Raw genomic sequence first — 108,669 nt, forward strand, 5'->3', positions numbered from 1 at the left:
GCATTTAAAAGAAAATACCAAGAGCCCTACTTAAATTATGAGTTCACTGCAACAGGCGATTCACATTCTCCGAGCCCGCTTTGTATATTATGTGGTTACTGGCTCTCCAAGGAAGCCAGGAAACCTTCAAAACTGCTTCGCCACATGGAGACCAAGTGCCCTGCACTAAAAGACAAGCCTCCGAGTTTTTCAAAAGAAAAAAACGTGAACACCAAGAACAGAAGCAATTACCGAAGCCCACAATTTCATCAGCCTCAGCCGTGTCTGCACTGAGAGCCTCATCATCCTCGTGGCTCCTGCACTGCTGAAGCTGAGAAGCCCCTCACTACCGGGGAAGAGCTGATTCTGCTGCCGCTGAGGACACTGGCCGTGAACTTTTAGGAGAGGCTGCAGTTCAAAAGGTGGCATGTGGTCCTCTGTCGGCCAGCACCGTAACTAGATGAATTGATGAAATAGCGGGGGATACTGAGGCACAGTTGTTGGAGAGGATTAATGAGTCACCACTGGTGATAGCGAAAAATGCTGTGATATGGACAAAAGGAGGGAGGGAAAACGGGGGGGAAACCACTCCTTTTCTGCTAATTGAAGATTCAAAAACTTCACTTACCCAAATCACTACAGTTTAATAACTTTGGAATTATTCAACAAGCACAAGCTGAGTTTTGGTTCAACGTCCACAGCCACGTCGAGCTGACCAAAGGGGCAGATTGAATTCCTGAGGCGACGTCTTGTTCTCACGGATTCCAGTCGCTGGAAAAGGCACCACGTTCAAAGAAACACGCACAACTTTTAAACCAACTTAGTGATTTTTATTGATGGGCGACAACTTTATACTCCTAGAGATCACTGAACTGTGTGCAGTGGGGACGCGGCGTCGTGGGAGAGCGGACAGCGGGAGAGAACAGAGCAGACGCAAGGAAACACCAGTCTTCACACTGTGCCCATTTCCACCGTGTGTCCACAGAAGCATGGGTTCAACTGGAAATCTTTTAATGGCAATAAAGTTACAGCCACCCATCTAGGCAGACTAATATCTTAACTCCAAATATCCGATCTGCAAAGTGTATGTGAGCAGTTTCTCAGAGCGCAATTATCAAAATGTATTTTTCCTGTTAGGAAACCAGCAACTTATTTTTTTGTGTTTATTTTTTCTTTTGAAGTAAGAACTATTTCTTCTTTGATAACTGGCTCATTTTTATTGTTTATCAAAAACTAAAGGGTGGGGAGGAAAGTGTGATGGATTAAAAAATTTCTTTTTTAAGGAAAGATAAAATTCATTTTCACAAATTTACAAGTGTTGCTGGTGCAGGATTTATTCTACTAAGCAATTAGACGGGGAATCAAATGCAAGTTCCACTTTCTTATCTGAGGACTCAGCATTATTTCAGAAATACGGGGTTTTGTGTATTTTCTAAAATCAAGTGACAGTCTGTTTCAACCAAATGATTTTGATTTGGAAGTTAGAAGTAAACAGAAACTATGTTGTGCACAAAGCCCAAGGCATGTCCTTTTCATTCTAGCCCATGTTTGCAAAGGGAGAAAGAGTTTCTCTCTACAGAGCCACTAAAGAGAGGCAGGAAGTTAGTGAGAGCTGGTGTGGTACCAGGCGGGCCGGGCGCCCGGCGCGGCGGCTCACAGCAGGTCCACGCGGCGGTAGTACAGGAGGTAGGCCGTGCGCTCCGCGGCGGGCTTCACCACCTGGTACTGGGTGATCACCTTGACCGTCTGGTCGTCGATGCGCAGCCAGCCGTTCAGGCCGATCTGGAAGACGTCGGTGGTGTAGTGGCCGCCCGTGGCGCTGTTGCCGTGATGGTAGACCACTGGAAGACAGCGCCCCGCAGGGGACCCAGGGAGAACAGCACAGACTGGTTAAAGGCTAGTTCCCTCCACAGAGGTGTCTTACTGTGCAAACATCTCACCAAAGTAGGTGAGACAGAGAGATGCAATGACACAAAACAATGCTATTTAAACTCAAAAGTGCACCCAATTTACAATAAAAACTTCTATGTAACTTTAAAGAAAGGGTATGGTAACACACATGTGTAGTATGTCTGTATGTATCTTAATAACATACTTAAAACGTCCAGCACCTCACAAGACACTACCCTGCCGAGCCTCCAGCAGACGTACTAGCCGGCTTTTGAACACACACACCCAGAGACCTGGTCTGAGCCCTTTGAGCCAGACCACTCCCCCTCCAGACTGTCCTCACGGGATGAGCAGAGTCTTGGACAAAGATTATGCTACCATTTACAACAGTGAAAGAATGGAAAAACTTTCATGTCTATCAGAAGAAATGAGATTGATGAGTAAATTATAACAACACGAGCTTTTTCACAGAACAGATTAAGAATGTTTGGTGATACAGGAATATGTCTATAAAATATTACATGAGAAAACAAAGACCCTCAGTTTTTCTGGGGACAATCTCATCGCCTACGAAGTGACACCACCTGCAGGCGCGTACCCAGGGGAGGGAGGGACATCGGGACTGTTAACCGTGGTCATCTTGGCGTGTAGCTGTGGAGGGACCCTGCAGATATGGTCCCAGTAATTACTTTTTCCTTTTTAAAAAATTTCAATTTCTCTACAATGTTCTAATAGAAAAAAAATACCACTTGTTATTTACTTTAAAAGAAGTCCTTTTATTCCCCCAAGAAGCCTTAATGGAAAGCCTGAAACACATCTAACTGTAGGAAGACGTAATGAAGATATTAAAAGGCAGCCACAGGATATGACCCTCCCCCTTCCGTGAAGCAGGGAGCAGAGGTGACCTGGCGGGCAGCAGATGTCACCCTGGGGACGGGGGGCAGTCCCGCGAGACCCCGGGAGCACAGTGAGGCTGGGCAGCCTGCGCCCCACCATCCGGCACAGAGGTTCAGACGCTGGGAGCAGCACCAGACTGAGCTGGGAGGAAATTTCAGCAACGAGACAAGCCCCGAAATGCCCGGGTCCCGGCCGCAGCAGTCACTCTGACTGCTCAGTGACAGGCGGGGGTCTGAGCCCACCCGGGGCTGGCCGCAGGACAGTGCTTACGAAGCCAAGGGGGTAGCTTCAGTCACTGGTCAGAATCCTGGGCTCTGCACAAAGAAACCCTCTGTGCTGGGACCTCAGGGACAAACTGGTCAGCACAGGGACAGCAAGACTCGAGGACGACAGAGTAGAAACCAGGGACGTGGCTAACACAAGGTCACAGCTTCACCTTGTACCGCCAGAGTCACAGCGATCCAAGTGACTGTCGAAGGGCAGGGAAGCACGCTTGCCACCAGCATGTCCCTTGGACCTTAAATTCACTTTGAGACTTTTGTCCTGGATTTTCACCTCAAAGACCTAATTGATTTGAGTAAGAGTTTTGTTTCAAAGTGACCAAGTCAGTAGAATTTTTTTTTTCAGCAAAGGATTGAGTTAAACAAGTCGACAGAATTTGACGGACCTGCAGGTTTGACAAGTTTGTCTTCCCTATCAACATGTCCATCCTAAACACTGGAAGGAACTGTGCTGAGAACATTCCAGGTTCTTACACAGCAGCCCAGACACTAGCACGGTCATCTGTCACACCCTCAAGTCCACTCCACAGGAGAACTGAGACACAAGCAGGTTTTGAAAAGCTCACGCATGTTAGTAACTGGTTCTCCTTAGTCCCACAATCGCGACAACTTTTAGAAAGTATTTCTTTACTCCTGTTTTACAGAAAATGCTAAGTGAGTGACCTTACTTCCAAGACTAGAGTGGATCAGATGACTCAAGCCAGGGATCCAGGAGGGTGGGAAGAGCAACCCAGGCCTGAGCCCCAAGCCACGTGGGTAGGACAAGCACTCACCCCGGGGCCTTGAGCAGGAGACACGGATTCCTAAACCCTGACTGTCAACATTCCCTGCAGGGGCCCCAAGGGGGAGAGAGGCAGAGAGAAAGCAAAGGAAGTGTCCATCGCCCACCGGCCCTTGGTGCCAGACTCCGCAGGGAGCCAGCCGGCCATGGCTGGCTGCATGGCCCGTGCGCCAACTGAGGCCGTGCCTGGCGCTGCCATCCCAAGGGGGGAGAGGGAAGGGCTGGAGAGACCCGTGAGAGCAAGGTGCCCACTGCCACCTCGTCTGCAGGCCAGCACGAGGAAGGGCTGCCATCAGCTGCCTTTGGGGAGAACATAAAGCCAAAAGGACAGGGCCTGGAAGAAGAGAGAAGCCTGAACACCTTCTGGTCTGGCCCTGGGCCTGCTCCCACGGCCCAGTGGCCAATCAAATGTCCCCAAACCTCAGAAGTGGACCCAAGTAGACAGGAGCTTGAAGTCCTGCTCTGCCGGTCCAGGCCAGAGTAGTGACTTTTCCTGTTTGAGTTCCAGTTTATTCTTTTATAAAAGGGTGATACCGCCTCTTATCTCTCAGGACAATTTTAGGGAATAAAAGAGATACAGCTATCTAGTAGAAAGGGTCAATAAATGTGTGCGGATCAATAAACGGTAGTATTATTTTAAAACACAAACAGGCTCACCAAAGGTAACAACAAAGGAGAGACTATAGAGAAGCTAGGAAATTCTAATAAAAATGGCAGAAGAGCAAATAAAATTGTTGCAAACGACAACAATCAAAAAGAGACAAAGGCTGGGTGCAGTGGCTCACACCTGTGATCCTAGCACTCTGGGGAGCCAGGGCAGGAGGATGGCTTGAGCTCAGGAGTTTGAGACCAGCCTGAACAACATGGTGAGACCCTGTCTCTACTAAAAATATAAAAAATTAGCTGGGTGTGGTGGCACATGCCTGTAGTCCCAGCTACTCGGGAGGCTGAGGCAGGAGGATCACTGAAGTCCAGGAGTCTGAGATTGCTGTGAGCTATGATCACGACACTACCCTCTGCCCAGGGAGACAGACAGAGACTCTGTCTTATTAAAAAAAAAAAAAAAAGAAAAGAAAAGAATAAAAAAAGACATCAAGACACAGACACTAAAGGCTAAGCCTACAGAGGAGAAAGGAGGATGAACAAATGGACAGAAAGACAGAAGAAGAGGGAGAAAAGTGTACAAGGAAAACTGGTATTGCAGGAAGGCCCAGGCCGGAGACAGAGGAGGTCTCAGGGCCACTTGTCCGGGCATGGGGTGCCATTTGCCCTTGTGGGAGATGTCCCCTGACTGTGGGGAGGCTGACAGCTGAGGAGCTGGTGTGACAAGGGCCACTTTCTCAAGAAGCCCCGACAGCACTGTGTGAAGAGGACACAGGGGACTCCGGCTTGGCACGCACTCTCCTAACCTAGCTGGGTGACTGGATGTCACGGCAACTCCACAGCACTGTCACCCAACAAGTACTGGAGCTGCAGAAGGGGATGTCCAATTCTCACACGGCCAGCCTGACATCCTAAAACTCACTCCTCTGACTCAAGGATAAAAATGTCTGCGTTTGGGCAGGTCATATGTTAGGCTCGGCTCAGGGTCTCGATGGTATTCCACTAAACCCTCTACACCAAATTTCAGGTAAAACACCCTCAAGTGACTAAATAGAATAGAATACTACATTCTCTATGTTAAGTGGTATTACAGCAAAGTTGTACCTAGGTATAAACCCCTTTATTGCTTTAATGAGGAAGTAATGTTGTACAAATTTACTTACCTGCAAATAGCCGATAGGTTCTGTGGCATTTAAAATTCTTATTTTTAACCCCAGGAGAAAGAAGTTCTGAAAAACAAAATATCAACAGCTCCTGTCTACGAAAGCACTTACAGAAGGCTCAGAGTAACAACATCACAGGGCAAACAACCGTCCCCTCAAGTAAACTGCCTGGCAGGGAGGGAGCAGAACAAAGCTCCGTCCCTCTAGCTGCATCAACATTGATTCAGGAGGAACATTACCCACGCAATGCAGTAACATACGTAACGAGCAACCAACGCCCTAAAGACATACAAGCAACATACTGAAACTAGGAAGTTCTTGCTGGAAACCTCTTAAACACAGGTGCTCTTAAAATTGGGGGGGGGAAAAAGCTACCCACTTAAAAACAAAAACCAAGAATTAAAATATTTTGCATGTGATTCACATCATAAACCGTCAAGTACGTAACAATCAGATGATGCAACGCCAGGTATTGGTCTATCAGCCACTACTGGCCGGGGTCCCTCCCCTTCCTCTTCCACGCAGCTCCCATCTTCGCAGAAGTGCCACTCGAATGCAGGAAAAGTCCAGACGAAGATGCACTGTTCTTGGCAGCCATCAGTGGTTCCTTCTCTGCTGCCCACCCCATGACCTAAGCTAGGTCCTCTCGTCCCCATTTATGTCATCTCTCTTCCTATCAAGTAACGGAGGTGGCAGCTGATTCAAAAATACAAACAGCAAGCAAGAAAAGCTATGCCGATAAAATCAGTGCAGAGCGATATCCCAGTCCGCACGGACAGCTGACCTGGAGGTAAGATGCAGGCGTGTGGGTCCAAGGCTGCCTCTGAGCTTCCTGCGGACAAAATACAATAGGAAGGACGATCCACCCTGTCATTCTCACTGGCATTTTTCTTCCCTTTTTTGGTCCTCAAATGGGATAAAAAGCCAATCTGCTGATGACTGAGGAAGTGGCAGCAAGTGCGAGGGCGGGGAGGACACTACAACTGGCACACCAGCCACACCCACCAGCCGAGAGCGCAAGGCTGTGTGAGCAGCCCTGGAGGACTCCATGCCTGACTCTGAGGCTGAAGGTACGACGATGCAGGCGCACGAGCCAGCTATGGGACAGTGACGGCTCCTCAGTCATCCTCAGTCATTGCTCCGGAAGGAGGTGTGAGCAGGCCTAGAAGAGTTGGTGCCTGACTCTGAAGCCGAGGCGCGACGACGCCCCGAGGGCACACGAGCCAGCCAACAGTGACGGTTCCTCAGTCACCCTCAGTCACCGGGAAGGAGGTGTGAGATGAGTGCTGTCTCCCAGTTCAGGCTCCTTCCTCTACACTACCCAGGAACAGCGCCAGACATCCTCTCTTCTGTTTCCCAGACACCTCGATATTCTGAGAATCACCTCCAGCTTGTCACAGTCCAATCAAGCCTCAGTATTGTAAAATACGTTTTACGCCAATTCTGAAGCTTTCAAAAAAAGTTTTCCTTCAAGCTGCGATTTTAGCAAGACACATTTAACTTCAGGCTCTTTAAAAATGCTTCCAAAATGTGCCGGCACTGCCCTGGTTCCCTGACAGATATTTGTGACTAATTAAATGTCATAGATCTTACTTGTGTGTCACTGCAACCAGAGGTCAGAAGAAACTGCGAAAACATTCTCACTTCACTAAAAAAAGTCCGTTCAACCAGGCCGGTCAACACGCTTGTTAATACTCAGTATAAGGAAAATTACGTAGCATTAATCCATAAAATGTTTATAGAAAAATTATGCTCTTTTGACAGACAAAAGCTCTTATTTTCTAATCGAGTAAGATTATATGTTTTAGTCATTTTTGCCTCTTTTAAAAAGGCTATTTTCATGGGAATTTTAATATAAAGGTTTACTATAAGTAAAGAAATTTAAAACAAAGTCAGCAAGAGAACGTTCTCACTCTGGACATCATCCAGAAACGCTTCCTGATCCTGGGCGTCACCAGGGACGCTACGCCTTGTGTATTACCTTTGCTAATTTCCAAGTCCACAGGATATTCGATGTTTTTGATAAGCTTCTGACACCCGCCAGTCTTCTCATACACAAACCGTTTCAGGTGCAGCACGAGAACAGGAGGGAGTTTCTCCAGAGTCACTCTTCGACTTATTTCAACCTAAGACACAAAACACACCAGGACACATTGGCCCTGTCACTTGGAACAGCAGATGTCATATCCATCCTCTGCGCAAAGACTCCTTTGAGAGCTGACGCCTGAGAGTCCTGCGGCACAGCCTCACCACCTGCCCGTGACACCCGGGAGAACTCACTGCCACCCTTCAGGAAAATGCACACCTCCCTGTAACCTGCAGGGGATTCTTTGGGTCCCCAACCCCAACTCCACCAGTATGGTCTGAGGCCTATTGGGAACTGGGCCACTCAAGGGGCCCCCCGCTCACTGACAGTGAAGTTTCATCTGTATTTACAGCTGCTCCCATCGCTGGCATCACTGCATAAGCTCCGCCTCCTGTCAGATCACCGGGGCATCAGAGTCTCACAGGAGTGCAAACCCTACGAACTGCGCATGCGAGGGATCTAGGCTGCGGCTCCTTCTGAGAATCTAATGGCTGATGACCTGAGGTGGAGCTGAGGCGGAGATGCTAGAGCTGGCACCACCCACAGCCAGCACACAGCTTAACCACCCGCCCAACCTCCCCAACACAAATACCCACCGCTCTCCCTCCCTCTTCCACCAAGCTCTACTACCAGGCTTTCATTAGCTGAGTCACTTAAGCCAGCTGTCTCTGGCTCCTACTAGTTCTAATTTTTAAACAAAATCACCTGTGAGACACGAGTCAGAAACTATGATGGCGAATCAGGCATAACTTCTGCAGATCCCCCAAGAGTTTGGCTTGATCAGCCCAAAGGAGACCCCTGGATGTATTAAAGGTCTCCATGTCCTACTTTGATCTTCTTAGAACACAGCCACAAGACAAGCATAGCTTCTACTCCAGCCATGCGATGTGGTGACAGGTTTTCTATGTTGGGCTGCCTCCTTTCACCTGGTAGCCACCATATACTGCCTATTGTTTAAATATAATGTCATAGGACTACTACCAACGGTTCAAAAAAGCATTGTCCATAATTAGCCTGCTTTCCGACATTCATCCCCCAGCACACTTTTGTGAATTCACTGCCACAATCTAAGGCATATAATCGAGAAGACATTTTTTCCTGCAGAGTAGAAAACAGGCATCAATTGGCACATTTGGACAGCCAGGAACTACCATGCTCTCACAGAGCAGAATATGACCCGTCTGTCCCAGCTGAGCCGGCAAGCACACCAGCAAGCTATCATCTGCTATCCTTAACTTGCCAAGACTGAAAGACTCAGATTTTCTTTTCCAGATTAGATCAAAGAGCAATACCCATCAGAACAATGACTTTGTATTTTTTGAATGTCCTTGAAGATCTACAATCAAATGCAAAACAGGTATGTTTAGAATCTTTTATGTCCCAACTGATCTAATAAAAGCTGTGCCCTACGATATCATGAATATAAATAAGCTGTTCGGCCTCTGTCAGAGGATTTTACTGATTCTGTGCTGTCATGATTAGACTGCCAGAAAATTAAACGCAGCTTGGGACAAACAATCCCAAAGAAGACCTTGCCTGTGTAACACGATTTAGAGCTCAAAGAGGTGTTTGGGATCATCTATTTCAATTATTTCATTGTAAAAACGTGGAAACTTTCAGTCCAAAAAAGTTAAGCAACTGATTTAAGGGGCAGAACTCAGATTCATTTCCCCTCATTCCTAATTCTGAGTTCTGTCCACCAAAGTAGAGTGCCTCCGTATAAAGGTTCAAGATCAACTGTGAATATACCTCCTGTTTGGTTTTTGTGGTATAACCTTGGACAGATTCTCTTGCCACCAAGCTTTCCAATGCATCCTGGACTGTACGTATCTTGTCAGACTGGATATCCAACTGCAACGTGAAAAATGGTTGCAAAGTGGCAGATTCTTTTGAACTCTGCTGGTAAACCACAGACCTAAGAATTGAAAGCAAAAACAAAAAATGTAAGAGACCACTCCTTGCCACTTTCCCTTAAGATTAACTAACAGAAGAGGAATAAACACTGAAAATGAAATTATTCAATATTACTTTCAAAAGACCACGTAGAAAAGCCAAAAATATAATTAATTTTAAAACAATTCTGCTGAATACCACCTCCTTAGTATTTCTAGCAACTAAACCTACCAGTTGATAAATTTTCCCAGCTCAAGTGCTCTGGAAGAAAATATATTTCATTCTTTTACCTCCACTCCACACTATTATTTAATGTACCAGTTAATAAATGCAGCCATCTTGCCATGGCCTCGAAATGCTGATACTTCTTATTTTCTCAGAGTATCATAGCCTGTTCTAATAAAATGGAGGAAATCCCAAGGTAAACAGAATATTAATGGCATTTTCCCCTACAAAAACGACTTACAAAAAGAAGGGGAGTAGGGTGTGTACAAAAACAAGTTAACATTCCAGGAAAAAAGGCTACCGCCCTTCCAAGAAGGGTGCCAACTCAACCTTATTTTCTTAGCTGGTTTTTCATTTCATTTTTCTTTTTCTAAGTTTTTCTGAGTAAAAATTGTGTGTTCGGCCCATGTCTCATTTAGCCTCAGCAAGGAAATATTCCAGGAGTTCAACAAGGGATTCTATTTCTGCAGTCTGAGTGACCTAGTTTATAAACAGAACGAAATGGGTGTGGACAGGTATTCAGGCTTTCCAGAACAGATGCCGTGAAGAACTAGCTGAAAGCGTTTCTGTCCAGGGTTTCACTGAGCATCTCCATGCTCCTTTGGAGTGACTTAAATGACAGCGGTTCCCTTGGTTCTAAAAAGGAATTCAGCAATGGGAAAACTTCACTCAATGGTCCTGCATTTTACCAAAAGCAACACGGGGGAGAAAGGTGGTCTTCCTGGGGAAACTAAAAAACACCTGAAGAGGAATTTTAGAAGAAAATCTGTGAAATGGTTGAATAATCATGCTTAATGATAGCTGAAAACAAGTTCCCAGATTGTAAGAATTCCTTATCTTTGCCTTATCAGTTTTCAAAAGGAAACATCGACAACCAATTTCCACACAAAGACCCCACAGAGGCTGAGGTTAGCAGCCACGAGGGAGCCATTCAGGCCAAGGTACCAATTTCTCCTAAGTGAACTCTGGTATTTGCCATTGGTTATTCTTAGACAAATTTGGGATCTTTGGGTATGCTGGCCATCTGTGGCCTTGAAATTTTGACACTCCACCTCTGCACAAAAATGGTGCTCTTGTTGCCTACGTTTGAGCTGTTCCCTCACCTCTCCCCGACCCCCGAGGGAGCGTTCCAACTATCCTAACACCAGGCGCTGGGCTCCTGGCGCCAAGGGCCCAGCCTCCGCTCACTGCTGCTTGCCAACCCGGTCTCTGCTTTCCCTGCCAACACGACACATCCCAAGGAACCAGATCTGGTTAAAGAAGTCACAGCGGCAGTGGTTGGGGGCTGGGCAACTCCTAGACCACAGGGCTGCCATGGAGAGACTACAGAACACCAGAACAGAAAGGGCCTGTGCAACTGAGCTTACAGCACACAACACACAGTGACTTGTTTAAGGACACATGGCTGCTCAAGTGGCTTCTAAATCCAGTTCTACACAAGATCAGAAACTAGCTTCTGAGGGAGTCAGTACAGATTTTCCGAGGTTTTTATTATTAGCCTGTTGAAAGTTGATCAATCTCAGTCGTTTTAGTGCATAGCAAGAATAAACCACGTCTTGATGCCTTGATGTTATTTCTTTCAGAAACATGGCATTTGGGACAGTGACAGCCTAAGAGTCTCACTAAGATATCACCCCTGGGGGTCATAACTGCAAACCCTTCGGAGAGGAAATCATGCTATGATGAGGCCCGTTTAGTACTTTTGACGCGTAAACCTCCCTGGAGATGGTACAAGTTTCACTGCGTTCCACATCACAGTGCTACTGAAAGGTTCTCATGTAAATAAATACAAACCTTTCAGAAGGACTTTGCCAACGAGCAAAAAGCTGGGTAAGGGAATTGGTGCTGAGCCAAGTGACCAGGGCTGCCAGGGAGGCGTGAAAGTACCTCCCTCAACACTCTCTTCGCTTTCTAGCTCACTTGGTTCTGATGTCTAAAATCCTCCCAACAATTCACAATAGCCAAGACGTGGCAACAACCTAAGTGTCACAGACAGACCAATGGACAAAGAGACTGTGTCCACAGTGGAGTATTACTCAGCTGTAAAAGGGGAGGAGAGCCTGCCATGTGCTACAGCATGAGTGAACTACAGCACTAAGTGAAATAAGCCAGACAAAGGAAGAAAAATAATATTGCATGATCCACTTACATGTGGACCCTTTAAAAAAACCCTCAAATATACAAATATAGAGAACAGTGTTCCCCAGAGGCAGGCGGGGCAGGGGGTGGGGAGGGGAAATGGAGACGTCGGTCACAGGACACAGAGTGGCAGACACTAGGACGAGCAAGTCCAGAGATCTAACAGGGTGAGGACTACAGTTGATAATAGAGAATCGTAGTCATGACTTTTGCTAAATGAGTAAATCACAGCTGCTTTCGCCACACACAAAAAGGTGACTCAGTGAGACGATGGATGTGTTAATTTGCTTCACTACAGTAACTACTTTACTGTCTGTATTTCCCAACATTGAGCTGTAAACTTTAAACACACACAAAATTTGTTAAAATAAATAAAATTCCTCTAATCAGATATATGATGCATTTCTTCTCTTAACAAAGCACATAGGTTTAATTAGCTTGCTTTTCTCCTTCTACCCAGCAGTGAGCAGCTGAACTTGACTGAGCAAAAGCAGTGAGGAGATCACTGTGGCACACAGGCCCCTGGGAACCGTGCCCCTGCAGAAATGCTCCGGGGACAGCGGGGGCGTGGCGGGGCTGGCAAGGGAAGCATCGGGACGTGCAAGAGAAGAGCAGGCAGGGGAGCATGGAAGTGACCCATTGGTTCCACGACATCTCGGGACAAGTCTTGCACCTTCCCCCTTTAGCAAAATGGCAAAACCATGAAAAGGGCAAATACTAAGTTATTCCAGAAAAGCATAAACCTGATGTGTCCACCAAAAATGCCGGTGATTGGAGTCTGAACAAAATCCGCCTGGCGGGTGACTGAGGTCTTGTTCCTGGGGCCCACTTGCTCCCACTCGTCCTCGCTCCCCTCGCCCGGCTCCTCCTGCTCGTACTCGTCCAGCAGGTGGCTCCTGGGCCCGTTGGAAATTGAAAGTTCTGAAAAGGAGAGCATCTGCTTAGGCTACTGTTTACGACAAGAACAGCAAAAAAATAAAAATAAGCAAAAGTTCTACATGAACCACCCAGATTTGTCAACTGCAGTTCTAAACATGCACTCGGCTGTGTCCCACAGTAGGAGCCACAGCGACCAGGGGCATGTCCCACTCCGTGGATCCCCGTCTGCAGAAACTGCCGTAGAACACGTCCGTGGGGTAACTGGAAAAATCTGAAGATGTGCTGGGAAGTTGATACCGTTCTGTCATTACAGCTGGTTTCCACAGGCAGATAAAGGCCTGTGGTCACGCAGGAGAGGATCGTAATCCTCAGGGGACGTGCGCTTTTGCACTGAGGGGAGAACTCAACTGTTATCTGCAACATAATTTTGAATCATTCAGGAAAAACGTATACGTACGTAGTGTGTGCATATAGGAAGAGATAAATAATGTGTTAACAATCACAGACTCCAGCAATTATAAAGGTATTCCTCAAACTATTCTTTCAGCTTTCTGTATGCTTGATCATTTTCCTAATTAAAAGATGAATGAAAACAGCAGAGGTTTTGGGGAAGTTCTGATTTTTTGAAATATAACACTCTTAATGATATAAGTTATCCCAATGAATAAAGGATCTCTGAAAGGGCAAATGACTGCTGGAGGGCAGGAGTAGCAACTTATATACGAGCATGCAACATATGTTTCAAGTAATTCTTAAGAAAATATTCTCACAAAATTTTGCAGCAAATACACCAGAACCTACTTTCACTGTTTGGTGAGAGAAGCTTCTTGAGGCTCAGCATTTCCTCATGCAGGCCGTTTAGAATGAAGCCCAAGTACTCCTCAGCATCTTCCTGTCGACCCTGAAAGGGGCAAACACGATCACGTTAATTTCAACTGAGCACTGCCCAAGGCCTGCAGGACACGGTACCTACATATTCAAACTAGGCCTTCTCTAAAATTTAAGGAGATTTAATGTAAAGTATTTCCAGAAAATAACTTGGGTTTTTCTCTGGATAGCTGAGATCCCAGGGGCAGGAAGGAAAGGGAAGAACAGATTAAACACAGAACTCTAGGGTGGAGACTTATTTTTTATACTTTTCTGTACTTTTGAAATATTCTATAATAAATGTATATTACCTTTATAACAAAAAAATCTATTTAAAGGTTTTTTGTTAAGACCAAGAACGGGATGTCTAGGGCCAAGCCACTGCACAACCGCAACGCTCATCACTCACTCTGGGGGCTGTGAATCTAGCAGCCTGTGTGCCGCCTCCTATTTCTGATGAAGGGCAACTGCAGAGGAAAGAACTCAAATGCTATGCGATCAACTCTACCAGCTCAAAGATTCAGCTGTTTTATACACACACACATCAGCAAGGCCATTCAGGTGCGAGTCACACGATAGTTTGTAATCCCCACTGGTACTGTCTGAGCCTATAAGGTATCACGATCAGTTCACAGCTCATTCTTCACAGTGTAACAGCCTGTACCGAGGATCTATAAATTCTTCTGCTTGAGATCTCTGGGAAGGCCGCTCTCTCCAAATACAACTACACAGACAGCAGCTGTTTGGCATGAGTGTATGCTCTACACGTGTGTAAAAAAGGGCAAAAACTGGCATAGCCCCAAGCGTAGTAAAGAGTTCACACGGCAGGCCTGGGGCTGACCTCCCTGGAAAGGCCTGCAAGGCTGGCTCTTGGCCGGTGTTTGTGAACTCGGATTTCAGAAGAGTTCCTACCGCTCCAAGAACTGATAAGGGACTGTGTCTAACCTGTTAGTGCAACCAGTGTGGTTTATGTTGAATACCTGTTTTCCTTCTGGGAGTTCAGAATTTTGATTCAAGCTAGGCAGAGGGCGCCTATCTGATCAGCTCCCAGTAAAAACCCTGGACATTGAGTCTCTGGCGAGTTTCCCTAGTGGACACTTCACAAGTGTCGTCGCAATTGATGTTGGAGGAACTTGGTGTACACTGTGGGGCTGCAGAGGAAGGAGCGTCTGGGCGTTTCCTCTAGACCTGGCCTCGTGAGTCTTTCCCTTTTCTGACTTGGCTTTGTGTCCCTTTTTGGTAATAAACCGTAATCAGGAATACACCGGCTGCTAAGCCCTCTGCGTCCCTCCAGTGAATCACCAAACCTAAGGGTGGTTTCGGGGACCTTGATACATCCAATATCAAAGTAACTTTGAAAAGACACTTTTTTTTTTTTGAGACAGAGTCTCGCTTTGTTGCCTGGGCTAGAGTGAGTGCCGTGGCGTCAGCCTAGCTCACAGCAACCTCAAACTCCTGGGCTTAAGCGATCCTCCTGCCTCAGCCTCCCAAGTAGCTGGGACTACAGGCATGCGCCACCATGTCCGGCTAATTTTTTCTATATATATTTTAGTTGGCCAGATAATTTCTTTCTATTTTTAGTAGAGACGGGGGTCTCACTCTTGCTCAGGCTGGTCTCGAACTCCTGACCTTGAGCAATCCACCCACCTTGACCTCCCAGAGTGCTAGGATTACAGGCAAGAGCCACCGTGCCCGGCCTGAAAAGACACTTTTGTTCAGAGCATTACTTCCGAGCACGATCCAGGAGGGGTTCAGCCTCAGGAAGCCCACAGAGCCCGCTTGACCTCTGCCTCCAGCCGAGCGGGGCGGCCTTCCTCTGGCTGCTAACACACATGGGTAACTTTCTTTGTCTTCCTTTGCTGTCTGCTCACTTAGATTATACATCTAATTCCCTCATTGAGCGATGAACTTTGAAGGCAGAAGGCACATTTCATTCCATTTCCACATCCCCAGCACTCTGTACATTCCCATTATTTGGGAAAAGTAAAGTCTAAGCAAATACCCAAAGCTGCATTATTAGCATTTGAAAAGCCTGAAACTCTATGCTGCCCCTTGTGGGATCCTACTACCCTGCCCTCGGCATTCACCCTTCTTCAAAGCATGGAACTTGCTTAGTTTAAATGGCATTTTCTTAACTATGTTTCCCTCTGCACGAGTTTCCCTAAGTGCCATTTCAACGGCACGTGCTGATTCATCACCAACTCAGAGAAGAAAGAAACACTCCAGTTAAACATGCTAACGGTGCCCCGGATGCACTCCCACCAGCCGCGAGGGTCCTTCATACGGCCTCCTGGGCCCCTTGCCTTTAGTAACAAAATGTATAATAAAAAAATTCAGGCAAAGGAGTCAAGGACATTGAATAGCTATTAAGGCCTGTATGAGGAAGTATGTTTAGTGTTCGAGTGTGTGATAGTTTGACGAAGACGCAAGCTCTTCTAAGCATGGCCGTCACTCCAGGCCCCACGCACTCTGCTCCAACCGCAGGACAGTGCAGCGGTTAAGAGAGCTGCCCTCAAAGCCAGGCTCTGCCATTTACCAGCTATTTGGCCTTAGACAATGACTTCAGTTCTTCCGACTGTAACAAGGAGACAGTAACCACACTGCATTCACAGGGTTAACCAAGTTATGTAAAGTACTGAGAACATTACTCGGTGGACAGTGACAGTTCTGTGAGCTAGGTCTGGCTATGAGGGCCATCACACACTCCTTACACTCATCCAAGCAATTAACTCCATCATAAACCTAGAGCTACTACAGAACACCCACCAGACTACAGCACTTCAGATGGAGGGCAAATCCTGAATAAGCAGAAGTTACCAGACAAACCCGAGCAGAAGACAACACTTCATACTAGCTACATCAGAGCAGTCTCAAACCTTTTCAGACAGGCTTGACTTGTTAACAGTCAGGAGTCTGTAGATATACGTGGGTTCAAAGGCAGCTCCAGGGCGGATATCCCTCACGATTTTATCCCCAAGAGCTGCGAGGCAAACATGAGACAGAGTTTCATAACTAAAATGAAGTCATAAATGATGAAAAGCAAAATCATCAAACCTCCCCCACCCCGCTCCCAGCTGAATGCTGAGAATGGCACAGGGGTAGCAATCTGTATTTAAAGGCATTTTCCTTCAATAACATTGAATTTACCAAATTCAGTCATCTGACTCCTTAATTCCCAACAGGTAATGGCATCAAGAGACTTCATTTTTACTCACCTTGCCGGGGTTTTGGAGGTACTGGCATATTAGTAAACTCATTCATTAGCCGAACACTAAACATGGGGGAGAAAATGTTAAATAGTGCATTTTTTAAAAAGACATACTTTTACTAAACAGTTTTGATGGCTAAGTAGAATATTAATTAGTATGAATATAGCAGATTTTAGGTAACCAATGCTATAATAGCTAGTGAAAAATCTTTTCTGTATACGTTTTTGGTATATTTTACATGCTATAAACTGGTAAGCACTGAAATGTTTTCTACTGAATCTAAAGTACACAGATAAACGATGCTCAAATTCCACTTCTGGTTAACTTCTATATTAAATCATGAACACTACATTTAAAAAAAAAAAACGAATTATAGGACTCATTTGCAAGAAATCAAGAACTTTGTTAAATTATTTATATTCTAATCATCAGAGGGAACCAACCCACCCCCTTAACATATTTTTCAGCACCTTACTTACAAGCTATCTATCATGGGGGTCGACGTACAAGGCCTTTGCACTTTTGAATACAGAGGAATGAACTTCATCAGGTGATACATCGGAGGGCATGCAACCAATGCCTGCAGTGTCTAAATGGTGGTGGTAAGGAAGTGTAAAGGAAATGGAACAGACACACCACATTTCCTAAAGATACATTACACAGGAGCATATAAAAACTAAATAAGCCAGGGACATTGAACTACTTACATATATAAACACAAAAAAAGGGTAAACCAAATGATCACTGGGATAACTTGCCCTGTAGTAGCCATAGGAGGATCTACCATGCAGCCAGCAGTTTACATTCGAGAACTTCATTCAAACAAGACAATCAAACCAGTTACAACAAAATTTCCAGTTTTAAGTGGTCACTCTGCCCTATTATTTGGTACCATTCTAAGGAGAATAAAACTTATCTGATTCTGTCATTCACAGCTCAACAAGTCCTCTGTTTTGGGGGGCAAAGGGGTTGGGGTCAGGAATAACCCTGTTTATAAGCAAGATAGGCAGACCAAGTAATAAATCACGTTTTTAGATGCAAAATTTGGGCTAGATGCCCCACGGAAGCCGAACTAAGTCAAATGCACCCAAAGGAGAGACAATTGCAATTCGAGTCCAAGAAGGATACAGCATTAATGTAGCACCAGTTTCCTTTATTGATCAGCCCACGGGGTTGCAATGACACTGGTTTATGTATTAAGGTTACATTCTCCAGTAACTCTGAAAGAGTGAAGAAGCATATTTGAGAAATTAATGACATCTAGTGAATAACTTATTTAAATCAATTCAAACGCTCTACTCTGCAAGAGCATTAGAAAAACCCTTCAATAGAGCACATATCCAAAGAAAATGTGAATTGTTAAAGCTTCATTCATTTCAACATCAAGTACATTATTTAATGATTAAAATGTTTTTCAGATTAGTATTTCCCCCCCAAACAGCAACATCTGTCTATCTTCCTGTGGAAATACAACTAGGGAGCACAAGAACTACGTATTTTAATGACAAACAGAAAAAAATTTAAAACAGTATCAGTATCAGAGAATGGATTTAAAAGATATAGCCTTTTCCCTGAAACACTGCTAGCCAGGCATGCCTCATTAATAGCAAGATCTCTCAGACACTAGACATAAAGGTGTCTGTGCACAACTTGACTTCTGTTCATTTCTAAATCCCCAGCAACTAGTACTGTACCCAACACATAACAGTGAGTGCTCAATGGCTGTTCGGTGAGTAAAGATACTCCTTTTGGAGACAACTGTCTCCTACTAATTAAATTGTGTTTTCCATTAGAAGTCTAATTTAGCAGCTGTTTTATACACTGTAATTCCCTTATTCCATTTACAAACAAGTGTCTTGGCCGCAGGTTCACCCTCTGACATCACTCTTTTTAACAGCTGCGAATACCACCTTTATAATACAATTAACCATGAGAAATGCTTTAAAACAAGAAAACTTCTCCCCTGTCCCATTATGAATCTCATAATAGTGATGGCTACAACTTACGGACACCTTTTCTACACTCAGCATGGGCTTTACAATTTATATATGTTAATTGGCTATATTCCCCAAAACTATGGGAGCTAAATAAGTTTTAATTGGCTACACCTAATCCTTGGTAATCCAGTAGTACCACTGCTATCCCCCTTTTATCCATATGGAAAATGAGGCTCACAAAGGTTGACTAACTTATCTGTGACTACACAGGAGCGAGGCACTAAAACCAGAGCCCGAGCTCCGTGATCTGTAGCCACACCACACTGTCTCCTTTACTTTTAAATTTTATACCAGGAAAGAAAAACAAAAATGGGCATATATTTGGTATTAGCACCCTTACCTAAGGAATTGCTCAAACAAAAGCCTTTCTTTTACAAAATACAGTTTCACTAGTGGATTCTAGACTTAAGCACTAACCTAGCAAAGAAATCAATTTGCAAAACTCAAATGTCAACACATACACCCCTGTCATCCCCTCCTTCCTGTGAAAGCAAATGTCCTCCTTCCTCTAACTGAGGAAGTATAGGATAATTTTCGCACATCTTTCATCTATAGAAAGTAAAACATTACAGATTCCATGTTATCTGTTCGATTAGACTAACCTGCAAAGCTTCTCTCATCTCTCTCAATACGGGACACAGACCTGGGCCTTGAAATGACCAACAGATCAGTTACAGAACTGAACCCCAGGCCCACAGGTGACGACACCCAGCACAGTGTCTGTCTGAGGGGAACACTGTGCTAGAAGCTTTGTCTCTGTTATTCACAATCATAACAACCCTGTCAAAGAGGCCCCATTATCACTCTCACTGTGAGATGAGAAAGCTGAGGTCGCACAGCTGAACCGACCTGCAAACTGGGTCTATCTGACTGCAGAGGCTGAACTCTTTCCTCTCAATATATAATGGGCTCCTCTTAAAAATGCCTTTTATTGCGAGGTTTCAGATACTTACTTTTTCCCACGGGTTAAGGTCTTCTACTTACAGTGGAGTTTTTCATTTGTCTTTAAGCCATATTATCACAACAGTCTCTGGCTTCCAGTGTGTGCCACAGAACAGCAATTAATTTACTCTATCAAAAATCCGTGCATTTGCAAATAAGCATCGGTACGAAGGCATATGTCTCAAATAAAAACTCCAGTGTTACACTGATGAATCTTTGCTATGGTATTTTTGTGTCTAGTAACAAATAATACTGTCTTTACATAACCATAAGGTTCAAAAGCAATTGTCTTCCTAACAGGGGGACCTTTGCTAAATGACACACTGCCTTTCCCTCACAGCCGAACGACCGTTTGCTGAGCTCTGCCTGGGCACCAGGTAACGGAGGCACAGCAATGAAGAAGAGGTGGCCCTGTGCCCGGCGAGCTTGCAGCACGGTGAGGAGAGGGACTGTGACGCTGCGGGCTGCAAACACAGCACCACGCAAGCCAAGCTGAAGGGGTGCTGGCCGGTGGTGCGGCGGGAGGATGCGGAGCCCAATCTTAGGACTGCAGAAACACTGAGAAGGCTGGGACAGCAAATGGAAGCTGAGGAAGAACAGACACCAGAAGGTCATCACCGGCTGGGGTGGTGGCGGTCTCCATCCAAAGGAGGAATGCAACAGGACGGGCAGGTTATTGTTTGTTCTGTGTGGCGATGAAATAATGAGTTTCAGACACGTCGGGAAGAGGTACCCAGATGACACCAGGAAATAACATATTTATACTCACAGACCAGCAAATAACGTATTTATAAGTGCACAAACATACACACAGGTCCCTGAAGTTCAGGACTGAAGTATACACTCCGATAGAACAAACAGCGAGAAGAGCAATGGCTCAGCACGCGACAGCGGACGCCTGGCCGAGGACTGAGACAGGGTCGTGGGCGGGAAGCAGCTAAGCAGACAAACCAAAATTTCTGGGAGGGAGAAGAAATGAAATAGCAACTTCAACTTGCTCGATGATTGGAAGACAAAGTCTTCTAGGGCAGGGTGGGGGTGAGGATGCAAGAGGGAGGTGGGGACAGGGCCTGAAGACACGAATTCCTATCCAGCACAGATACCGGTAGGAAATGGAAGGGGACTGACCAGGGCCAGGCCTGCAAGATCTACCTGAACTGTCTCTTCCGTGTCAACTGTTCTAACAGACTCAAAAACATGCTCATAGACAGTTGAGAGTACTTCCAATTCACAGCTTAAGTTACCAGAAGTCATTTATGACAAGGCCAACGCCACACGCAAAGGGGAAGCAGGAGACAACCATCGAGAACTCGCTGCACTAAGCTCCAGCTGACAGCGCAGCCCCGCTCACGTTCTCACCTGACCACAGGCCCAGAATACTCTGTACCAGCTGGAGGCTTAAACGCTCAAGCTCTACGGATCACAGGACACAGCTCACTTAAAATTAACTATAAACTGATTTCTTCCCAACAGTTACTTGGGAAACAGTGTGAACTGGTCAGACAGAAACCTTTAGTTTCTACACCAACCCTTTGTGCAAATCGAAGGCCCCACTGTTTTCCTCCCACAATATTAAAGTGAAGTCCTTTAGCATCACCTAGTGGTTTGTTCAATAACTGCAAGGAACAACATTTCACAGACACATAACGTACAAAACCAAAAGAGCAAAAACTCTGAAACACAGAACAGAGTGGAACAAAAAGGAGCCTCGGTACATTTACTAGAGAACATACTCAACTAACTTCTTTTGAAGCCTTTAACATTCTTTGAAAGAGCCCTCTGGTAAAATATTCTTAAATGTAGAATAAATCTTCACAGACTTGGAAATCAGGGAAAAGGCGCTGAACAATCTAGATATTTCTTAATGACTATTTTAGAAAAATTGTATGTGGTACCCAGTCTTCTATAAACTAAGATACAGTATCATTCTGCTATTAGTATCTACTGATCACAATCCCACTCTCAGAGTAAGACAGACTGCAGTCTCCTAAAGGCATCGAGTACCTCATCGCCAGCTATGTGTTAAATGTCTATCTCCTTCCCTGGACAGGAAGCTCCTTAAAAACAATATCCTTACACTCCAACTGCTCAACAGAGTCAGCCCCATTCAGGGTAGCAGGACATAATGGCCTTCTTTGTCCTCAGCCTGCTACTGCCGTCCTGTTGGCTGCCCGAGGTCTCCCCTCCCTGCTCCTTCCCCCAACCCCTCTGCAAATGATCACTTCTCTCATTCTGCTAATAACCGCTGCCATCTGTTCCCTTCTTATCTTACGTCTTAGACTACCCTCAAAGCAAGGCCAGTCATTACTCAACCTAGAGGGTATACGGCATACAGTAAGTACTCATTAGACAGCAACACAGGATAGAGTAAACATCTGGAGATTAAAGTTGTTGGTTATGGCAAATGACTCCATTCCCCTTTGTTAGAAATGCTCCACAGACTTCAAAGGTCATTTATCTCATGGTTCGGAAAGTCTAAATAAGAGCCTCCACGGAGAAGCTTACTGAGGGCAAAGACCTGGGTCACACCTGGCTTGCCACTTCACTCATTCTGCAACCTGCAGATCACTTAACTCCGCACTTACAACAGAGATAATGAGCTGCACTGGGCAAAGCCACAGTGAGGATGGGCCATAATGTAAATAAACGTACAAACACCTGGCATGACTGGCAGCCCGTTAGACTCCATAATCCTCACACTCCTCCACCACACAGTGAAAGGACACAGGAGCAGAGTCAACACTATGGTTCTGAATTCTGTTAACATGAATGAATCCTGCTGCTGTAATTCAAAAGGTAGGACTTGCAGACAAGCCAGCATTAAGACTGCCTTCAATTTTCTAGTATCACTGCTCTATTTAATTGAGTTCCTCTTTTAACATCACCATTTCCATTTACTATCTCATTCCTAAGCCTAAAGTCTAAAAAGTACTATAATTATGGAGGACAAAAGAATTAAAATGAGAAAGGGTGGCCATGGCAGGGTATTTCTGAGGTTGAAACTTTAAATTCGACCTGCATTCCAAAGTCATCATAGGTGGTTTATCTATTTTACCATCTTTTAGGGCAAATAACCAGAAGTTGACTGTAATAACAAACTCTTTCCCCGGAAGCCTTCTTTCCAATCCCTCGGCATTGGCATAATTTACTACTTAGACAGCACTTTAGGAAAACGGCCTCCCCAGCCCATCTTTTCCATAACAGTTGGTGGGGCTGCCCAGAACAATGTTTCTCAAATGGCCAGAAATGCCAAAATGACTCATAAAAGATACAAAATGAAACCTATGTCTTCACTTTTGTAGTAACTCAAACATTAAATGGCTGAATTAAAGTGCAACTTTCTTATGACATCTGCTGATACACAGAAAAGCTGAGCTGCGTTCTTTGGTCTCAAGACATACACGGTAGCCCACACGGGTTGCCACCAATCATTCTACTGAAATGACTTATAAATTCAATGGCAATGCCAGTACTGTAAACTTTCATGTCAATATAAGCTATGATTATTCTTACACATATTTTATACACCAAATGTTGTTTTCCTAAAATTAGAATTTAGGGGTCATATTACCATTTAAAAATCCATGAAAATGCAAAGTGCAGAACTTTGATTCTTAAAGCTCAATAACTGGCCCGTAATCGACATTCTGATGTTGTTGACCTGCTTTTCTGTCATCTTCCTAACTGTCCAGAACATTCTCCAAGTGTTTTTCTTTTCCTCATTACCATCACTTTGGAAGAACACACGCTAGCTTGGTTACCTAATCAGGTGGAGGACAGCAAAGTGACCAAAATGTACCATTACCCATTAGCTATAGATCAACTTAAGTTTTGTAAGTGGAAGGGTCTCAATTTAGTTCTATAAAATAGAGACGTATAATAAATGTAAGGATATATGCATATCGAATCAGATATGGACTAAACTCTCAATCCACAAGGGCAGATTCCTGCAAACAGGTGCCATTCCCTTTTAACTTAGGGCATGCTACGATTAACACAGCCTTTGCTACTGTAGGGAGTTTGAAGAGGAAATGTAAAATATTTGAGAAATCATTTCCCAAAGAGGGGGGAAGTACATGCATGATTTATAAACCAAAAGATCAGTCTTAGGATATACAGTCATGTGTCGGTTAACCACACGGACATGTTGAGAAATGGGTTGTTGGGCAATGTTGTCACTGGGTGAACATCACAGGGTGTGCAGTACTAACACAAACCTAGATGGCACAGTCTTCCACACACCTATTGCTCCTAGGCTACAAACTTGTACAGCATGTTACTGTACTGAATACTGTAGGCAACTGTAATACAAATCATTAGGCAACAGGAATTTTTCAGCTCCATTATAATCTTATGAGACCACCGTCGTATATGTCATCCATCATTGGCCAAAATGTCACTGTGTGGTGCATGACTGTATTCTCATTTACACTTATAATAAATATGGACATAGTAATTCATTCTTCTGAGCAGACCCAACTTAAAACAACTTTGTTGCTCTCTCCAGCAACAATTTTTAGGCATAAAACACTGTGCAAAATCACATACTAAACAGGTTTTGACTAACAATTCATAATAAATGACATTGCTAGACAGAGACATCAACAGAATTTTCTTAGAGCTGTTAAAGAGCTCAGATTTCCTAGTTCTCCTTCGTTGGAATTTTAACTTATTAGGCATTTGGCCTAGTCTCTCTCCTTACCTGGCAATATTTATATTCCTCTACAACAACATACACTGATGCATAATTTAGAAAGCAAAACATCAAATACAAAATAGCTCTATTTGTGATTTAAAAGCATTTGATACAATGTAGTTTGGAATATGGCAAATGTGCATTAGTAAAAACCCAGGCAAGGTTTAGTGTTCACTGAAAGCACATGCTCAGTTTCAAACATTACGTGCACGTCAACTCTGGAGTCTGTGCTAACAGAGGGCAGCAACAGCACAGATGCCCCCTCGTTCCCGCGTTTGTCATCTTACTCTTCAGTAGGGGCGTGTGTCATGTTTCGCAACTACTTTCAAATATGAACTTTTAAGATTTCAAGTTTCCTTTTGTGGCTTCCTGGGTCAGTTATTCCTACAGAAAAACGGCAAATGTGCCCTCTCAGACTGACACAAACCAGTCACCGAAACACACGTCCCTCTCCAAGCCCACACAGGCCTTTCGTTTGGATTCGTCCCCCTGCGGGGGAGAAGTCATTCGGTGCTCTTCCCTCGCATCTGCTCCTGAAACAGCCAATGGAACAAACACTAGCACATAATCTACACTGAGAAGATGACTTCGCCACCGAGGTGACAGCAGAACCCACTGACGTGGACCAACAGTCTGCGAGGAACCAAGAGTTGAATGTGTTTCCTTTCAAAGTGCCTTCTACGGGATTCTCATTCTTCTTTTACAGTTGCTTTGCCTGCCTAATTTCTGTTTCACTTCCAGTTGTATAAAAATTAGTTGTAAGGCCGGGCGCGGTGGCTCACGCCTGTAATCCTAGCACTCTGGGAGGCCGAGGTGGGCGGATCGTTTGAGCTCAGGAGTTCGAGACCAGCCTGAGCAAGAGCGAGACCCCACCTCTACTAAAAAAATAGAAAGAAATTATATGGACAGCTAAAAATATGTATAGAAAAAATTAGCCGGGCATGGTGGCGCATGCCTGTAGTCCCAGCTACTCGGGAGGCTGAGACAGGAGGATCGCTTGAGCTCAGGAGTTTGAGGTTGCTGTGAGCTAGACTGACGCCACGGCACTCACTCTAGCCCGGGCAACAGAGTGAGACTCTGTCTCAAAAAAAAAAAAAAAAAAAATTAGTTGTATTTATTAAGCAGGCTTAGGAGGGAAGATGGAGCAGAAATGTGGGCATTCAAAATAAATGAACTTGAAGTTAAAAACCAACTGTGGGTATTACTCTAAGAATTTTTGAAGGAATTTTTTTTTTTTTTTAAAGAGACAGGGCTATGTTGCCCAGGCTGGCCTTGAACTCCTGGGCTCAAGCCATCCTCCTGTCTCAGTCTCCCAAGTAGGTGGGACTACAGGCACGTACCACCACACCCCAAAAAAAGGAATAGATTTGATGTCTAAATTGTTCCCTTCTCCTTTTTTTCCAAAAGTTAATAAATGAATATAATGATAAACATAAAAGTCACTTTCTCTGTAGAACCAGTTTGATACTAATACAAGTCAAATAAGAAATCAATAGATTTCTTAATAAAACTAGAATTACACTCAGTTAAAATGTTGCTTAAAGTATGCCTGTTAAAGGGAATCTGTGGTAGTGGATCTGACTTACAACAAAGTGAATATATTTTATCAGTTTTATAAAGTAAATCTTTAAGTAAGAAATTATGACAAAAGGAAAAAAAATTCCAACAATACCACTTTCCCTAAGCCCATATGATCGATCCCAAGAGTGACTACTATTGCTGCATTATTTGACAGGAAGTAATAATGAAAATTGTCAGCAATTACATTCTATATATACCCAAGGCTCAACAAGTAGGCTCAAAAGAATGACCTATTTTAAAACGAACTATACTTCTGCACAGATAATGAAAACATCTTTATAACTGGCCCAATCAAAATCTGCTGGGGGAGGGGGTTACACTACATCCATTCAAAATAATTACATGCACCGTATGAAGCAACGCCTTCCTCTGCTACTACCAGCAATTCTGAGGCCCCTACCTTCAGTGTTTTACAAAGCAGGTTAACAATTAGACTTTAACATACGTAGAACATAGCAAACTAATTACCAAATCATATCTAAAGTCATATGACTGAGTAGGATGAGTAGAATGCTTTAAAACACTTAGAAGGAAGCACTTCTTTCTCATTTTAAATAGAGATTGAGAAAATTTCCCAGGGGTAGGAGGTTTTCCTTTGTGAAGTAAGTTCAGGAAGGAAAGTATAATTATAATGCTCTCGTGACTTTGAACTTAGAATGTACATTTTTAAAAGCATCTTACCATGCATTTCTCATTACAGGTTAAAAATAAATTTTTAACTTAGTAATCTATACAAAGGCTTACACCATCCTATCCTATGAAATCAGGCCTTGCAATGAATAAATTCTAAAAGTTATATTAAAGAAATCATCTGGCTTTTAAATACATATATGAAGGCCAGCGCGGTGGCTCACGCCTGTAATCCTAACACTCTGGGAGGCCAAGGCGGGTGGATCGTTTGAGCTCAGGAGTTCGAGACCAGCCTGAGCAAGAGCAAGACCCGCCCCCCCCCCCACCCCCGACCCCTGTCTCTACTAAAAATAAAAAGAAATTAGCTGGACAACTAAAAATATATAGAAAAAACTAGCCAAGCATGGTGGCGCATGCCTGTAGTCCCAGCTACTCGGGAGGCTGAGGCAGGAGGATTGCTTGAGCCCAGGAGTTTGAGGTTGCTGTGAGCTAGGCTGACGCCACAGGACTCTAGCCTGGGCAACAGAGTGAGACTCTGTCTCAAATATATATATATTTGTTTCTTAGATACACATAGTTATGTGCCGCATAACAATGTTTTGGTCAACGACAGACCACATACGCCACAGTGGTCCCCTAAGACTGTAACAGAGCTGAAAATTTCCTGTTGCCTAATGACATCACGATGAGCCTGACCCTCTAGGCCTAGGCTAATGTATGTGTTTGTGTCTTAATTTAACAAAAAATTTAAAAAGGAAAAAATTCTTAAAATAGAAAAAAGGCTTATAGGCTATTAAGGATATTAAGAAAGAAAATATTTTTGTACAACTGTACACTGTGTTTTAAGCTAAGTGTTATTACCAGAGTCCAAAAATTTTTTAAAGTTTGTAAAGTAAAAAAGGTAAGCTACGATTAATTTATTATTCAAGAAAAATATTTTTTATAAATGCGGTGTAGCCTAAGTGTACAGTGGTTATCAAGTGTACAGCAATGCCCCGGGCCCTCACATTCACTCACCACTCCCTCACTGACTCACCCCGAGCAACCTGCAGTCCTGTAGGCTCCATTCATGAAAAGTGCCCTAGATACATGGCCATTTTTATCTTTTATACCATATTTTGCTGTGCCTTTTCTATGTCTGGGTATGTTTAGCTACACAGCTTACTACTGCGTTACAGCTGCCTGCGGTGTTCAGCCCAGCAACCTGCCGCGCAGGCTGCAGCCCAGGAGCTCCGGCCGGCACCAGGCCAGGGTGCGGAGCAGGCAGTGCCTTCTCGCTTCAGGTACTGCACATGCTACGATGTCTGCACAGCGACAAAATCACCCAACACGTTCCTCAGAACACACCCTCATCCTTAAGCAACGCATGACTGTATCAACACACATGATGCGTCTCTGTATTTCTGACTTCCTACTTTAAGTTAAAAAAACAACCTGTCAATTATGCAACTTTATATTTTTATTGTGAACTGCTCCTACTTTACAGCCTTAGCACTTTAAAATGTTGACTTTGGGCTGAGGTCTTATGATTTTTCTTTTCCCATCGAGAGCTGACCTTGGTGTGTCAAAACTCAGTAAAATCCACTAACTGGATCCAAAATAGACATTAAAAAGAAATAAACCAATGTTATTCATAAAATGCTTTCTTATGTCTTAAGAATTATAAAAAAGAAACAGTGCAAACTGAGTACAAATCAGAGGTTATCACACCAAAACTATATACAGCTTTAACACAGGGCAAGTTCATGATACATTCACACCATGGAGCAGAAGTACTTGATCAAAAGACAAGAAATGGAAATGTAATTTGTCAATAGAAAAAGACTGCTAATAGACATGAATTTTTCACTTAACATAAAGGGATGTTTGACACATTCCTCCTCCCATTTTGTTTCTATGTTCTTACCTTTAGACAACATTCAAGACACATTCTTCAGAAATTCCTATTAATACACGAGTAATCTACTATTGCTATGGGTAACAATCTACTACCACAGTTCGTAAGCTCAGACTGTCTTAAATTTCGCATTCAACAGTCAATGAGATTTGCTCCCATCTTCACTCTCCATTTGTATCTTTTTCACTATACCTGCAATCTTTATGGCTACAGGATCCTCTGAAACTGGAACAAGCCCTTCTTTGACTTCAACCTGCTTTTCAGAGACCAGGGGAGATGTGGAAGGAGGGGAATACTTGGTTTCCACATACGCCACGAGTGACGACGAAGGAGGCTTAGAATCGTGGAAGAGACTGGCCCAGGACTTGGGCTGGCTGACGGGATGGGCGCCTGGGGCAGAGCTGGCGCCGTCAGCAGGAGGTGACGCGCTCTCGGGTTTGGCTGGGTCCAAGTCTATGCTTTCGGTGGTGTGCAGCTCCACCCCGTTGGCAGCTGTGCCCTCACCCGAGGATTCAAGTATTTGTCCATTAGCAACTCCAAGGTTTTCAGTAGTATCAGTACCGACACAGGGCTGAGCCCCAGCTGTCCTTAACAGGTTGTCTCTACCAGCCTCTGCAGGGAAGCAGGACCGATCAAAATCAGTCCCGTGGACCCTCTCAGGCTGCTCTGCAGTCCTGGTGTCGCTGGTGAGTGCTCCGGGGAAAGGACCATCAGGGACATGGTCACTGACAGAGTCTGTGGAGTTCTGAGGGCTGTTACAAGTCCTGGGCGTAACCGAGGGAGGCATGTCGCCCATGAATTCTGCGTCCTCTGTGCTGACGCTGTTCAGGACTGCTGGATTGGCATGGCCATTGACCAGGGCTTCTGTGGAAATACTATCTTCACCACCATCTTTCAAGTAACTATAATATCCAGGTGGCCGTTTTTTCTTCTTTTTACGCTCCCTTTGTCCAAGACCACCTGAGACACTATCGTTTTCCAAAACTTCCACCTCCACGTTGGAACTGCCATCCACAGCAAGGGCAGAGCCCGGGTACTGACAGTCCATGGAGCCGTAGCTGGCTTCCTTATCTAGGCCATCGGGGCTTGTTTTGGAAGTTGTACAACCGAGAATAAATTCAGGGGCCTGAGGGTTCAGTGTGCTTGAAATACTGTAGCTGGCGTTTCTCTGCAATGTGTCATTGGGTGCAATCACTTCATTAACACCAAATTCGATCCTCTGGTATTCTTGTTCTGTTTAGAAAGAAAACAATTAGTTAAGAACACAATTCTATAAACTATAAAGTACCAATAATTACTCATTTCCTTTTGAAAACTAAAACCTTAAATTCTTTTCCTAATTAACAAAGCTATGACATATTTTATCTCTGCGCTGAGAATTTGCTGAAAAGAACTACAAAATTATATTTAATTTGAGGGTATGAAAAGTAGAAGCCTGTACTTACCTAACTAAGGAATATTTTTCAGAAGGTAGGAACTAAAATGAACTTGCAATAAAAAGCAAATAATATCTTGCTAGTCAGGAAGGAGTGGTGGGTTAAAAAAAAAAATTTTTTTTTTTTTTTGCCAGTTTGAAAATACCCCTCAAGGCCTTGAGCCGTGCTCATGCCTGTGATCCTAGCACTCTGGGAGGCGGAGGTGGGAGGATTGCTTGAGGTCAGGAGTTCTTTGGAGACCAGCCTCAGCAAGAGCGAGATCCCGTCTCTACTAATAGAAAGAAATCAGCTGGGCAACTAAAAATAGAAAAAATTAGCCGGGCGTGGTAGCACAGGCCTATAGTCCCAGCTACTCCTGAGGCTGAGGCAGGAGGATCACTTGAGCCCAGGAGTTTGAGGTTGCTGTGAGCCAGGCTGTCGCCACGGCACTCTAGCCTGAGCAACAGAGTGCGACACTCTGTCTCCAAAGATAAATACATAAATAAAATGAAACAAAAAAACAAAAACACCAAACCTCAATGGCACCCAAAGCTTCCTTTATGCTTAAGATAAAGGAATATCTATTCTGAACAACTTAATATTTAAAAGCCATAACTAACTTAGGGACTTAAAACATTATTTTATCAGCTTCTCTAGTTAGTATGATTTGTAATTCCAAAAACAAGAACTACACAAAGAATCTTCTACATAAAAGTACTCTTGCAAATTGTCCAACTCTTGGTCTCCCTCCATTGATAATTCTAACTGAACTCTGAAAACTGGCCCTAATATTAACACAGGTAAATGTCCACTAAATGAATTCATATTAAATTAACTCCACAGGTGGTGAAGATACTTTCAAAAATACTGAAAGATAAAGCTAGAACTAAAAACTTTGGAAGCTTTCAATAAACACTTCCTCCCAATTTACCATAATCTATGTATGTACATTTTTTTCACAATTCTTATCTCTGCAATTAGGTTGAGTATTAGAATCAATTGTGTCTTTCAACAGACATAGAGCATCAGTGTCATCTTATATTTGATGAAAAAATTTCATTTTTAATGCAAAATTGACAATTTCTTCAAGTCTAGTTTAAGGGGCCAATTTTTTTCCCAAGGCATGAATTTCAAGAAAAGAAATCATAATGCCCAAAGAATGGTGCTCTCCTGCAGAGAACTGAATATATTTTACATCTTAGAAGGACCCTTAGAAGTCTTTTTGTAGAACACAGGCCGAGAGAGGGGCCAGTTGTGCGTCAGTTGGTAGCAAGGAAGAAGACGGAGGCCTCCAGACTCTTCATTTGTTTTGATATCACAGCCCTTGGAGTGAGGGTGGGGGTGGGATCCTGCCCAAAACAACACAAAGTTCCAGAAAAGAACTGTGATGATGCTTACACATAACAGCAAGTTCACATATAAAGCCAGACAATCTGATTCTTTTTTCTGTCTTTTTCTTTACTTTAAAAAGAATCACCAAAGAGAAATAAATCGGTCATTATACTTAGGGGTTGACTGTCCATTTTGCCTCCAGGCGTCCCCTGTTCTGAGGCATTCTAAGGCTGCCAGTGCCACGCGGACTGAAATGGGTGTGACTAGGGAAGAGCACTCCACACAGAGGCGACCCATGTTAAGACTGTGGTGTACATTGTGAAATCACATTAAAAACCAGTATGCGCTGTGTCATGCAGCTTACGCAAGACTGATTATTTCCAACACACACAGTGCCTTTTACTTCGCAATTCTCAATCTTATCAGAACATAAAACATTCTAGAATGTGATGTGACATGAATGGAACCGTTTCAATATGCTACGGCTATTATCACAACATTTACCCAAAACTGTGCTTGATTACATCCCTGGAAGGCAGACTCCTAGCCAGAACAGTTCCTCTTATCGAGGAAGGCGCACTACGTACACACTGCTCTGCAAGGCACAGGAGAGAGCTCAGACACGGCACAGCCTGCCAGGCTGGAGCAGGGGGAGGCCTGCAAACTTGGCTCACACGGGCCAATCAATACATTGGGAAGACAGAAACTCAACACCCAATCATGCAGGCAGTGGGCTTGCTGGTGGAAGGAGAATCAGCTCAAATAAAAATGACACCTAACACATCATTTCTCAAAGCCTACCCATTGCAGTACATGCAGCACAGAGGCCTGAGGTGTGGGGGGTTTGAGAGGGGACATTCCAGAGGGATAGAGAGATTAGTAAGGCGAGCTCCCTGCTCAGGGAGTTTTACATTTACTAAGGAGACAAACATAAATGACTAAGGACAACAACACAGTGGAAAAGTGAGATACAGCTAAGAATAGCTTTATAAAAAGAATGCTTCCGGACAGGGAAACAATGATCAATTTCAATTCGAAGCTATAGAGAGGTCAGTGGAACTTAAAAGACAACTGAACCTGGGTGGAGTGGGGAGGGGGTATAGGAACAGGATATCTCAACCCACTTAGGAACTATCTAAAAAGGGCAGAGGTATAAAAGCGAATGCCATGATGCGGTGGCCCTGCAGGCGGTTTGCTGTAGCGGGCTATGGTGGGAGGCAGCAGAGTGAAGCATTCTAAATCATTCATTCAACACACCGAGGGTTTGTAACATTCCAGACACTACACTGTGCAGCTGACAGACATAAAGAAATGAATGCGGTCCCTGCCATCAGCAGCTGAGCATTCTAAAGGGGAGGCAGACCCATGACAGCACCGACAGGCACTGTGCCGCAGGACAGGCCCCGCAAGAAACAGAAGTAATGGAAAAACAAAAGAGAGAAAAAGAGGCCTTTACACGGGCCTGTCACTAACCATGCAAGCAGGTGGCAAGATTCCAGTTATGTTTTTGGCAGAAGAAAACATGGACATTGAAGGAAGAAGAGTGAGAATGGGAAAAAAGCCAAGAACCAGTGACGGAAAAGCGATGAGGGCCTGGAGGGAGGCAGTGGGTGAGAGAGGGTGGGGCAGCAGAACCCCAGAGGCCGGGTGGGGGACGGGGTTGGCGTCTGGCCACCAGGAGGAGGGTGGGGCCATTAACTGAACTAGAAAGAAGAAGTGATGTGGAAGGGAAAACGATGGAACATTTGTAAGAATTAGATAAACATCTGCCCATGCGCACTATGTGCAAAGCATGTCGTGACAGAAGGAAATCCCACCGACTCAGACGCCCGGAAGTCTGAGACACCAGCGGATGACAAGGCAGCTGAAGAGGCTGGCTTTGGAGTTCCCGGAGCTGCACTTATTTTATTACTCATCCCAAGCTATTATAAGATCTGTTCTTTCCCATATGGTCTACTGTATTACTGTTTCTTATAAATCTGCTAATAATTTTGGATATAATCATTTTCTGATGTTACTATGGATAAAAAGTTTTGGTTAGTCTTTTCAAGGTTTATATTTAAATCTAAATTATAATGAAAACCCCTTTCATAAGTCTAACCATGCTAATTAAACAGAGAATCCAAATCCAAATCCAAATCCCTGGCTCTCAAAGAAAATGTTTGGCTTCAGCTTCTCAGAGGCCAGCGAGGGCCTTTAAAGTGATCCAGACTGAAATATTGTCTAGACAGGTTTGAGCTGTGCAAGGGCAGCCTGCAATAACTAAATGAGCCTGCTCGGATTCCAGCACTGAGTTCTTAATACAAAATCATTGCATCTCAATAAGCACCATCTCTAGTAATCAGCTCAGTGTCAGTGTCTGAGGCCAAAAAAGTAACAGACCAGGAGGTGAAGAGGTTACCTGAGTTCCCATGAGAGTCAGCGATAGACTGGGACCTGAATGAATGTAAACCGCAAGAACAATGGATCCAAGCTGCCACTTAGCTGTACAAAGAACACATGCTCAGAAACTAGCCAGCTCTACACCCAGGCTGCTTAGCAACAAGACAAGAAAGCCCGCTTCAGAACTTCAGCATGTGGTTTTGAAGAATAACAACATACCTGTTGCACTCAGAACTGTTAAAAAAAAAAAAAAAAAAAAAAAAAAAGAACTAAAGCCAGGCTTGGTGGCTCATGCCTGTAATCCTAGCACTCTAGGAGGCAGAAGCGGGAGTATCACTTGAAGTCAGGAGTTCAAGACCAGCCTGAGCAAGAGTGAGACCCCATCACTACTAAAAATAGAAAAAATTAGCTGGGCATGGTGTCCCCTGGCCTGTGGTCCCAGCTACTCGGGAGGCTGAGGCAGGAGGATCGCTTGAGCCCAAGAGTTTGAGGTTGCTGTGAGCTAGGCTGATGCCACGGCACTCTAGCCCAGGCAACAGAGCAAGACTTTGTCTCAAAAAAAAAAAAAAGGAATTAGACAACCACTTCCTAAACTAAATCTTGAATGTCTGGCACTCTGAAGTACAGAATAAACTTTAAAACTAATTCATTAGTCTAAGTGATTCAGTGATTAGGTACGCTGCAGCTTACAGCAAAAACTTCAAGCTGTAAGGAAACATTTATTCAGAAAGTACGAACAAATGGGTAAACAATAATGTTTGCAGGCAGCCTGCCCACCCAGCCTGTATGACCAGAATTTATGTCAGGGAAATGAGAAGAGAAGTAGCTTACCTTCAGGGAGTTTATCCACAGCCTGTGTGCCACACAGAACTGTCCCACTGTACGGAGGAAGCTGCACGAGGAATTGGAAAACAGAGTTTAGTTCAACAAAATATTAAAGCCCAACACGTGCTATTTCAGTAAGGCGACATTTCATTAAAACTCTTTGCCCATGCAACTTCTTTTCAAGACATTACTTTTACCAGGATAACACGTGTGAAGAGTCACTAAAACCTTGATGATTTAACTTAAGAAAAACACAATATAGGAATGCTTTCAAATTATTTATCACTATTAAACAGGTCTAAAAATGAGGCCAAAAAATCAAAATGAACTCCAATGGACATGTAAATCAGCTACGATAAAACGCTTACGATGCACCCTTCGTTTCACAGGATGCTAGTGACCGACCTTGAAGGCCACAGACACTTGATTGCCCCCAGTAAAGACGACTCGGACTGACCACTTGCTGCAGCACGGCCAGCAGAGGCCGGGACCAGGTGGACGGGCAGAGAGCAAAGAGCCCACTAGAAAAACAAACCCGGGAACCCCGGCTCCCTTTTAACACAATGCCTTAAATAACTGAGTTAACGGCTAGAAGTCACATTCCTTGCTTGGAGAGAAAAGGCAAAATGGCAGGTGTGTGGCCTCTTTCTTTGCAAGAAGCAGAAGAGTATTAAGAATATCTCAAATTTCTGTTCTTCCTAGCTATTCTATAATATTTATTTAAGAGTTAGACATGCTTCCAATGGACATGTTTGGAATAAGAAGGTTTGGGAAGGGAAGGGGTAAGTGGACAACTGCTACCTGAAGACAGAACAAAAGAACAAAACAGAACGATGCGCCCTGGTGCAGCATTTCTCCAAGTCTGCTCACTGCAGTCCAACGGCCCCGGTGCCTGGATGGGGTCCTGGGGTCTGCCATGTTCAGGGGCTCCGGTGACGCTCGTGCCCACTACCGTGTGAGAACTGCAGCTCAGGCGGCTTCCTCAGCTGATTTCTCCAATGCACTCTTAGCATGACAATTCAATAATCACAGAGATAAAAGCTTCTCTCTCCAAGAAACCCAGTATATTCTCCCTCCATGGAATTAACGACAAACAGGAAGCTGAGAAAACACGGCGATTCAAAAGGCACCCAGCACCTCCAGGACTTGAGAGCTGCACATACGTCCTCCACCCCGGGCACCCCAGAAGCGTTCTGTGTGCTGAGATGGGCTACAGCTTCCCTAACCCTGCCGTGCAAAGACCACTGCACACAGCAGCATTTACGCTGGCAGACAACCGGAGCAAAAAGGTGTGTCTGTAAGGCAGTGTGCACAGCGGCCACAGATGTCTGAAGAAGCCGGGAATCCCATTCATGACTCTGTAGTCACAAAACACAGTTTAGAAACTCTGATACACGGAACGCCTTCTCTCTCTTTGTCAATGACACTAGGGTGCCCCCTGGTGACGGAAAGCTATGCTATTTTGAGGCAAAAAGACCATTTTCAATCACTGTATTTATAGAAAATCACTGTAACATCAAGAAATCGTCTTTTTCTAAGTCAAAACAAAGTTTTATAATGCCACATATCAGAACAAAGTTCTCTTCAAACTTACTGTATTCTGTTTTGCTTGGGGAAGAGAAGGATGGCGAAGAAAACCTTCAGACCTGAGAGAGTGCAGCAGGCTGGGAAGACTCACAATTTGGAGAAGGGACCTAAGCACTCATCCACTTGAAAGCCCAGTCCAAACAGAGAGCTGCTGGAACCCTGAGAACCATCCTTCGGCCAGCCTCCTCTCCAAACACTGCACCATGGATTGGGCATACCTGCCTGAACTCCCAGCCACTCCTAGCAACACGCAGAAGAAAAGCCCATCAATCTAGAAGAACAAGCAGATGAGGCCGAGGACAAGCACGTGGAGAGGCTGGACCAGAGATACCAGGTAGCACTCACTGGGTGCTCAAGATGCGCCAGGTACACATCCTGCTCCTCTCAACAACTTCAGGAAGTCCTGTTACCATGGACATCTGACAGATGAGGAAGCCAGGGCTGACCGTTACAGGAGGGATCCAACAACACCCACCAACAAACTCTGGGGTGACACTGCCACTTTCTATTAGTGTACCTAACACACTTGCTTGGATTTACTACTCTGATAAAACAGTGCAATTCCAACAATTACTGAATGCTGGAATAAATTCTGGCACAGCAGAAACACGTGTTTCTTTTTCACTCTTTAGGCATGTAGCACCTTTCATTCAACAATGTCTGCCACACATAGGAAGCTGCTTAGGTAATCGGCTACATAAATATACAGCAGAATAGAAGTGTAAGAATGGTTCAAACTTGGCTCTCTAACTATACAGCTATTTATAAAAATAAAAAATTTAAAAATCAATGCAAAAACATAAAATTCCCCACACATATGCAAACTGAACCAAGGTAAAAAACTGAAATCTATTAATAGTTATATCAGATACAAAGTCTGCAAACAGTATTGCAGTCTTGTGAAGGCAATTCTTGGGCCCTCAGCTAAAAAGGTAACATCCTGAAGTCATCTTCTGAGGATGCTAATCTGAGTTCTGCTCTGTATAAAAGACCTTCATAAATCATGAAGCCTTCTTTGAAATCCCAAAAGACACCAAACTGAAAACTGCCTTAACTCTGCATTGGTACCAACATACGTGCCTACAGCCTGTACTGTCTTACTGTGGGCTTATTCATTCAGTAATAGCTGAGGTGCGTGTGTTGCCTCCAATATTAAGATTCTGGAAATCTGGAAGAATAATGAACATTTCCTATTTTTGAACGACAGTATCAGGATTATGACCAGGGTTCAAATGCACTTATTAAATAAGTTGACTATTTTTAATTATTAAATTCATTTTTAAATCACCTTGATTTATAAACTAGAGCACAGGGCTGGGTGAGATGACTCACACCTTTAATCCCAGCACTCTGAGAGGCCCAGGCAGGAGGATTACTTGAACTCAGGAGTTCGAAACCAGCCTGAGCAAGAGTGAGACCCCCATCTCTACTAAAAATAGAAAAAAACAGCCGGCTATGGTGGCTTGCACCTGTAGTCCCAGATACTCGGGAGGCTGAGGCAGGAGGACTACTTGAGCCCAGGAGTTTGAGGTTGCAGTGAGCTAGGCTGACGTCACGGCACTTTAGAGCAGGTAACAGAGTAAGACTCTGACTCAAAAAAAAAAAAAAAAAAAAATATATATATATATATATATGAAGAAATATAATTCAGACTGAATTGTAATACTGAGAAAGATAACCCAATCCAATCATGCTAATTAGACTGTATTTCCCTTCTGCAGGCTACCGTGATTTTGACAGACTACAGCTGTCAAACCCTCCCAAACTAATACATGCTCAAAAACAAGAAAAACAGAAGACCCCTAAATAAGCCCAGACACACTGAGATTTCTAAAGCTAGAACTCATTTTGTGAGACACAGCCATCACTTCTGCAAAAGATGTCTGGCATAACTTTACCATCTACAACCTTTATTTCTACTAACATTTGTTACATACTAGGTATCAGAACATACATTAGCTGATTTCCCAACATTTCTGTGAAATAAATAAGCATTTTCCATTTTTCCAATTAAAAAGGGAAAGAGAGAAAAGAAAGAGGGGCCTGAAGTAAAGGAAACTGCTCAAGACCACTGAGCCTGTTTAAGTCAAAATAATCCCAGGTCCTCAGACTTGAAATAGGGTACGTTTTTTAGTTTCATATAATATAAAAATCCAAGTTTTAATTCTAATACTATTAAGATGCTAATTCTCCTGCAAATTAATCCATAATTTTAATGCAATTCTAGTCAAAATTTTAATAAGATTTTTCACGGAACTTGACATACTGATCATAAATTCGTAACGAAGAATTAAGGATGAAAGATAGCCGAACACTTGTGAATTCAGGGTCAGAAGAGGGTGTCTGCCCTGCCAGAAGACTGAACATAAAGCTGTAGCAATTGAAACGTGTGGTATTTAACATCAGTGTCACTGAAGTTGGTACACAACCCCCACGGCTAAATCTGACTGGCATAAATAACAAACAAACCCATGTGGTGTCGGACAGAGACAAGCAAGAGGCACATGGAACAGGGCACCCGGAAACAGACCAGGCCCACGCGGAGATGCGCTGCCCGACAGGGATGAAGGGACCAAGGACTGAGTTCTCAGGAAACCGGCCGACACAGCTGCCAGTGCCCGCGAAAGGGTAGTCAGATGCCAACATCACACATATGCAAAAATCAATGCCTCGATTTCAGTTGTATTACACACTTTGGTGTGAAAACAAAATCTTAAAACTTTTAGAAAACAGACAAAGGTCTTTATTACCTCAGGGAAGGGAAAAATTTCTTAAAGGTATTTTTAAAAAGCAAATGTCCACAAGCCATGAGAAAAAATTCAATTCATTTGACATTAAAGTTAAAAATATACTCCCCTAACCCAGCAAAAAAGCAACATGGTGCATAATGTATAAAGTTTAAAGGCCCTCATGCTAGAGATACCAGTAATATGCAAAACCAAAGATTTTTAACCCTAATACAAATTTTAAAAAGACAAGCTACTTGATTTTAAAATATGGACAAGGGCTATAAATCAGGAAATTCAAAGAGGAAATCTATACTGCCAGCAGACACTTGAAAGTGATGAAATGCTGTTCAACTGTTTGTAATCTGGGAGATATACATTAAAACAATGAGAATTCACTTATTATACATCAGATTAACAAAATCTTAAGTGTGCTAATACTGACGATTAGCAAGAATCTTTTAAAAATTTGTGCGAGAAAACTGTCATGCACTGCTGATGGGAATACAGACGGTTAAAACCCTTGGAGAGCTAACTGGCAGCCTCTAGTAAAAGTAAAGATACTTATTCCCTGCAGAATCCAGCAATTCCACTCCTAGGTCTATATCCTAGAGCAGCGGTCCCCAAACTTTTTGGCACCAGGGACTGGTTTCATGGAAGACAATTTTTCCATGGACCAGGGGTGGGGGGAACGGAGCTTGGGGGGTGATGCAGGGCCCATTTCCTAACAGGCCACAGACCAGTACCAGGCCACGGCCTGGGGGTTGGGGACCGCAGTCTTAGAAAAACTCACAGAGGAGCACAAGAAGACAGGCTAACATATGTTTACTATCATATTTTAAAAGAGCTGAACTAAAAACCTAAATGGTCCTCAATAGGAAAATGAGTAAATAAACTGTGGTAAGTTTGATCAACGGTATTGAGCAATGAAAACAACAACAACAAAACCAAGAGCAAATACACCAGCATAGATAAATCTAAAGAATATAACATCAGCTTGAAATGATGAATATAGTATACCATGTATGTGACATTTTAAAGCACGTAAGACACAACTCTCTGGTGATAACACACTCATGTAGTGACAACAACAGTGAGGAATCAATACTTACCAGTTTCAACAGAGCAGTGATTTCTGGGGAAGGAGGGGAAGGAGGTGGGGGAGAGGTGCAAGGGAGGCATCAACGGTTTCTGCAATGCTTTATTTTTTAAAGTCTAAAGCAAATACAGCAAAATGTTACTATCATCAAATCTAGCTGGTGTGTTCAATCATTTCTCACATTAGTCTGCACTTTTCTCTATATTGGCATTCTTTTTAAAAAAGCAAATTAAAAACTTAAAAGGAAAACATATCTACTTACTAAAACACAGTTTTATCTTACCTCAACTGAAGATCGAGGAGTCACAAAGAACTGATTAAATTCATCAGGGCTAAAATCTCCAAAAATATACTGAAAAAAATAAGAGTCACTGATCACATAAAATATACAAATAATACTTTCAAAAAAATGCTACATAACAATCCTACAAAACATTTGGGCCAGAATCCCCAAAATCCTTTCTCAATTAAATAAACTAAGGATCTACAAACTGAGATTTCTAATTGGAGTACTTTCCAATTACAAAAAAGAAAATACTATTTAACCTTTCCTATAAATTGTCAAAGAACACTATAAAATTGATAAAGCTTGTTTTGAAACAAGTCAATTTTGTACGGTAAACTTGTAGAGTCCTGCTTGCAGGAGAATTTTTTGGTTCACAAATATTTCCAGTTGTTCCATTTACCTTTCTGCTGACTCATGTCACTACCTCCATTTCAGTTTTCTCTGCCAAACATACTAAAGAAAAGCAGAAAATGTGGTTCAAATGGGAAGATAGAGAAATCCAAAAAAGGAAAATATTAACAATCCTGATAATGATCTTTAAAAATATATATGTAACTTCTTTATTTTAAAAATGCATTTGAATATCATACACATACTATTAGACAGACACAGCCCTCTTTGTAGGCCCTGATTTCACAGAAGTCTGAATGTGATTTTCTGGAAAAACAACTGGTTAAACTGCACAGACGTGAGTTTGGCAAGTGCCTACCAGTTCGTATTCTCCCTGGAGCTTCAAGAAGTCATTGAAAAGAATTCACATGACGAGACTTCCACAATAGAGAATCGTTCATTTATTAATCAGTAATTATTTAGAACCTCGTAAATGCCATGTACGATCGGTACTGAGTGGGGATAAAACGGTCAGCAGGGCTATGGTTCTTCCACTCTAATGGAACCTACAATCTAGCAACTCACAGGGAAATTTACAAGCACATGACCCAAAAAATAACCAGTAACTAAATATTATATTAATGAATAATGTCCATTATTATAAATGTGAATAAATGACAACTAATTCTCATACCCTGTTGGTAAGAATGCACAAAGAAAAACATTTCTGGAGGGTTCTTTGGCAATATCTACCCAAACTGTAAATATAAACTAAGGAAAAAAAGTCTTCATATAATATTTACATATATTTACAAAATTCCACAAAGAAATCGTGCATTGACAGTAATAGTGAAAATAAACAGGGTCTCAAAATTATTCAGAAGTGGTCTTCTGAAATACTTTCACTGTGAGCTTAGACCTTCCTCTCGTCTCCAGCTTTGGAGAAAAGCTTGTATTAATTTCACTGAGGCACATATCAAGCCATGGAAGGGCAAAGTATTTTTAGGTGAAAAGGAAGCAGAAAAAATAAGCACAGACTGCCACGAAAAAGGAGCTACTAGAGAACAAAAGTGCTTGTGGAGATTAGATTACTAAATTTGAAAACTCAGCAGAAGATCTAAATCAACAAGGCTAATAAAGCAATGGGGCAACATTTTGAAAGTTTCAAGAATAAAAGTATTCTGTTCCTAGAATTCTAGTGGTTTTTTTTTCATAGATTTCTATTCTATAAATTGTTATTACTCAAGTGCAAAGAAAAATAAGATTCTCTGACACCCATATACACTTTTAGGGTTGGGGGAGTGGGATGAGTTGCTTAATAATTCCAAAAAATGGCCGGGAGCGGTGGCTCACGCCTGTAATCCTAGCACTCTGGGAGGCAGAGGTGGGTGGATCGTTTGAGCTCAGGAGTTCGAGACCAGCCTGAGCAGGAGCAAGACCCTGTCTCTACTAAAAAATAGAAAGAAATTATCTGGCCAACTAAAAATATATAGAAAAAATTAGCCGGCATGGTGGCACATGCCTGTAGTCCCAGCTACTCGGGAGGCTGAGGCAGGAGGATCGCTCGAGCCCAAGAGTTGGAGGTTGCTGTGAGCTAGGCTGACGCCACAGCACTGTAGCCCAGGCAGAGTGAAGACTCTGCCTCAAAAAAAAAAGAATTCCAAAAAATGATTTTCATTCAAGAGTTACAAGAGTGATAAAGTAGTAAAATCCAAGAAACTGTTGAAATTGCAGCTGTGAAGTTTAAGGCAAATATTAAGAATTATTAAACTAGAATTATGTTGTTTTAATAGTAGAAATGCTATATTAAAAGATATCCATTTTGACTTCTTTTATAAATGATAAGAAAGGATGCTATTTTAAGTCAGAATGTACGGAAGATATATAAAGATGAGAACTGGCATATTCTACAGGATTGTTAGGTATTTTCTTCAGGAAGGATTTCTTCCTGAAAAACTGAAAATAAACATTCATGTTTATTTAAATCACACTTTATAAGCACACTTTCTTATTTGAGTTCATACACAACCTAAAGTCTTTTAAAAAAGAGAAAGCTGGTTAATCCAGTCGGAACATTCCAAATGATTTAATAAAGATCTTGGCAGTAAAGGGGGAGGGGAGAGGAGAACAGGATCCCAGCCCACTACCACACACCCACCCACACTCCTTCCTGTTTAAGCTGCAGACCCCGAGTCACTTCACCACTGGTCAGTCAGCGGCAAACGACCACACAGCTCAATGCTCACAAAGGAGTCCATGATATTTTTTCAATTACTTTCAATTGTATCATTGTTACTTAATAATTCATTCTTTGAGAAAGTTTGTTATAGATTTTAAGTGTGTTTTTATGACAAGTTCATGTGAATACTTCCTCCACAGACAGGCACCTTCGATCTAATTACAAAATCTGCTGAGGCAAAGTGAGGAAGAGCGAGATCGCCAAGAAACTGTTCAATGAAGAAAACATTCTTCGTGTAAAACATGAAGAAATACAAAATACATTTTGTTTAAATATAATGATGTTTGTGTTTATTAGTAATATATATTTGTGTCTGCATAAACAGATTCTGGGAAGAAACGAGAAGGGACATAACAATTTACTGATACGGGGGCAGTGGGGAAAGCAAGTGGAGAGAGGAGTGGAGGGAACTTCTTGGGATGTATCTTTTTGGAGTTTGAATCAATCATATAAATATCACATCTATTCAAAACATTAATTATAAAATGTCAATGTAAACAACAGAAATCACTTTACAACTCTTCAAATATACCCATTTTGCAAACATTATAATTTTGCAAATCTGTTAGTTTCAAGATCTCTCTAACAACAGATTAGGGCTTGATGAAAACATTTAATCCAAAAAAGACACTGTAAGCAACTGCTAACTACCAACTATGCAACGCTAAAATATCATTTAACACTTGACAAACGGCTAGCCAGAGCTGTTTTGAACTCCCAACTTAATTTCCTTAACACTGGCTCACATATATCAATAAACAACCTAATCAAAATACACAAGAATCATGTCCTCCTGCCACAATCAAACCTATTTCCAATTCTTAAAATGTATGACTTTTTCGAAGTGAGTAATTACACTTCACCAATATCGAAAAACAGTCGTTTCAGTTGTGTAGCTAAAATAACAAAGGGAACTGTAGAGAAGCTGATACCAAGGGTTATGACCATCTCTGCAAGATGTTCACCCTCCCAAGGAGTTTGGGTTAGAATTTCTACTTCCTGTAGAGCGAGTACTCCCCGTATGTTCACGGCAGATAAACTACATAGATCTTTTTCCTATGTGTCTGCACACTCATCACTTACACTAAGCCAGGAGTTCTGATGTAACACAGTAACTGCATGTAAAGGAATGCCTGATATTAAGGGAGCCCATTCTCAAATGTCATGGAAGAACAAGTCAAAGAGATCACAGGCCAGGGGTCCTAAGAATAAAACAAAATTTCCTATAATTGTAGTGCCTATTAAAAAAAAGATAAAATATTTCTTTCTGAGAAAAGTAAGTAATCCTGGTTTGGTAACCATCCAACATTCATTTTGCAGGATATAATAAAATAACCAACATAAAGTAGAGGCCATGGCATCATTTCAGTGCTTAACAAAACCATATGCATCATTCGAGGCAGTACTATGTATGAGGAAGCACTTATTACCAACACTAATCCAAAAAGACAAATAGCAGTGTTGCTTGTAAAATAAATTAAAATATGACTTTACTGGGAGGGAAAAAGGTAATTTTTTGATATGCTGATAAAACTACAAAAGGAAGAAAAGGCCAAATATTTATGCAACAGCAAATTCCAGTGAGTAGGCATAAATTATACTTCCCTGCCACTTTAGTGATGATTACTTAACTAAAATGATCTCTGACCAAAGGTTGAAGCAAGACATGCTTTGTGACCCCAAAGAGTTTATCACAGAAATTCAGAACAGCCAATGGCTACTAAAATGTTCTGGTTTCACCATCTCCTTCTCTAAAAGCCTTCCTAATTTCGATCAGAAGTTATTTCAGGTGTTTGGCAAAATGAGGAGGAACGTTACCACAGGAGGGGAAAAGGTCAATGTCATGAAAGGCTGTGGAAAATCTCCAGATTACAGAAAAGCGAGAGACGTGACAACTGACTACAAGACTGACCTGAGACTGGACCCTGCGCTGGAGGGAGGAGGCTACAAAGGACACCACACGGCCGACTCACAAGTAGAGTGTGGACATAAGGTTAGAAAAAAGTACTGCACCCGTGTAAATTCATGACACTGATAACTGTTTTACTGTAGTTGTTTAAGAGAATATCTCTATTTTCAGGAAATACACATTCCAGAACTTAGGAGTAAAGGGCCATGTGTCTGTAATCTGCCCTCAAATCTCAAAGCGTTCAGGGGAAAAACCATTGCTGTGTACGTGTGCACACCCATGTGTGCGTGTGTCTCCGTAATACCTGCGCAAGTGGAGAGAGAGAATTCGACCACACGCAAATAAATGATTAAGCAAATGGGGTTAAATCTTAACAGCAGGTCCATCCAGGTAAAGGAGTACCTGGGGGTTCTCTGTACCATTATTCTTTTTATAACTTTTGTTAAGTTTGAAATTATTTTCAAATAAAGAGGTTTTTTTAAGTTAACACTGAAAATTGTGAGATTGAGAGGAAAACCTTTACCCCCTCCTTATTTGAGTGTGAAGTACATATTAATACATTTTAAAATCTGCTAAATGAGGGGGAGGAATTGTAGACACTTAGGTAAAATAAAGACAAAAATAATACTGTGCCTGACTTCACAAGACTTATAATCTAGTGAAGAAGGAAATGCCACTGACCATGTGAATTAGTTTTGTCCCATAATAGAGCAAGATAAAATATAGCACAATTAAGTTAGCACAAGAGAATAAAACAAGTTCATTCTTGTATTTTCAAAGGCCGGTGCAGGGCCTAAGAGACACACAGATGCTTGCTGGTGAGAATCAAGGCAGGCGGCCGACGTCGTCATCTGGGAGCCACACTGCATTCCTGACAGCTACACTGCTGTCAGTGACTTCACTGTCTAACCGCTACACCAATGCTACAAGGTAAACACTGGGAGTTCTCCTGTTTTAAGCAACTCCGGCCAGAATTAGATGAATATTGGAGTCAGAAGGAGGAACCAGAAAGCAACATCAAATGTCCCTTTTCCAAGTCCTGAAGTTCACAAGACATGCCCGTGGTCAGAACATAAACGCCTGAGGTGGGGGGGCGGGGTTTACTCACAAGGGCTTTAGGCATCTACATTCCCCTTTTAGGGGAGGGAAGACTGAGCGCTAGAGCAACTAACTATTCTCCCCTCCACTAGGAACAAAGCGGAACTTCCCCTCATAGCCCACCTGGCCCATCCAGGCTTTCCAAAGTCCCACTGTTCACTGGTTTACTTTCTGGTCCTTTCTAAAGAGGACATGAAAAAATATATATACAGGAAACACTTCAGGAAAAGGGGGACAAGCCATAACACAGCTGGGATGGGAACAGAAGTCATCTCCCTGAAGCACAGCCTGCTGGCTCCCAGTGCTTGCTTTACCTTCTGAAGGCGCCTGGAGCCCTCGCAGGGGCGGGGATTGTGGCCTCGGGGCCACGAGTGGCCCTCCAGATCCCCAAGTCCAGCCCCTCGACTGAATCCAAACTTCACAGAACAAATCCCTTCATTGAAAGAATTTGTTCTGTAAAATCTGGATTCAGCCAAAAGGCTGCACTCGAGGATGCACAAGGCCACACGTGGCCCCCAGGCCACAGGCGCCTTGCAGAGGGGCAGAACTGGAAATGCCAGCACTTGTGCTAAAGGGTAAGAAGACGCACACTCAGAAACAGGCAAACTCCTCAATCGCGTTCTGGAAAGCTGTCTCCTGTTCCCCTGCACAATCTGCAGTGCTCTGCGGCTCTAAAGCAGCCGCGGCAGCACCACTTGCTGCCGCAGGAGGAAGCGAGGACCAGCGCTATTCGCTGGAGCAGCATCCCAGCCTTCTGACCTCCAAAAGCTTCCTCTCTCTACAAATGCAAATAAATACGAAGGTCGTCCCCAAATTCACGTTCTCTGCCTTCGAAAGGACTGATGGGAATAGGACATCAGCCTTTGAGGTAAGTACATCATCAATAAACACTATGCCTCACAGCGTCAAATGGCATAACCAAGTCCCAGCCAACACAGAAGACACTGAAAAGTGCAAGGTCTTTGCCTCCCTCATTTCCTCATCCAAAGGAGCTGAATTTGGGAGATGCGAGGAAACATTAAGGAGTAATAGACTGTTCTGAGTGATAAAAGCCTTAATTTCATCTATAAAATGAGTGTATACTGGACTAGATAACCTCCAACGTTCTTTCCATCTCCAAAAGGATCTCTTGCGATTAAGAAACATGGGTTTGAAAATATTATCAGGCCAGATGCCATGGCTCATGCCTGTAATCCTAGCACTCTGGGAGGCTGAGGCAGGAGGATCTCAGGAGTTTGAGACCAGCCTGAGCCCTGAGTAAAAGTGAGACCCCCATCTCTACTTAAAAAACAGAAAAACTCAGCCGGGCGTGGTGGCTCGCTGTCTGTAGTCCCAGCTACTTGGAAGGCTGAGGCAGGAGGATCGCTTGAGCCTAGGAGTTTGAGGTTGCTGTGAGCTAGGCTGACACCATGGCACTCTAGCCTGGGCAACAGAGTGAGACTCTGTCTCAAAACAAACAAAAAACCACACAAACAAGCAAACAAACAAAACAAATGTCCATCAAGAAATGAAGAGACTAACGGTAGTACATCCATATAAGGAAGTACTACTCATCACTGAAAAGGAACTCAACACACAACATGGATGAATCTCAAAAGTTATGCCAAGTGAAAGAAACCAAATAGAAGAGTGCATTCTGTATAGCTCTGTGTCAATGAAATTCTAGAAAAGACGAACTTAGCCTATAAGTGACAGAGGCAGATCACCAGTTGCCTGGACAAGGGATAGGAAGTTTGGGGGTATTTATGGCAAAGGGGCAGGAGGAAACACTGGACAATGGAAATGTTCTGTATCTTGATTGTGGTGGTAGTCACTACTTTGACACATTTGTCAAAACTCAAACTGCAAACTTAGAATGTGCACATTTATTATATTAAAGTATATTTTCAATAAGGTTAATTTTTTAAAAAAATTGATGCACAATCTACATAAGGTAGAAGCAGCAGCTGTTAGTACCATAATAACAGCTCTTGAAGACCAAGGACCACAGTTTCAATCTTTCATTTACCTAAGCAGAATTCTTCAGTACACTGTGTTTATAAGCATCCACTCACTGGGATTTTTAGTTTCACATTCCTTGGTCCAAAGACTGTTACTAGAGGTACACAACGACACCTAAAATACTGTGCGTCACCTTTTTATTCTGTTGTCTGTTTGCACTGTAACTGTCAGCCTCTGTCCCATCATCAATCACCTCAGGTAATTCCTGACTAGCTCAACCTTTATAACTGCCAAGATCCTCTGACCATGTACTCAAATTCCACGCTACACACAAAGACAATATTGCCAAAAACAATGAAGCAAAACTATAGTGTTTCATTAAACAGAGTGCTACATGGGCAGAAACTTGTAAGTGCCATCTGTTCGACAGGATTTTTCACTTAATGAAATACGCTGGAACCAGACCAACAACAGCTCAGCTACTGAAGACCACCTGCCAGGAAGGAAAGCACATCACTAAACCAGAGCTTCATTTCACAGGACAGCCATGAAAAAAGAAGTCTGACTACAAAAATGATTTTCTCCTAATTTGATGGCCATTGCCAATGGTCTCTTCAAACACCCTGGAAAATCTAGAGCTGCTTAATGAGAAGTCCTTATGTTAGCTGGTACATACACTCCTCTCTTTCCAATTTTAAGCTTATTTACACAATTTCCCCCATAATGAGTTGCTTTGGTTGTTAATGAATACCAAAGTTACTTAGAAGCATTGGTCAAAGAAGTAAAAAGCTGAAAAACTGCTATCTACTAAAAATGAAGGAATGCAAAAAGGGGTACTGATAGCTAAAGATTCTGACCAAGTCCACTAAGGAAGCAATTTACTTTTACTTTCTCAATTTAACTTTCACCTGATGATCTGTTGGAAAATGCCCTCCAAAGTATAGTTTATCCCAACGAAATGATAACAGTTTGCACTCCACTCTTTAATTGTGTGTTTAAGTTTGTTATGGTTTAAAATCTTTTACTATAATAGAAAAATGTTAACTCCAGACTTCAGAAAGTCCCCCTTATGGTAAATATGTGGAGCTCAAGACTTCAGCATCCCAGAAGAGAAATGTTTTCACCCAATCAGCTCCTCGTACTCTATTTTCCATACAGAAGTAGAAAACCAACCCCTAGTGATACTTACCTAGCAGGGGAAGCAGTATCAGCCATGCAAGACAGTGCAGGACAAAGGCCTAAGACAACAGTCCCCAACCCTGGTGACAACTTACAATCATGGCATCCTCAGGCCACACAGGCAACAATTCTGGGTTCAGTGCTCTGGGGTTGAGTCCAGGCCTCATTCGGCATGTTATATGCTTCCTGCATGATTCTGACTTACCGTCAGCACAGGCATCACCTCCTCAGAAGTGCTCCCAAACACTGTTTCTGTCAAAGCATTGTTCCCATCTCATGGTAATTCTCATCTACAAGAGCCCGCAGAACTTTGCACTCAACCACCTTCCCAGGCTCATCTAAGATGTCCGTGGCCCCCCACCCCACCTCCACACCGAAGCCCCCCACAACACTCCACACTCCAAATGCACTTCCACTTCCACACCCTGCACATGCCAGGTAGCTCTGCTTTGGGTACCCTTCTCTTGGGCCCACACTGGCCTGGCTAACTTTGCACATTGTAGAATTCAGTCCCAGAGGCTCAACTTTGTGAACTATTTTCCTAACAGATCTTCTGAGTTAAAGTGGGATTCTACTGTGACAACATTTCTAACCTAACCCTGGATCTGAACAGCTGATTTATCTGGCCAATTTCCCACACTTAACTGTGGACTTCCAAATATATCCACTGTGTTATATCACTCACCAATAAATATTTAAGTACTTATCATGTTCTAGGACCTGGGGACACTGCAGTGAACAAAATAAAAATCCCTGCCCTCAATGAACTTACATAGGAGGGAGACAGAAAATGAAAGAAATAACTGTGTTAGGATATTAGATACAGAGGGTATTAGAAGGTGGTAAATGCTTTGGAGAGAGGGTGGCCAGCGTGAAGGAGAATGATTTCAAAAGGGTGGTGAGGTGGGCCTCTGAGAAGACAGCACGGGCACAGAGACTCACTGCCAGCAAGAGAGCAGGTCACAAGGACAGAGGGGAGGAGTGTGTCTATACAAGCAGAGGGTCTTGGACACAGACGACTTGTTCTCCCTTATTTTTGCACCCACCATGTTTGGCACCCAGCTAAGCTCAATAACTAACTAATGGGTGAAAGATGACTTTGGCTGGGCACAATGGGTGGCAACGGTGGGGGAAATAAAAAACAACTGCTGCAAGCCACCTGAAAACTTTTCTTTCCATGTTACCACTGACACACAATTGGGTTCTCAGATTTGGGGGCACACTTGGATTTGCTCTGACCAGGCCTGCAAAGATCACTGCATGTCCAAACTGAGCATGGAAGAACTTTCATTAGTACACAGGCCCTCACACTGAGCACTTACTAGTAACTATGGTGAAGGCGTTTTATTATATTTGCATTGGTATCTATCCTCTGATCTCAGGACTACATTTGCTGAGAAACAGCCCAAGGAGTGAAACAACATAACCTGTACGTGATGCACACATCAGTCACCTAGATTCAAGAAACTACACAAGAGAAAGAAACAGAGCACTGAAAAACCTTAAAAGCAGCTTAGAGGTCACTCACGCATTCTTCATGCAAAAATTACAATCAATCTGAATGCTTTAAAGCAGCCATCTCTTCTTAATCAGCTCTCATTATTAAAAAGGTATTTCTGTAGAAGGCAAATCTGTCCCTCATGGTTTTGCAGGCTGTAGTCCTGAGCTTCATTCCCAAAACTAGAAACACCGAAACAAACCCACATGCAATCCTTAAATCAGTGAATGACAACCAGCTGTTCTCTGTTATTGTCTTCGACTGGTCCCTCTGTCAATTAACTCATCCACCCAACAAACACTTCAGTGCCACTGTGCTGGACAGCGGGGCTGCGGAAAAGCCAGACCACGCCGGACTCAAGCAAGTGTTCCTGACCCCCGACCAGATCAGTCAGGCGGGTCACTGCTCCCAGCTCACACGTGTAGTGCTGGCCTCTGCATACAGCACAGCCTCCGCCAGGCAGGGCCGTCTCTTCCTGCCCCTCCTCTCAGCACAGGGCCCGCACAGGCCTCCATAAATGGCTGCCTACCTGCCAGCGGAAGGAACGAAAGGGCATCTAGAAAATCAAAGTCCACAGGGCCCTCAAAGATTGCTGTGCACACCAAATACATGGGATTTGTTTCCTTTTTCATAGAAAAGTGGTCGACAACTAACAGGGCTAACTCACATTTATGTTTCCATCCAAAAAGCAGCAAGGGCAAAGAAACATAACGGCAATGAACTCTACTTTCCGTCCTCCTTAAAAAGAAGAAACACAATTGTTTAACGTGTTCCATGGGAGGGGAGACAAACACAGCTCCGGTAACTGTATCCAAAACTAGTCACTGCTAGGATATTGCTAGAGTATCACTGTGTGTAAAGTTCAAATTATATTCAACTAAGCTTCCAGTCAAAACTGAAGAGAATGTCTAAGATTAAAAAAAAAAAGGCTAGCTCTTTCTCACTGACTAGAACTGTAGTTACATATGAAAGAGAGAAACTGATGCTCTTGGCACCTAACTTACAGTACTCTGTTGTGGCATGGAAGAGCCAAGAGTTAGATAAGAAGCAAGATGGAACCAAGAGTAATATTTTAGCACCAGTTTGTGAAAAACTGGAGAGAAGAATTTCCTTAGCTGATAAATCCACAACCAGCAACAAAACAAGGGAGCAAAATTTCTGGCGGCAAACTGGCCTAATGCTGCACACGCATCCCCAGAGATTTTGATATCAACTAAGGCTTCGGGATGAATTAGAAAGTTACTTCCAACTCTCTGGAACATGGGATGGTCACAGTTACAATGAGCTGTGGCAGACTCTCTGCTGCTCCCTCACTGTTCACAGGGGTCTTACTTCAAAACACGGAGTACGGAGAGTTGCCAGTCAGATCACCTCTCGTGGCTTGGGGGAATGCATTTGTACTTCCATTTTTAAAAAAATGTTAAAAAGTGTTCTGCAACTTATAAACCCCAACACAGGACTTGGCACACAGCTAGTACCAGATAAATGCTTGTTGAAAAGGAATTAATCAGTTACTAAAGAATTCAAATGAAACCGAAATCTTTTTTTTTTCGAGACAGGGTCTGGCTCTGTTTCCCGGGCTAGAGTGCAGTGGTGTCACCACAGCACAGCAACCTCAAACTCCTGGGCTCAAGTGATCCTCCTGCCTCAGCCTCCCAAGTAGCCGGGACTACAGGTGCAGACCACCATGCAGGGCTAATTTTTCTATATTTTGTAGAGATCTGGTCTCACTCTTGTTCAGGCTGGTCTCGAACTCCTGGCCTCAATGATCCTCCTGCCTCGGCCTCCCAGAATGCTAGGATTATAGGTCTGAGCCACCTGGCCCAGCCTGAAATCGCACTCTTAAGACCCAACATAGCAGATCTTCCAAGCAGCAAATTTTCAGGTTTCTCATGCTGGATCTATTTACTCACAACTGTTCCACAATTCCACTCAGTGCTAAAATAAGCTAACATCATGCTCAGAGTGGCACAACCCGTATTTTTGTTGTCGGTCACATCTAACCTAGAACAGAGTTGTTAAAACATTTATTTTGACCAAAATATGATTTAGTTACTGCTATTCAGGGGAAAGTGCTCAAAAGTTAAATAGAAAGAAAAAAAGAAAACCGTATCCAGAAGCACACAGAGGCTCGGAAACTTTAGCCTGGCTGAGATAACCTGGAGAAGTTATTTAAAACAGATTCAAGGACCTCTTCATAGGGATCGTTACTCAGTATGTCTAGATGGCGCTCAGGATGCCAGGTGATTCTGATATTAGAAGACAGTGCTCAAGGATCACAAATTTTAAAATACTATTAAATATAATGATTCCAAATTTCTAAAATTTTGGCCAGGCTCAGTGGCTCAAGCCTGTAATCCTAGCACTCTGGGAGGCTGAGGCGGGCGGATCGTTTGAGCTCTGGAGTTTGAGGTTGCCATGAGCTATGATGATGCCACCGCACTCTAGCCAGGGCAACTGAGTGAGACTGTCTCTCAAAAAAAAAAAAAGAAAGAAAGAAAGAAAGAAAAAAGAAAAGTTAATACCAAAAATACTAAAGGAAACATTTAAAAATATTAACAGAAGTTATCTCAGAGTCAAGCAATATTATGAGTGGTATGTTTTCCTTAATATTTTCTTTATTTGCTAGGAGTATAATCAGGGGACAAATGCTTGTTTCTAAAGGTGCCGCAACCCCCCCCCCCCCATAAAGGGAATAATGTCCCTAAATGACCTTCCCTAACTACTCTATCCAATTATCTCTGAGGACATTCAAAGGCTATTTGCCTTGCATTGGTCTGTCTCAGATGTCCCCAAAAGAAATGTCCTGCTTTTTTCCCCTCCAAGTTATGGATTAAGACGCTGCAGATACTAAGGTGGGCAGAGCAGATATTCAGATCTGGAAGAGCGCCCCAGGAATCAAAGCTCTGACAACTCTCAATGGATCCAAATCAGAGCCCTGCACAATCACCTCAACTAGCAATACTAATACAGAGTGGTGCTACCAACTTTACCGCCCAAACCTTTGTTTTCCCAGATACCCACCTGCTTGTAAGATAAAGCTCAGTCTTGGCTTGGGCTCTCAAGCCCTTTCCCTCTCCTCCCCAGACTCCTGTCTAAACACTTCACCCTGCACATCAGTTCAGCCACAAATCCACGTTCCCCAAACATGCCGCAGACTTTGAGACTGTGGTCCTCTGCACTTTCTCCTCCACATGCCCTTGTCCTCATGCTTCTCTGCCTGGGAACTCCAGCTCAAATGTCACTATTCTAGGAGAGTATCTTCCCAGCCTCCCCTGACACTCAATCACACTCTATTCCTTTTTCAATCCATCTTACAACTAACAATCTCTTGGATCGTGTGACTTGTGTCCATCTCTACTGCACTCTCCCAGTCAAAAAGTCCAAGAACTCTCCTTATGGCCACCGGGACAGTCTGGGGACTTCTTTGACACCCCCAGACTGTTCCCCCCTTCCTTTGGGACAACTCACACATTCTTCTGGATTATCTGATTAGCCAACTGTCCTCCTCACTAGACCAGAAGCTCCCTGGTGGTGCCTGTTCTGCTCATCACTCATCCTCAGCGCCTGGTGCACAGCAGCCACTCAGTAACTATTTGCTCAGTGAACGAATACAAATTAATGAATGAATGTTCCTAAGTCATTCACACTTCTGTTACAGGAATTATCACCCTAAAACTGAATTCACCAACCAATCAGCCTACTTCTCTGTGAACTGCTAAAGCACAGGGACTCTCTTTCCAGCTCTATATTCCTAATGTTCAGCCACCAAAAATCCCCTGCATATGTGGTTCTGAATAAAAGTGTCTAATATCCTACAAATTAATTCCAAACAAAATAGGATACCACCCATGGAAGACCTGATTTTGCATTTTATTAGAGTAGGAAGTAGTCAAATGTGGTAGTCTCCGGGAGATTGTTTTATTTTTTACCACTGCAGTGCTTTTATAAAACAAAGTCAGAGGAGGAAAAGATGGAGAAACCTTCAGGTCCATTACTCAATTCTTCATTATGCACTAGCACAGGGGACATACCCATTTCTCCTGCTAATGAAATGTTTGTCCCCTTGGTAATCTCTACTGCAAAGGCAACAGACCAACGAGAATCTGAATCAGACCTCTTTTTAGGCCCGGCGCAGTGGAGAGGCTGAGGCGGGAGGATCACTTCGGCTCAGGAGTTCAAGATCAGTCTGAGCAAGAGTGAGACCCCATCATTACTAAAAATAGAAAAAAATTAGCTGGGCATGGTGGCCCCCGGGCTGCAGTCCCAGCTACTCAGAGGCTGAGGCGGAAGGTGGAGGCAGTACGATTGCTTGAGCCCAGGAGTCTGATGTTGCTGTGAGCTAGGCTGATACCATTGCACTCTAACCCGGGCAACAGAGTGAAACTCTGTCTCAAAAAAAAAAAAAAAAAAAAAAAACAAAACCCTCTTTTTACAATATAAAAACCAAACAGTATAGCTGCTATAAATGAAGGGTTTACAAGTCTTCAAAGTATTTTTTTTAATTGTTTGGACAACATTACTAGGAATCTCTACAGCACTTCCACATCCTCAGCATCCTAGTTCCTGATGAGCCACTTTAACTTCCAGGATATTTGCTCCATTCTCTAGGAAAATCTGGTAAAAACAAGAAATCTGACTTGAGTGGATGCCTTCAATAATTTTGAAAACAAGATTTGCTCTAAAAAGTTCAGTTGAGGGACTATCTGGTTAGAATAGACTGTATTAGGAAAACTATGGAAGAAAAAAGAGCCCTAACAGGAAAAAGCACAATACACATCAAAGTGAGGATTAAGGATCAGAGGGAAAAAAAATGACTTATACTTTTACGTTAAATACTTTTGTTTGCATGTTTTAAAAATAGCATGTTTTTATTTTGTAATTTGAAATAAAATCAATAAGGGCTTTTATCAAAATGCACCCCACACAAAATTTAGTAATTAGTAACATACCAGTAACATACGTAGTAATCAGTGGCCTATTTGTCTTTAAACATTTATTTTGCTTATTCATTCATTCAATAAACTTTCACTGAGGAACTACTAGGGGGAAATCATGATGTGAAACACTGCGCTTTCATCAGTCTCTCCCAGAAAAGCAGTTTGGCAAAGTAGAAAAAGCAAAGGATTTAGAAGTCAAAAGACCTGCTTTTAAGTCCCTGATCACCATTAGCCATGTCACCTCAAGTCACCACCTCTCTGGGTCTTTCTTTACTCACCGGTGAAATGGTGGTGATAATGGTACGGGACAGAGTTGCCCCAAGGAGCAAGTAAGTTAAGACACTCTGTAAACTATGCAGTTTACACACTGCACAACAGTCTTCAAACGGTGACTACCGCAAAGCTTAGTGCTTTGTAACAAACACGTTCCTCCTTGTCTGATGACCAGATCCACTCAGAAGGCCCACTTCAAGTCTTAAATAAATACATATGGTCTTAGCAGCCACCTAAGGGAAATTATTATTTAAAATATCAAGAAAAGGGGTATATGGGAAATCTCTGTGCCTTCCTCTCAATTTTGCTGTGAACCTAAAACTGCTTTTTAATAAAAAAAGTCCAAAAATATTTTTTTTAATATATCAAGAGAAGTTTTTTACACTGGGCAGGAATGTCCAAAAACTCTAGAATTAAACTCTAATTTCATATTATCTTCTATTTACCCCAACATGTTCTATCAAAAGGAAAAAGGCTGATAATTTCAGAATAGGGAGAGTAGATATTGTAATGATATAAAATGAAAGTCTCTCTCAAGAGAGGCATTCCTTCACTGCTCTTCTGAGTTGAAAACTGTCTAAAATAGGAGAAAAGAAAAAGGGGAAAAAAGGAATGCTATGAAGCCTCTTGACAGTTATTAGAATATCAAATAAACTCACAAGTTAATTGGTCCTGATGAAATTTCAATGAATGTAATAAAATTAAAATGTATTGCTTATATCCGCGGCAAAAAACACTATCATGTTTATTCGAAAACAATTAAACAAGGCACACTGTAACTCATTAAATACATAGAATCTTATATTAAATGCTTTTGGGTAGTTCTAGTTCATAAGGTCCATGGCTTGCAAAATGTAATTTATAAAGAAATTTGGCTTTATTTCGTGTATTTTAAAACATCGAAACAAGCATTTTTGACACATACAATAACGGTAAACTTCCATTTTTGTGGACACAAAGTGGTCCCCGCCACATCCCGCCCAGCCAGCAGATCTCAGCTAAGGACTTTTAGGATGTGCCCTGTTCACTGGACCATGCCTTTCCCAACCCAGAAAGCATGTCCACAATAACAAGTTTGTAACACAAACCCCCCTATTTTGTGCAGTTTCAATGCATGTTTTTCTCTGTCTTTAGTTTCTTACAACAGGGCACACCTGATACATCTAATATCATGCAATTAGCATTTATACATACATGTATTTTTTCACAGTAGCTCCAATGAGAATATAAGTCTGGAGCTCTCATAGTGACTATTGCTACTTTTAAGACTATGGAAAAAAAAAAAAAGCAAGAGTATACCAGTATGTCCATACCCAATACACACAGATGAAAAGGAGCATTTCTTCCTAAAACAAGGACAAATGGGGAAACAAAAATCTACCACCATCAAAGAGAGAAAGAAAGAGAGGGAAGGAAGGAACAAACAAGCGAACAGAGGCAGCTAGATGTAAAAATCAGGTACTGAGGACACAACAGCAGGGACACCTGTCTTTTAATTAGGAAGCACTCGTTTCAGATGCATTAGCTGGAGACTCTTGAATCACACACAGCATATAAGCTTAGGAGATGGCCCTCGAGCTGATACCAGAAAAACTGAGAATTGATCTGAAGAATGACAACCAGTAAGGCTGCAGACACAAGCCCAAGAGGGAGTGGCCTGAGGGTCCTAAGAGAAGCTGAGACTGCTGAGCAGATACTCAGTGCAGGGCACGGGGCTCACTACACGCACTCTCCTCTAACAATTCTCATGTAAGCCAGAAAGGAAAATTCAAGGAAGACAGGCTTTAATCCTGACATTACCTTCTCTCCCAGCCCCAAACCACATTTCTATCGCCACACCTTACCTATCCTATTCCAGGAGAGGACAACCAGAGCATGACATGTTTTATGAAAGGGACAGAAAGACAGCTTCTGGTTTCTCAGGTCTTCTGATGAAAATGCGGTGGGTCATAGCCGGAGAGCTTTCGGTCAGAAAACAGCCTGCTCATGAAAAGTCTATGATCTGAAGATTCCACATCTAGGTTTATGATAAATCCTACATTTTCTGATCCTTGAAACAAATACTATAAACACACCCCATGGGCTACCTTTATGTTTTCAACACTAGTTCTCAATCTAGCCTGTACTGACAGAAATGGTCACAAAAAGATCTTTAGGGAGATCACTTCAATACACAGGAAAACTGCAGTCCAAGCACATGTAAGTCTTTGGAAATGAACATCTACACTGCTGAAGTAGCACTAAAGTGACAAATGACAGTAATCCAATGGCCCAAGGCCAGCAAATTCCATTGCAAACAGATTTATCTGTTTTGTACAACAGTGATTCTTGCATGTGTGGCAGTAAATATAAAAATGTAACCGCTGAATTACAAATTCAAAAGCAAGCTCTTCCTACTATTTTTCAAACTTTAGTATATTATCAGTAAGAAGTGTCCTCAGCAACCACGTTTAATGTGCCACTTGGAAACCGAGATCCATTAATAGGAAATACTTTATACGTCTGAAATTTGTTAAAACACATACACACATAAAACCAAACAAAAAGTTTGATTTAACTAATTCAAGTGGAGACGATAGCACTTTTCTCAATTATGTAATATTATATTCTGAGCATTGCACAAAGTAAATGTGCCACTTAGGCACAATCATTGAAAAACAATCATTAAGCTTTATAATCCTTTTCTCCTTTGTTTTCCTATGTGAACCACTGTTTAAATCCTGTCAGTTTCACATAACAGAACACTGGAATGTATGTCCTAACTTTTGCTCTAAAGAGGAGTTTAGAATGTGGTGGGTCCACTTCTTACTCACTTATTATGCAAGGTAATTCCCGTACAATGAGGTCCTAACAAGGGCTCCAGAGCATGAAGGTGAGGCCCTGGATAAAGTGCATCTGTAGAAACCACTCAGGAGACCTTCAGTTCACAAATTTTCAATATTCTATCTGGTCTTGGGACATGTTCAAATATTCTGCTGCTACTATGCAAAGGAAAATTGTTATCTCCAAATATCCTGTCAGCATTTCAAATAATTGTATTTATTTCAGCTGCTCACTGTGTGAGACGCCAATAAAAATGTATCTCTTTCAAGAATTAACACTAATCCAGCTGTCAATTATAAACAAATATTCAGCAATACAGTAACACTTAGCCATATGCTGTAGTTGGATCCAAGAAATTCCATCATGTTAAACGGGGGAGCCCCACTACCACAAGGTAACAGAAAGACTGGGGTGCATCTATGCAGAGGACGAGGACAGGAACCAACTGCATGATATCCAAACAGGGTGTAGGAAGCATTATTGCGGAAATTTCACCATAAATAACTTCAAGGATCACAAAAATCTCTTCCGGTATAAGGCAGAACTGGTAGCTTCAAATTAATGATCCCAAATCATTTAATTGGTTGTCTTGGTGACAACAAAATTTGCTTCAACTATTAAAATCTAACATTTGTTTTTGTCAAAATGCTGACAGTTACTAGCATTCAAAATGTTTCCAAGTTTTTCACTATCGCACTTCAATAAAGGATTGAGTTCAACCAATACTTTCCAATAACACAAAAATAGCTATAATCTTTATAAAAACTTTTAATTGTAACCTTAACAAGTCAATTTTAAAATAAGACTTTACCATTAAATTGGGGTTATTCCCAACAATAAACAAGTAATATGCATATCATGGTGCTTAGCACATGGAAAAGGATCAATATTTTCCAAATTAATGAATGAATGACCATTAAGGCTACAAGACCCATAGCAAAGGAGGAACTGGAATAATACAACTTAAAATGCTCAGACTGACTCAAGCAGGATCCAGTAATTAAATCCTGTCATATATGATTCCATTACTATTTTTTTAAATGAAAATTATGAAATATCAAACTATTTCCTTTGCTACCTTCTCCATGCTAGAACTTAAAGCATTTAAATCATACTTTAAAAGAATAAACTCTAAGTGTTGCTAACATTTATGCTCAGCTAACTTTTGCCATTCTATTTTTCTAAAGATGAATACAGGCAATATTGGGGTATAAAACAAATACCGTGATAATGAATGTAAATGAAATTGCAATTAGGTTTACATATTATCACCACTAATTAACATTTCGATCAATTTTGCATAGCGATTGGTGCTTATTAACTAAAGGTGCGAATTATGGCTAAACATGCTTTCTTCAATTCAAAATCATAATGAACATATTACACATTAGTTCGTAATGAACCTTATACATGTTCATAGTAATTTTAACAATAAAATAAGCTATATAATCAGCACTTAAGTTGAAAAAAGCAAATAACAAATCTTTGAATTACACGTTTGTAAAAATCATTCAACAACTATGTTCCTTTTTTTGTGCAAAGAACTATACTAAACACTTACAAAAGTAAACGTAAGAGAGAACAAAAAGTTAACGGGGGAAGTTCTGATGCAAACTAAAGTACTACAAATTTAGCAAAATTGAAGCTTCCTGTAAGATCTAATTTTTTTAAAAACAAGGCTCTTCACGTTTTAAATTCCCCAACACGCATTAACTGCAAGTTATTAAAATCATTTTTAAAAAAGAGTTCTAATCAGATCGACTTTATCTACAAGAAGGCAACAAAAAATTTTCCCAACAGCTACTTTGTTTCATTTTCCCACATTGAATACAAAAGCACGTTGGGACGGTATAAAAGTGTGCAACAATTTCTAGGGATTAGATGTCAACAAATCAGCGGTCTAAAGCAACCTTGACAAATAATACCACATGCCGATTTTTATTCAGAGTAATTGTAATTTGGGGGGAGAGGGGACAGAATGGGTGGGAGAGAGGAAATAAGAGCTTAACTCCACACACATCTCCCCCAAAGAGAAAGGTTCATTTTACTCTTTCTTTCCATTGTGGGATTATTTTAAAGGGCCCTAAGCTTTAAATACTGTTCTGACAGGGTGCGTTAGTCTCACACTGGCTGGGATGGATTCGTGCAAAAGATGTCACTCAAATGCAAGTAAAAGTACGGTCCTGGCGACTTATTTCGAGTTTCCTTTCCAACAGTAGCCTAAGGCTGCTCCTCAGTGACTTGGGTCTAAAACCAGAAAATCAGCAGCCCCCGCGCCATCAATCAAGCTGAGAAGACAAGCTTTGGGGGCACCGGGGCAACGAGGCGCCCTCAAATCTTTGAGGCACGCTCCGGGCGGAGACCGCAACCTGAGCTGCTCCGGGGGATCTGCGGCCCCGAAGGACTCTCGGGGCCCCCACGCCGCCTGTCCCGGCCGGCGCGGCGGGGAGGGCCCCACTTCCACACCCGGCCCGCCCCGCGGTCCAGCCCAGGGCGGTTAACCCCTTCGGCGCCCCCCACGCCCTCCCCAAGACAGGGCCCGGCGCCCCCGCCCCTCGGCCTGCCCGGGACGGAGGGCCCAGCGGCCCCGGCGGGGCGCGAGGCGCGGCGGGCGGCCGAGGGCGCGGAGGCGGCGGGCGGCTCCGGCCTAGGCCCGGGCAGCGTGTCCCGGCGCCCTCCCCCACTCCCACACGCTCGCTCCGGGCAGGGTGCGGGCGCCCGCCTGCCCGCCCGCCCGGCCGCCCGCCCGCCGAGGGCTCGGGGCCCCTTCCGGCCGAGGGCGCGGGCCGGCGGCTACCTGCGGGTTGTGGAGGGCCATGGTGGCCCGTTTCAATGAGACGGCGCTCCCCCGGCTCCTCACGCTGCTTCCCCCGCCGCCGCCATCTTCTCGCCCGCACATACACACTCGCATCGGCCGCCGCGCCTGCGCACTAGCCGCGCGCCGCGGGGCGCGGGGAGGCCGGCGCGCTGCTGCGCCTGCGCGGCCGACAGGTGGGCGTGCGCCGCGCGGCGGCCACCTTCTCAGCCGCCGCGGGGACAGGGAGGGGTACTCTGGGCCCCCTGCTCCTCGGGCGGGTGCGGTGGACCACCGGCCCGGGGGCCTGCTGCGGTGCCGGGAGCGTGAAGTGCTGCTAATGGAGAGCAAAAGCCGAGGCGCCGGCGGGCCCCGGGCTTTCTCACCTGCTGAGCAGGGCCCGGGGCCCACCTGGGTGCCAGGCGACGGGAGTCCGGGCGTCGGGGCGGGAGCCGCAGCCCGAGGTCGACCCAGGGCCCGCGAGCGAACTTCCCGGGTCTCCCTGGGCTGGGGCCTCCCCAGTGATCGCCTGAGATCCCCGAGCAGGGGATTTATGGAGATGTGGTTTATGGAGATCACATTTCCGTCCTTTCATTCATTTATTCATTCTTCATTCACTGCGCAAACGTCCCTGGGCGCCAACTCCGCGCCACCCCTTTTGCCAGGCGTTGGAAAATAGAACAGGGCAAAAACAAACGTAAAGCACAAAAGCCCAGGTAACGTGCCCTGGGTGGGGCCTGCCAAGTGGTAAGCGCTCGGCAGGTGCTACCTGTCACGCACGTGCGTGTACACAGACCAGCTTTCGCATCATTGGTTCATTCACTTATTCGAGAACTAGTGGGCCTCTTACCTGACCACACCGTTTACCAGCCGGCAGGTGTACCGTCTGGTCTGGCCCCTTTTCTACCTGTGTGAGTTCAGGCCCGTGACTCCACTTTGCTAAGCCTCGGTTTGCTCACCTGTGAATGAGATAATAAAAAGTCTTAACCCATAAGATTTCTGTGAGGAGCAAGCTGGATGAAGGTGCGCATACCAGCCAAGAGAGCCCTCAATAAAAATTAGCTGCTGTGATTACTATTCGTAACCATTATCGTTTGGTTTCACTTGTTCAACAAATAGCCTGCTGTTGCCAGACCCCTGTGCTGAGCAGAAGAGAGGGACAATAGATACATTCCCATATCCCATAAAACAGCAGGCCTGGTCACTTCAAAACTAGGATGCCATGAAAAACATAAGTGACAGTGAGGAATTGTTCCAAAATAAGAGAGCTAAAAACACATAATCAAACACAATGTGTCAGTCGTGATTAGATCCTGGTCTGTTTTTAAGTTAGTTTTACTATTTATTTTTCAACTATTGGAGAAATTTGAATATGGATTGGATATAGATGATTTTAGTGAATTATTGGTAGTTTTTATAGTGTAATAATGACATTGTGCTCATTGACAGAATGTCTTATTGTTAGGAGATGCATTCTGAGGAATTTAGGGATGAGTATCATAATGCCTGCGAACTATTTTTTAATGGTTCAGTGAAAAGTAAAATCACACACACACACATACACAGAGAAAAAGCGAATACGGCAAAATGTTAACAATTGTTGGCTCTAAGTGTGCTATGTTTCAACTTTTCTCTCTGTTTGAAAATTTTTAATTTTTTCACTGTCCCGGTGGGGGGGGGAAATAAAATTTTTAGAATAAAAAATTGAGAAAAGCAAAATATATCATTGTATCTATGCTATGATTACAACCACAGAAAAATTATATCTGCACCTGGATAGAGACTGGGAGGATTTTAAAATTTGTTGGTGACTTATGGTAGTCCAAGTTGACTTTTTTTTTTTTTTTTTTTGAGACAGAGTCTCACTCTGTTGCCCAGGCTAGAGTGCCGTGGCGTCAGCCTCGCTCACAGCAACCTCAAACTCCTGGGCTCAAGTGATCCTCCTGCCTGAGCCTCCCGAGTAACTGGGACTACAGGCATGTGCCACCATGCCTGACTAATTTTTTCTATATATTTTTAGTTTTCTATATATTTTATTTTTCTATATATTTTTAGTTGTCCAGCTAATTTCTTTCTATTTTTATTAGAGAAAGCCTGGAGCTTTCTTTCTCCTGGAAGGCTCAGCCCTTCATTCACTCAGGTCTCTGTTGATGGCCACCTCCCCCAAAAAGACTCCCCTCCCCACTCTACCCTTTATAGCCACCCCAATGTTTATTATCTGTTTCCTCCCCTAGAATCCAAGCTCCATCAAGCCAGGTACTTGGTCATGTTCCCTGATAGTTTTCAAGCACCTAGAGCAGTTCCAGACATTGGGCAGCTGCTCAAAAAATATTTATTGAATGAATGAATGAATGATCTCATTTAATTCTCATAAACCTGGTGAGGCAGATGCTCTTGATTTCCCCATTTTAGAGTTGGGGAAAATGAAAAAAAAAAAAAAATGTCATGGTGACTTACCTAACATCACGCCACTTATAAGTGGGGCAGATTGGGGTTAAAAGGATAGATTTGCCAAATGCAGAGTTCAGATCTTATTTGGAAACTGAGTCAAACCAGGTACCAGGAAAAGATATTTTGGAGACTGGAGAGTGTAGGTGAGGCCTGGAGGATACCAGGAAATTATTTACCAGTAAATGCGTTAGGTGTGATAACGGCATGGTGGTTTATGGGAGCATATAGCCCTTCTTGTTTTAAAAGATCTATTCTGAAATACACAGAGAATGAGATGACGTGATGTAGGGGATTTACTTTAAAACACTTGAAGACAAAACAGAAGAAAAAAGGAATCGACCAAGCAAATATGGCAAAGTCTTGGTAGCTGTTGAGTCTGAGATATGCTGTGTTAGTCCCGGTCCTCTGAGAAGCAGAGGGACAAGAAGGAAACTGCCCTTGAAGGAAGCGAGGAGGGAGCTGGCAGGGGTGGGCGAGCATGGGACAGGTGTAGGGCTGGCCCCTGCGGGGGAGGAAGAGGCTCGGACAGCAGAGCACTCTTCGAAAGGTTTCAGCAAGGCCACCAAGGAGTCCTCGAGCCATGATTGTGCCTAAGAGAAGTCCCATGTGTCTCAGAAAAGCACCAGCCTAGTAGAGCCTAGTAGCTGTTTCCTGTGGCTGCGGTAACAAATAACCCCAGACTGGGTGGGTTCAAACAACAAAAGTTTATTCGCTCAGTTCTGGAGGCCAAAGTCCAAACTGCAGGCGTTGGCAGGCTCGGCTCCCTTGGACGCTCTGAGGGAGACGTGCTCCGGGCCTCACTCCAGGCTTGGCGTTCCTCATTGCTCTAACCTCTGCCACCATTGTCACATGCCTTCTTCCCTGTTTGGCTCTGTCACCGTGTCGCTTACTTAATAAAACCAACACAGACAATTTTCCCTCCCGAGCTGAATCAGATTTCCAAGTTGTCCATGTTAGCCCCAAGCGACTCGCCCTGCAGGGACGTGTTATCTGAAATATGTGTCTCTTTAAACATCCACATCCAACTCAGCTCCAACTTCCGCAACTGCCCCTGGAGGGAGGGGCACAGATGGAGGGGACACAGTCTGGGCTCCGTCTCACTTCCATCCATTTGCTTATCCCGGGCAGGTTGAATAGACCAGTGCACCCTTACTGTTATTTTTTTAATCTCATTCTCCTGCTGTCTCATGTAGCTGAAGTCCTTTCTTAAGTAAGTGATTCCTATAATGCGGTTCCATTGCTTACGCGCTGTGCTTACTGTCCTTGTCTGCCCCTCCCCAGACAGAGGACCAAATTTAGATCAAATTTAGACACTGAAGTCTTAAAGAACTTTGGCCAGGAGAAAATCTACTAAAGAAAGGGATTAGTCTTTTTTTTCCTCGCTCTGTTGCCCGGGCTAGAGCGTGCCATGCATCTGCCTAGCTCACAGCAACCTCAAACTCCTGAGCTTAAGTGATCCTCCTGCCTCAGCCTCCTGAGTAGCTGGGACTACATTCGCACACCACCACCTCTGGCTAATTTTTTTCTATTTTCAGTAAATATGGGGTCTTGCTCTTGCTCAGGCTGGTCTTGAACTCCTGAACTCAAGCCATCCTCCTGCCTCGGCCTCCCAGAGTGCTGGAATTACAGGCATGAGCCACTGCGCCCAGCCAGAAAGGGACTACTCTTTAAAAAAAAATAAAATAAAATAAATAAATAAATAAATTAGGCCGGGCGCGGTGGCTCACACCTGTAATCCTAGCTCTCTGGGAGGCCGAGGTGGGCGGATCGTTTGAGCTCAGGAGTTCGAGACCAGCCTGAGCAAGAGCGAGACCCCATCTCTACTAAAAATAGAAAGAAATTATATGGACAGCTAAAAATATATATAGAAAAAATTAGCCGGGCATGGTGGTGCATGCCTGTAGTCCCAACTACTCGGGAGGCTGAGACAGGAGGATCCCTTGAGCTCAGGAGTTTGAGGTTGCTGTGAGCTAGGCTGACGCCATGGCACTCACTCTAGCCTGGGCAACAAAGTGAGACTCTGTCTCAAAAAATAAATAAATAAATAAATAAAAAATAAATTAAAAAAAATAAATTAAAAAAAAAAAAAGAAAGAAACGGAGTAAAGAAAACTGTAAGAAGCACCCCGGTCTAGATTTCATTTTTAATTCAGCCCCGGACTCACTCTAAGGCCTTGGTGAAGTCGCTGGTTTTCCGTAAGGAGGGACGTCCAGTTGGTGCTGCTGCCTTGTGGGGTAGGTCCTAAGAGCAACTGAGATGACAGATGTGACGGCACCTGCAGTCACACAAGACGGTACGGTAACTGCCCCGCGTCCGTGCTGTTAATGAGTCGAAGTGGCAACATTGCTATGTAATACCCTTTCATTTTTCTTGATGCAGTCACCCCTGCAAGCCCTTCTTTTCCCATTGGTCCAAGAATTTCTTATTTTCCATCCATTTTGATCTGGCGTAGGTTTTTTCTTTTCTGCCAGACAGATAGCCCAGGGGAAAAAAGCGTTCTTTCAATCTCCTTGAGCCTACAAAGATACATGTCTTTTTGTACTCTAAAGGCAAGATTGAGTATTACAACAAAATCATGAAATTTTGAAGCAAAAATAACCCATGATCCCAACACTCTAGCACAGACCAAGTGCTTGATTTTTTTTTTCTTTTAAGCTTGTTGTTAACGTGGATGCTGCGGGAATCTGCTAAGGGGACCTTGGAGTCCGAGGGTCCAAGCTCAGCCCCCAGCTCTCCCACTTAGCAGCAGGTGGGCAAGTCCACTCCTGGAAGCCTCGATTTCCTCATTTGCAACATGGGGGTAAGGATGCCTTGCTCTCAAGGTCGTCGTCAGGATTAAGCGAGATCTGGCTCGAGTGCCAGCTGAGGAGCGCAGGGAAGCCGCAGCAGAGGCACCCTTACTCACGTATTTATTCATTTGACAAACGCATGGCGAGCTCCTCCTGTGTGCAAGTATGGATCTAGATGCCGGAGATACGAGGGTAAGTAGAAGAGAACATATATGCAGAATGTATACAGTGGCACACACGTGGTCGTACACAGACTGCAATGCACACGCACACACGTGCTCTCAGCACGTACCGTCAGACATGCAGGCGGCTGTGAGCGTTGCACCGTCACTGTGAACACTGCCACAAAGTGTTTATTTCTGAACTGATCTTGCCCTGACTTTGTTATTTTATCATCGAGTAAGTAAGCAATGACTTGGTGGATGGTGAGCACATTTTAGCTGGGGCACCCGCCTCCCCGCCACCAATGGTTTCCCAATAGCTCCGACTCCTCCCAAAGGAGGCCACTTAATGCTGGTGAAATTGAACAGGAGAAGGAATGATTTTTTTTTTGTCACACTGGTCAGTCAAAGCCACAAGCTTTCCTGGTCTGCCCTAACAATCATGGCCTTGCTCTGGGGAGGTGGGAGCCACGTAGGTCTTGCTTCCCACTGTAGCCCAGAGACAGGGCATAATCCCCGACACGTGACGAGAGCTCAGCTAATATTTGATAGATTAACGATGACCCGGAGCCCCAGAGAACGTCCAAATGTAGCTAAAGTCTCTGCACAAGGAGGCAAGCAGGCTCCAAGCCTCCAAAAGCCATCCTCACGTTTAATCCTGAATGGAGACTCTCTCCCAATTCATGACAAATTTAAGAGATTACCCAGCTAGTGAGAGACACCTTGAATCTTGCCTGGATCATAGCAACATCCTATCAAGTGCACTATCCTCCTGTTTCCCCCTTGTCCCTCCCAAGGTGCTACTCTCCGTGCAGCAGCCTGAGAGATCCGGTTAGAACTTCTGTCTGATTCTGCTCCTCCTCCACTAGGACCCTCCGCCGGCTCTACACAATGTATACCTCTGGTATTGGAAATGATTGTTTCAACCACCGGGCACACTGGCTCATGCCTGTTATCCTAGCACTCTGGGAGGCCAAGGTGGGAGAAATGGCTTGAGGCCAGGAGTTCGAGACTAGCCTGAGCAACAGCAAATCCCCGTCTCTACGAAAAAAAAAATTAACTAGGCATGGTGGCCCACGACTGTAGTCCCAGCTACTCGGGAGGCTGAGGCAGGAGGATCGCTTGAGCCCAGGAGTTTGAGGTTGCTGTGAGCTAGGCTGATGCCACAGCACTCACTCTACCTGGGGCAACAGAGCAAGACTTTGTCTCCTAAAAAAAAAAAAAAAAGTCCCTATTACATGTTCCTTTCTGGCACAGTGGATTTATCAGCCTCTTTCTTTGGCCTCTCACCTTCTTGGGACGTGGGGGGCAGGTTTACATAGACCCGCTTGCCTCAGAACAGAGCACAGCATTCTTGGAAACAACTCGAGCTTTGGATTTGGAGGGACTTGGGTCGCAATCCCCTCTCTGCCACTTCCTAGCTGTGTGAACCGGGGCGAGGCGCTTGGCTTTGCTGAGCCTCTGTGTCATCTGTGAAATGGACCTAAAGCCAGTGCGGATCCTGTGCTCTGTCTGCGGTGGCTGAGCATTTAGGCACAGTGCTGGGTCCTTATTAGTTGTTGCAGTCACAGCAGAAGTGGCTACTACTGTGGCGGTGGTGGCAACAGCCTGTGCTGGCAGAACACATACGTTGATCCACCTGCAGCCAACTCCCTTCCAGAATAATCTTGCTCTTTCCAGACGGGTTGCTCCTGTTGCTCCCTTCAGAGGCAGGCCAGGATGGGGACGCAGCTAATCAGAGGGTAAAGCTTGTCAACTGGGCTGAGTGTGTGGCTCAGGGGGGGCACGTGATCCACGTCAGGTCACACCCAGGATGTCCCAGAACCATTGAGAAAGATGGTTGCTGTGATGGGACCACATGTTAAATGGCAGGGGCTTCCAGTGGGCCGCGTGTGGTCATGTGAGGGTGCCTGCTGCCACGTGTGGTCACGTCAACTTCCACTTGAACCGAGACAATTACCATCACTGCCACAACCACCCCCTTTTAGATTTATTCTACTCTGGATTGGGGTTTTGTCACTTGTAACCACATGAGTGTCATAAATACATTCTTGTTGTTGCTGTTGTTGTTGTGCAGTGTCATCTTCAAAAAGTTAAAAACATGATCTCACACAAATATACGGTGAACACAAGACAGAAATCCACTTAAGTTATTTATAAGGGACTCAACAGGGCGGTCAAGTTGGTTCAAAGGAAGATACAAGAGACTGAAATATATACAAATGCTCCTCCACCCATGGTGGGGTTTTATCCCAATAAGCCCATGCTAAGTCAGAAATATCGTAAGTTGAAAATGCATTTAATACCTCAATAAACCATTATGAAGTAGAAAATCATAAGTCAAACCATTGTAAATCAGGGGTCATCTGTATTGTTAATGAAAGAAAGAATGCGGGAATAAAATCATAAAGTCCAATATAAGACGGACAAAGCAATAAAATGGCAACATGTGGGTTTATCTTTTTCTAGACAGAAATAATTTCCATCTCTATGGAACAAAAGTCATTTGTAACTTACTAATATCCTACAAATTAACATTTAACTTTGCAGAGTCCAGGCCCTAATAGTAAATACGAAGTAAAAAAAAAAAATTATATTTCCCTAGAGTAGCAAACTACTATGGCCTGTGGGCCAGATCCAGCCCTCCGATTGTTTTTGTAAATAAAGTTTTATTAGAACACAGGCATACATACTTGTTTACATATTGTCTATGGCTGCTTTCCTACTGTAACAGCAGAGATGAGTAACGGCAACAGAGACCATCTGGACCACAAAGTCTAAAATTTTTACTATCTGGCCCTTTCCAGGACAAGTGTTTTGACCCTTGACCTAGAGCGGTGATTGTTAAAGTGTGGTCTCTGGACTAGCAGCGTCAGCCTCTTTGTTAGAAATGTAAATACTCCGGCTAACCCCAGACCTACTGAGTCAGAACTCCAGGAGCAGGCCAGCAACCTGTGTTTTAACACCCCCTCCAGGGGGTCATGTGCACCCAAGGTGGAGCCAGATGACATTTGGGCTTACTTGGGGACAATGCTCTAGTAGTCTGGTTTGACACTCAAGGGGCATTCAGAGGCCGGGCGCAGTGGCTCACGCCTGTAATCCTAGCACTCTGGGAGGCCGAGGCGGGTGGATCGCTCGAGGTCAGGAGTTCGAGATCAGCCTGAGCAAGAGTGAGACCCCGTCTCTACTAAAAATAGAAAGAAATTATATGGACAACTAAAATATATATATACAAAAAATTAGCCGGGCATGGTGGCGCATGTCTGTAGTCCCAGCTACTCGGGAGGCTGAGGCAGTAGGATCGCTTAAGCCCAGGAGTTTGAGGTTGCTGTGAGCTAGGCTGATGCCACGGCACTCACTATAGCCCGGGCAACAGAGTGAGACTCTGTCTCAAAAAAAAAAAAAAAAAAAAAAAAAAAAAAGGGGCATTCAGCATCCCGACTGTGGGATAATTTTTCGTGATATACCACGTGGGGGAAAATACCAGGAGGTGAGACTGAGGAGCTCGGTAGATGGCAGATCATGCCAAGGCAGGAAGTTATGCTATTATCCTGCCAACAAGAGCTTTGGGCACAAGAATGGTGATCAGATTTTCATTTCAGAAAGACGTCTGTGACATTGATCTGTGAACAATTAGAGGGTAGGGATGGGAAGGTGGTGAGGTGGAAGGAGCACAAAGGGATGAAGGCTTATGGCTAGTTGAGAGTCTGTACCTGAATCCCAGGCTGGAGACACTTGGTGACTCCTGGATACAGCCATACCTGAGGCTAGAGGAAAAGCATAGACTTCCCAATGAAGCCTCCTGAATAGGCTACTGCAGTGGATATGGACACCAGGGCAAGGAATTGAAAGATATTCAGGTCACGGAATCTGCCAACTGATGTGAACAGCAAGAGATAGGAAATGTTGTCCCAATGGCACATTCCCACTTTGTTGGATGGGCAGGTGGGGGCAGCCCAGGAGGAAGTGCCTAACTCCACGGAGAGCGTTGTTTCTGATTGCTCTCAATCCGACAGGAGAGAGAGACACGTGTAAGCAACCGCCAGGCAAGGGAAGGATTGTTCTTCCGTGGAAACAGAGGGAAACTTGTCCTCTTCCCTTCCCACGAGTGCTCTTCCGTAAGAACACAGCAGGGCGGTATGTACACACCTCCACCGGCAACGCAGCGGGGTGGGCAGGATCCCCGGGCATCTGCCTTAAATAATCCTAGGCTTAAATTCTAGCTCTGCCCCCTCAACAAGCTATTTCATTTCTTCGACTCTCTGCTTCTTCATCTGTAATCTTGTGATAACAAGTCGAACCTCCTATCTTGGTGGTGAGGAATACACAGGCATCACTGAGTGCAAAGTGCTTTGCAGGATGCCTGGTACATGGCAAGTGTTTGATCAGGGGCGGGTGTTGTGTTGATCGTTCTGGGACCTCCAAACAGACAAACATTTTTTGACTAACTGGCTTGTGACATGGATTGTTTCTTTCCAATTTAAGATGCTTTCTTTTAATGAAAGTTTAAACAAAATAATAAAAGCATAATTACCATTTCATAGGTAATTACTATGCTGCGCTTACTCTATGATTAAATAAAGCTGATATGCACCTAAGATAATGTTGCTGCTGTTAGCACTATTGATACATTAGTTATGCAATGATTTTGAATTTAACTTTGTGGGCAGATTCCGGGGATGGCAGCCTCCTGGGAGGGGGGAGGGGCTCCCACCACCTGTCATCGGCTACCTCCATGAGTATCGTGATCTCGGGCAAATTGGATGAAGGGTAGAGGTAGTGGACTGAGGCTCCATCTCAGTGTAAAAATCCAGTTTGTTTTAATTCTGTCCAAATATAAAAGCAGTGCAAGCTCAATGTGGGGAAGAGGGTGGAGCAAAGTAGAAAAAAGACAAAAAAATCATTTCTCTCCAAAGAAAAACACTCTTGGTTTTTTGGAAGGTAACCCCCATGTCTTTTTTCTTGACATTTTTAACATAATGGCGAGAATTTCATTGAGTTCAATGATGCATATAAAACACCCAAGACAGACCAAGGTAGGTTCATTGGTGAGGGCTTTCTGGTGCATAGATGGTGCCTTCTGGCTATGTCCTCATGTGGTCTGTTCCCTTGTGGACATCGTAGATGTACTAGTCAGAGTTCTCCAGAGAAACAGAACCAACACGGCGTGTGTGTGTGTGTGTGTGTGTGTGTGTAGAGACAGAGAGAGAAACTGACTTTAAGTGATTTGTTCCTGTGATTACGGAGGCCGGTGAGTCCAGTCTGCAGGGGAGGCCGGCGGGCTGGGGACCGGGGGAGAGCGGACGCTGCAGTTCGGGGACACAGCTGCCTGCTGGCAGCAGTCCCTCCTGAGCGGGGAGGCCAGTCTTTGCTCTCTCAGGGCCTCCCTCCCGCTGGCTGGACGAGGTCCACCTATGTTACGGAGGCCGATCTGCTTTATTCAAAGTCCACCAATTTAAATGTTAATCTCATTCAAAAACACTTTCACAGAATGATCTAGAATAATGTTTGACCATAAAGCTGAGCACCGTGGCCCAGCCAGGTTGACACATAAAATTAACCATCACAGATACATTAACCAGACTGAGATTCTAGGTCTGCAAACTCAAAAGCCAGACTTGAAATGTAGCAACCGTGTCCAGCCGCTGTCCTCTGGGGGGATGCATATCCTGAAATCCAGCTGACCATCCTCTGATATCTTTGTGGCATTCTTCTATGCGGGTGACAGGACAGTCACTGAATCTTTGACCGTCAGCGTGAATGGGACACAGAAATCCTTTAGCGTCTCATTTTCCAACGTGTGTCGTGTCGACGCACAATCTCTCTACTTATGAATAGAGCCAAGCAAGCTTGGGACGTCCTGGTTTAAGCAAAGTTAAACAGGTGTCCTGTGGGATTTTCAGAGGCTGTAAAATATCGATGTGCACCCCAATGTGAGTCTGCAAGAGGGGAACATTGCCCAGAGTCGCCCAAACGTATTCTGACCATGATCTCCTTTAGGCAGCTCCTTGGTGGACAAGGGCTCCGCAGACCGCGCCCCGAGGAGCGCTGATCTCCGGCCATCTCACCCCGTGGCGTGAGGAACTGGAATGTGAAGCAGTGGAGTGCCTGGCCCAGGTGTCTGCGACGGAGCCAACGCTAAAACCCACGTCCCCTGACTCCCAGCCCCGTGTTCCGTCCACAGAGGTGTGATCCAGTCTTCACTCCAAAAACAAGACGCGCCCAGCGAGGCCTTGCTGGAGGCCACTTGGCGATGGGCACTGGATTGGGATCCAAGTCTCCTGAATTTTAACCTGGAACGAAAAAGGCCCCTAGCAGTGGTGCGCTTAGAAACACAGAGCTGCGTATGGGAGTGATATGTGTTTTTAGCACCTCTGGACGCCTGCGAGAGGGGGGCCGTGGCCCCTGGGGGAGGAGTCACGACTGCAGCGTGCTTGGAAAGGTGATCCCACCGAGCAGAGCAGGAGACCACGCTCGGAGCCTGCGTGGAGCACAGAGCTGGCGTGTGCAGGACACCTGTCACGGGGCTGGGCAGGCCGCGCCCGGGGCCCCCTGCTGCCGTCAACAGGAAGGGTGCAGAGGGGCGTGCTTTCCCCGGGGTGCAGCGATGCGTGCCGCTGCAAAGGCTGGCTCCAGGGCCGTCCCCAGTCTTCCTTTCCTTCAGCTACCCCAGCCAGGCTGTGCTTGACCTGAGAGAATCCCACGGCCCAGGTTTCCGCCAGAGCAACCTGGGCACAGCTGGGGGCCACTGGTGGGCACTCACAGTCCAGGCAGGCCTGTGGGTGGGGAAAGGAGGCAGATTGCTCCAGAGAGCGGCGGCTCTCAAACTCCAGCGTGCCGCAGAATCACTGGGAGGGCTTTTAAAACACACCTCTGGGCCCTCCCCCTCCCAGGGAGTGGTTGATTCAGGGGGTCGGTGTGGCCCCCAGAGTTTGCATCTCTGAGTTCCCAGCCGTGGTGCTCTAGTGCTCCGCCTGGAGGATGCCTTGGGTTCTGCGCTCAAAAAACAAAACGAAAACCAACAAAGAAAAAAAAGAAAAAAACCTCAGAAAAAGAAGAAAATGTTGCTTTAACATTCTGAACAACTTCATCAAGTTATAGTTCATTTACTACACGATTCACCCATTCAGAGCGTACAATTCAATGATTTTCCGGATAGTCACAGATACGTGCGACCATCTCACAATCTTGGAGCATGGCCCTCATCACGAGGTCAAACATGGCGCCCTTTAGCTATCGCTCCCTTATCCTCTCTCATCCCTGCCCCAGCCCCTAAGCAACCATTGATCTACTTTCTGTCTCTATAAAGTTGCCTGTTGTGGCAAATTCTGGACATGTCATAGAAATGGAATCATACACGATGTGGCCTTCTGTGTCTGGCTGCTTTCCCCGAGCATCATGTTTTCAAGCTTCATCTGTGTGTGTAGCGTGGATCAGAATTTCGTTACTTTTTGTGGCTGGATAATATTCCTTTCCACCAACAGACCACATTTTGTTTATCTGTGCACCCATTCCTGGGCTTTAGGTTTTACAGCGAACAATTGTTTGGTTATTTGTTAAAATTGATAAAACTGTACACACAGACACACACACACTCGCCAGCCAAGTTTTTCCTTTGAAAATGAGAGGCAGGCTAGGCACGTGGCTCATGTCTATAATCCCAGCGCTCTGGTTGGCTGAGGCAGGAGGATCACTTGAGGTCAGTAGTTTGAGACCAGCCTGGGCAACATAGTGAGACCCCATCTCTACAAAAAAGAAATTTTTTTTTTTGAGACAGAGTCTCACTCTGTTGCCCAGGCTAGAGTGCCATGGCGTCAGCCCAGTTCACAGCAACCTCAGACTCCTGGGCTCAAGCAATCCTCCTGCCTCAGCCTCCCGAGTAGCTGGGACTACCGGCGTGTGCCACCATGCCCGGCTAATTTTTTCTATATATATTTTTAGTTGTCCATATAATTTCTTTCTATTTTTAGTAGAGACAGGGTCTCATTCTTGCTCAGGCTGGTCTCGAACTCCTGACCTTGAGTGATCTTCCCGCCTTGGCCTCGCAGAGTGCTAGGATTACAGGCGTGAGCCACCATGCCTGGCCTTGACCTTACGTATTTCTTGGTCCATTTCTGTCCCCTGTTTGGCCTCTCCACTCACACATTATCGTCCTAGCACAGCCTCTGGGGACACAATACTGAAACCCACAGAGTAACTTCAAATGGTGGCTGTGTTAGAGTTGCTGAAAAGTGTGGTCTGAGCCAGCAGAGCTAGGTTAGCGTCTGGCTCTGCCCCTGTAGCAGGTGTCCCCAGAGTCCCAGCACAGGCCTCGGCCCTCCTCTGATTCTAGCTGCGGTGGCAGTGGACATCCAGTGCGGGCTCCGGCTGGCTACAGGCTGACAGCGTGCCCTCTGTCACACAATGCACTTCTTTTTGCCCCACGGCCTCTCAGCGCCTGTGCGGCCAGCTCGTGGAGGGGCACTGAGGCCTCTGGGAGCAGCGCTCCCTGAGGAACTGCAGCAGGTGACACGGGGCCAGCCACGCCCAGCAGCAGCAAGCTCCAGGGCCTCAGGAAGGCAGCTTCTGCTGTGGTTTTGCGACAGGGCTGCCAATTCACGAACTCTCCCTCCAGCAAGAGGCACCCACTGCATCCCCTCCCGTGAACCTGGGGGAGATTTGTGACGCCCTCAAGGGGCAGCACAGTAACGGTCCCTGACTTCCCGGGCTGGGCTGGAAAAGTCACGTGGCCTCTGCTAATGACACTGAGGACATTTGTTTTGGGAGCCTCTGGCTGCCATGTAGGAAGTCTGGGTAAGGCCACCAAGTGGAGAGACCAGAGCAGGAGAGACCAAAGGGGTGGGGGGGGGGGGAGGGGGACGGGAAGAGCGAGAGGGAAAGAGAAGGCGAGGGGACCGGAGACGCGGGACGAGGCCCAGTTGTCTTGGGGTTTCCCACTCACGCCTACAGGAGACCCCCCTGTCTATGACAGAGGGTGGGAGACTCAGGTGACAGCTGCTTAGCTGAGCCTGGTCAACCCTCAGATTCATCAGCATAATAAATGATTATTATAGTTTTAAGCCACTGCTGGGGGGTGATTTGTTACTCAGCAGTAGATGAAGCACCTTCTTATCAGCATTTCCTCCCTCCTGTCCCATTCTGGCTTCCTGGGGACCACCTCTCCCCAAAACTACCTGCATCCAAGTCCTTGTCTAAGGTTCTGTGTTCAGGAAAACTCAAAGCAGGCGATGGACTAGCTGGGCAGGCAAGGTAATTGCATGGTAATTAACCTGAGCTTTGCATTCTTCATCTGGAAAAGGGGAGAGCATCATTTCTAACCCAAGAGTCTTCTGAAGATGCAATGGCCCGGGTGAGGAATCGAGCACCTGCAGCCAGGGTCCTGTCTGGGGGCTCACTGGTGCAGAGGCAACTTCTAATCCAGGTTCCAGGTGTGCGGGGTGCACAGGGACCTCCCACCATCCTCCCAGAGAGGAATCAAAGGTACAGGGGAAAGGTAAACAACTGTGACTGGGCTCGTATTTGGCTGGTGGCCTTGCAAACCCCCAGCCAGGCAGGGGAGCCGCCCCCCTCTCCTCCAGTCTCATAGAAATGCCATTAGCATTTTTCTGATAAAAGATAACACACTGCTTGTCATAAGCTATGTTTTCCTTGGTTTCTATGTTTCTTTTCTAATCGAATTGCCCCAATTGACACAAATTTAAGCAAACAGTTTCATTTCAGGTCAAGGGGACTGAGTGCAGCCATCAAGGATCTGAATGAATTTCCTGGCAAAATATAGTAATTAGAAGCACAACGAAAGCAGAGTCAAAATGTCGCAGCCTGCCTAAGAGGAAGCCTGGTTAATTTCCAAATTATATTTGGCTTCAACATGCAAGGGATTCTTTTTCAGATGGGCAAAGAAAATTGGACCAGAGATCGTTACAATAACCACACAAGGCTAGGAATATAATTATAAACCATACCTTTGCAGGCAAATTATTTTAATGTGTTTCAAGAATTGAATACTCTGTATGGAATTAAAAACAAAGAGGAAAAAAAGCAACATGCAGAAAATTAATTAAAAAGAGGTAAGACAGAAAAATTTTGAATGTCATAAAATTACAAATACAAAAGCAACAAATTAAAAGAAACATAATTACAGATTTCAGTAACATTAGTAGCCAGAACGTACCCAGTGAATTACTTAATCCTCAAATATCTCACTGATTTTGAAAGGGGGCCACCCTCGTCTGATCCCAAGGACGTTACTCTTCCTTACGTTACAAGCAACCTGTCAAGATGGCTTCAAGCAGCTTTGAAAAGGTGGAGTTTCTTTTCTCAAAGAAAATAGACACATGGAAGGGTTTGTCCCCTCTGCCACTGAAATTTGTACATTCATTCAACTCTTTTAACTAAGGCAACCAATGGACAATTTCTCAAGACCCCCAAACACCCTCAGAAGCCACAAATTCTGTTCATGTTAAAAAAAAAAAAAAAAAGACGAAGAAATTAACAACGTCTATAGACAATGATTCTATAAAGTGCAAGAATGGTTTGCTGTCTCTGCTTTTAAGGATTTCATGTTAAGATTTATTTAAAAGAAAGAACGGATGGGCGTAGACCAGGATCCCGGGCCCCCAGCCGTGTATCTGATGGAGAAATGAGCCGTCTGAGAAAGGTGGGGTGAGGACCGGCCTCAGGTGTCTCTCCGAGTCTGTGCACACCGCTGAGGTAGGAGCTTTGGAAGAAGCGCAGAACCTCTTAGGGGAGTTAAAGTGTCCTCTTGGCAAATCAGCTGGGGGCCTAAGATGGTCATACTCACGGGCTGTGTGACCTCGCACGATTCCAGAGTTCTATGAGATCCGCCGCAGGGAAGGGCAAGATCCAAGACAAAGCCACGTGAGCCGAGGTCCTGGCGCTGACCACAGGACATTTGTTGTCCAGCACAAATCAAGGCGCTGGAGGCAGGGGATAAGATGGAAAACCGGGCAGGCATTCTACAAAACGGCTATTAGCAAATTGTATCAAAAAAGTATCAAAACATTTCAAAAAACTCTAAAAACTGCCGGGCTCGGCAGATGCACAAGTCAGTCTCCAGGTGCCCGGGCGGGGGCTGCCCCACACGCCAGGGTTTATCCTGGAGGCTGGGGTGACACCCCCACTTCTCCCCTTCGGGGGCACTCAGAATCCATGGGGACACCAGGAGGCCCGAACCTCAGCTGCCGCTGTCCCTCCAGGATGGGGACCAGTGGGCTGAGTCTACCCACTAGCTCTGAGAGCCACAGGCCCGTGGGGTGCTGCTACCCCGGGGAGGCCCAGGGGAAAGCATGAAGGTCAGGAATTCTACACGGGGTTGCGGGGGCCGTAGGGGGTCCTCTTTCACTTTCCACATGGCTACAAATCACTGAAAGGTCACTCTTGGCTTAGGGGATGAAGTACTTTGAACCTCAGGTTAACGCACCCGAACTCGCAGAGTAGGACCCTGGACTCCAGAAGAGGACTCCACTTCCCCTTGTCATCTGGGTTCCCGCCCCCAAACCGAACGCCCCTTAGGGTTAGCTTCTGGGTCTCTACTAAGTCACCACGTGGTCAGCTTATCACGAAGCGGTGGGGGGAGGGACATTCAGAACTCACATGTGGCTCTGCTCAGATCAAGGTCTAGAAGTCCTACCTGGTCGTCTTCCGAAAAGGGCAGAATGTTAAAAATGCCAGCTGAGTGCTAAGTACAGGTAAGTTGAAAAGAAAATCTGTGTGTATCTTAAGCAGCAGAAAGACCCCTCCGAGTGACAAGGATTAGTCAGCTTTCTACTCTCCTTCCCTGCTGCCATCACACTTACGTCTTAAGCAAACAGGATTCCCACTTGGGTGAGGATCAAACCCCAAACCTACAACTACTATGAAGTTAAAACTCTAATTCTTTAAAAATCAGAAAAATCCAAACCTAAATAAAAGCCTGCCATACTTATTCTGAAAGATTAACAAAAACAATCCAGGTGTTCTCGAAGTTCCAGGGAACAGCTTGGAGCTCTGACGGTTTAACAACACAACGGCAAAGTAGCCGTTTTCATCTCCGAGGGCGGCGCGCACGAACTCGGTCCAGCGTGAAACCGCACGGCCGCGAGTGCACAGTGAGAACAGCCCCTGCTGAGCACAGCCCCAAGCCCCGCCCATCTCAGATAAAAACCACGTTCTTCCATTTTTAGCTGGCCTGCACAGCAGAGTGAGTTTTCAACTTAAAAACACGGGTCACGAAACCCTGGCCCAGGTGCCACCCCGTGGCTCTCTGGAGCCTGTCTGGGGACTCCAGCAAGCTCAAAAACCTTTCTGCATGGCCACCACCCACTGTTAGGAGTTGGTCCACGAGACAGAACTTACTCATCCATCTTCCCTTTAAAGGAACGTTTTCATCCTTATTAATATTAGATTCGAAGCCATGTAAATTACAAACTGCAAATTAATAGTGTCAGGAAAGATCACAAAATATAAGGTGCAGGACATCGTATGGAACCCACCAGGTACAAGAAAATCAGAATAGAGGCCAGCACCTCACATGTATCTAGGGACAAGTCCCAATAGCAGAACATAACAAGAGCTGGCTTAGGCTAAAAACCAATGGCTCTCCTCTCTCCAAGGTCAAAGCCATCCTGCTCCCCAAATCACTCAGACTTTATCTGTTCTCCCTGGCCTGCCCCTAGATGCTGGTTGAAGAACCACCTGTTTGTCCATGACCCGGGCCGAGCTCGGGAGAACAGCCCACATATGCCACACCATGCTGTGCCTTCTGAAGGGTCTTCAAGAAACAAAACCTTTCCCAGAGCAAGATGGGGGTGAGCAATCCCAAAGTTGCCCGAAGTTCTGCAAAACATGTTTTGTGAAGGTCTGGGACTAGATACGAGACAAAAAAAGAGTTTTGGGCTCAAAGAAGTTTGGAAATGCCAGGTTGATGGAAGGTTAACAATGAATGCAGGACTTCTCAGAGCCTTTAATACGCTGGAGTGTTGCAGGGCTCCAAGCTTTCTGATTTGTTTGTATGCTTTGCAGAACCTCTCAACATTTTGCAAGCCTCCAGAGGCTTCCACATGCAAGTAACTAGCTAAATATGTAGACTGCGCACCTAACTAGCAACAAGAGGGCAGTAACTTGGGCACTGAAGCTTTCAACCCCCAAACTGCTCCTCTCCTCTCCTGGATAACTGCAAACACAGACCCATGGACATCACAGTCAGCCTTGAAAGAAACGGAAAGGACATGCAGCAAAGACACAAAAGAAACGGAAATAAATGTTAACCAGGATTTTCTCATTCCAATATCAATGTTAACAAGACATCTTGCCGTCTTCTCATCTCTGCAATCAGATCTTTGCTGAGGTACAGACCATAAATGCCTTCCTTGGCTCAAGATCGAAACTGATACCAATCCTACCCTCCCAGGGGACTCTGCATTGCACCTCGGTGCAGGCCGCCGCCTGAGAGCTCTCTAAGGTCATGCACTATCGATACCTGTTCTAGAAACTTCTGCAGGAGTCAGTACAGGGCAGTTACCCATCTCAAAAGGAGGTGCCCAACACGTATTCACAGCTTATATTGAAAGCTCTTCTCCCCTGACAGGAGCCCAGAGATTATCTCACCTCACTCCAACCCTGTTGCTCAAGGAGTGGAGGGAACACATGGAGATTTGTTAAAGAACTTGCCTGGCAGCACAAAACTACTTAGTAGCAGGTAACTGGGACCAGGACCCATTGCTGGCGTCGGGGGAGACGGCCAGCGACCTTCTTAGGGATCCACAGGTCCTCATCTGTGTGGGAGCTGTCAACAGCATCTCAGACAAAGACTCGCAGAAAACAACCGCAGATTCTAGGGTGCTCACTTTTCCTTTCCTGAGAAGCAAACGTGGATTTGGGGGCTCAGTACATCAGTACTATACAGACAGTGTGTTGGGAAAAAGAAAAAAAGGAAGAAAAGGATAAAAAAAGCACAAATTACAGAATAATGTTTATAGAGAGCTTCATGCCTTTTTTCTTTCTTTCTTGGTTACCTATCACCTTTACAATTCAGGAAGATTGCCAACCCAGAAAACTGGGATTATTCAGAGACAACATACACCCGATATGAAAATCTCAGCACAGCGTCCTGCCAGGGAGTCCCCGAGTCTCACCTGCCAGCGTAGGGAGTGGCGTGACCCCCGGTCACTCACTCACCCTCTTGGGGGAGTCTCTGTGCCCTCATTTGTAAACACACTTGACCTCACCAGCGATTCCCAAATGTGGCTGATGCTCCGAACCCCAAGAACTGGTTAAAACACAGTTTCTGAGCAGCCTCCATCGCCCATCCTGCCAGCTCTGGATGTGACAATTCTGAGGTGGGGCCCAGGAACCTGTATTTTTAAAAGCTCAGCCTGGTTTGGGGTGGCTTGGACGAGGCGTCGAGGCTCTGGGTGTCATTACAAACATCCTTACATTACCCGTGTGCTGGCGACTGTCGGGGGACGGTGAGGGGGACCCAGGGGGACGGAGACCTGCACAGATAAAAGTTCTTCACTGCCTGGGCCCAGGTGTAATTATTCAAGCAAGATATGTAAAGTTACATATAATATTTAATCGGTTACTGTGATATCATAGAAATACCAGGAATCAGAAAAGTAAAAAAAGCTGCTAAGTAGCACATGATGTCGCCAGGATCGGAGCGGCCGCCGCTGGTCTGCAGACGCGCGGGAGCTGGCAGTGGCCGAGGCCCGGGCGGGCACCGGCGGGTCACTGGCCCCGGTCCTGGTGCCTCTTGCCCTTGCCCTTCTTCTTCTTGTCCTCCAGCCGCGGCTTCAGGGCACAGACGCAGGCCGACACGCCGGCAATGGCCTTGGGCAGGTCGATGCCTTTGCTCCACTTGTTGGCCTCGCGGTCGTACACCTGCACGGTCTTGGAGAAGGCGGTGTTCTCCCAGCTGTAGCCGCCCAGGATGTAGATGCGGCCCTCCCACACGGCCACGCCCGACTCGCTGTTGGCGTGCAGCAGCGGCGCCACGCGGGTCCACTGGTTGCACTGCGGGCTGTAGGCCTCCACGCCCAGCACGTCGAAGCGCTCCATGGACTCGATGTTGTCGTCGCTGCCCCCGATGGAGTAGATGCTGTCGCCCAGGCTGCACATGCTGTGCCAGCCGCGGGCCGTGGTCATGGGCCGCCGCTCCTCCCACACGTCCGTCCGGTGGTCGTAGCACAGCAGGTTCTTGCGGTAGGGGCCGATCTGGTAGTCGTGGCCCCCCGAGATGTACACGAAGTCTTTGTAGATGGTGCCCGCGTGGCCGTACGTGAACCTGCAGAGAGACCGACGGACAGAGAGGGAGCTCAGTGCTGTGCCGGGGCCTCAGTTGTCTCTTCTGCAAAATGGGAGCAACCTGCCCTCTTGGGGGTCGTGAGGATTTCAGGAGATAAGACAGGCAGCAGGCACCCCACAAACACTTTGGAGATGGCAGCTGTCATTAGACAAGAAGTGGCCAGGCAGGTAAAGGGGCAGCTCTGCAGTCAGGCCACCTGGGCTGGAATCCCAGTTCTGCCCTTCTCTGAATCTCCACTGTCCCATCTGGGAAATGGGTATAATCACAGGGCTGTCATCCTTCTCATAATGGCTGAAAACAACTAAAACAATATGCTGTTTTAGGCATACATGTGGGCCCGATCAAATTACGTATCAGAGAGAATAGCACATAAAATGCAATTCTCACTGTGACTATGTTCTGGAAAAGGGAAAACTATACAGATAGCAAAACCAGTGGATGCCAGGGGCCGTTGGACGGAGGATGTGGGGTGAACAGGGACAGCAAGAGGGATTTCTTAGGGCCACAAAACTATTCTGTATGATACTGTAACGGTGAACACGTGTCATTATGCATTTGCCAAAACCCATAGAACCATGCAGCAGAGTGGACCCTAATGTAAACCAGGGACTTCAGTTAATAACAATGTATCAATATTGGTGCATCACTTGTAACGACCTGCAGCATCACTTGTAGCGCAGCAACGCAAGGCAAGGCCTTAATAACAGGGGAACTGCGTGTGCGCCAGGAGAGGCTGTGCAGGAACGCTCTGTACTTCCTGCTCAATTTTTTGCAAACCCAAAACTGCTCTAAAAACTGAAGTCTACTGAAAAGGGGAAAAAAAGTGCAAACAAAGCCTTAAAAAAAGCCAATGGAACATTGTCATGAAATTCAAAATAGTGGTTCCTTAGCCGGGAGGCAGGGGACAGGAGGGCAAAGCATTTGGAGCAATAGTCACAGAAGCACATTCTCAGGTGACCCTTCAATGTCCGGGCTCCGGGACTGGGCCGTGGTTTCATGGAGGCCCCATTATACAAACAAGCCAATAAATAAAAAAAGATATGAGTAAGTAAATTAAACAAATGTGGGACATGCACGCACTAAGGACGACAGCGTCATGGATTGTGTTTACTCCAACTCCTAAAGTCCTTTTAGAAAGAAAATATGATAACAGGGTTGCTGTGGTATTTAAGGCACACGGACCACAGGGCTGGCCCAGAGAAAGGGATGACAGCAGATGTCATTAGCGCTATCACGAAGCTTCACTTCCCATCTGTGAGACGGGATGACAGAGCCCCTGAGCGCAGGGAGATCACGGGTCCCGGGTAGCCTTGGGACATGGGCAGAATTGATACCATTGCCCCGCCCCATCCACGTCCTCCCGGGTCAGATGGTAAGTTACACAGGGGCCCACCTCTGCCCCAGCAGGTTACCGTGGCTACCAAGGGACAGCACATAAAGCACCTGGCCCGGGGTCACACAGCAATCCACGGCTACTATGAAGACTGTCAAATCATCTAATAACAGGTACCCCGGGATCAACCCACCGGCTTCCTGGAACCTCTCCTCAAAGGTAGCCGTCTGGGAACTGGAGGAGCTGGGATTCGCGCCTCAACCATGACTTTAAAACGTGGGCGCTTACCCTGTACACTCTTCTAACTCTTGGGGACAACGTCCCCAAGACACCTGCATGTGTTTCACAGCATGAGTGGTTGGGAAGTGTTCTTTTGGGTGCAGCAACAGGGAACCTGTAAAATAAATGGTGCGCACCTTCCGCTACTCCCGTGCTGGTAATAAATGCTCAATAAACGTACACCGGGATACTGGCAGGACTGGGAAGAGCAAGAGCCACTGAGCCCAGAGCATGCCCTGTGTGCGAGGTGCCACACCAGGGCTTCACGGCGGTGCTCTGCGGCGGGAATCCCTATCGCCCCACTCCACAGAGGAGGAAGCAAAGCGTGTGGGGCTGAAGACACGCGCGGTCTTAGATCTAGGACAGACACGCCCCACCTCTTTGGACGCCTCCTGCCCAGACTCGGGGAGACCCCCCATCTGAGCTCAGTACGTGCCCTCTAGAACTCAGGAACAGAACAGACCGGGCAGCTGTGGGTGCGCCCTGGCGGCAGAGCCGGCTCTTCACCACCGCGCCCCCACCCCTGCCTCTCACGGCAACCCTCTGTTGTTGACGAGCCAGGAGACCTTTTCCCTGGAATCGGAGGCCACAATGCCCAGAGAGTGCAGAGGACTGAACTGCATCCCATAAAAACGTCCCGTTTGAAAAGCCTGCCACAGAGCCCCCGGTCACCTTGGCAGGCCGGCCACGTAGGACCAGGAGTCGGTCTTGGGACTGTACGTCTCTACCGACGAGAGCGCTCCGTTCTCATTCCGGCCCCCGACGGCCACCAGCATGTCTTCGATGGAGGCGAGGTAGAAATCCACGCGGCGCTGGTTCATGGAGGCCACCTGCGGAGACGAGACACCTGTGCCTTCCCTTCCCCGACCCAGGCAGTGCCCGGCCCCGAGTTCTCCACGCGTGTCTGCTGAACACGCAGCCCAGGAGGGCGGGGCGGTGGCCAAGCGAGTGCGGGAGCGGCAGTGACACTGGAGGAAACAGGGGTCCTTCAGGCGGGACTTCTCAGAGCCCCTGAGGTTTCCCTGAGACACCCTGAACCCCCAGGAGGGGGAGGGAGACACGTGGCTCCCCGAACTTGCTTGGCCACACGGCTGACCCTGTGGGCTAGAATTCCGCAGGATACGCAGTTCAGAACTGCTGGCTCAGTGGTTTTGCTGAAATAAAAATTCATATTTCCCCTCCCCCCCCACCAGGTATTTTAGAAACTTAATGCTGATCACCACTCATGTCAACAGAGCAGAAAGTGGCACTCACAAGAAATTAAAAGTAGCAGACCCAGCTTTTTTTTTTTTTTTTAAACGAATCCAAGCAGAACACACAATGAACACGGTCCCGCAGGAAGCCCGGCACATGGTGGCCGCGGCTGCAGAGCCTGGGAGGACAGGCTCTTTCCGGTGCTGAGACTTAGACCTCGGAGGGAGGTTTTAGATTTTGAGAGTAAAATCGAAAGGTCACCTGGAGTCCGTTCCGACTGAGTTTTGAGCTCAGAAAAACACAATTAAGTAAAAACCGCTGAGGTGTGAGTATAAAGACTGAGACGGATTCTCAGGGTGGCGGTCGGGAGAGGCGTCCTGGAGAACGGAGAGGCCTTCCCCAGCCAGGGCTCTGCCAGTGCACGTGAGCCACACCCACCCCAGACTCTAGAAGGCCAGGGTCCCACACGTATTCCCAGAGGAGGAGTCTGAAATTTGGAGGGCAAGGACCCGGATCCCCCAGCTCCGGCTCAGTCAAGCTGCGATGCGACCCCAGGTCTGAGATCAAGGTCCCCACTCTTCCCAGAATCAGGCCGCGAACCTGCCCATGGGCCAGCTGGGAGCCTCTGCGGCTTCCTTATACTATTCTAGCTCCCAAAACCTCTCCCAAAGAGGAGCCCGGTGGAGACTCCGAGACACAGGGGACATTGTTTGAACAATGGATCAAACCTCTGGACCAGCGCTATCCAATGCGGTAGTCACGAGCCGCGTGTGGCCGTTTACGTGTGAATCAGTTAAAATGAAATAAAATTGAAAAGTCAGTTCTTCGGTAGCACTGGCCACACTTCACGTGCTCCATGGCCACATGTGGCTGGTGGCTACGTCATCGGACAGCAGAGACGCAGACCGCTCCCATCTGTGCAGAAAGCTTCACGGGACCAACCCGTCAAGGGGCGGGCGCTCAGCCCCCCACCCCGACCAGGTGTGTCCTGGGGGAGGGTGGGAGTAACGTTCTCATCCCTTTATCGTCACACCCCGTTCAGAAGCAGGACAGTCAAGGCCCGAGAGCAGGAAGGGGAGGTCAAGGCTAGGTTCAGGACAGCAAGAGAGGCCTCAAGAGTAAAGAAATAATCCGGCTTTAATCTCACCTTGATCCACTGTTTACAGCGGGGGTCATACCTATAAAGAAGATTGGAGGCCGCATCCCCTCCGTTGTCCCGTGAGAAGCTGCCGCCGGCGATGAAGATGAAGCCCCCCAGCACGGCGACGCAGTGGTGGCTTCGCCGGGCCGGCAGGGGCGTCTCCTTGACCCACTGCTCGCTCTTGGTGTCCAGGTAGCAGGTGTCGTCACTGAGCTCCAGACACCGCTCGGAGACCTCGCCGCCCACGAACAGCAGGCGCTCCTCGTTGGTGCGCAGCGCCGTGCGCTTGGTCTGCATGACGGGCTGGGCCGCCAGGCTGTTGTGGTAGCGCACCGCCTCCTCGATGAAGCCCTCGCAGCCCGCCTCCTTGGGCAGCAGCGAGCACACGGCCGGCTTGACGCGGTGCAGCAGGTCGTTCTTGGGGATGAGCGGGAAGTGGATGTTCTCCAGCACCTGGTGGGCGTGGGCCTCGCGCTCGGGCTGCTGCGTGAGCCACTGCAGGGCGGCCTGCAGCAGGTCGTGCTCGCACTCCCGCTGCACCTCGCTGCTGTTCAGGTACACGCACAGCTTCTGCATGGAGATGTTCTGCAGGAAGTCGGGCGTGAAGGACAGCGTGCCGAAGTGGCTCAGGATGAAGCCGTCGATGAAGGCGTCCAGCCGCTTGAGGCTGTAGATGGAGGCCAGCTCCTGCAGGTACAGGTAGTTGTCCTCGCTCACCTCCTGCTCCAGGTAGTCGCAGCAGAAGTCCACCACCGTCCAGATCTGCAGCAGGTGCGCCGTCTCCAGGACGTAGTCGATGTTGCCGCCGTCCAGCGCCAGCTCGCCGCCGTACAGGAAGTCCACCACGGCCTTGAGCCCGATGTAGGAGGCGCCGATCAGCTCCACCTCCTTCTGGAAGGCCTCCCGCATGCCGATGGTGAACATGGAGTTGAAATAGTCGCTGCACACGGCCAACAGGTTGCGGTGGGCCGGCACCCGCTGCTCGTCGGCCACCAGGACGATGTCGCAGAAGAGGCCGCGGAGACGCTGCTCGTTGAGCCGCTGCAGCACCGTGCTCGAGTGCTCGGCCCAGCGGTACACCTGCGACGGAGAAGGCACGTCAGGGACAAGGAGCACACCTGATCAGAGCTGGGACCAGTCCAGTGGGGCCCGACCAGCGTTTTATTTTATTTTATTCTGAGATGGGGTCTCCCTCCGCTGTCCAGGCTGGAGTGCAGTGGGGCGATCACAGCTCACTGCAACCTCCTGCTCCTGGCCTTGAGCGATCCTCCCGCCTCAGCCTCCCAGAGTGCTAGGATTACAAGCGTGAGCCACCGCGCCCGGCCTCGACCAGCATTTTAAGTGAAACGGAATAAAAGAGAACAGGAAATCAGATGCCGTGTCGGAGGGCATCGCAGGAAGTAAAGGTGTTTCTGTGTGTGTGTATGTATTACATGCATGCTTTTTTCCTTCTCTTTCCTTTCTTTTTTGTTTATAAATCCAAGTCCTAAAAACTTGCTTTCTCTCTCCTGCTCCTCTTCCTTCTTTATAAACAGAATTCCTAAAAACTTCCCTTCTTTCTTCTCTCCTTCCCTCTCCCTCTTTCTTTCTTTGCAACCACAGGTCATGACAGATGGGTTTGAAACGCTGTCCAATGCGGGAAGTGGAGTCGCTCGCGGCGTAGCCTCCAAAATCAGCCGGGATCTGGGTCTGAACCCCGGCGCTGCCGCTTCCTAGCTGTGCAGTCTTGGCTAAGCCACGGCCACCTTGGGAGCCGCCGTTTCGTCTCTCACAAGGGAGGATGTGGGTGTTTCCCACGTGGGTTTGGGGGTCACTGAGACGGAACACGGCCCAGAGCTGGGCCCAAGCGGAGCTTGAGACACGTTGGCTGTTCTGGCTGTCAACCCCACCGGGCTCTGCTCTGAGGAAGGCGGCTTTCTCTGTGCCTTATAAAGTGCTTGGCGCACCGTCATGCTACAGAGCGTGACCCCCCACACCTGCCCCGCAGGTTTTACTGGTCAGTCCAAGGAGGTGGCAGGTCCCAGAGAGGTTACACATCTGGACTAAGGTGCTCTGGGGATCCTACTTTGAGAAACGCGGCTTTCCCGGCTATTGCCAGGAATAAAGGAAATCTACTGTATGTAAAGCACGGGAACGCTGTCTTCTTCCGGCAGATCACGTGTGCCGCACACTGGACACGCACTCTCACTAGGGCACCACAATAACCCCCCGAGGGAACATCTGCTATTATCCCCATTTCCAGAGGAGGAACACTGAGGTTCAGAGAGACTAAGACACAGGCCCAAAGTCCCGGAGCGGCTGCGTAGCAGGGCTGAGGCTCGAACCTAGGCCTGATTCCAGAGCCCAACCCTTAATCACCACGCTATGCTGGAATCAACAGATTAATTAATATGAATATTTACTATGATTAATTAATTCAATAAACTTAAGTTGGTGGACACTTATTGAGGGCTATGTGCCTGCCACGTGCTTTTGGGGATACAAAGATACATCATGCCCAGACGACAGTTTCTAAATCCTGACCAACCATGCTTTCGGGATACTGACACTGTTTTATTTGATCACTGTGAAACAAAAACAAACAAGAAAATTCAACGTAGGGAGAAACAGACCATTCAAAAATATCACACAGGTAGCTGGTCTGTGCAAGGGAGACTGAGGCAAAGAACTGGCTGGGTGTGAAGCCTGGAAACGGGAAACGTGGAGGGGAGGGAACAATGGAGCGAGGGCTTGTGGCTGATCAGGGGCTAGCAGCTTTGTGGCTGGCAAGCACCTCCTGAAATTTTGCGGATTTTTTTTGAAGAAAGAGTCTTGCTCTTTCCCTGGGGCTAGAGTGCAGTGGCATCAGCCTAGCTCACTGCAACCTCCCACTCCTGGCCTCAAGCAGCCCTCCCGCCTCGGCCTCCCAGAGTGTTGGGATTACAGGCGTGAGCCACTATGCCCAGCCCCTTCCCTGAATTCTTATAAATTACTTCTCAACATATGTCCTGCAATAGCGGGTCGTATTATTTTTTTTTCTTCCCTTTCAAATCCACTCCTTACTGCTGCTGGTGCCTTTGCCATTGAGAAACTTTATTCCCCACGGTCCTTCCACATCCAGCCAATGCCGACGTCAGCGCCCTGGCCACGCTACAGAAGTGGGCAATGCCCTCACAACCCGTGGAGGGTGCCAACAGATATTACCTAACGCTTCCCTCCCTTCCAAGCTCAGAGGGCCAGGCCCCGCCGCGTGCATTCCGTCACAGGCAGGCTTTCCCAGGCCTCGCTTGCGGATACCTCTGTTTATTCTGCCTACTCACAGACAGCACCGGGCTGGCCTAGTTTTGCCTTCTAATTAAGCAGGGCCTGGGCCCCCTCCCTGGCGTGCACTGAAGGAAGGAAATGACACAGTACTGGAGCAGCAAGTGATCGAGCAGCAGCAAAGGCTCGGCGGCCTGAGAACCAGGTAGCGCTCTGCCCAGCCCGGGCCTCGGGTTGTCTCCGAGCTGGGGAGGGTGCGGGACCTGCCACACTGCGCCGGAGGTGCCCACGACCCCAGGCTGCTGCACAGAAAGGGAGACGGCCCGGGGTGGGAGCAGGGAAGGCCCCAGACTGCAGCTGCCGGGGAGCCATCTGCTCCGGCGAGCGGGCGCGGGGAAAAGAACAGCCGTTGTTTCCAGAACTGGGTCTCCATGCTAAGCAGGCAGGAGTAATCCCTCACCTGGGTCGCGGCCGCAACCTGGTGTTTTAGCATAGCCGCGTAGATGACAACTTTCAAAAAACACACAAACGGGATTTTTAATTTTAAAGGGACATCAGTAACAGTTTCAGCATGTCGGGTGATTTAGAAGCGTCCATCCCTCATATTCTCTGACGGTGTTAATCGTTTATTTCCTACTTCAGTGCCCTCATCCAATGAAAGGCCAGGGGTGGGGTGGGGAGGGAGGAACGCAGGTGGTCGGGGCTGACACGGGCGAGAACGCAGCGCGTGTGGGGTCTCATACATGAGATGAGAACTCAGCACCGAAATGGACCACCCCACTGCAGGTTGGATGAGCGGAGGGCGGTGGCCCCACGGCAGGAAGACTCCGCCGCGCTGAGAACGCACCGTCCATCACCACGCTGTGCGCGGCAAGGTGGGCGAGACTCAGAGGCCCAGGAGTACCCACCCCACGATTCCAGTTACATAAAGGTCAAAAGCGGGCAAAACCACAGCGTTAGAGGCTGTGAGAGTGGCTGTCTGAGTGCATCGGATGGAAGGGTCTGGAACTGTTCTTTTTTTTTCCCATCCGAGTGCTGGCAACATGGGTGTGTTTAATGTCTAGAAACTCAAGGGTACGCTTATGATTTGGGCGCTTTTTGAAATAGAAAGTTAGAAACATAAATATCATCAACCAAAGGGTAGAGACCCTATTCCTGAGAGCTCCCATTCAGAGAGAAACAAACCCAGAGTCTGGCACAAGGGACAAAGATTTCTAGTGCTATCAAACTTAGAAAGCGACACTGTCTTCACAGCCAAGTTGCAAACAAAGCTCCTTTGAGAGAGCAGGGAGACCTTCCTGGGATCTCTCTCGACAAAGCGGGGCTTGGCAGGAGCCTTCTCAGTAAACTCAAATGGAAACAGGAGATCCTTTCTCGGGAGAACCAACCTCTCTTGAAAACGACACCCCGCTTTTCCTTCATGCACATCTGTAGAACCTCTTTGCCCTTTTTCTCAAACCTGCGGGCTGCTCACAACTCCCTCTACCTAAAGCAGCATTTGATGGTCCCCCGAAGAAGCCTTTTAGGATATTTCCCCCCAATAGTCCCCCAGCAAAATTTTAACCCCACAGATGCACTGAATATCCACCTGTGTACTGCATGTAGAGCTGTGCTTTACATATAAAAGAGTAAAATTCTTTCTGCATTTCCAAGAACCAATTTTTAGTTGCTTGGGGACCAATGTCTCCCTCTTTGAGAATGCATGATGTAAGGTAACTAGAAAATTTAATCCCCAAAAGGGACACTCTTAAAGAAAAGAGGGCTTTATTAATATTTATAACGAGGAGACAGCTGTACACGGGAGCCTCCCCACAAACAGGTCTCCCCGATCTTTGTCAATAGCAGCTGCGGGGCCAGAGGCTGCTCCGAATCACGTCAGGGAGTTTGCTGAAGGGCCGGTTCCTGCTCTCAGATTTTAACTTGGCAGGTCTAGGGTGGGGCCGGGTGTATGTACTTCCAAATGGACAAACCCCTGGCAGCCTGGACCTGGGCAAGCCACCCTCACTTGCTCTTAGGGTCCTAGAGAGTCATGACCAGGGAAGATGACTCCAGGCCCCTAACATCCAGGGATACACATTATGTTGCCCCCGCACAACGTCGAAGGCTGGGTTTCCAATGTACAGGTCCTTGGAGTTTTTGAGCCTCCAAGCAGGGACAGAAACCCCCTGGTTCTTTTCCTGTGTCATCCCCCTCTTAGGGTGGGAGCATGGAATAAACGAGCTAAACTGTACCACAGAGGAAGCTCTGGAATGTCCCACTGAAAAATAAAGACATCTGGCCACAGTGTCTCTAATGTCCCTTGCACTTCCCGCTCTCTCTGATTTTATGACACTTTCCCCTCCTTGCCTGTTTCTACCTCTCCTGGTTGTTAAGGAGATTAACAGCGATACGAATGGCATAAACATCAGTCTGCGCATGAGAAATGAGTTAATCAGAAAAACAATCTCACTTCTCAGGCAGTTGGCACAGGTGGTAGGTGAGGCGAAATGACTTGCACAGCACCGCACGCCAGGAACCGGCGGTGCTGGGATTCCAACCTCTAAACCCTTAGCTTATACTACCATTAAAAAAAAAAAAGTGAATGCTCACAGACCTTTGACGATTCGCTGATCTTGTAGGGCCGAGACACCCGCGTCTGCCTGCTTCCCTCCATTGCAAAGGAGATCGCAGCCCTGCAACGAGAACAGGATTCCTGAGCATGTAGTCACAACTCTAGGTCATTCACTGATTTCAGGCCCTGCTGGCAGATAACAAGGACAACAAGAGTGAAAATGGTCACATGGAGGAAAGAGAGAGGACAGTGTACTACAAAGGTCTCTTTTATGCTGTGCGTTGGGAACTGGGTTGTTAGAACTGGACAGAACATTTCACTCATGTCATCATCAGAAATCTCACAACATCATGTCATGAAGCTCACGTCCTTTTACCCACCTTTTGATTCTTGATCTGAACTAGGTCCTTTGGCTAGATCCAGGTTATGATGATAGTTATCATTTTGGAGCCCAGACTATGGCCCTGGGACCAAGCTAAGGGACTTCACATCCCGTCTCATTTAACGCCCACCCCCACAAATACTTGGCCCAGCTGATGTCACTTATCACATTCCACAGGTGAGGATATTGATCTCTCACGGTTACAAAGCTAGTAAGTGGCTGAGATTTACTCCTGGGTCTGTCCTGCTTCAAACCTAGGCCCTCCACCATGACACAATACTGGATGAGGCCCAGTCTTTGAGACTATCTTACTTTTAAACCTAGACACTGTCCTAAGTGCTTTTCTGTGTCTTCACTCATTTAATCCCTACCACGACCCCAGGGGGCTGGTGCTATCACCAGCCTCATTTCACCAGGAGGAGGCTGATAGCAGTGGGGTGACATAACTTGCACAGTACTGCACGCTAGGAACTGGCAGAGTTGGGATTCCAACCTCTAAACCCTTAGCTTATACCACCATTTAAAAAAGAAAAAAAAAAAGCCCTCAGGCAGAAGACCTCTGCTGGGGCCTAAGCCTTGCCTTGAACATGAACTTGAGCAAGTGTGTTAACCTCTCTGAACTTCACGGTCCAATCTATGGAATGGGCTGGTGCACCAGGCATTTCTACCAGCATTGAAATGCTAAGCAACTCACCAACAGCACAGCGTTAGGCTAGGGGGAGGGGAATTGGTTAGAGTATGGGTGGGAACACACAAGAAGGATTAAGCTAGTAGTGTTAGCACAAGTCACATATTGTTACTGAGGTTTTAAAGGTAATTTTTCCCCCTGCTACCTGAGTTCACAAGAAGAGTCAATTTGTTACCTATTGAACAAACAGCCCTTGCTAATAAACCACAATGTGACAAAAAGTCAGCACTGTTCCAAGATAATCAGGGACACAGGGAGGGGGCTCTAGCGTTCCCATGGGAGGAATGGATAAAGGCACAGTCCACCCCGTGCAATTCCCCCGGGAGAAGGAAAGGACAACTAGATTTCTCTTGACAAACTAGCAACTTTGTGACAATGACAAGCTGTTCCCACCCCTGGCCTTCCTGAGTGCCCCTAGGCTGCTGGGAGGCCCAGAGAGGGAAGGGAAGAAAACCAGCATTCGAGCAGTGTCTACTGCATGCCCCTGACTTCCTCATTTCGCCTTCACCCTCTGAGACAGGTGCCACCATCACTTCCACCGCGAGACACCCACGCTGGGTGGCTTGGGGGCTCGCCCAAGGTCACACTGCAGAAAGCAGCAGGTGTCCTCTCTCTCCACCAGCTCCGGCAGCCGCCAGGGCTCAGTTTCGCCCTCCGACGCTGGCGCTTTCCTTTCTAGGCCGAGATCTCTGGACAGAGTCCTCGGCACCGGCGCCTGCCTTTGTCCCCCGGCAAGTGGTCTGGGGCTGCTACTACCCGTGTTGGGTGTCAGCCGCCTCCTGTGCTTTTCGGAAGCAGGCGAAGGGTCAAGGCCACCCACAAACGCAGTGGCGATCCCAACTTACACGGAAAAGGTCTTTTGGTAAACATGGGCACAGAGGCCACGTCCGGGACGGGAGGGTCCCCAGAGAGCCTCCTCCCGGCGCTCCTTCCCGGCCGCAGCGCTCGAGGAAACGCTAGGCTGCCGAAATCCACACGGCTGCCCGGCGGCACTCACCGTCCCGGGTGTCGCCGGCGGGTCTCCGGGGACCCGCTCGCTCGGAGCCGGCACCCCCTGGCGGAACCGCCGGCACAACGGCCGCCAGGCAGGCTCGAGCCTGCGGCGAGGCGGCGGCGCTGGGGCGCGCCCGAGGCCGGCGCCCACGGCGGGACGCTTACCTGCGGCCGCGCGGGGGACCGGCGCACAGGCCGCACCTGTCCCACCTGCGCGGGCAGCGGCACTCCCCCACCCCCGCCGTGGCCGGGACGCAGGGCCGCGGCGCCCGGTTCGCCCTTCCTGCCCACCCCGCTGCACCCACCCAAGCACAAAGGACCTCCGGGGATCGCAGCTCGCAGGGGCCGGGACCCTCGGATCCCCGCCCGTCCCCGCCCCCGCCCCGGCGCCCCGGCGCCCCGGACGGCAGCGCCCCCGGCTCCGGCCGCGGGGTGGGCGCGCGGAGGCCCACCTGGGAGGCGCGCTACGGGCGCGGCGCGGGGCGCCCGGGCGGCGGGGCCGGGCGGGCCGGGCGGGCGGCGCGGCGGGGCCCGGGCGCCGGGGCCGCGGGGCCGGCGGGGAGCGCGGCCATGGCTCCGCCAGGAAGTGCGAGCCGAGGGCGGCGGCGGCGCGCGCGGCCAATGGCGGCGGCCGCGGGGAGGTGGGCTCAGGCGGCGCGGGGCGGGGCTTGCGGCGGGGCGGGACCCGGGCCGGGCGTCCCCGCGCCCGCAGCCCCCGCGACCCCCGAGCCTCGCTGCGTGTCCCCGAGGCAGGCGGCGGCCGCGCGGCACCAAATGCCCGCTGCGTGTCGCCCACCGTGCCGGGCGCGGGGCGCGGAGGGACCGGCGAGGGCCCCGGCCCCGGGGGACAGACCTGCGTGCCGGGACCTCGGCGGGGGCCGGGAGGCGTCGCGTGGCAGCCTTGCTCCTCACCTCCTTCCAGCCTGGGCGGGACGTCCCGGTGGCCAGGCCTCGGCTGACCGCTCTGTTCAAAGCCACATCCACGCTCTTCGCCTACCTCCGGCTTTCAGCTTCACTTCAGCTCTTATCCAGGGTCTAATATTATAATGAATTTACTTATTCATTTGGTTTAGTGTCCCTCTTCCCAACTAGAACCCCCCAGGGCAGGGTTTATTGTCAGTTTTATTCACGGCTGGACCCCCAAGGCTGGCACGGTGGGCGCTCAGCGAATATTTGTTGAATGCAAATAACCATCATCAGTCAAATCTTTCAATTGTCAAAGTTCTCACGCTACAGCGGAACGTACCTTGAAGACATCATACGAAGTGAAAGAAGCCAGATACGAAAGAACAGTACTGTATGCGCCCACGTCCCTGAGATGTCAGAATGGGCACATCTGTAGGGACACAAAGTAGTTGCCAGGGGTGGGGAAGTTGGGGGGATGGGGGACGGCTGCTAAAGGATAAGGGATTTCTTTTTGGGGTGATGAAAATGTTCTGAAATTAGATAGTATTGATAATTGCACAATTCTGAATCTACTAAAAACCATGGAATTATATATTAAACAATTTAAAAGGGTGAATTTTATGGTATGTGAATTCATCCCAAAAATGCTGTTACAAAAACAAAACAAAATCTGTTTCTCTATTTTTCTATTCCTTTCCTTTTCTTGAAAGGATTGAGGATATCTTTCAGGGCCGCATAAAACATGACCAGATTTAGCCACTGAAGTTGGGCCAGAAAAAAGGAAAAAGAAGGGTGGGGCGTAGTCATGCCCAGGCACATCCTGGGGCCTCTCTCTGTCCCTGCTGTTCAGAGGCAGCTCTCAGCCTGGCCAGCTGCCATCACGTGGTTCCCAGCGGGGTACTCTGTGGCCCCTTGGCACCCTGGGTGGGGCCCCAGAGGCCGCGTCCTGCAGGTCCAGTGTGGATGCATCACTGTCACCTCTGGGGGGAAGCAAGGAGGTGACAAGGGTTTGTGCAGAGATCAAATGACTGCGCCTCTCACGCACACGGGACAGGCAGACTGGCGTGAGGTAAGCGCCAGCGATGTCTTCTGAGTGAGACATGCCTCCTGAGCCTCAGTTTCCCCATCTGTAAACGGGACAGTAAGAGCAGGGCCTTCCCGTTCCCGGTTCAGTTCACTGCCCACTCACACCCTCTTCTCTCTGTAAAGCATCACGTTGTGGGACTTTTTGTTGTTCACTTTTAGTAATTGGGATTTTTATTAAATATCATTAACTTCTCAGAAACAAAAGTTTAGAAATTATCTTTTTAAATTAAGGGGAGTTATGGCAAAACTAGCCCTGGAACCAACCACCTACAGCAGTGGTCCCCAAAGTTTTTGGCATCAGGGACCGGTTTCACGGAAGACAATTTTTCCATGGATGGGGGGAGGGGCAATGGAGCTCTGCAGCCTGACCCCTAACAGGCCAAGGACCGGTAGCAGTCTGCGGCCTGGGGGTTGGGGAAAGCAGACCTAGAGGATCCTGTAAATCATGTTCTCACAGACTGGATCGCTGTCCCCTTTTCTATGGGGACAAATACACGTTCACCATTCTAAACCTTACTTGGGCATCATCTTCAGAGTCAACTCTGAAGCCCTACTTGCCCGTCTCTGGCCCTTCCTGGACCCGTCCCCACCCCAAACAAAGTAATCTCCGTGTTGGTCTGTCTCTGTACCTTGACATATGTGTCTCTGTTACTGCGTGAATTCATATACTCCATTCATTCATTCCACAGACTTTCAGGGAACACCTGCTATGAGCAAACTGAGGTTCTGAATGATTAGGTGACTCAGTGCATGAATTGGGTTGAGAACCCAGGCTGTCTTATGCCAGCGCTCAAATGGTTAACCCGTTAACCAGTTCACCAGTTAACCAGCACACTCACTGGCAGGCTCCTCGAAGGGCTGCAAGCTGCCCTGCCTGGTGCACAGGAGGGACAGGAGCATCTCTCTGGCTCCTTCTCGAGACCGTTTGGAAGGGGGTGTCGCCAAGCCGCAGGCCTGGCCACCCCCAGAACAGCTGGGCCTGCAGCCGCAGCACTTTTCTCTGCAGGGAGGAGGCTGCGAGGAGGAGGGGGCCGGTTCTCCAGACACCCTGTTCTTCTCACCAAAGGTTTGTCCTTGGCCCAAATTCCCTTCCAAAGGCTGAGTAATCTAGAAAAATCGCAGCCTAGCGTAAAAGAGCAGGCCTGTGGGCCAAGCTGGATCGCGTCTGCACGTGGGATTCTTGGCCCGCACACTCCCGTGCGTTTGTAGCTGTTAGACCAGAGGACGAGAAGCCACAGATGCCCGCAGAGTCTCAGCGTGTGTAGAGCTTGGGTGGTCCCTGACATCAGATTAAAGGAAAAGACCTCCCCTCAGTTGGCACGTCCCACTTCCTCCTTCCTTCTCCTTGCCAATATTTTTCTCCCAGCTCCGCCTGGATTTGAGCCCTGGCCTGGCCGCTCCCAGCTGTGTGAACTGGACCAGCTACTTAGCTTCATTGTGCCTCAGTTTCCCCATCTTCAAATGGAGCACTTGTTCTTCTCTCATGGGGTTGTCATGAGAGTTCAAGGAATTAGCGCATGTCACCCGCTTTGAACAGTGCCCGTTACGTGAAGCTCGGAAACACTAGCTTTTGCTGATGATACTGGACACTCTACCGATTAGAGAGATGTTCTTTGGCTTAAGCCTTTAATTCCCATTAAAATAGAAATCATCTGGAATGGACACTTTTTATTAGTCATTTATACTGTAGCTCTAAGCACATTTTAGAGATCATGTTTTGATTAGAGGGAAAGGAAGGTTCCAGCCCCCAGAGAGCGGCATAGAGGAGGGAGGGCCAGGTGTCAGGTAGGAGGCTCCCGTATGTTTGTGTTACCTGCACCAACTCTCGCCGTGAGGTCTGTTGGGTTAGAATTGTTCTCACGCAGAGTTGCCACTGAGGTCCCTAACCAGGCTGGCATTGCCCACAGCCTGGGTCCTCCAGGGCACGCTGGACCTGACCGCATGTCTCTCTTTCTGTCAGTTGTTAAAATGCAGTAGCTTGGGGACTTAGGATGTCAAGGATGCAAACCTGGCTGAGCTCCAAGCTCAGCAGGTCCCCTGAGCAAGCCACACCTCTGCTGGAGTCTTCAAATCTCTCATATATAGAACTAGATAACACTAGACGAGGCACTGAACTGTGCTAAGCAAAACAGTCACCACCAGCCACATGGGCTATTCCACTTTCAATTTGAATTAGTTAAGATTTACATAAAATTAAAAATTCAGTTTCTCGGTTGCACCAACCACATTTCAAGTCCTCAGTAGCCACGTGGGTTAGTGGCCGTCATACGGGACAGTGCAGATTACAGAACACTGACATCATCACAGAAACTTCTGGATATGCTGCCCCAGAGCAGCTGCATGACTTTGAGCAAGTCACTTACCACTATGGGCCTCAGTTTCCTCATCTACAAAAATGGGAGTTAATCTGCTGACCAGCAAATACTTAGTGAGTTCCCGCCATGTGCCAGGTACTCCTGTAGGAGCTGAGGACACTGTTAATCAATGCAGATTAGAAAAATTATAGCCCTCGTAGAGCTGACCTTCTAGAAGAGGGAGAATAATAGCATGTATCTCCTAGCGTTATTTTGAGGATTAAATGTGTTAGAGCAGGAAAAGCATTTAACATGGTGCCTGACATATTCTAAGTGCTAAATAAATATTAGCTGCTATTGTTACTAGTAATCTGCCCAGCTCCCTTCTCCCATAGCTCTGCTACTGAGGATGGCAAACACATAACATGTGTGCCTAAACTTTTCATCTCATGCCCACGGCAGACATTGCTAATCGATCACTGCTCACTCCTCCCGCCCCCCAGCTCAGAGGTACCTATGGGTTCTAGGAGCGGAGCATCGGGCAGCACCAACAGACATGTCCTCCTGCAATTCATGATCACTCTTTTCAACATTTCTTGCATTCCCCTATAAGCTGCCTATCCTGCGTAATTCTGGAGGCTGAGACCCCTTAGGGCCTGTCTGCAAAGTTCAAGCTCAGACTCCAGGCCCAGCCCACCTCTCCTTAGGGGAAATAGCAAGTGCATGGTCAGTACCTTGTCAGCTGAGCAGCTATTCCCGCTCTGACCTGGCGCCAGGAACTGGCTTCTTGTTGGCTACCTCTGGAGTGGATCTGGCGGTGTTCTCACCGGGGCTTCTGGAGTCTTGAATCCTGTTCCTTGCCTTTATTCAAGAAAAATGCGTAGTTTCTAGGCTGGGCAAACAATTCTGGCTGAAAAGGGGTGAGTGGGACCTAGCCCTGCAACAGAAGCGGGAGAGATGGACACGTGAACATGCAATTGCAATATAGTGAGATAAAAGGAGAGCAGAGGCTGGCCCTCGGCTGTGGGAACCCAAGGGAGGAAGGAACACAGGGTCCCAGGAGCCTGCTTCATGGAGGGGGCGCCCATCCTGGACCACCACCTCCACCATCTACAGCCAGACGCTTGGAACTCCCTGTCCCAGCACCTCTTCTCCCCTGCTGCAGGGACTGGCACAACGGGGCTGTCCTGTCTTTGGATCTTGTGTCATTTTGGTTTTGCTGGTTGCTTGCATTTAATCATTCATTCAGGACAGCGTGCTGTAATGACACGTGGTATGAAGACGGTGTGAGATCAACTCTTGCTTTGGCCACTTGCCAGCTGTGTGATCCTGGGCACATCACGTAGCCTCTCTGTGCCTTGCTTTCCTCCTCTGTGAAATGAGGGTCACAATAGAGCCTGCCCCAAGGGTTGTGGGGGAGATTTGTGGATGCATTGCATGGAGAGGTCTCAGTACAGTGACCCGGGTGCCGTACATAAGTGCCTGGCACAGGCTTGCTGCTACTCAGAGTCACACACACAGCTCTGCAGCCCCGGGGACTTTTCTCTTTCACTCTGTGGGCCTGGTAAATTGCAGGAACTTCTAAAAAAAAAAAAAAATGCTAAACTTTCTTGGCATCCCTGGGATATTATCTGTGATATATAAATACTGGGGAGTGATGTGTGAGCATGTTTGAAAGGATAAGGGGGGACCCCCGGCTAAGGGAGGGCAGGTGCAAAGGGCTGGAGGAGTGAGCGGCACTCTTGGGTCCAGGGAACTGTGGAAAGTGGGGTGCAGTTAGGAGATCTCGGACCTCACGAAGGCAGAAACCCCTCAACACCGAGCTGGGTGTCTGGCACAGGGTGATGAGAATAGCTATATTTTAAATTCCGCAAGTAGATCATTAACTTTGTGAAGGTGAAGCTCATATGTCTCAACTCTTTGTCACACTCAATATACACTTGTTGTTTACTTCAAACGTTTCAGCAGCTTTGAGGCTCCTTTTTCCTAGAAGCTGCAATCCACAAGCAGAAGGTTCTGTCCAGGACTCGGCACAGCCTCAGTTCTGGGCCCATGCCCCCGCCCCCACCTGCCTTGGTAGGGGACGGCCTCCTGTCCTGAAAATGCCTGGAAGTTTTCTGCCGCCTCCCTTTGAGAGCAGCCTGCAGCTCATGACTGGCCAGTGTCAGGGTATAAAGGCCTGGCTCCCTTGCCTCAAGGTATAGGGAACAATCTTGTGGCGCTATTCATGCTCCAGGCTCCCGTGGGACAAAGCTGAGGCCAGTCTGCCTGGAGATACCTCTTCACCAGGCTCCCCCTGCCCTGTCCTGCCTCCCCCTTCTCCCGAGAGCCTTCCCTCCAAAGCCCCTGCACCAGAATCCCTGTCTCAGGTCCTGCTTCTTAGAAACCTGATATCCAAGGCCACATGGGCGGGGTCCTGGCTGGCAAAGACTGGTTCTGTTTTCCTTAGGATAGAGCAGAAACCCCTGCCCCACCAATCCCAGCCCATCCTGAGGGGCCCGAGGACAGCAGTCAAGTTTAAGTAGCTAATTTGGAAAGTGCAGAAAATTTCCTAAAGGCATATATGAAGCCAGCCATGCCTGAGGGTGACCAGAGCTTCATACCAGGCAAGAGCCAGCCCACCCAAGGGCTGCGGCTGTGGGGTCCTTGTGGGGCAGCTGCTCATGGGTGTTAATAAGCCTTCACTTCCAGCCTGCTAGGCAACCCGGAAGAGCCATCTTCTGCGAATTTGGGAAAAGCCTTCAGGCCCAGAGATGCAGACACTGGCAGCTGAAGAAGTGAGGCCTGGGGAATATGGATTCACCGCTGCACCTTCGCTTAGGGAGCTCTTTCTCCACAGCAGCCTTCCAGAGTTTTCTGTTGAAACTGCCAATCTCTGTTGAAGCTGCCAATCTGAGAATTCCACACAGTCCCGCTCACAAGTGTGGGCACATGACCCAGGTCCAGCCAATCATAGGAGCCTATTCATTCCTTGGCTACAGTGATTGGCCCAAAGGGTGGACATGTCATCCAAACAGGGCCAATCAGAATCCTTCCCTAGGATTTTTATATGGTCGCTGGGTGAGAGGAATTCTTTCCTCCCTCTGTCACTAACTGGGGTGGTGAAAGCTCACAGTTTTTACATGGATGCCAGGTGCAGTGGCTGGGTGCAGTGGCTCATGCCTGTAATCCTAGCACTCTGAGAGGGCAAGGTGGGAGGATCTCTTGAGGTCAGGAGTTCAAGACCAGCCTGAGCAAGAGCGAGACCCCATCTGTACCAAAAATAGAAAAAATTAGCTGGGAGTGGTGGCCCACAACTACAGTCCCAGCTACTTGGGATGCTGAGGCAGGAAGATTAATCACTTGAGTCTGGGAGTTTAAGGTTGCAGTGAGCTAGACCGGGGTGACAGAGTCAGACTCTGTCTCAAAAAAAAAAGAAAAAGTTCTTACATGGAAGTAGCTCATCCGCAATAGAAGTGAATGTGGCCAACACGCAGAGAAACAGCACTGAGAGATGAACAAGACAGAGGGGAGAGAGAGGCTGGAGATGATCAAATCCCTGGGTCCACTGTACCTTTTCTTTCTACAGGGTGGTCACAGGTGCCAGCAAATTCCCCATCTTCCTCCCACCTTACAAAACTGCTGGCGTAAGCTGGTGTGCTTCCTGTTCTTCTCACTCGTGACACAAGTCCTAACTAACGCAGGGTCTGTTAGTATTTCAACCTCTCAAACTCAGAGGGGCAGCATTTCGGGGATGAAGACCCATTTGTGGACTGAGCGCCTTGGGTTATGAGTCCGGGCTGTTCCCATGCTGTCGATTCCCAGAAGGAAACTGGCACGCTTCATATTTTTCTTTTCCAAGTTATATAACGCATGTAACTTGGAATGCGGGATGGGGGCGTGGAGCAGGGAATCACGGGAAGCTGGTCTGGAGATGCACTGTCACCTCATCCGGTGCCCCGGGTGACGTGTGGTCAATCCCGTGGGACGTCCTGGGGAGCCATGTGAAATGCATCTCGGAGCTGTGCACCCAGGAGACGGAATGGCTCCGACACACATATTGGGCAAGGCTGGCCCACGGGCGTGAAATCCCACGCCATCCTCTGCCGGTGCCTGCGTGTGTCCCTGCAGGGCTCTGCCGTGCTGCGTGCCACCGCGCTTGCAAAGTTCCCGGGCAGAGAGTGGGAGTCATTTTACTCTGGCACAAACACAGAGGCCCGTGCAGAAGAGCCAGCCGTGCAGCTACAGGAGTGAGGTGGCGAGGGAGGATTTGCAGGGTGTGCCCTCACCTGGTGCCCGAGTGCCATCTCACAGGCTGAAGATCACAGCCCCGCCTTTCCTGAGCCTGCCTTGAATCCCCGTGAGAACGTAGAGTTGTCTCTGCCACCGCCTTGTCTGCCTTCTTGACCTGCCCTCTCTGATAAAATCCCTTTTCTGTTCTAGGTGTCACTTTCTGGCACTAAGAGACTTGGCGGCGTGCTTCAGTCTGTGAGGCAGTGCCCTGACCTTGCCTACTCCCTGCGACTGACCGGGTGGCTGGCACCAATACCGCCCTGCCTGGCACGTCCTCCCCCTGCACCTGCCTCGTTCTCTTGGGTCAGCCTCAGAGATTTCTTAACATTTTAAAGAAAAGAGAATTCTGACCCTATTAATTAAACACAGCTTACGCCCCGCCCCCATTGGCAAGTGGGGCGGGCTGGTGCTTCCCCGTTTGCTCCCAGATCCGTTCTCCACTTTCTCTGACCTTGGCGGATGCATCACGGGCTCCTTCCTGGTGACTTCCTATTGGGCTCAGCCAGGAGGGCAGAAGGAGACGGGGGAGGGAGGAGAGAGGCCAGGCACCCCTCATCACACTCCTGCTGCAGGCCGAGGTGTTGTCGCTGACTGCATCGTTCCGTGATACAGCTCCTGCCTGAGTTCGAGACCAGCCTGAGCAAGAGCGAAACCCCGTCTCTACTAAAAAATAGAAAGAAATTAACTGGACAACTAAAAATATATAGAAAAAATTAGCCAGGCATGGTGGTGCATGCCTGTAGTCCCAGCTACTCGGGAGGCTGAGGCAGGAGGATCGCTTAAGCCCAGGAGTTTGAGGTTGCTGTGAGCTAGGCTGACGCCGTTGCACTCTAGCCTGGGTGGCAGAATGAGACTCAAAAAAAAAAAAAAAAGAGAAGAAGAAGAAGTTCTTGGCCAGGCCGGGTGGCTCATGCCTGTGATCCCAGCACTCTGAGAGGCCGAGGTTAGAGGATTGCTTGAAGCCAGGAGTTTGAGACCAGCCTGAGCCAGACTGAGACCCCTGTCTCTACCAAAAATAGAAACAATTAGCCGGCATGGTGGCACAAAAAATGAAAGAAAGTGCTTTCCAGTGGAGCCGGCATGGGCTGCTCTGTGAGGTGCTCTGTAAGAACTATCTGTCCATTTCCCCTTAAGAGACTGTGAATTCCTCCCAAACAGGAACTTGCTTGTGTATCTGCCTGACTTTAAGCAAACTTAATAGTATATGAAAACCTGGGTTCTTGGTTTTTCCAAAAACAAGCAAACAAATGTACCACAGAAGTCTTTTAAACAGTAATTTTTCCTAGAACATTTAAAATATAATCTCAGGTTCCCATGTGATTTTTTTTTCCTGAAATGTTTATTATGTGCCAGAGAAGAGAAAGAATTATACTGGGGAGGCCACAGAGAGGAAGAAATTAATGTGAACAATTGCGAATAAAAGGCCACGCACGATTATCTATGGTATTTGTTAACGTTAGTATCCCTTTGGCTTTATGCCCGTGACAGAGGCATGCAGTAGGTAAAAACAATATTATGTAAGTTAATTAACAGAGAATACCCCATTTAATTCAGTAAGTGTAATAAATTAGAAATTTCTAGTTCCTTTTCTTTTTTTTTTTTGAGACAGTGTATCACTCTGTCACCTGGGCTAGAGGGTAGTGGCGTCAGCCTAGCTTAGTGCCCAAGCCATCCTCCTGCCTCAGCCTCCCCAGTAGCTGGGACTATAGGCATGCGCCACCATGCCCAGTTAATTTGTCTATTTTTAGTAGAGATGGGGGTCTCGCTCTTGCTCGGGCTGGTCTCGAACTCCTGGCCTTAAGGGATCCCCCCACCTCGGCCTCCCAGAGTGCTAGGATTACAGGCATGAGCCACCACGCCTGGCCTCATCTGAGTTTTCACGGAGACAGTCTTCCTTCTTCTTGCTCTTATGTTTCCACAACTTATGTAGCATTTAATTAAATCAATTAAAGGCAACAATCGACACCGCTGCCACAAACAGATGTGGGAGCAAACACAGCCGGCTCCCGATGAGCACAGAGCCCAGGGGAGGGGAAGAGGTGCCCGGGAGGAGGGTTCAGCACGCCGTGGGCACCTGCAGGTGTCCTTCACAGGAGACATGGGACAAGTCGCTTAAGCTAGCGAGGCAGTGAATTGGAAGTTGGTTAAGAGAACATCCTAAAAAATAAGCGCTTAAAAATTAAAATTTGATGAAACATTAGAAGTTAGAGATGTCCTGCATGAATTGCCTCATTTCATTCAATCATCCATTCGTTTCTTTCTTTTTTTTTTTAAGAGACAAGGTCTCGCTGTGTCACACAGGCTGTAATGCAGTGACACGATCGTAGCTCACTGCAGCCTCAAACTCCTGGGCTCAAGTGATCCTCCTGCCTCAGCCTCCCCAGTAGCTGAGACTACAGGCATGCGCCACCATGCCCAGATAATTTTTTCTATGTATTTTTAGTTGTCCGGTTAATTTCTTTCTATTTTTTAGTAGAGACGGGGTTTCGCTCTTGCTCAGGCTGGTCTCGAACTCCTGGCCTTAAGGGATCCCCCCACCTCGGCCTCCCAGAGTGCTAGGATTACAGGCATGAGCCACTGCGGCCGGAAGATACAATTCTTGAAGTGTGGTCCAACAGCTCTCTGTGGAGCACACCTTTTCTTCCCCTATTCCCGGTGAGTCCTGCTCTGCGATCTGTTAGATCTGCTCCCCCTTGCCCTGCCCGCTGTGCTCTGTGTCACTGGGGGGCTGGGGTAGGCCAGCGGGGGGGGGGGGGTGCAGTGGGGGAAGGGCTCCCGGCTCCCCGGTTAGGGGCTTCAGGTTGGGTCCGGACCGTGGGAGACTCTGCTGAGAGCCTGGCGGGTGAGAGGGAAGAAAAGGCTGAGATATTTCTGCCCCTCTCTGGAGCGAATCTCCAGCCTTCCCTGGGTGAGCCCAGCCCCGGACTCTAGTGTCCCCTCCCCCTCCACGTCTCTCCAGCCCAGGGCTGGTGGCTAATCTCTGTGCTGTGGCCAATTTTGGGGCGCCTCACCAACCTGCTCAGCTTCTCAGCTCATTCACCCCTGGTGCAGCCAGTGCTCTGCGTTAATTGCTTCGTGCTTTTATATACTTGGTAGTTTCTGTTTTCCAGTGTGGGGTCCGGCACCGTGTGCTGCTCCTGGTGACGCATTTTAAGGTTGCACACGGCTACACAGATGTGGGGGGCTGGCCCTTAACCCAGCAGCTGCTGTGCTGTACTTCTCCGTGAATTTTCCACATGTGATCCTCATAGAACCTCTGTGGGAGATACCCCACTCACGGAGGAGGAAACTGAAGCTCAGGAAGGGCGTGGAAGACCCAAAATTTGGGCGAGTGGCTGCCACGCCCCTAACAACCGGACCACACTGCCTGGCGCTGTGACCTGGGCCCCTTCTGCCATCGGGAAGGACCATTCGACAGCCCTGTTTCACCCTCCCTCAGTCCGTGGCTTTGCGTCTTGCTTTTCAAATGTTCCTGGGAGCCTCTTCAGAGATTTGACAATCAGTGAGACCAGTGCAGATTCCATAAATAACAGTCTCTATAAATATCCATCCGTGCAAGGCACCTGCTTCCGGCTGCCAGCCACCTTGCTGAGAAAAGCAACTTTCAGGGTTCTGTTTTATTCCTAGTCTCTATTAACAGCTGAGGTGGGATTTTTAAAAAAAATTTGTAGCCTGCAGGAAAATGTGGAAACCGGGACACTGACCTTAAAGAGTCTGTAAGGTTTGTGCAATGAATGAAATAAAACCCATGCAAAAACGTCGGTTCTTAAAAAGCCAGCACAGATTTTTTTTTTGAGGCAGAGTTTCACTCTGTTGCCCGGGCAAGTGTGGTGGAGTCAGCATAGCTCACAGCAACCTCAAACTCCTGGGCTCCAGTAATCATCCTGCCTCAGCCTCCCGAGTAGCTGGGACTACCGGCGGGTGCCACCACACCCAGTTAATTGCTCCATTTTTAGTAGAGACGGGGTCTTGCTCTTGCTCAGGCTGGTCTCAAACTCCTGACCTCAAGCAATCCTCCTGCCTTGGCCTCCCAGAGTCCTAGGATTACAGGCGTGAGCCCCCGCACCTGGCCAAGCACAGATTTTTCTAGTAGCCTCAGAGCACGTGCACCTGAGCTACACTGGGTCCATGTCATGGTCTCCAAACTCTGCTTCTTGCTGTAGAGGCTGCAGGTCAAACTGCCTGGGTTCAAATAGCGTCTCCACAATGTTCGAACTTGAAGACCTGCTGTCACCTCTTGGTGCCTCGGTTCCCTCATCCTGGGGGAACAGCCTCAGCGCCTCCTCAGGCTGCTGTGAGAACGGACTGAGAAAATAGCTGTAAGGGCCGGGCGCGGTGGCTCACGCCTGTAATCCTAGCACTCTGGGAGGCCGAGGCGGGTGGATCGCTCAAGGTCAGGAGTTCGAGACCAGCCTGAGCGAGACCCCGTCTCTACTAAAAAATAGAAAGACATTATATGGACAACTAAAAATCTATATAAAAAAATTAGCCGGGCATAGTGGCGCATGCCTGTAGTCCCAGCTACTCGGGAGGCTGAGGCAGTAGGATCGCTTAAGCCGAGGAGTCTGAGGTTGCTGTGAGCTAAGCTGATGCCACGGCACTCACTCTAGCCCGGGCAACAAAGTGAGACTCTGTCTCAACAAAAAAAAAAAAAAAAAAAAAAAAAGAAAATAGCTGTGAGGCACTCAGCATGACACCTGGAACGCGGTGCGCAACATGTAGGAAGACGTTTCTGTTATTAGTTCGTAATGCGGTTACTAGACTACATAGATGACAGATAATGCTATTAATGACATATAATATTATAATAATAAAATTTTATATATTATATGATTTATATATTTTATATGTAGAATACATTTTCCTGTCTGTCGTGGTTATGCTCCGAAGAGGCACTAACTGGAAAGGAGTGCACTAAAGCCAGTCTGAGGAACAGACTCAACAGCGCGTTTGTGCACTGACTGTGCCACCTCCCCACTTCCCACCCCCTTTCTCCCCTGCCTGGCACTGCAGGCACGAGTCCCATCTAGTCCAGTGCTAATCCCGTCCCCTCTGCTGAAATGCCACCTCTCCCCGGTGTCCTCCCGCTCTCTGGACGGTACTTCCGTCTTCTCTGCAGGCTCCTTTCCCCTTGAAGGAGCTCAGGAAATTTCACCCCAAAATATGACTCCTTGGTATAAAAAGTATTTTGAACTAAAGGTCCTTAAAGATCAACAGACTTTGGAAAGGGCTTTGTCTCTATCTGCATAAAGCGGACGGACCCATTGAAAGAACATTGGACCGTATTGCAGGAGAGACCAAGAACGCAGCCAGTCCTGCCCGAATCATTGTAAATACAATACCCGTCTCTCAGGTTAATTTACAAATCAGTGTGTTCCCCCATTCATTCATTCTCCTGAGTGTCTACTCATCCTCCCTGGCAACTATTTATTATTGCCCATAAACAGAGTCACCTATATTCCTCATCTCCCCCTCCCCTCTAAAAGGAAGGTATTATATTTCTGGGCCCCATTGGGATACTGGGTGATTACTCTGTGATTCTCCCCGTGCACATGGTGCATAAACCTCTGTCTCTTAATAATCCACCTTAATTGTGAGTTGATCCTTCAGTGCCCTTTCGGGAGGGGAAGTTTCCCCTCACCCCGACCCCCTTAAGTGCTGGTGCTCCTGGAACCTCTGCCCAGACCTCCTGAGCACCCTCCCTGGGCCATCTCAGACACCCCCATGGCCTAATCCCCACTGGGAGACCTGGGCCTCCCAGATCCGGATCTCCACCTCGGGCTCTGTCCTGGGTCTCAGACCTGCGGGTCTGCTGGGTGTCTCCACGTCCTTGTCACCAGCTCAAATGGCACAGACCCCAAACTGGACTCAGCTCCTCCTCCGTGGCAATCCATCATCCACGCAGATACTCAGCCCTGAACCTGGGAGCTTTCCTTGACTCCTTTTCTTTTAGTTCAGAAATATATTTTAAAGTTACAGTTTAGTGATTTTCAGTGTATTCACAAAGCTATGCAACTGTCACCACTATTGTCATCAACCCCCAAAAGCAACCCCATCCCCATTAGCAGTCACTCCCCATTCCTCCTCCCCCAGCCCCTGGCAACCACCGATCCGCATTCCAACTCCACATTTGCTTATTCTACACACTTCACATAGATGGATCATACAATATGCGGTCTTTTGGGACGGGCTGCTTTCACTTAGCGCATGTTTTTGAGGTTTACCCTCATTGTAGTGTGAATCAGCACTTCCTTTTTATGGGTGAATAATATTCCACCGTACGGACATATCACT

The 108,669-nt window shown here is 46.7% G+C and overlaps 2 protein-coding genes across 3 annotated transcripts; both read right to left on the reverse strand.

The window, feature by feature from the left end:
- Positions 1 to 826: 826 nt before the first annotated feature.
- On the reverse strand, positions 827 to 61,420 carry USP10 (ubiquitin specific peptidase 10). The gene is made up of 14 exons (XM_069497835.1): positions 61,315 to 61,420; positions 40,285 to 40,353; positions 34,596 to 34,656; positions 28,828 to 29,868; positions 18,021 to 18,112; positions 17,372 to 17,481; positions 16,899 to 16,954; positions 16,560 to 16,663; positions 13,618 to 13,717; positions 12,681 to 12,858; positions 9,430 to 9,595; positions 7,576 to 7,720; positions 5,595 to 5,660; positions 827 to 1,820 (listed from the first exon to the last, which is right to left on the reverse strand). The coding sequence occupies exons 1-14, from the start codon at positions 61,414 to 61,416 to the stop codon at positions 1,633 to 1,635; spliced, it is 2,478 nt and encodes an 825-aa protein (XP_069353936.1). The 5' UTR covers positions 61,417 to 61,420; the 3' UTR covers positions 827 to 1,632.
- A 15,489-nt stretch (positions 61,421 to 76,909) lies between these two features.
- Positions 76,910 to 94,318, reverse strand: KLHL36 (kelch like family member 36). 2 transcript variants are annotated; one of them, XM_069497956.1, is made up of 5 exons: positions 94,270 to 94,318; positions 91,797 to 91,875; positions 85,970 to 87,043; positions 84,301 to 84,458; positions 76,910 to 81,995 (listed from the first exon to the last, which is right to left on the reverse strand). In XM_069497956.1, exons 2-5 carry the CDS (start codon positions 91,854 to 91,856, stop codon positions 81,440 to 81,442), a joined length of 1,848 nt encoding a protein of 615 aa, XP_069354057.1. In that variant the 5' UTR covers positions 91,857 to 91,875; positions 94,270 to 94,318; the 3' UTR covers positions 76,910 to 81,439. The 2 variants fall into 2 exon arrangements, with proteins under 2 accessions (XP_069354057.1, XP_069354058.1); XM_069497957.1 differs by lacking the exon at positions 94,270 to 94,318 and adding an exon at positions 94,123 to 94,176.
- Positions 94,319 to 108,669: the final 14,351 nt, after the last annotated feature.

Source organism: Eulemur rufifrons, chromosome 23 (assembly GCF_041146395.1).
Source record: "Eulemur rufifrons isolate Redbay chromosome 23, OSU_ERuf_1, whole genome shotgun sequence".
Lineage (NCBI taxonomy): Eukaryota > Metazoa > Chordata > Mammalia > Primates > Lemuridae > Eulemur > Eulemur rufifrons.

What these genes read in the sequence shown, in the direction of transcription:
- KLHL36 (XM_069497956.1), bottom strand. Translation starts at nt 91,856, where the DNA reads ATGGAGGGAAGCAGGCAGACGCGGGTGTCTCGGCCCTACAAGATCAGC. An exon ending in AGATCAGCGAATCGTCAAAG is followed by an intron (nt 87,044 to 91,796) that starts GTCTGTGAGCAT and finishes TCTCCGTCGCAG; the next exon opens with GTGTACCGCTGGGCCGAGCA. An exon ending in TACGTGGCCGGCCTGCCAAG is followed by an intron (nt 81,996 to 84,300) that starts GTGACCGGGGGC and finishes GTCTCTCTGCAG; the next exon opens with GTTCACGTACGGCCACGCGG.
- USP10 (XM_069497835.1), bottom strand. Translation starts at nt 61,416, where the DNA reads ATGTGCGGGCGAGAAGATGGCGGCGGCGGGGGAAGCAGCGTGAGGAGC. An exon ending in TGGCCCTCCACAACCCGCAG is followed by an intron (nt 40,354 to 61,314) that starts GTAGCCGCCGGC and finishes TATTTTTTTCAG; the next exon opens with TATATTTTTGGAGATTTTAG. An exon ending in GGACTTGGAAATTAGCAAAG is followed by an intron (nt 5,661 to 7,575) that starts GTAATACACAAG and finishes TTTGTTTTTCAG; the next exon opens with AACTTCTTTCTCCTGGGGTT.